This window comes from Polypterus senegalus, chromosome 11, assembly GCF_016835505.1.
Source record: "Polypterus senegalus isolate Bchr_013 chromosome 11, ASM1683550v1, whole genome shotgun sequence".
Lineage (NCBI taxonomy): Eukaryota > Metazoa > Chordata > Cladistia > Polypteriformes > Polypteridae > Polypterus > Polypterus senegalus.
The window spans coordinates 33,480,748-33,624,926 of record NC_053164.1 but is presented as its reverse complement, the minus strand read 5'-3'; the positions used below and the strand labels follow the sequence as shown (position 1 = coordinate 33,624,926).

Genomic DNA, 144,179 nt, shown 5'->3' with positions numbered 1-144,179 from the left:
CAAGACAGGTACCTTTGAAATAATGGCAGTGGTCTGAAAAGCAGGCTTTACAGGAACTCACTCACGAGAGGTGGACCGCCGGTTAAGAAACATCCACACATGCAAATACTGAGGAAAGGTGTTGAAGGTGCACGTAGGGCAAAAGCAGCAAATATTTGTAAATTATTCTATTTTCTTTCTTTTGACAGGTATTGTGGCTAAGTATGCATAGCCTACATTGTGAGATCTGGGCCACCGGACGGTGACCGTAACAGCGTATTCGTCAAAAGTGCAGAAAGGATTTTCATTACATTGTGCATACGTGACAATAACCATGAAATGAACCGATAACAATACATTTTTTATCAAAGCAAAACCTTACATTTATGAAAAAGATAACAATGTTGTACATATGCATATCATTACTAAGCAGGATAAAGATTAGTCACGATGAAACAGAAGGAAATGTGGTTTGTTTAGTGCATGTTGTTGTTCAGGATATGGAAGAAACTGTTGTTAGACATTTATTTAAGTTGATGATGTGACGGGGCAGTTACACTTTTTGCCTTTGATAAATAGCCCTGTAACTTTTAGAAATTTAAAATTGTGGAAGACGAATGTTCTCTTCGTTCCCTTGTACTAATTCATGTCTGAGAAGTAATCTTTATAAAACCATGTAATAGCATGCTTTGTTTTAGCAAACAGAAAAATGTTTGTGCAAAGGACTCAAGGTCTGAGCATTCCACACATGAGTCTGCCTTATCACGTTTTCTCTTAGCTTACATCTGAACGCCACAACAAAAGGAGCCAAGAAATCAAGTTGCACAAGGGGCGTTGAAGGGGCTAAAGGTTTGTGTATAATAAATGTGTTGACTGTTACATTTTATAATGATATTAAATTACGCATTCTAGGGGTATAAAACTGGACCCCACCCAACAGACGGGGTTCAGAAGAGCCCTGACGCTGTCATGTATATTTGATTGTCTGCTTTTCTGAAACTCTTCTCACCGTGACTCTGAAAATAAAGCTGCTTTATAACCGCACCTGAGATTTCGTCCACAAAATCAACTCTGAATTGTCTCTATAATATTACTATTGAATACTGCTGCTGTTTAATAATATAAAGACTATCCTCATCCTTCCACCTAACAGACCTACGCCATAAAACTACAAAACAATCACAATTCACTAATCTTCCTTTAAAGTTCTAAGTTCAGAATTGTGTGCAACAACAGTTAAGGAGAACTGGAAGGCTGATTTTTCTCTGTAACATGTCAGACGGTGAAAGGAAGCCACAGTAGACAAAATACTTACATTTAGAAAACATTTCAACATAAAAATGAAAGTGCATTACACACATAACACCACATTTATGAAAACTATTTGGCATGAATCACACATTCATTGCACATGCCCTAACTGGCGCACGGAATAATGGAGCCTGAGGCAAAGTGCAGTTCAGTCGGTGTGGTAAGTGGCCCAGACACAGACAGGCAGACATCGTTTGAACACCCAACACACGTTTATTTACAAATACTATTTACAAGTGAAACACACACAACCCCAAAACTCCCCCAAAGTTCAGGCCTCTCACTTCACCGCCTCCACTCCTCTCCACCAAGCTCTGTCCTTCTTCTCTCCTGACTCCAGCCACTGAACGGAGGGAGGCAGCCCCTCTTTTTACAATCACCCAGATGTTCTCCAGGTGCCTCCCAATTAGCTTCCAGTGTGGCGAAAGTACCGGCTGCGCACCTGGAAGCACTCCGGGTGTCCCTGGTCGTCTTCCCCCCAGCACTTCTGGATGTGGCGGAAGCGTTGAGGACCAGGGCTCTCCAGGCATCGTGGCGCCCCCTGGTGGTGACCCTATAGTTGTTGAGCTTCCAAGTTCAGATCCCATGGTTCCCTAAAGTCACCAGGGCGGTTGCCCCCTCGTAGTCTGGCGGAGGCGTTATCCCTTTTCCAGTCCTTCCGGGCATCCCGGCTTGGTGCCATCCCCAACCGCTCACCACACCGGATGTTAACTGCCAAACGTCATATCCCGCCCAACTTCAACACCCAGACACACACCCCAAGAGTTATCCTTACTTCATCTTGGCATGGGATGGTACTCTTAATTCACATATATTAAGTATTGCAATTCAGGCTTTACAATACAGGTAGACGCGGATTTAATGACTTGGGGGCCTAAGGCAAAAATAGGAATGGGACCCTCATAAATCCCATTGCTCACACTTTTCTGTACTTATTAGTGTAAAGCAGGGGTGGACAGACTTTTAGGTAAGCAGGACAAATTGTTAATAATGACTCCGACAGCGGGACATATAAAATCAAGGTGTGTCTATGAATCCGGGCAAACTAGCACATGTGTTAATTTCAAACATTAAAAATAGTTGTTCTAAACATGGTTTATATTATAAAGCTTTTTTTTATTAAAAGCTATTAAAATCAATGCCCAAAAACTAATCAGTAACAGTAATTTTATGTCGGTATTGTGCTCATGAATATGAAGCTGCTTGCTTCGGCACAGATGGTTCCTGTCAAATGAAATGCTGGATGTCACAACAATTTATTGCAAAGATGATTGTGTAGTACGCTTGTATACATGCTTTTAAAGTAATTTAATATGTTAAATGACCTGAATTCAATTGAAACTGATGCCTCATAATAATGCCATGCCAATATGTTTGCAAAGCCATGGGGAAAAAAAAATAAAACACCTAAGCAATGTGCAGTCTGTAGAAACCATGAAAAGAAGCTTTGGTAAGCTCATTTTGACTTTGCCCGGTTGCTCAGGAGTTCAGTTACTTTCAGCTGCAAAACATTCGCCACATTGTCCGTATTAATAGCAAAAGGAGCTCGAAAAACTTGAAAAATATGTCTTGTGGCCCTCAAAGTCCTGAAATCAAACTTCAGATTCACAATGAAGGGTGGCGATTTGAGCTGCATGTCTGGCAAGTACAAGAATAATTAATATGTATAGATCTGCTTTTAGCCTGCACACATTTACTTTTGTAAAGCCGCGCTCTTTGCGCTAATTTATGTACAGAGCCACACCTAAAGTTCAGTTTTCAGAGTGCTGCTTCCAACGAAATCCATCACTGATAAAATTAATATGCACAAATTAATATTCTTTTAAAATGAGCATCCAAGATAACTCAAGCAATGAGCCAAAAGCATCAACAATTATTCCTCTGCAGATTCTCCCCGTTCCTATTTTGAAAGCTTGTTTTATTTGGATGACACTGCTTGGCAGTTTACTACAGTTACATCAGCAAACTGCAGCATCATTTTGTAAAGAGCACTTCATGTGGTTTGAAATATTAAGCTACATCTACGGGAGCCAGCAGCCTGTATGGCATAGGTCATCCTTTGCCCATCCCAATTGTATGAGGTGGTGATTTCATTATTACCATCAGAAGAGTATGACGTGGTGGTGAGTGGCTGATACTCTGACAGTGGCCGCACATTATCCAGTTGCCTTCTTTTCTCTTTGGCTATTGCATTTGCTGCAAAATATGAAAAATTATCTATACTGCTCACAAAAATTAAAGGAACACTTTAAAGAATCACATTAGATACATCAGATCTCAATATGAAGTTGGATATCTATACAAATAACGACAGGGCAATGTCTTAGGAACAAAAGGATGCCAAGTCTTTTAATGGAAATAAAAGTTTTCTGCCTACAGAGGGCTCAATTGTGTAGACACCCTAAAATCAGAGTGAAATGAAGATGTGGCAGGCTAGTCCATTTTTTCAAAAACTTAATTTCTGCTACTCAAAATGCTTTTCAGTATCTTGTGTGGCCCCACGAGCTTGTATGCATGCTTGACAACGTCGGGGCATGCTCCTAATGAGACGACGGATGGTGTCTTGTGGCATTTCCTCCCAGATCTGTATGAGGGCATCCCTGAGCTCTCTGAGGAGCAACCTGGCGGCGCCTAATGGACCGAAACATAATGTCCCACAGATGTTCTATTGGGTTTAAGTCAGGGGATCGTGAAGGCCATTCAATTGTTTCAATTCCTTCATCCTCCAGGTACTGCCTGCATACTCTTGCCACATGAGGCCGGGCATTGTCGTGCATTAGGAGGAAACCAGGACCTACTGCACCAGCGTAGGGTCTGACAATGGGTTCAAGGATTTCATCTCGATACCTTATGGCAGTCAGAGCACCATTTCCTACGCAGTAGATGTCTGTCGTCCCTCCATGGATATGCCTCCCCAGACCATCACTGACCCACCACCAAACCTGTCATGTTGAACGACGTTGCAGGCAGCATATCGTTCTCCTTGTCTTCTCCAGACTCTTTCACGTCTATCACAGCTGCTCAGGGTGAACCTGCTCGTCTGTAAAAGTACAGGCGCCAGTGGCGGACTTGCCAATTCTGGTGTTCTTGAGCAAATGCCAGTCGAGCTCCACGGTGCTGGGCAGTGAGCACAGGGCCCACTACAGGATGTCGGGCCCTCAGGCCATCTTCATGAAGTCTGTTCCTGATTGTTTGGGTAGAGACATTCACACCAGTGGCCCTCTGGAGGTCATTCTGTAGGGCACGAGCAGTGCTCAGCCTGTTCCGCCTTGCACAAAGGAGCAGGTATCGGTCCTGCTGATGGGTTGAGGACCTTCTACGGCCCTGTCCAGCTCTCCGAGAATAACAGCCAGTCTCCTGAAATCTCCTCCATGTTCTGGAGATTGTGCTGGGAGACACATTAAACCTTCTTGCTGCAGCACGTGTGGATGTGCCATCCTGGAGAAGTTGGACAACCTGTGCAACTTCTGTAGGGTTAAGGAATCGCCTCATACTGCCAGTAAAGATAATTACTCAAGCCAAAACTAGCACGAGTGGAAAACCAGTCAAAAAAGATCAAGAGGGAGAAACTTGAAATGACCTCCACATGTAAAACCAGTCCTGTTTTGAGGGTTTTCTAATTGTTGCCACTTTAGTGCACCTGTCGTTAAGTCCATGAACACCAATACAGCTGAAAGTGATTAACAATGACCTCAGCTGCTTAACCAACCAGAAAATTATCAGACAGGTTTAATTGATTTCATGCCAGGCCCAATAAAAAAAGTGTTCCTTTAATTTTTGTGAGCAGAGTAGTATCAAGCTGCAGGTTATTTAAAAAAAAAAGAGAAATTACCTTTGGGAACTTTGCACAGTGGTGGCGCAGTGGGTAGCTTTCCTGGGTCCTCCCTGAGTGGAGTTTGCATGTTCTCCCCGTGTCTGCATGGGTTTCCTCCCACAGTTCAAAGACATGCAGGTTAGGTGCATTGGCGATCCTAAATTATCCCTAGTGTGTGTGTGTGCGCCTTGCGGTGGGCTGGCACCCTGCCTGGGGTTTGTTTTCTGCCTTGCGCCCTGTGTTGGCTGGGATTGGCTCCAGCAGATGCCCGTGACCCCAGGTTGGATAATGGATGGATGGGAGTTTGCAAGATTTGTTTTTTTTTGCTTTATTGCTTGTTTTTGCTTTTCAGATCCACTTTTGTAAATTTGTTTCATTTTCTAGTCATGAACGTGTTTTTGTAGAACATACTGGTTCATAATTGAGCCAGGTACACTACAAGCCTCTTTTCTTAGCTACGTTATAAGTTTACTGTTTCGTACTTTACTTTCCAAGTTTGGCAGTAACATGGAATAGTCCATTGTAGTCTGGACTGAATGGGGGAGTCCCAAGTTGACAGAGGCCATTGAAAATAACAGCTATAACCACAAGTTTAATATTTTTGAAATAAAAAAATAAAAAAGTTCACAAATGCATTATGTCATGCGGCCTGAGCTACTTTAAGGCCCTAGGCACTTGCCTACCCTTGGCTAATGGTTAAGTCTGCCCTGATTACATGTTTCTGAACAAGGGACAAAAAATAAATATTCTGATTTTGGAAAAAATGTATGTGCACCAGGTCAGGTTGGGGAGCATGCACTGGTACAATGTGTTGTTACACCCACTTCACAACGAAACAGCTCAGGATCCCAGCTGGCAACCCCCCGGCAGAGATACAGTCCAGTCCCACCCTCTGGAAATGATCCTGTATCTGCCACAGCCAAGTGTTATGTGATTGTCCCCTTGGCCTGGTACAGCCGAACTGATCCTCAACAATGAGGTTCCTGTGAGCCTGATCACCCTCAGGAATCACGCCACATTGCCGTAGCACCTTAACTGACGCTCCCTCACAATGCCGGTAATGTGCCTCATTCAGGACTCCATGAGCAACCACTCATTCGACATAAACTAACGGTATCCAGGGATTCTATGAAGAGACACAGTACCAAAGGAGTCCAGTCTTCAGCTTGCCATGGCGAACAATTGTCACCAAAAGGTTTTTACCTGAAATGAAGGCTATTAGGACTCAGAGGATAGGCAAACAGAGTATATAGCTTCATTGCAATAAAACAATAACACGGACTCAACCCAATTCGGCCAAATCAGACTGAGCCCCAAACAGTTCAGAATTCAAAGTTTATATAATTATTTCCCAAATTAGCTCGTTCACTGTTCTTTCTGAATCCCCTCTGCGCCTGTCCAGCCGATATTTTAAGTTCTTGTGGGAACCATCATTATCTCCTGACTTCCATCTTCAGCTGGCCACCGGTATTTTTACTGTCGATTGTTGTTCTTTATCTTTTGTTTTGCTTTTTTGATTGGTCTCGGCTGGGCAGATGTTCCCTTCTTCCATTTTTGGGTTTTCTCTTATCATTTCCTTTCCCTTGGCCTTCAAGCTATTTTATATTTGGTGGCTAAAGCTAAGCTTTAATTAAAAAGAAATATGACATGTGCCTTTATTTAACCATCTACTTGGCAGGCCTGACTTGCATTAATATCTGCAGTAAGGTTAATCCTTGTATATATTTTTTTTCTAGATTTATTTATGCTAATACATGAATATACTAATTTTATTCTTCATATCTTGTATCATCTTGACATTGTTTGTAGCAATGCCTTTGCTGTTTCTGCTGACTCACTATTCCAACTGGTTTCTCACGTGCCTACCACAACCATTTTTCTGTATTATGTCATTGGTATGTTCCTTGCTTTCTAGCCTTCAAACAACAGATGTTCTTATTTCTCTTTCTTTTGTCCTCAATAGTTTCTGTGCGTCATTTTCTTCTAATTCTGTCCTTCCTTTGCCAATATTGACAATTTTGCTTCAAGCCTTACTAGAAATGCAATATGACTAATGCTTTTTTATTTAACTATTTGCTTGACATATCTTATTTGCTTCACATTCTAATTTATGCTAAATGTAATGCTTCAGAAGCTGTTAATTACTTTTATGCTAATACATAGATTTTTATTTTCCATAATCTCAGGTCACTGGATAGCCACTATGTTTCACAACCATATAGCAAAACAGGAAAGACCAGGACTCTAAATACTTGGACTTTCGTCTTTTTGCAGAGATATCCGGTGTACCACACACCCCTTTCCAGTGACCTCATGATCCCCCATGCTCTCCCAATCTGTCTACTGACTTCATAGGAAGAGTCACCAGGGATTTGAATATCGCTGCCGAAGTAAGTAAACCTCTCAACAAGGTCGACAATCTCTCCGCATACAGACACACTGCTGATGGCTGTGCCCAAGAGTTCATTAAAGGCCTGGATCCTTGGTTTTATCAGGACATTTACAAGTCCAGACACTCAGACTCCTCGCTCAGTCTCTCGAAAGCCCCAATCAGAGCCTCCATTGACTTCAAAAAGATCACCGCATCATCTGCAAAGTCAAGGTAACTGAATCTTTCTTCGCTAACAGATGCCCCATAGCCGCTGAACCCCACGACCTTGCCCAACACCCAGTCCATGCAAACACTGAGTAGAGTTGACACCCAGAATCAACTGGGAAAAACGCAGAGACTCTGCCTCCACCCTGCACAGCACTCCCAGTACCAGTGTACAGGCCGACCTTGATATTTAGAAACTTCGGGGGGATCCTTCGAAATCTCAGGATGTTGCACAGGGAAGCTCAATCAAATGAATTAAACGCTTTATGAAAATCAACAAAGGCTAGAAAGAAACTCTGCTGTTATTCATTTTTGTGCTCCACGAGTCCACCAGAAGCTATTGGGCAAACTCCTAACATGTTTACTTGTATTTGTTTTTTTAAGCAATGGGTTTTTTGAGGCCACTCTTCCATATTGTCCTGTACTGTGGAGTGTACGGCTTAAAGGGGTCCTTTAGACAGATACTCCCATCTCTGCTGTGGATATTCAGTGTTATCCTTGGTGTCTTTGTTGCATCTCTAATTAATGCCCTCCTTGCGTGTTTTATAAGTTTTGGTGGGGGTGGCCTTCTCTTATTAGGTTTGTAGTGGTACCATATTGTTTCCATTTTGTTTTAATAGAATTATTGGTGCTCTGTGGGTCTTCATGTTGCTTGCTTAGTGGTGTTGCAGAGTCAGGGACCTTACAGAATAGGTCTATTTATACAGACATCTTGTGACAGATCTTGTGACACTTTGATTGTGGACAGGTGGACCCTAATCAACTAATTATGTGGCACTTGAAGTTAATTGGTTGGACCAGATCTTTTTTAGGGATTTTATAGCAAATTAGATGAATACATATGCACTTGCAACTTTCCAGTTTTTAACTGTTTATATATATACTACAAGGTTGCCCCCTGCTCACTTTGCTCGGCAACCCCTCCTGGCCTGCACTACGCACCAGTCACTTCACGTCTGCGTTGTGAAGAGGGGGGCTTGATTGCACCCCAAGGAGACGCGGTTGCTTCTCTGAAACCCCCTCTTAAACAGTGATACAATGGGAAACAAATAGTTTTTTTTTACCTCCTCTTTGCTCGATCAGCAGCTGGCTTGCTGCTGCTGCCATGCCTTGTGATCTGCATCTCACGCGGCGCTTAAAACTTTTAAAAGCCTGTACAGCAGCTGTCCTACTCTTTATCTTTCTTTTCCGGCCCCAGACGTGGTTAAATCTCTTAGCACAAAGTCTCATCTTGCGGGACTTGATATTTTATAGTTTATAATTTAAAAACGGAATGAGAATCTGTAAATCTAACAACATCACATTAAAGTTTGATAAATTCTGAAAAGAGTGATATCAAACATATATACATATAGGTTTTAAAATAAGCCTGATTTAAAGCGTGGCAAAAAACATGGCATTAAAAAGTGACATAAAACCGTTTCACAAAATTGTTGCACCTTTAGGCTTAGGATTTTATATATAGAGAGTATATATATATATATCTATACTAATAAAAGGCAAAGCCCTCACTCACTCACTCACTCACTCACTCACTCACTCATCACTAATTCTCCAACTTCCCGTGTAGGTAGAAGGCTGAAATTTGGCAGGCTCATTCCTTACAGCTTACTTACAAAAGTTGTAAGCAGTATATATCGCAGCGGAGAAGTAGTGTGTTAAAGAAGTAATGAAAAAGAAAAGGAAACATTTTAATAATAACATAACATGATTGACATTGTCATGAGTGTTGCTGTCATATATATGCCTGCCTAAATAAGTCACCCTCGCTTTGCTCTTACTTTTTTACTGTTCATTTAATCATGGCTAGTGGCGGAAAAATGATAAAATGGAAGGAGGCTGGCTTTACCAAAACAATTATTGATGGCGAATCGATTATTCATAAAGCTTGAATTGGTGATCTGTTTTTCTGTGTTAACCTAATATTTTTTCATACTTCTTCTCAAACTAAGGTGGTGCGAGGGTAAAATGAATCGGGATGCGCTGATCAATGTAATCGGTGTACCAGGAAATCATGCATTGACAAAAGCTCCCTTTGCTTGTAATGCAAAGTGTGATTAAATGCATTATTTTTTAACGCGTTATGGAGCACATGCATCGAAGCTTCTCGGCTGTGCTTGTGCTAAGAAAAGGAAAGATTTTAAAAATAACGTAACACGATTGTCAATGTAACCTTTTGTAAGTAGTGCCTGGAGGATTCAGTGTGGAGAAACTCGAGAGATAGCGTGTGTATTAACTTGTGGATTTTTCTGTGAGTATTTGGTGGCAGTCTGACGAAGTTGCTTCGGAAGACGGCGTTAGCTGCGGAGCTCAGCTCAGAGCGAAATGAGATGAATGGGAGGGGAGATGATGACGTGACTCCCCCACCCGCCTTAACTGTCAATCCCCCACAAACACAGTCTCTCGGAATTTGCATAAGCACACCCTTCACCTACAATTTTAACTTAGTTACAAAGTGATCAAAACTCTCGTTTATATCCTGCGTCCTCTCATTAAACTTGCATCCCGCATTACCTGTGGGCATGTGAAACGCCAGCGGTAGCCTGTCTATGAACTTAATTTAAAGTTTAGGTTTACACCTTGCTTTCTTTCCGAGGTAGCAGCACTCATGAATATGGTAGTATGTATCAGTCGCTTGCTTCTTATTGTTTCGCTGCCTTCTCAATTATATAATGCATGTTTTCTTAAGCGCTTTTTGGAGGTCTGCCTGGTTTTCTACGCACTGCGTTGACAGTCAGTTCACGTGATTACGTGGGAGGCGTGATGATGTCACACGAAACTCCGCCCCCCACGTCATTGCAGCTCAACTCCATTACAGTTAATGGAGAAAAATACCTTCCAGTTATGACCATTAGGCGTAGAATTTCGAAATGAAACCTGCCCAACTTTTGTAAGTAAGCTGTAAGGAATGAGCCTGCCAAATTCCAGCCTTCTACCTACACGGGAAGTTGGAGAATTAGTGATGAGTGAGTGAGTGAGTGAGTGAGTGAGTGAGGGCTTTGCCTTTTATTAGTATAGATATAGATAGATAGAGATATATATATATATAGATATGAGAACAACACTCATATCAATGACAAAACAATTACATTAACAATCATGTTACGTTATTTTTAAAATTTTTCCTTTTCTTTTTCGTACCTTCTTTAACACACTACTTCTCCGCTGCGAAGCGCGGGTATTCTGCTAGTATATATATATATAGTGACGAAATTAACGTACACAAACAAATATAAAGATCTCGGGAATTGCCCCATATATTACTTGCAGCAAAAGATTGGTCAACCGTTGAAAAAATTCAAAACATTTGACAACTGTAGAGGATGTTAGGTGAGTATTTATAAGAAAATGGCTGCCAGATAGTATTAAGGTGGAAGTGACGTCATCAAGGTTGGGTCGGAAGTGACATCATCAACAGAGGACCGGAAAAGTGGCGTCATCACTCGAAGCCGGAAGTGACATCTGAATTAAGGAAGTGAAGTTGCCATTTTCTGAGATGTGAGTTATATGTTTGGTTTATTGGTCTTCTTTGGATCTATAATATTGGAAAGAGAGGCATCAGTACCATAAAACAACCCCCCATCTGTCGATAAATCGCTCACCTGTGGGTTTGTTGGCTGTCTCTTAAGCGCACGTGTGTGACAATATATATACAGATATATACTGTATATTGTCACAAAACTCACGCAGAGTCATAGAAAGGTTTGGGGTAGCCACCCGTATAATTTGGTTTCCTGGCTGCAACAGTCATTTTTAAATGAATACTGCACTGATGTGCACACAACCGAGTCCAAGACAGAACTGAGGGATTAGGGAAAAGGTGTAGGTTTTTAAAGGGGAAGACAGGAAGTGAGATCATAGGGATCGGGCTCATGGTCTTCAGCCATTGGTTCGAGTTCAGACGTGACATCACAGGGGCCGGGGTCGGCAAGGTGGTCTTCCATTGGCTCGGTCCCGGAAGTGACATCAAGAGAGCTAGGTGGGATCTCCCATGAATGGTCTACAGGAAAGGGAGAAAAAGAGTCAGTGCACTCTGCCACATCCTGGCATGCTTCGTAACCGCCCTTACTCAAGCCCTTTAGCTGCCTCCCATGCGCACGTGTGTGACAATATATACAAAACAGGAGAAACACCAAGGGAGATAAATACTTTTGTAAGGCACTGTAGGCTTTGAAAACTGATTCTACAAATTAATTTCCAGTCTGCATTCATCTTCATATTTTACCAATTCACATTCTGTATGGGGTTCTTGAGATTAGTATTGTGTTTACATTTTATTGCATTTAGTTTTCTGTTTTGTCTGTATTGTATACATGCAAAGTATATTTTATAAGCATGGATTGAATTATAGAAAAGGTGTTTTCATCTAATGTGTTTATGAAACTGGACATATTGGTGTCACCAGCAAGGAATACACACTCAGGGTCTCTTTCATTTTATCATAAACCAAGGAAGAAAAGTGTCTAGGTGGGCCCTATCATATCTAGAGGCTTGTAGAGTAGAACAGAAGAATGATTTTGAATTTCCCAACAACAACATTTATTTGTATAGCACATTTTCATACAAATGATGTAGCTCAAAGTGCTTTACAAGATGAAGAAAAAAAGAAAAAATATATAAAAATTAGGCAATACTAATTAACAAAGAATAAAGTAAGGTCTGATGGCCAGGGAGAACAGAAAACAAAATCTGCAGAGGTTTGAGACCACCAAGCCCCCACTGGGCATTCTACCTGACATAAATGACCTCAATCAGTCCTCATGGTTTTCAGGCTTCATGTGCAAGAATTAAACGATGATGGTCACTTGAACCTCTGGACTTCAATCCATCCATTTAGGGACTGCACGGTGCTTTGATCAGGTGGTGGTGGCACCACAGAAAACCGGAAAGAGAACAACAGAGAAAGTAGGGGTTAGTACGGATTTAAGAGCCATGAAAAAAAATGATAACTAAATGCATATACAGAATATCAGAGTAAAATGGAGCTATGAGAAAGCCATGTTAAAGTAATGGGTTTCAACTCTATATGAAATACAGTAATCCCTCCTCGATCGCGGGGGTTGCGTTCCAGAACCCCCCGCGATAGACGAAAATCCGCGAAGTACAAACCATATGTTTGTGTAGTTATTTTTATATATTTTAAGCCCTTATAAACTCTCCCACACTGTTAACATTATTAGAGCCCTCTAGACATGAAATAACACCCTTTAGTCAAAAGTTTAAACTGTGCTCCATGACAAGACAGAGGTGACAGTTCTTTCTCACAATTAAAAGAATGCAAATAGATCTTCTTCTCTTCAGGAGCAGAGAATTTCAGAGGGAGAGAGAGCGCGCTCGCAAAGAAAAGCAAACAATCAAAAAATCAATACTTGTGCTTTTAAGTTTGCTGCGGCACTTTTTAGAGGAGCGTTAGTATCTTCTAAGCAAACAGCCCCTCTGCTCACATCTCCTCCGTCAGGCGCAGAGAACGTCAGAGAGAGAGGCGAGATTAAAGCAACAATCAAAAAATCAATACGTGTGCTTTTGTGCTTTTAAATATGCCGAGCACCGCAATAAAGCGCCATTTTTTTAGAGGAGCGTCAGTAACTTTTAAGCAAACAGCCTCTGTGCAAACAGCCCCTCCGTCAGGCGCAGAGAATGTCAGAGAGAGTGAGAAAGATAGAGAGAAGCAAACAATCTCAAGCACCGCGCGGGATGCATATCTTATAGCATTGAGGAGTTTTAGTTAATATGTAATACATGCTCTGATTGGGTAGCTTCTAAGCCATCCGCCAATAGCGTCCCTTGTATGAAATCAACTGGGCAAACAAACTGAGGAAGCGTGTAGCATAAATTAAAAGACCCATTGTCGCAGAAATCCAGAACCAGCGAAAAATCTGTGATATATATTTAGATGTGCTTACATTTAAAATCCGCGAAAGTCGAAGCGCGATATAGCGAGGGATTACTGTACTAAAAAAGGAAACCTGCTTGAGCAAGATTTGCTTTAAAGAAGTTTATGTACCACACAGTGAATTGGTTTGCTTAAACAATTTCACAGTACATTGCATTCAGAAAGTACTTTTTTCACATTTTTAAATGTTGCAGCCTTATGTTAAAACCATTTCAATTTATTTTTCCCAACCATCTCTCAAAACTCCAAAGTAACAAAATGGCAAAAGGAAAACAGGATTTTACACAAGATTTTGTTGAGGCACAGATCTGAGGAAGGCTACCTTCAAAATTCTAAAATGGAAGAAGTCTCTTCCTAGAACTGGCCCCTCTGCCAAACTAAGTAATCTTAGAAGAAGGCTTTGGTAAGACAGGTGAGCAAGAACCTGATGGTCTGAACCTATGGCTGATGTGGATCCACTGAAGTATTAGAAACTCTCCACAGACTGTGTAGATGCAAATCGGAGATACGAGGTTCATCTTGAATTTTGGAGCATATTGAGTATCCAGAGGGAAGGAGGATCCCCTTGGAGTTTAGAGAGTCTGAATTTACTTACACAGGATCAGAGACTGAGGGGTTTAGTAGTAGTGGTGGTGGGTTTGGGGGATGTTCCTGGTGGTAGTTTTGAGTGGATGAGTGGAGAATGCTGTTGACTGGCAGATGTAAAAGAAGGGGCTAAAATACATGACTTGCATGATTTTCACAGACCAGCAAGAACCTTCTGTGGATTACTGCTACATCTTTTTTGTAATACTGAGACCAAAACTGAACACTTCAGGTGAGGCCTTACTAGTGCGTTATATAAGTGAAGCATAAATGTCTTTGATTTGCACTCCACACATCATGATATATAATTTAATAATAATAATAATCTTGTTATCTTTCTTGATTGCTTGGATAGCCCACTATGACTCCCAGATCCCTCCCATAAGGTGTGCTTTCAATTTTCAGACCACCCATTGTGTACTCAAACCTCTACATGTACAGGTAATTATTTGTATTTACTTACATGAAATTTAGTGCTTAGTGTGAAATTTGTCAGATTTACGGGGAACATTTATTGGCTTCATCTACTCTCAGCTTTAAAGATTAACACACACATACACATAGCAATCCTATCCAGACACAGTCTTGAGTGGTGCCAATTGTAAGTCATTCTGCAGTATTCTTCATTAAGATTCTCTATATAAGGAATCACTTTCACCAGCACTATAACATTCGGGTATCATCACAACACACATAAAAATGCCCCTCTTTTGGTTATATGCTACTTACTAATCAAACTATGTCTTGCTTTTACCACAGTTGTTCTAATTATTGAGGAGTGACTTTATAAATCCGACAGTAGCCATCAAACTTAGAAGTACAACATATAGAAAATATAAAAGCAAAATGCTATTTACTAATGTATATCAATATCTCTCTATAAAAAAAAAAAAGAGACTTTTTCCAGGGTATGAGACGTGATCTTTTGAAGAGAGACAGAGACTCTTTCACTTTGCACGAGACAGACAAGTCACTTCATACTCACAACCCTCAGATGCAAGTCCCATGATACACATGTAGAGCAGGTTAGAGATAATGGAAGTAGGAAAATTCAAAAGTCTCAAAAAATACAAGGAAAAAAAAAACACCTGTTACTTGTTTCCCGTTTATGTATCACCGTTTCGGAGGGGTTCCGGAGGAGCGGCTGCATCTCCTTGGGGTGCGCTCAGCCCCCCTCTTCACAATGGCGCCTACTGCTAGGCGAGTGAATTGCAGATCACGCATGAGGGCAGCAGCACACCAGCAGCTGCTCGAGCAAAGAGGAGTTTAAAAAAAATGTACTGTGTTTGTTTCCCATTGTATCACCGTTTAAGAGGGATTTCGGAGAAGCAGCCACTGGCAGGGGGGTAAAGGGGTTGGTGAGCAAAGCGAGAAGGTAGCTAGTTATATATAAGAAAATATAATAGATAGCAAAGTCTGGAGATTAACAGTCTTAGAAAAGCTTACTTAAAATGAGAAGTGTTAAGGGAATAGTGTCCTGGGTGGCTTTTGGTTTAGCAATCAGCATTTTTCATAGTTACGTTTCCTGATGTCCAAATCAGATGATCTCAGATCTATTGATCTCTGACATTGTCCTTCTATTGTTGTTTTTTTTTCTTCTTCAGTCCATCATCCATCCATCCATTATCCATATATCCTAACTACAGGGGGTCCACTGGAACCAAAACTCCGGGCAGGGCACACCAAGTATACACTAGGGACAATTTAGAATTGCCAATACACCTAACCTGCATGTCTTTGGACTGTGGGAGGAAACCAATGCAGACACAGGGAGAACATGCAAACTCCACACAGGGAGGACCTGGGAAGCGAACCCTGGTCTCCTAACTGTGAGGCAGCAGCGCTACCCACTGCGCCATCATGCCACCTCTTTGGTCCATCAGAAAAGTTTTATTTATGTTAAAATGCACACGTGGGGTTTTGGGATGTTTGACATTGCACACATTTGATTAGCCATCTTGTCCTCATCAAAGTATTTGATCTTTGAAGTACCTCCCTACTCCTTCCTTTCCCAAGCTGTAAACAACATCAAACTGGTAATTCCAAATCCTATGGCATCCAATCCGTTCACAGGTAGATTAATTACAGTAGATTAATTAAAACAGGTTCTACGGCATCTGTGCCTTTTTCTCATTCCCAGGTAATAAAGTAAATGAAAATAAAACCAACTGGAACAAATGCATAACTTGCTAGTACAATACAAAGGAGTGCTTGCAATGCCTGCAAGTTTAGTTCATCTCGGCTTGTTTGATCAAAATAATTAACATGTAATATAAACAGTTTGCATTTGAAAAACTGAAGATTTTTCCCCAAGCCCGCATGCTGTTCATATTCCTCTGTAACAGTTTAGTTTGAATTTTATTGACTGTTAGATATTTTAGAGCATTGTCTATGCAGCTTCTATGCAAACATCATGGGTGGATCAACCATGAGGGTTACTTGGGTAGACACCCTGGGGTCCAGCCTAGAAAGCAGCTTTGAGAAAATCAAGAAATACAAAAAGCCAAATCCAGTATCAGTCTACATTTTAAAAGACAATACTGCCACTGTGGTGGTCTGAGGGAACTACAGACTGAAACAGCAATGAATTATTTAGGTGTAAACTCAGCTTTCCCCATTTACTTACAAAAGTCAATAAAAACAACAAGCAAGTGTTTTCCAAAAGGAAACAAAAAGGCTGCCCCGTAACACTCGGGTTAGTTCAGTTAACACAATTACAGCAATTTTGAACAGGCTGTGGTGCTCTTTTCCATAGATCACCTGAACCAGAAGTGATGTCTTCTTCTGGGTGGTGTTGCTTCAATGGCCAGGGGACTGGAAGGGGAGCAGTCAGTTGCACTCACTGAGTGGTTTCTCTGCACTGTGTAGTATGAAGTAGACAAGACTGTTAGAGGCAGTCCCCCTCTTGGCTCAGAGAGGTAGCACATACCCGGGAAGAACTCGGAAGTTGACCCTCTGACGCCCATGCGTGACAAGACACTTAGCAATCAGCTATCCAGCGCACACCTCTACTCCACTTCTATCCACACCATTATACACCAACCCAAATCTGGTTGATTCATATGATTGGCTCCAGCAGACCCCCATGACCCTGTAGTTAGGATATAGCGGGTTGGAAAATAGATGGATGGATGGATAATATGGTTGGAGTCCAGTCAGAGCTGGTGTCTAATAGATCACATTTATGAGATCGTACATTTCTTTCTTTTTTTTTTTTTTATTAATTTTATTACAATCCATACATAGCAATCAAGTTTTTACAAAAAGAAGAATTATGTTAAGAACAGATCGATCCCCACCCCTGAGAGAGAGAGCAAGCCAAACGGCATAACATTTAAGGCTTGTAAACATACCTAAATTAATAAATTCTCTGTGTTTTATAAACTTATTTTAAAATATTACTGATTAGATCCTGCCATGTTTTGAAAAAAGTCTGTACGGACCCTCTAACTGTGTATTTGATTTTTTCCAATTTCAAATAGTATAGATAGATAGATAGATAGATAGATAGATAGATAGATAGATAGATAGATAGATAGATAGATAGATAGATACTTTATTAATCCCAAGGGAAAATTCACATAATCCAGCAGCAGTATACTGATACAAAGAAACAATATTAAATTAAATAGTAATAAAAATGAAAATAAAATTAATGTTAGCATTTACTCCCCCGGGTGGAATTGAAGAGTCGCATAGTGTGGGGGAGAAACGATCTCCTCAGTCTGTCAGTGGAGCAGGACGGTGACAAAAGTCTGTCACTGAAGCTACTCCTCTGTCTGGAGATGATCCTGTTAAGTGGATGCAGTGGATTCTTCATGATTGACAGGAGTTTGCTTAATGCCCGTCGCTCTGCCACAGATGTTAAACTGTTCAACTTTAATCCTACAATGGAGCCTGCCTTCTTAACAAGTTTGTCCAGGCGTGAGGCGTCTTTCATCTTTATGCTGCCACCCCAGCACACCACCGCGTAGAAGAGGGCACTCACCACAACCGTCTGGTAGAACATCTGCAGCATCTTACTGCAGATGTTGAAGGATGCCAACCATCTCAGAAAGTATAGTCTGCTTTGACCTTTCTTACATAGAGCATCAGTATTGGCAGTCCAGTCCAATTTGTCATCCAGCTGCACTCCCAGGTATTTATAGGTCTGTACCCTCTGCACAGTCACCTCTGATGATCACAGGGTCCATGAGGGGCCTGGGCCTCCTAAAATCCACCACCAGCTCCTTGGTCTTGTTGGTGTTAAGGTGTAAGTGGTTTGAGTCGCACCATTTAACAAAGTCTTTTTTATTAACTTTCTGTACTCCTCCTCCTGCCCATTCCTGATGCAGCTCACAATAGCAGTGTCATCAGCGAACTTTTGCACGTGGCAGGACTCAGAGTCATATTGGAAGTCTGATGTATATAGATTGAACAGGACCGGAGAAAGTACAGTCCCCTGAGGCGCCCCTGTATTGCTGCACACAATGTCAGACCTGCAGTTCCCAAGACGCACATATTGAGGTCTGTCTGTAAGATAGTCCACAATCCATGCCACAAGGTGTGAATCTACTCCCATCTCAGTCAGCTTATCCCTAAGGAGCAGAGGTTGGATGGTGTTGAAGGCGCTAGAGAAGTCCAAAAACATAATTCTTACAGCACCACTGCCTCTGTCCAGGTGGGAGAGGGATCGATGAAGCATATAGATGATGGCATCCTCCGCTCCCACCTTCTCCTGGTATGCGAACTGCAGAGGGTCGAGGGCGTGACGGACTTGTGGCCTCAGGTGGTGAAGCAGCAGCCGCTCCCAGGTCTTCATCAGATGTGACATCAGAGCAACAGGCCGGAAGTCATTCAGCTATAACACATCGGTTTCCCATTGACTTAAAAGAGGAGAGTTTGGGTTCTTCCAGTTTATCAGAATGAGTCTGCATGCCAAGAGTGTAGTGAATGCAATCACAATTTGTTTGTCCTTCTCCACTTTAAGCCCCTCTGGAAGAACCCCAAACACAGCTGTTAATGGGATAGGAGGGATTGTGAGTCCAAGGCTGTCTGAAAGGTAATTAAAATTTTTTGTCCAGCATAATGTTAATTTGGTGCAGGCCCAGAACATGTGACCTAGTGAGGCTGGGGCTTGGTTGCAACGTTCGGAGGTTGGATCTCGCCCTGGATACATTTTGGAGAGTTTTAGTCGAGACAGATGTGCTCGATATATAATTTTGAGTTGTATAATTGTATGCTTTGCGCATATGGAGCTCGAGTGAATTCTCTGCATTGCTATTTTCCACTCCTTTTCTGATATATTAATTGAGAGATCTTTTTCCCAGTGTCCTTTTAGATCTTTGAAAGGAAGGGATTGTAAAGTGATTTTATAACGAGATCGTACATTTCATGTGTTACCATAACGCAAAGAAGAAAAAGGCAAAATGGATGGTCATTCAAAATGAGAGATGAGTAGTGCAGAAAAAATAAAAAGGAGAAGAAGCAAAAGACGCTCTTTGGCTGAAAACTATATTCAGCATTTAAACAAAACAAACTAGTGATTAGAATAAGCTGTAAATACCACAGTTGAGACAAATGTGAACGACCTCACAGACAGTCAGATGAACTGATATTACCACTTCTAATAGGCTTAGCATCAACGATCAGCAATGTCCTGTGGAGTCACAGATGTAGACTAAAACAACAATATGGTAGACAATGAGACCACCGTTGGAGACAGGACAGCAAGCAGCACTAAAATTGAACAAAGGAACGCCATTCTGGGCTTTAATTTTATTTGTGGAAAAAAATGCTCACTTACATATCACCTGTTGTCACAAAGTGGCAGAACCTTTTATAAAAAAACCTTAGTTGATGTGTGATCGATTGATTTTCCACACATGTAATGTTTGGACTCAACAAAACCATTTGTTACGTTATTGAACTGAAAGGGAAGGCAAAGTTGACCCACCACTTCAGTCCTTCTACGTAATTATTATTGACATGTGTGACGTTCATAATGGGCGAGTATCTGCGTGTACCTCGTTGGGGTGTCTTCAAGCGGAGGTGGTCAGGTGAGGATCGAAGGCCATTGGACTTCAACACCCTGTGGTCAGTAAGGGTCTTACTCCTGCCTTCTTGACTAACAAACTGCACACCCAACAGGAATGTTTACTTATAAAGGTGAATGGAGGGATGTAAGTGCGCTTTTAGTCCAAAGTGAGCTACACAGCAAGTGCACTAAATCCCATGGCAGGCAAAACACTGAATCAAGACCGCTGTCAAAACTATAACAAGGTAAAATGTCAAGAAAAGAAACAAATGAAGCCACCTATTCTATGGAAACAAGTACCCTAAAAGTTATTTCCTTCCAAGTCACTATCACGTCAGCGTTTCCCTTTACCTTTGAATCATCCGCCCAATTTCTAAAGAAGAATGTCTCAAAACTCCATAAAAGTAAAGGAACAGTGGCAACCAGTCTTGAAGCAGGATGAAGCAGTTTATCAAGTCGCTGTGAAATTTCATGGGGTTACTTGTGGGGTTGGTATAATTTTATGTCATATTCATTTTTCTGGTCCTACTGGTTTTTTTTTTTTACATTGACTCAATCTTACACTTCACTCTACAGGTAACTGTAGTCCTTAAATGTGCTGTTCAAGCAAAACTCCAACTTTCGTCGTGTAAATCTGACACAGCCTCTTGGTAGTTGAGCTATCTCCCCTGTCCCCTAAAGCAAAGGCACCCTTGCAGCTCTCACACCTTTTTCAATTGTTTAACTTAAAATGCAAAGCAAATTCTGACCTCCTGCTTGTTATAAGATGTTAGGTAATGTGATTCAGTCAAAAATGAGTATGCTTTGTGGACATGGCTTTGGTGAATGTGACAAAGTCAAGGTGAAGCACTTAAACATCTAATGAAGGACAATGACTTATTATTATTAGGCGCTGCGTTGACAAATTCTGCCACTTTTCATGTAGATCACTGTTATTTGAAAAAAAAAAACGAGCGTCATTTTGGATCCACAGAACACTTTAAAAAATGTTTTCTATTATAATAAGTGCTCACAGTATGAAAATTCAACCGGAGGTTTCAGGAATCACTTAGTTCCTTCTTAAAGCAGAGGAAGACTGCATGCCTCTCCTATTAGCACCTATCCCACTGAATTAAGATACAATACAAAGTGTCTGCTCACACTGCTTCAAGTTGTGGCTCATATCATACAGCGCCCTCCATAATGATTGGGACAAGGCCATATTTTTCCTGGGTTTACCCCTCTGCTCCATAGTATAAATTAAAAATTAAGAATCTAAGATGGGCAGCAGTTAGGAGACCTGAGTTCACTTTCTGGGTTCTCTCTGTGTGGAGTTTGCATGTTCTCCCCGTGTCTGCATTGCTTTTCCTCCCACAGTCCAAAGACAAGCAGGTTAGGTGCATTGGCAATCCGAAACTGTGCTTGGGGTGTGTGTGTGTGTGTGTGTGTCCTGCAGTGGGCTGGTGCCCTGCCCGGGGTTTGTTTCCTGCCTTGCACCCTGTGTTGGCTGGGATTGGCTCCAGCAGACCCCCATGACCCTGTAGTTGGCATATAGTGGGTTGAACATTGGCTGGCAACTAAGATATAATTAAAGTGCACATTGCAGATATTCATTTAAGGGGATTTGCTTGCATTTCGGTCACACCGTGTAGAAATAACATCACTTTTTCTACATGGGCCCCTCATTTCAGGAACAACAACAACAACAACATTTATTTATATAGCACATTTTCATACAAACAGTAGCTCAAAGTGCTTTACATATTAAAGAATAGAAAAATGAAAGACACAATTATAAAACAAAATAAATCAACATTAACATCGAATAAGAGTAAACAGGAGGAGTAAGAGGACACTATAATGCTCCAGACATAGCAATAGCAGGTATATTACAGAAGTCCTATTTAGTTCATTGTTGCATATACCTTGCATCCTGTTTCTCCTCTTCGTGTATCTAACACTCGCACTTCCACTTCTGATTGTGTCACACAAGCAGAACTGACTAATCACACCAAAGCCAAACTAACTTTACAGATTACTCCGAGGGACTGGACACATACACATGCTGTATACAAAGTCCTTAGTGTTGCATTATATAGTAAATGGGATCAGAAGATGTGTGACTTCCCAGACAATCAAGAAGTGAGGTCACCGGTCTTCTGTTGCTTCATCCTCTTTATGGGAAAAGGAAGAGATGTTAGTCCAAAGCAAGAAACTTTAATTTTTTTTTGGTTTTATATTCAAAAAATATGATTCATATAAATGCTTTCCTAACATTTAAGGGCAATCTTTATTCTAATTGGGTGTGGACTGCTGCTTCACTTTAGACCCCAACATTTCAGAGTCTCGGTGGACCCCTCAACCCTTACAGCATCTCCAGTTTTGCTCTTGAAATCAGTAAGATTAAACTTTCGTCTATTCAGGGTGAAACCTTGTAACTTAGGGTGGCGTGGTAGCAGCGTTGCTGCCTCGAAGTTAGGAGACCAGCATTCGTGTCTAGGGGTCCTACCTGTACAAAGTTTTCATGTTTTCCTTGGATCTGCGTGTGTTTCCCTGGGGTGCTCTGGCTTTGCTCCACTGTCCAAAGACATGCTAGTTATGGTGAATTAGCAATGCTAACAGGACTGATGCCCTGTCCAGAGTGGGATCCTTGCCACATGCTAACTGGGATAGGCTCCAGACCCACATGACTGGATTACACAGATTAGAAAATGACATGACTTTGTGACTTTCCTATATTGTCTCCAAATAATATGAACAGTTTAAAAAAAAATCCAATAATCTGTACAACTTTTGTCTTTTGAGTCATTTTTGACATTTGATTTTAATTAATTTTTCTCTGGATTTCAAGTAGTGCATTCAAAACCCATAAAAAGTTCATAGATGTCATTTTTTTGGCTCTGAAATGTGAAGGTTTTTAGTAAATAGTCCTAACCTTACAAAAAGCAAAATATCAATCTACTTTAAATCTAGCTTGGGGAGTTTGGAGTTTACAGTTTGATCCCAGACAATGCTGACTATAATTTGGCCCTCAGTGAATGGGCAGTTCATTGGTATCCCATCTAACATGGCTACTGGTCGATGTTTTATTTCCTTGTGACTGTGTGTTGGGCTTATGAAGGTCCTTAAAGTGCTTCGTTGGACAGATTTAATCAAGGAGTGCAGAAAATTATTTTTGGTGGTTGATGGGGTTGTTATACAGTATGTTGACCAGTTTAAGTTTTTTATTATCTGTCTGTGCTTCTTTATTTATATCTTTTCTGTAAGTTTTCATATGTTCATCATATTTATGATATTTGCCTGCCTAAGGTAAAGTCATCCCTGATGGAGGAATCGTGGGAAAGAGGGGTCCTGTCATTGGATTGGCCAGCCCAGCACTGTTTCAGCCGTCGAATGGCCAAATGGGGGGGACAGCTTGATGGATGAGGTCTCCAGGACTCTAAACAAATCCAAATCATATTATGTGATATCATCTACTGTTAAATTCTGCTACGTACTTCTACAATTTTTATTTGTATACTGTATTGAGGATTTGTTCTGTTCTATGTATTGTATTGTATTGTATTGACCCCCTTCTTTTTGACACCCACTGCACACCCAATCTACCTGGAAAGGGGTCTCTCTTTGAACTGCCTTCCCAAGGTTTCTTCCATTTTTTCCCTACAAGGTTTTTTTTGGGAGTTTTCTTCTCAGAGAAGCCTCAAGGCTGGGGGGCTGTCAAGAGGCAGGGCCTGTTAAAGCCCAATGCGGCACTTCTTGTGTGAATTTGGGCTACACAAAAATAAATTGTATTGTATTGCATTTTATTGTATTTATATTTTGTGTTTAATATTTCATTACAATTTAATTCTGTTTCAATGTAAGGTCAAATGTTTTGTGCTTTGTGGTTGGTTCCCCACAAGGCTGAGCTACCTGTTTGTCTTCGTCTTTGAGCCACCCCCAGACCCGCCATTCGACTGCAGTTCATTTCGTCTTATATGTTTGGTGTGGCGAGTCCTCTTGTATTTTCTGTGATTTATGGCGTATTGTTTGCTGCATTTCTGACCTCTGCTCTACTTTTGACCACTCTCTTTGGATTATTGTATCGGGAGTTTGCTTTTCAGATTGTCCTTCGGGCGTATTCTTTATGCTGTCTTGCTCTCATGTGAGCATTTCTTGAGCATTGCAGCACTTTGTAAAAATAAATCTTTTTTTAAAACCCTTTATTATTACCCACAGTTGTTAATGGTGACCATCTCCCTGCAGGGCAATTGCTAATATATTTTTGTGACTTAAGAGTTTTATGGCCAGTTCCCTACTTAGAGGATCTGACTTCCTGTGAGGTTAAGCAGGTCTCTCCTGGAGAAGAACTCCCAGCATCATAATGGGGTGGGACCTTCTCCCCATTATTCTTTAAAGAAATTCAATGATTTTACAATTCATTGATTAAGGATCTAAAAAAGTAAAGAGTGTCTTTTGGATTATATTAATTTGTTTTTAAAAAATTGAAAACCTGAACACAGCCCAATTTGTTGGCTCCATTTTGACCCACCATATACCATATTTTACTCTCTAGTTTGGGTCCTTTGCTCACAACACAAAAAAATAAAACATCCTAAATATGTTCTGTGCTACAGTACAGCTCATCTGTACTATAGATTAAGATTTTCAGTCCATGTAAAAATAGATTTGAGGTGAAAAAATCAATGGATTTTTGAATGGATGGATGGATATTTTAAATGTTCTAGTTTAATGGTAACAACTCACAATTAAAATCTATCATTTTAAGGTAAGCTCAAAAAATAAATTAATAAATAAAAAATCAACAGGGTTGTTCACTTTATTTATCCAATTTATGCCAAATAATTTAAAATAATCATGTTTGTCGATATTACATAGCTTTTTCTCCTTACATTGACATAATTCTCTTAGATATTAAATGAACACAAATTGTGTTAAAGCAAAACCATTAAATTATTTTCTTTTAACAGAAGTGTAATAAGCCTTAGAGAGTGTTTGTTGTCTCTACTTAGCAGTTTTAACTTAATCTTGCTCATAATAAACACCTTTTTAAACCTTAAAACACAGTATACCCGTTATGACTGTACAATTGAATTAAGTTGATCTAAACACGTTTTATGTCTGTAACTATCCTATATTTGCATAAAGATCGTCCCCTTTTGTCGCACTGTGCACACTTAAAATACTTTATGGTTCTTTACTGGGTGGTGTGGTCCCCTAAGCTCCATCACTTGACGAAGTTGTTTGCATCTGAAGCTGGTTCTTTATGCTTTGAAAAACTTCATAATATGGAGAATAAAATCTTTAATGTATGGTAGGCTACCTATCAGGACACTAACAGATTAAGAAAACGTGGAGTTAGCCTGCGCTAGCGTCCCTTTAATGGTATTTCACATACTGTATATGTTACAGTCCATACATGGTTATTCACTGTGTCGTATGGCGCCTGCTGCTGACCGAAATTACTAAAATTGCTTTCTTGAACTTTCAAATGAACGGGTCTTTTCCCAACCTAAGGTAGTTCCGATAAGACACTGCCCTGAAGAACCACTCTGGCATCTTAATTTTTATTTTAGTCCCCGACACCTTTATAGATTTGGAAACAAAGTTAGATTTGTAGTAAAATGTTTTTTTTTTTTTTCAAGTAACATGGGTTTTGTGAAGTCGTTTAAGCTGATTTATATATTTTCTTTTTGTTTTTTTTGTTTTGTTTTATTATACGAGGGACGTTCAGAAAGTTTCCGCACTTTTTTTTAAAAAAAAAAAACTCTATTCATTAAGAATTCACAAAAAATGATATAACTTTTCTACATGGTCACCTTCGTTTGCGATGCTATTTTCCCAGCGTCATACCAGCTTTTTAATGCACAATTACTATTCCTTCCACCTTCACCGTTTCCAACGAAAATATAAAAGTGCGGAAACTAGTTTAAACAGAAAGAGCAATCATTTAAAATAAATGGAAAATGAAAATGCCTTCCATGTTAAACTACTTGTATTGACGCAGTACAAACAATTATTTACTGATTGAATAGAAATGAGGGGCATAATTGCTATAAGTTCTATTAAAGAGAAACTGAATATTTTTGAGCGTATTGTTATTTATATAATCGTTTTCTCTAATATGTGTGTCTAAAGAGTATCAATGATGTAAATCTGAAAAAACGCATTTTAAAATTACGCAATGCACTTTAATGATACCATGCAACTGAAACATTTATATCTTATAAAATGGACCCAAATATTTCTTCAAATGCAAAATAAATGAATACAATTCATATACATATGTGCACCTTTTAAAGTTAATGAAAACAAATCACTTTCATCAAAACCTGTCTTTCTAAGGCATTGTGCTTTGTAGGACTATTCTTAAACTGCATAGTATCTAAATAATTTCAATTGTATAAATCAGTGGGAAAAACGCATTTTAATATTACTTGATTCAATACGATGGAAATTTGTCATACATTTTAAATGGGTAAATCTTAAAACATTGGACCCCAATTTTTTTGTCGGTGTTGATGAGATCGTCGGTGCGTTTGCACATTTTGAGATATTTATTATTCTTCTGAAATGGGCGCTTCACTGGTTGGAGAATGTTTAGAGTAACTTAGTTATTTAAGGCGGCTTCATATCGTGCACTTTTAACAGCACTTTATTTACTCACTCGTTTTCACCTTACGCATTGCAAGAGAGCTAGGGAAATGTGCTGATGTAACATTACTGTGTTTTAAAATGTATTCGTATATGCTATATCTCCACTGGAGAATAAAGTAAATGAACTCAATTCTGCATACGTTATACAGCTCACAAAATATCTTTCCACGTTGGCAGTATTTTTCTTCATTTATTTTTTAGAATTATTCTAAAGTATACTCACTTGACACTATGCTCATATTGTCAGTATTACAATTACCAATAACATACCAGCGGGCAAAAAACTTTCTTCAGACGGCTCCCAAACTGCATGTTTGCTCTACCGACTTCTCCGCTTTCTGTGACTGTCCCACACCCCGCCCCCGCTCCGGTTGCTGTGTAAATTGTGCTCGCCACTCTTTGGTTGGCCGTTTGCCAGCCAGTCCGGAGTTAAGCTATTAAAGAGGCACGAGGGAAAGGGGATTTAGAATCTCGGAGGCGAAGCTCAAGCGTCGCGTGCTAACTGGTAAGGATACTTTTACATGCTTTGTAACTGACAAGACAGACAATTTTACGATTGGAATTATTAACGTTTCATAAAAACGGTCTGTCTTGCATGCTTTGTATTTTCTGATTCGAGAAAAGCGCTTTTTCAGTCCAGAGAATCCAATCGTTTTTGTAGTTAAAAATAATAATAACAACGAGTGTTGTGTAAAATGATCATGTAGGGAATGTAAATTCCACCGGGTTGAGTTGCTGATTGTCAGCAGGTCAGTGCACTTGTTTTTGCAGCATCCTTATTTTGTTAAAGAATTGGCACTGTGGGTAAACTTATTTAAGTGTGGAAAATGCACCTTTGCTGGCTGATGGGTCTCTTTACTTTACTGATCTGAAAACTTTCACTAGGTCTTTCCAAAGGCCATGTTTGAGTCATAACACCACAGTCAAGGAATCTGCATTTCTTCCTTCAAGAATGTGGAAGAATGTGGTCGGATTTTTACAGCTATGGTTCAATGGTGAAACGCTTATATATTTAGCTTTTTAAGAATACTTTGGGTGAAAAAATGCAAAATATAAAACCCAGATACAGGGTCGTGGGGCAGCTGGAGCCAATCCCAGCAATCCTAGGGTGCATGGCAGGAACAATGCCTGCGCGGGCCACCAGCAGATCGCATGATGCGTAATGTTAGTTTTTGAAATATTAAAACGGGTCCATTCATTCTATGTAAATATTTGCTTTCCACGTGTGTACTGTTCCAGTATCCTAAACATTTTCCATGAAAAATTCAGATTATTCGGGCAAAAAATGTTCAAAACTTTCCGTCAGGTGCAGCTAAGAGAAAACAACTCTTTTAAATATCGTGATTAAGCATTGCGGCACGGTGGCGCAGTGGGTAGCGCTGCTGCCTCGTAGTTAGGAGACGCGGGTTTGCTTCTCGGTTCCTTTCTGCGTGGTGGATTTCCTCCCACAGTCCAAAGAATATATATATATAATCTCTCTCTATATATACGATCTATTTTCTGCATTGGCGATTCTATATTGTCCTTCGTGTGTGTGTGTGTTCGCTTTGTTCTCTGCCTTGCGCGCTGCTCCAGCAGACCTCCGTGACTCTGTGTTAGGATATAGCGGGTTGGATAATGGATGGATTACGCATTGCTATTTAAGGAGGTGGAACACTGACACTCTTACTGTAAAAACAAGTGTGACAAATATGAGCGATACCATATAACATGAAGGATCCAGAAATAAACTTTATTTATTTAGAGCTGTAACAGGTGCAATTAATAGATAACAGATTTATAAAATGCCCGGGAGTTCAGGTTTTCTTGATCTGTCAGTATCCGGGAGGTAACCCACTAAAGCTATACATTAAAGATTTCCCTTTTGCTCACATATTCGAGACCCTTTCAAAGCTCCATGATTCAATATCAAATGTAAAGAACTCTTTTCCAGTATGAAACGTTTCTTTGTCAAGCTATCGTTTTAACAGGAGCTTCAGAACCAGGGTATTTAAGTGTAGTCAGAAGAACTGAGCAACACGGGGTCTGAATGTCGCGCCCGATAGCAAACAAAACTGCAGATAGTTGGGTCAATTGATTCTGTGTTCACGGACTGACATGAAGTGCGCAGAAGCCTCAGCTCCCCACTACCTTAAAATGCATTATGTATCCCCCAATCTATGAAATAGAAGGAATACATTAGCTAGTTGTTTTTAATGGAATCTGGCGTCTACGTAAATAACATTACTATTCTGGACAGTTTCAAACACTATGGCATTGGCATTCTGTTTGTTTCAGGGTTTCTAAATTTTCTTACGTTAAGTGGTTTAATTCAAACCACTTTCCTAACTGAAGTAATCAACTCTGTTGAATAAAATGAATATGAGCATAAACTGTAGCGCATGAGCGAGTACTGCAGTGTATCGGCGGCTTGTCTGGTGCTGACTCCTGCCGAGAGGAGTGCGAGCATTAAGAAACCGCAGCACATTGATGGACGTACCGCGCTGCTGCAGAATACTTCAGTTACTTTTCAACTGAGTTGTAAAAAAGGAAACTTTAACGTTATCAAAGGCATACAGGTGCAATAAATCAATCAATAAATAAAATCAATAACCTGTAGTGAAACGCTGAAGCTGTTACGGAGGAATTCTTACTTGGCATGCTCCAGTATAAATAACCGATGTACAGTATTCAGAAACACAGGTGCGCCGTAGTAAATCAGGTGCTTCGCAGCAGAGACACAGAGGTTTCAGCCCCTGGTGCCGCCCAAGTGAAGTTTGCATGACTACCCACTGTCCAAAGGATTAGCGAGGCTAAACTGGCCATAATGTACGTGTTTGTGTGTGAGTGTGCTATTGTTCCTGCTATGCGCTCGGTGCTTGCTGCAGGCTTCATCTTATCCGCAGCTCTACCCAGGATAAGCGGTGTTCGAATATATGAATGGATTGAATTTACCTTTATCCCGTTTCCATGCCACACGTTATATGTGAAAGGCTTGTTTAACCAATGTAGATTAATAATTAAAAAAAAAAGCACACTTTTTGAAAAAATAATATAACAATATCCAAATGTCACAACCAATTACTTTAAAACGGCTGTTTAATATAGAAATGAAACCTACAATGAACTCCCAACTAATCACCTGGGGCCTCATGTATAAACGGTGCGTACGCACAGAAATGTTGCGTAAGAACTTTTCCACGTTCAAATCGCGATGTTTAAAACCTACACTTGGCGTAAAGCCCCGCACTTTTCCACGGTACCTCATGCCTTGTCGTACGCAAGTTCTCCGCTCGGTTTTGCAAACTGGCGGCACCCAGCGTCAAAGCAGTGGTACTGTTCTTGTGTGATTACTCATTATTTTCATGACGCGGCTTTATAAATACACAGAAACTAACCGCATATTGTTTATTAGTGTAATGCATCTGATTGTAATTAACTCGTAACAATATAATGGTCCAGGGAACAGCCATAGTATTCCAAATACCATAACTGCTTTAGCGTTGTTACTCTCACTTCTCCTTCTTCTTCTTCTTTCAGCTCCTCCCGTTAGGAGTTGCCACAGCGGATCATCTTTTTCCATATTACTCTCACTGCACGACTCGGAGTATTTATATCACTGTATCTGAGTGTGAATCACAGCAGCAGCTGATCGGAAAGAGAATTATCGGTATACAGCTTCAAGGACATGCTGTCTCAGCCACTGCAAAACGTTTTAAAGCCTTTCCTGTACGGACTTCGCGGTTCAGAAACAGTTTCATCCCAAGAACTTTAAATGCACTCAATAAATGCACTCAATCAATTGCTCCTTGTAGAACGGTTTGTACTTATAAGTACAATCACCCCACTGTAAACTTGCACTACAGTTATAATATCTCACAACCTGAGCCACTTTATAAAGCGCGTATTTACATATGATGACGATATCATTTTTAAGGTGAAATGCAGCAAAATATGTTTGTTAAATTATACACATAAAACTTTAACTTCATTTAAATAATCTATATTCTTCACTGGGAGTGTCGTGAAGGATAGAATAATTAAACATGTACTACGAAGATATTTCAATGTTCTTTAAACGTTTTGAAGAATCGGCGCTAAGCTTACAGATGGCTTAACGCCTATTACAGAGCTGATTGTGTGGCGATCGGTTACTTGGGGAAAGAAAAGCACTGACTGCAGTGACGGCTACGCCAATATATATTGAATATAAAACAGAAAGAGAAAATAACAACACAGCTAAAAACGCAGCGACAAATTTCGACAATAAATTATTTCATCGAAGTGAAACACATGTTTAATAACGTGCTTTAACTCCTATCATCATGAAAATGACATCACGTATACATCTCAGTATTTTAGTTATTCAGAGAGCTGTAATATCACAAATGTAATGGACTCTGTGTCCAGTTGGAGGAAGAGAGCCAGTTTAAGAAGCAAGTAGTGATTCACACACATAGATCACATACGAGTAGAAGATCAAATACAAAACAAAGCATTTAACGTGCTACTTTAATTACGATGTGATTTGAGAAACTGGTTAATTAAACGATTTTAAGATGAAGTTTATAATGTTCTACTAAATGACAAAATAAACTACGTGATTAAAGTGGAAATGTTGAGATTGAAGTTGACATTTCGTGCTTTTTCCCCACTGTGTGCCTTTTTTCTCTGTACCCTAATAAACTTTCATATGACACTCAGACAGTGGGCTTACAACTCTTCTTTTCACGGCAACTTTGATATGTGACTTCTTTTTTATTTCCGGCACTGTGTGATTTTGTGAATGTGAGCTTTCAAGTTTCTCCAACACGCTATGTCACTCGATCAACTTCCTTTTGTTGATTATACCACGGTTTATTTGAACAAATAGTATGTTTTTCCTTTGCCTCCACTTGGTATTCGCTGAAATTCTTATATTTTCCCCGTGCTTTTCCCATTGTCTTTTCACAGAAGGCTGCGCTTAAGGGCGATTTATATTGATTTGCATATTCAAATAGGCGTAATTCTGGGAGGATTTGGGGTGTTACATAATGCGCGTGCACGAGCGTTAGTTTTCACGCTGATCGGGATTTATGTAACGGAAGAACGTGGAAGTTGGAGTACGCATAGATTCCTGCATCCGGATTTTTCTGTGCGTAAGCACATTTCGGCTCTAGTGCTGACCCCCTGGGGTCTCATGTCTAAACGGTGCGTATGCGCAAAAATGTTGCGTAAGAACGTTTCCACGTTCAAATCGCGATGTATAAAACCTAAACTTGGTGTAAAGCCACGCACATTTCCACGGTACCTCATACCCTGTCATACACAAGTTCTCCGCTCGGTTTTGCAGACTGGTGGCACGCAGCATCAAAGCAGTGCTACTGTTCCTGTGTGGTTTATCATTCTTTTCAGTTCCACGTCCCTGACGTGGCTTTATAAATACACTGAAATTAACCGCATATTGTTTATTAGTCTAATGCATTTGATTGTAATTAACCTGTAACAATATAATGGTCCACAGAATGGTCAAACTATTCTAAATACCATAAGTGCTTTAGCGTTGTTACTCTCACTGCACTTTCTTCTTCTTTCATCTGCTCCCGTTAGGGGTTGCCACATCAGATCATCTTTTTTCATATTACTCTCACTGCACCATTCATCATCACATCATCGTTCTCTCAGGTATTTCTTTGTGCGTGTGTGTGTGTGTGTGTGTGTGTTTTGTCAGTTGTATGTTGAAGCTTGCATTATTTTTTTCCATAGCCATATGAACATTTTATCTTACTACAAACAGCAATGACATTTACTGGATCTACATTTAGGTGGCCCATGTAGTGAACTTAATGTTTTTACTTCTGGGGGTTGTTTTCCCTTGTGCTTGAGGTGGAAGAAAAATACTATAATTGCTGGTACAATGTTTTGGAGGTTTTCTAAGTGAGTGGTGAAGATTGAGGTGTGTCATCACCACTCATAGTAAGCAGAGAGGTTTTGTTGTAATGAAGTTGGACGCCCACAGTTGTCTAAAATGTCTTTGTATGTTGTTGTATTAACAGGCCATTTCACTCTTGGTCTAACCTGGGAGTGACTGCACAAAACCGATGAATGGAAATGGAAATTCCCATAAAATCTGATAATAAACATCTTTGTAATTTTCTTACAAACTTACAGTAGTCATACATAAAAGTTTTGTCAAGAAATGAATAGACAAAATGAAAAATAGCAAAGATAATTTATCAACGTTTTTCTAGGGATATCATAACTTGCATTTTTTTTAGACTTTTTATCTTCATATATATCAGGTTCACGATAATTCATAACAGGTATATGTACATGATTATTTATAGAACCTAAAAGGAAAGTTGACATGAAAGAATTGAGACAAGTCATACAACTAAAGAGTTCATCATCAACAAAAGCATTGTATACAACATAGATGATTCAATCTGTACAGTAGTTGCAAGACAAAGTATAAGGGTAAAAAGAAACTGAATGCATGGTGAGACAGTGGGCTGTCGGGGGGTCATCAATCGGCACAAGCTACCTTGTAGTACACACAGATGGATCGCCAAATCTGACTGTGAAGGAGGACAACCCTGAGCAGGAGGTAATTTTCTTACACTGCCTAATCCAACAGGAAGCATTGTGTAAATCCGTACGTAGTGAAGCCAGTTGTAAAACTCGTTAACTTTAGATAGATAGATAGATAGATAGATAGATAGATAGATAGATAGATAGATAGATAGATAGATAGATAGATAGATAGATAGATAGATAGATACTTTACTAATCCCAAGGGGAAATTCACAATAAGTGATCAGTGAAATAGAGAAAAATAGAGATAAAAAGGTAAAAAGATAAAGTCATATACACGACCGAGGGGACTTCAGCATCGTCAGTTTAAGTTTCTTGAAGAAATATGATCACCAGGATTTGCTTTACCACTCCAATGCCTGCTGGTTAAGTTTGGGGAAAGTATGTCAATGAGTGTAGGAGCTCAAACAGGAGATTAAATCATTTTTGGAGCTACTTGAGAAAGCTGATGATTTTCCTGATCTGAGTGACACAGATTGGCTTTGTGATTTAGCTTTTGCTGTGGACACACATGAATGAGCTGAACGTGAAGCTACAAGGGAAAGAGACCAGTTTGTGCATGAAATGTACACAAACGTCAGAGCCTTCAAAACCAAGCTAACTTTATTCTCAAAGCAAATGTCAAACAACTCATTCGTTCATTTCCCCACACTGGCTATGCTGAAGGAGGCCCCTCGACTTGTGAAAAAATACAGGAAATCACTGGACGACCTGCATGGAGAATTCTGCCATCGGTTCGCTGATTTTGGAAAAATTTACAAGTCACTTCAGCTGGTGTCATGTCCCTTCACACAAGACCCTGAAACGGCGCCACAGGAGTTGCAGTTGGAACTGATTGATCTCCAATGTGACACCGTCTTAAAGGAGAAGTTCAGCTCCCTTAAACTGGATGAGTTTTATGCTTCATTAAGTGCAGCCAAATTTCCAAACATCCAGAAGATGGCACAGAGGATGCTGGTGTTGTTTGGCGCTATGTATGTGTGTGAACAGACTTTTAGTGTGATGAACACCAACAAAGCAGGTCCCAGTTGAGTGATGAACACCTCAGATCTGTTCTGGGAATTGCCACAACAAAACTAACACCAGACTTCGATGCACTGGCCAAAAAGGGTGATCGACAACACTGTTCCCACTAAACTTGAATGTAAATATTAACACTGTAATGCCTTTTTTATGTTTATGTTTGATATGTGTGCATCTAGTGCTGGCCCGACCCGTCTGTCAAATTTTAAAAGTCAATGTGGCCCCTGAGCCAAAAGGTTTGCCCACCCCTGATGTTGAGTAAATCTTTAGGCTTGATAGGTTGGTGTTTTCAGGTTAACCTGTGACAGCATGAGCTCCCAACCCATATGTAATGCACACCCTCTAAGAATGAGCAGGGAGAAGCACTGCCACATCTAAGTACACAGGTTTGGAGAAATTTGCAAATCAAAGTGCATTTGATTGGGAAACAGACTAAAAAATCTCAAGTAAGCATTTACATGTCAGGCCCAAGGTATCTTTCTTCGGGCAATTTTTTAGATTAGAATTAAATAGAGGAAATACAATTCACAAGGCTGTGCACCCCTTATAAGAGAAAGAAACCAAGTCATCTTTTAGATTTAGATTTTGTGCACTTCATATATTAGTCTGCATCTGTATGTAAGTTCTGAATAAACTATTCATTTAGTTACTAAAGCAGACATGTTTATTTGTTGAAAAATACCAGAGAAAGTGAAGGTGCTTATGCACATTATTTCCTAATTTACATAGCTCGTTCATATACAGAAACTCTTTTCATGTAATTCTGGCTTGGATATGAGAAAGACCCTCACCTCACTCTTCACTCAGTGCATCTGTTTGTCCACTAGCTTTCTGATCAGTATAATATAACTATATATCAATAATATATATATATATATATATATATATATATATATATATATATATATATATATATATATATATATTATTATATATATAATCCTATATAAAAGCGGTGGGATTGTCCTTCCGTCCGTGAGTGCTACGCAGGCGCTGAGTTTCGCACACGCCCGTCTCATTTTGCAATGCACGATGGGATTTGTAGTTTCGTTTTTCCAGGTAAAAGATGATTTTTTACTCCAGACTGCGATATCTTCTTCTTCTTTCATACTATATAAAAGCGGTTAGGATTGTCCTTCCGTCCCGTGAGTGGAAAGCGTAGCGGTATTCCGCTTATCACAGACTTACTACTTGCAGCTTGCGGTACGAAGCGACATGATGTGAGCAGAGTTCTGGTGCTCCCATTGTTCCCTTGCTTTTGTGCGATGTGCTGGAAAAATAGACAAAATTATGTCTCTGGAAATAATTAGTGTTGATAGAGTACAAATGCCTCACCGCGTAGTAAATATCGGGGGGTTCAAAAGGGCGACCTCAATATAGAAAAAAAGTTTAAATTTCATCACAAAAATAACAGAAACTACAAGTATTAAAGTAATACCACTCAAATGCAATATAACCAAATGAATGAGTTTGTATAAAATATCAAATTGATCTACATATTGAATTGCCTTAAGAAGTGGTCAACTTAAAAGTCGGTTGCCTTAAAAGGCGGGTCAGCCTAGTCAATAATATATTCTGTTCTTTTATAGGTAACTTGGAAAACCTTAATTTACTATCTTGTTCACAAATGGAATACTGTCTTCACATTTGGCGTGAGAATCATTGTGTGGACTGTCACATCAAGAAATGGCCATGTTCAAACTGTTTAAACATAGGTACGTATTGTCCATTATGAAAGTATGTGCTGAATGGCGCATTTACAATATTTTGTATGTGTAGCTTATTTAAACAATAAAAATCACACTTTATCTATTTTTTTTTTATGTTTCATTTGAAGAATAAATGGAATGGTAAAATGATGGTAATGATGATGTAGTTAGATTCAGTGTAAAGTCTGCATGTTTCCCCCGTTGATCCATGAGCAATGTTTGGGTCTTTTTCCAAAGTCCAAAAATTTGCATTTATTCATTTAGCAAAGCGACTTACAAAGTGGTCAACATAATCGAGTGATCCTTAGGCTAAGGACTGTTTTCAAATAAGTGTTACAAAACTGGTCATCGCAAGTTAAGAGCTCTAAATGGAAGTGAACAAGTTTTGAAGTTTGGATCAAGACCATTAGACTTATTAATTAATTTGATTGGTGACTCTACAATCCTTTACTAGAGGGAGGTGACAGTTTTTCACTAGTTTTAATAACATCTTCTTCTTTCTTTTATAAATTAGAGCATAAGGAACTGAGTCATCTGTGCTTCAACATTAAAGATGTGAATCAGAGGCCTTTGAAGATTCTGTCAACGTTGAAGCCTGATCGTTACAAACTGACGGCTATAGATCAGCCAGATCAAGCAAAGCTAGGTACTGTCAGCAGTTTGACTTTGAGTCGGCACATAGCCCAATAACTTTTCCAGCAATTTTCAGTCATAGCCTTAATTTACATAATCTTAGGCAGTCTGAGGCAGTCACAGCACACTCCAGTGAAGCTGATCATTTAATGTGGCATACCTAACAAATTAGACCAACTAGCCTGTGATGATTTGGTTTTCTTGGAATGGTGGGCTGTTTATGCAGGTTAGCAGGGGAGCCGGAGCCAAGATCAGCAACTTTAGCTGATAAATCTGACATGCCCCACGACAAAAAAAAATCACATAATATCCTTATGCTTTACATACTGTTCTCTTTTTGGTAGTTACAAGGCTATCTTCTTTAAAGCATTACAATTCTTCAAAATGAGGGAAAAAAAAACATAAAAACAATCTTTATTTATTTTGTTAATTTTATTAATCTACAGTGCAACACCCACAAATATATGTGTATATGTATATTTATATACTAGCTGTACCCTGTGGCTCAGCCCATGTAGTAGTGAAACTGGACAGTGAGGAGGGCCCAGCCTGACGTCACGCTTCCTCGTCCCCTCGGCCTGTAGCTTTTTAACGGATTAACACAAATATATCACTCCTGCAAGCGAACTATGATTTTTTACGCGATGAGAGAAGCTGCAAAAACAATCGGAATATTCAAGCAAGTTACAGACAAATGATATAAAATCCAGCGTCTGTATGTCTGTCTGCGTTTCACGAGAGAACTACTTAACGGATTTAGATTAGGATTTTTTCTAGAATTTGCTTGAACATTCTGGCTGATTTTGCAACTTCTCTCATTGTGCTAAGAATCCTAGTTTGACTTGCAGGAACGATATATTCATGCTAATTCGAGACAGAGGCTGCGGGCCGAGGGGACTATTTAATATATATCCATCCATCGATCCATTATCCAACACGTTATATCCTAACTACAGGGTCACAGGGGGTCTGCTGGAGCCAATCCCAGGGTGCAAGAAAGGAAACAAGCCCCAGGCAGGGCACCAGCCCACCGCAGGACACACACACCCACACACTAAGCACACACTAGGGACAATTTAGAATCACCAATGCACCTAACCTGCATGTCTTTGGACGGTGGGAAGAAACCGGAGTACCCGGAGGAAACCCACGCAGACACGGGGAGAACATGCAAACTCCACGCAGGGAGGACTTGGGAAGCGAACTGTGCCACTATGTCGCCATATATATAATATAATATAACAATATAGTGGACTCTGGAGGCGCTGTTGCCCCATGAAACCCACCTGACAGACATCCAAGATACATGTGTAAAAGCACCAAGAAGATTTAATATTTTTCTTCTTATACAGTGCACAAAGCACCGCACACACCACAATTCTCCAATACTAAATAATAATAAATAATAACCAATCCTCCACTCCCAGCAGCTTAGTCACCAACCTTCCAACTCCAGCTCCCCTTGCTGGGTCTTCATCAGTCCTTTAAATAGTCCATAACCCAGAAGTGTTTCTCCCGGGTTCAACGCCACATCATCCTTTCTTAAGTAGCCCGGAAGTACTGCGAGCTTCCGTCCTCATAACTCCAAAGTATTTCCGGGTTTTCGTAATAGTAGGAGTCCCCAGGTTCTTTGTGAGCTCCCCCTGGCAGCATCCACGGCACCCAACAGGGCTGAGAAAACGGACTCCAGGTCCCAGGATGCTTTGAGGGAATCCGAGGAACCGTTGCCATCCAGGGGAGCTGCCACCTAGTGTCCCAGGGGATGCAGTGTGCTGAAAAGGCTGCATTCCTACATTCGTTTCTCTCAGGGATGTCCCGGCCGGACTGAACCGCCGGCCGTCCATCACAATATATAAAAATGAAAATAATTAAGTATTAATATATATAGTATTAATATGTAGTTTATGAAATAGTTCACCAAAATCAGAGCTTAAGTATTTTCTATTATTCTGGAGCCAATATACTGAGCATGCAGCAGTCCTCCTCTCAAAGAGGTCTACACACACACACACTTACTCATGTGCACTGTGTGCTTAGGTACACACAATTTCATGTAGTTCCGCTTATTTATAATCTGATTTGATTGTCTGATTTCTGGAAGTGTAAAACTTTGAAGAAAGTCATTCAGCCATTTCTGTTCCTTTCCTGATCTTTCACTGTGCTCAGTATTTGGCAGCTTGTGGAGTGTTCCTTTTTCCTAATGGCACTATCAGTCAGACTTCATTTACTCAATCTTAGCAAGTCGGAAACAGTTGCGGTGTGCTCCTGTCATCAGCAGGCATGTAGTCTGACATACCAAGCACCTCAGTCCATCCAGTCTGTCACTCACCCCAACAAAATCATTTGATTTTGCCATACATCATAATGGTAGGTTCTGTTTTTGCAAGAGCTGAAAACAATAACCATTCATCCCTATGTACAATACATAAAATGCAGTGACGAGGAATAATGAACACAGGTGCTTTGGACTTAACAAACTGTAGACAGACTCATCTCTCTGGTGATGCACACTTTATGTACCATGACAGAATGGAGGGAAAACCAAAGAAAAAGGTGCAGAGATCAGAGCTGATGTCTTTGCACAGGCACTGGCTCTGTCCAAAAGGCTATCGGATAAAGGATCAAGCTCCCATTACTTCAGAAAGGTGAAACTGTAGAGGAAAGTCGTTACAGTTGTTCCCTTATTCTAGCAACAGTAATCCTCAGGTTCAACATCCCCTTTGACTAGAAGTCGTATATTGTGACATCATCTTAAGAATTATATCTCAATGTTCCCAAGATAGGACTGAACTGGGCTGGAATGTAATTTATTGTTTGCCAATGTGAAAAAAATGTAAATGAATGGCACAAAAACCAATTACAGCACAGGAATGGAAAAATAAAGGATGTTCAGGATATAAGATATAGGAAGCAGAAGTATCCTGCCACCATGTAAAGCATTCATTAAATAGAAGTAGATGTTAGTTTCACTGAGCAAATTCTTTATTAGTGTACTGTGTATTGAAATTAGGCAGGTCATAGTAATTAAGTGAATATTTACGCAGTTAAAATATTCTTTAACTGGCTTGTTTTTTTCATTTTACATTTATTTATATAATTCAGGTGTGAGGCATATTGTTGTTAGTCCAGTAAATATTCCAACTAAACGGCTGAAATGTTTAGTACAAATGAAAGGAGGATATTCTTAAGCTGTATGACACACTATTGATGCCTCACTTAGAGTTTTGGTCTCCATAATACAAAAAAAAAAAAAAGATGGAGAAAAGCTACAGAAAGTCCAGGGAAGAGAGACTAGGCTGAGATGAACATTTTCATTTTAAGCCAAAGGAAATTAAGAGGTGACATGATTGAAGTGTTTACAGCTAAGAAGGGAATTAGTCCAGTGGATGCAGGCTGATACTTTAAAATGAGTTCAACAAGACCACGGGAACACAATCTAAAATTTTAGGGCAGATTTTGCACACATAATAGGAAGATTTTCTTGACACAAGTAGGGAAAAGGACTTCAGGGAACTTCATAACTTGATAATGTTTTTTGAAAAATTAGGTGGATAAGATTGAACTTTGATGCTCTGAATGGGCCATTCTCTTCAACATTTTTCAAATATTTCGATTATTGATTTTTTTTTAAACAGATACAGTGGAAATTCAATGGTTAAAAAGTGCTTTAAGGGTTAATTATCCTAGCACAATTTCTGGAACATGTTTTAATTCCATGGCCTACCAGGCTAAGCACAAAGCCTTTTCTCCACCTGACCTGACATATTTGAGCCAACCTAGTGCCTAGTGTGAATGGTACTGCACAATATGCACCATAGGTTTTTCATCCTCCCTGCTGTGCCACAGACTGTCTGAGACCAAGAAAATCACTTAACCAGTCAGAATTTGGGATATAGGAAACCGCAAATATTGCACTGTGATTTGAAAATCAGTTTAACTATCATCTAATTAAATCAATGTAAATGCAGTCAATGGAAAAAGTATGTGAAACCTTTGGAATGATCTGGTTTACTGCATGAATTGGTCATAAAAAGTGATCTGGTATTCAAGTCACAAGTACTGATACACACAATGAGCTTAAGCCAATGACACACACATTCTACTCTTTCGTGTCTTTATTTTACAAACGCATTCAATGTACACAGTGGTAGTGGAAAAAGTAAGTGAACCTTGGGATTTAATAACTGGTTGACCCTCCTTTGGCAGCAATGACCTCAACCAGGCACTTCCTGTTACTGCAGATCAGACCTGCACATCGTGCCGGGGAGTTTGAGCCCATTCTTCCATGCAGAACTGCCTTACCTCTACCATATTCTTTGGTTGTCTTCTGTTTGTGGCTCTCTTCAAATCATCCCACAGCATCTCAATTAGATTTAGATCTGGGCTCTGACTGGGCCACTCCAAAAGGTGGAGTTTGTTCTTCTGAAGCCATTGTGCTGTGGATTTGCTGCGATGTTTGGGGTCATTGTCCTGTTGCATCACCCAGCCTCTTCTGAGCTTAAGTTGACGGACAGACACCCTCACATTATCCTGGAGAATTTCTTGATAAACCTGTGAATTAATTTTCCGCTCAATGATGGCAAGCCGTCCAGGCCCTGGTGCAGCAAAGCAGGCCCAAATCATGATGTTCCCTTCACCATACTTTACTGTAGGCTTGATGTTTTGATGTTGATATGCAGTGCACTTTAAAGGCCAAATGAAGTTCTGCTTGTTTCTCCCAAATAGTTCAATTTTGGTTTTATTACTCCACAAAACATTTTCCCAGTACCCTTATGGAGTGTCCAAGTGCTCTTTTGCAAACTTCAGAAATGTTCTTCCTTTCTTGTTCAATGTTTTGCGTAAAGCTGACTCATGAACAGAGATGTTAGCCAGTTCTAATGACTTCTTTAAGTGTTTTGCTGTCACTCTAGGGTTCTTCTTTACCTCATTGCTGACTTTGTGTTGTGGTCTTGGGGTCCGGTCATCTTCTAGGCAGAGTAACCACAATACCAAATTGTCTCGATCGTAGCTCTTCAGACAGCTCTTTTGTTCAAAGCATAATTCCCATCTGGATATGCTTCTTATCAAAAGCTCAGACTCAGACTTTATGGTGTTTTTTATCAATCAAAGTCATTCCAGGCCACACCTCTGAGCTCGTTTCATAAAATGAACTCCAGGTGTGCTAAATTCTGACTGCAATGAGCTTTTTAATATGTCATTAGCTTAGGGTTTACTTACTTTTTCCAACCTTCAGTTTCACAGTTTGAATGATTTATTCAAGATGATCAAATTCTCTGAAAAATCTGTGTATCTTTAGTTATAAGAGACTGTGTTTGTTCATTATTGTGACTGATATGAACATATGACCATGTTTTATATGGGAATTAGACATAAATATAGATACTTCCTAGGGGTTCACATATTTTTTACTTTGACTGTAAATAGTTGCTTTAATTAAGTAACTCTTCACCCAAATGATGCTCACTACTGATATTGGTATTTGTTTGACTGTCCACAGATGATGGACAATGCATTTATCGTTACGCAGGGAATGGTGTTGTAGAAACCTTCATCATTTTCAATTATAATCAGAAATACGTGCAACTGTGGTGCCAAAATGAAAAGGATGGTCCACAGCTTAAGGTAATCTTTTCTTTATGCTTGTTTTTTTTTCATTTTCTGTTGTACAGTGTCATCCATTACCCTGCCACACATATACTGCTCTATATCTGCAGAGAGAGGATCTTGAGTTAAGTGTATCTACAAACAAGAGTTAGGGGCAGTAGTCCATAATGACACTGCTATCTCTCTTGGTTTGTCCTGAAAGAAATGGAAGATGTCATTTATACAGCTTTATTAGACTTAATATCGAAGCAGTCCCTTCAGAAAGGAGAAGTGCTGGATGACTGGAAAATTGCAAATGCGACTCCAGTCTATGACCAGGAAGACACAATGCACATTGGTAATGACAGACCAATATGTTTTACTTCAATAACCCACAAAGTTATGGAAACCATAATAACAAAACACATTGGAAAAGAACCCATATGAAAATATCATGCCAAATAAAAGTCCACATTGAGTTATGAGAGGAAGATCCCACCAAGTGCCTACTGGAATAGTCAATGAAGGCAAAGCATACAATATAATTTTATTTAGACTTTAAAAAGCCTTCAATGCAGTCTCACACCAATTTTAAAACTAGAAACTGTTGGCATCAGAGGTAAAATACAAAACTGCAAGTCAATTTAGTCATCTGGCAGAAGATGAAGAGTATAGACAAGGGGAGAATGGAGGTCATCAGTGGAGTCCATCAGGAATCTGCCCTTGAACATCTTTTTGTAAACAAGATTAGTGGCATTGACTCCATTGTAATTAGTAAACCTGTTAAATTTACAGGTGATACTAAGCAGGCAGCAAAAATAATAATAAAAAAATACTTTTGAGCCAAAATGATCAAACACTTGGAAAATGTTAGTTTATATTGTAAAAACAGTTGAATACAAATAAAGGGATGTCATACTCCAACTTCATTGACACACTAGTGAGACCACATCTGGAGTATGTGTGTGCAGTTCTGGTCATCACACCACAAAGAAAAAGCTGCACAGAAGAAGAGTAACCCAATGCATATCCCAGGACTTAAGGACATGTTCTACTGTGACAGACTCTGAGAATTAAACCTGCTTAGTCTTGAACAGAGGAGACTGCATGGAGACCTAATCCAGGCATTTAAAATCCTCAAAGGCATTGATAAAGTAGATCCAGAGGATTCCTTCAACTAAATGGTGAATCATGTACATTTATGTCACAGTGGAAATTACAGAGAAATGCATTTCAGGCTAAAGTCAAGAGAGCACTTCTTTACTCAAAGAGTTGTGGGAATCTGGAACAATCTGCCAAATCCTGTAATTGAAGCAGAAGCCTTGATCTTTATGAAGTATATGGATGAGATATCGGGGCAGTTTACCTATTAGCTAAACAACCAAGCTTGGTGGACTGAATGGTCTCATCTCATTTGTCAAATTTCTTAAGTTCTAATCCATGTAGTTTAGCTCCTCAGAATTTGCAGCTATTTGTTCCTTCCAGATGTCCCATAGTGCTACTTTCCCTCTCTTCCAACACATACACACACACACACACACATTCAACGTAGGCCAGACTGAGTCTCTATACTGAGATTGTTCTACACTGTAGACTAGAAGTTGCATTGTTGTGCTGACTACACCTAATTAATGTCATATTGTGTGACACCAAACACATTGTTTAGTTTCAAAGACTGGAAATCTATGTACTAATCTGCTCTCACATCCTGAAGTTATCCTCTTTTGGTGTCTCATCTCATTGCAGGTCGAGGAGTTGAGGGATGGCAAATTTTTTCGTGAAGATAAGTTTATTTTTTATTTAAAGAAAGATGGGAACAACCACTTGATTTCTTCCAAGATGGATAACGACTATTACCTGAATGTCAACGACGATGAAGTCATTCTTACAAGGGATAAAGGATACTTCTTTCTGCAATTTAAATGGTAATAATTCAGTGGAGAAAAAGTTAATTGAAAATGCTTTTTGTATAATATTTACTTATTAGGGATTAGTTACCACTGCTATGCAGTGTAATTTAGGAAAAATCTCTTCTTGAAATTCTTACCCAGAAACTAGAAATTGTACACTAATCCAATCTCTTTTGAAAAGTGAAGAGAAGTGATATGCACACTTTTACCTAACTGTACATAATTGAGTTTTTGCAGATAGAAATGCAAAATGTGAACTTGTGGGGATGCAGAATTATCGTATTCAGATCATGCCTCACCACAAATGACTGGTATATTTAATGACAATATTTTTTGCTATTTTTTGAGAAATTTTATAGACCAATCTTTTACAGGAAATTTCTTTTTCTTTTATTTTTAAATTAATTAAAACCATATAACATTCCATATAATCAAGTCAAACTTCAAATCAATACCCACCCATGAGAAAGAGAGGAAGGTCAACAGCCAGAGCAAAACATTTGAGAGTAGAAAAGAGGGAAAAGAGTCTTTTCCCCCCAATATAAATGCTTATTCTAAAATGTTATTGTTTAGATTCTGCCAGCTTTTTGAAAAGTTTTGAACAAACAGATCCTCTAAGTGAGAATTCTTTTTCCAGTTTCAAATAGTATATAACATCAGTTACCCACTGACTTTAAAGAGGTGGGTTAGGATTCTTCCAGTTGAGCAACATAAGTCTATGTGACAATAGTGGAGTGAAGGCAATCACAGTTTTTGTCCTTCTCCACTTTCAGCCCGTCTGTGAGCCCACCAAACACAGCTGTTAATGGGTTAGGAGGGATTATGACACCAAGGCTGTCTGAAAGGAATTTAAAGATTTTCGTCCAGAATGATGTTAATTTGGTATATGCCCAGAACATGTGGCCCAGAGAAGCTGGAGCTCAATTGCAACGTTCACAGATTAGATCACCTCAGGTTAGACAATTTCAAATGAGATAGATGTGCTCAATAAAAGACTCCAAGTTAAAAAAAATTGAATGCTTTGCGCATACGGAGCTCGAGTGAATTCTGCGCATGGCTGCCTTTCACTCAGTTTCTGAAATGCTGTGTCAGAGATCCTTTTCCCATTTATGCTCTGGGCTCTTTAAAAGGAAAGGACTTTAAAAATGATTTTATATAATATAGAAATGCTGCTTGAGTCTCCAAGACTGTTCAATATCTCTTCTGGAATAGAAATAGGTGGGAGGTCAGATTATTTAGCACTTTTTCTAATGCAAAGAGTACGCGACACATGTTTCGCCTTAATTCTGGGCTCATCAGGCGTACACACTCACTGCACCCTGTCTTGGGGATCGAACCTCGGACGTCAGCGTCAGAAGCGAAGCCTCTTGACGTTGCGCCACGGCATGTGGTTCGTTTATTTGACAGTATGTAGATCAGGGTAATTACATCCATGGCATTCGTAGCTTTCTTCTCCAGATCTGACTCACACTGGGGACTGCACGCTGTTGTGAATTTGCATTCATAATTTACTTTGGCATTACTCCCACTGAGGTTTTCAACCATGGAAAATTAACTTAAATCAGTGGTTACTCATACTAACTGCTATTTGAATGAGTTAAAATTATTATTATACAGCCCTTCGGTGCTCAAACGTGACAATCCCTTACAAAATGGGATAAAAGGTTTGCCCTTGTTTGTTGCCCTTATCGGAGATTGCAGATATTCTAAAAACTTTACTTGTATTTATCTTCCTCTTCACTTTGGTAGTTTTTTTTTTTCCAACTGGCTTATGTGTTGGGGTTAAACAACAAGTCTTTGATTTCCCAGATATGATCTTGCTTTGACTATAAACTATGTCTCCACTTCCATGCAGAGTCCTTATTTAGCATGACATATGCCTCTTGCTGCATAACAGCAGTCATTCTGCTCCACTTAAGGGTATTCCTGTCTGTGCAGGCTGCAACACAAATGTCACACTCACCAATTATTGTTTCAGATTGCAAGATTTGATTAAGTACAGTGACAAATTACATGTTGTGAAAATTCTTTTCCGTAGATATGAGGTGTGGCAATTTAATTTCCGGAACAGCCATTTAGATGTACTTGTGTGGGTAAAAATCAAGGATTTTTTAAATTTATTTTATAAATCACAAGGGACACATTCATCACAATTGAACAGGGCCAAACAGTCAACTGATAATTCTGTTTAGAAGTAATGAATTCTGTTGTATGGAAGAGACCTGAACTGTGGTGTGACAAATGGATCAGCCATCTTGAGCTCAGTGTTTGCAACTTCCTGGCTAAGAAACCAATTACTACATTGGATCATCTACCCCATTCACCTTATGTGATCACCTTGTGATTTCTGTCTCTTCCCAAAAATAAAAACCTGCCAGGAAAGGATGAAGATATTTAGATATTTCTAATATCCACTGTAATTTGACAATGAAACTCCAAGGTATCCCAAAAACTGAGTTCCAGTTATGTTTCCAGCAATGGCAGCATTGTCTATCCAAATGCATAGCTGCAGAAGGAGATTACATTGAAGATGACAGCAACCGCTGGCACACAGATATACACACATTTTTTATTTTTTTGTTCAGAACTATTCCAGGAATTAAATTGTCACGCATCATGTTAAATTCTTTTCAATTTATTTTTATTTTAAAAGTACGTCAGTTATAAATGGTCAAAAAGAGCTCAAAGCAAACATGTTTAGTGAAAAGCTAAAAAAAAGTAAGTAAAGCAGCTTTCTATTAAAGCAGTTCTTCCTTAATACAAGAACATTTACAGAAATTTATTGGGAGAAGCAAAAAAAAAAAAAAACTAATACCTGCAGTATTAGGTGAAGGACAAGTTCAGGGCTTCTTCTCTAAAAGAGCTTCCTGTCTAAAAGAGAAATTAAATTATATGTGTGTGTGTGTGAAAGAAGGTTAAAAATTATATATTTTTGCACTGTAAATATTTTAAATGTTAAAATGTTATTTTTATAGAAAATGTATCTTTTACACTATTTACATTATTTATTTGTTTACTTTATAAAATGTGAATCAGGATAATTTTGGGGTTGATTTAGAAGACCAAATTGTTCCTACCCTTTGGAGTTTTTACTATTTATTATTATCATATGGAACCCTGACCCATTTTTAACACTGGTCAACTGTATAACTTTTAGAGTATATATAAATATTCCACAGGTAATATTAAATAAATCTTAAAGCAATGGTTGATTCTATCCACCCTGTTGCTCAGATTGGCTGTGGTGCTATTATTAGTCCACAGGACTCATGTCTTAAGCTAAATGGCATTAACGTCTTTGCAGTGTTTTAAAGTAGTGAAGTAGAAATACTTCTCTACTGTATCCTTATGTTTGAGAATATTTCTACTTTACTTGTATTATTACATTTGTCTGACTGTCATTCACCTGTGCTTCAGTACATTTTCAACAGCAAATGGCAATTTTTACTTTCATATATGTTGCTAGACCCATTTGTCACTGCAATATTAAACCAGAAAACAAATGAGCTATGTAAATATACACAGAGCTTTATCCAGTCCATAAAATACAGGCTTCCTTCACTTAAGGAAAATACACTCCAATGTGTGCTGATGGCCTTAACACCCAGTAATCTATTCAGTCATTCCAGGTACACTTCACCGCACTGAGGGGCGGGGCTGGACATTTGGGGTGGGGTGTGGCTGGATGTCCCAGTCTCATTTTTATCCACAGCTAATGCTGATTTATTGAAACTCTGTCCTCCCAGCAGGCTGCCGACCTGGGTGGGCTACTTAGCAGGCAGCAACAAGGTGTATGTGCAAGTTCACAAGCTTGCCACATGGGTTGCTCATGTGACTTCTCATGCTATCCTGGGCATCATGGCTCCAAAACAGATCAAGAACTATTTAGAAAAGCCCAAGAAATGCCAAAAGACAACTTCGCTGAATGGAAAACTAAAAAAGTTTTAGTAAAGCATTTTATTAAACATTGTTTAATAAAGGGTAATGACTTATTGTGGTTTGTTTCGATAGATATGTGTAGTTTGGTGTTACTTGTACCCAAGTGGGAGTTACTCTTTGGGCCAGAGAACACTTAATGTTTTCCATTTAAATTTGTTGTTTTTAGCTTTAGCTTAAATTCCCTGTCCTTTAAGATGACCATTCATTGGCAGTCAGTTGTCAGGAACACAGAGCCCACCCCTTCGACTAATAACAAAAATCAAACCGGTTTCATTTTATCCAAACAAATTGCACGCAAGTTGCACTAAGTTGCTGGGTATGTCACAAAACATGACAGCCTCCAACTCGCTAAGATTATGGAAATGGAATCTACAGACGAAAATAAAATCTCTGAAAAAGGCGTGTAATGCAGCATAGCCTTAAGATGTCCATTAACTCTGAATGTCATGGCTTCAAGTTTCAGTTCCTTGGCTCATACTTTACTGTATTGCAACTCACATGCAAGCAGAAGGTAGCTTGACTTATTTTAAAGTTCATTAAAAAGATGAACAAAGCAGGGAGATCTGCCCATACTTAACTAAAATTACTTTGTAATGAGAACAGTTCACACGGTAATTATCATTTTTCCAAAGATTGTCCCAAGGTTGGCGTCCACAACAAACGTGTATTGTGAAGAATTACAACCTGTTAAGAGAAAAGCTAATACAAATTCTCTAAGGCTTTTGAAGGCCTTGCAAAACATGGTAATGTTCACTGTAAGGAACAAGTGGAACACGTTTGAATTTGTACAGATTGTTATTCGTCAAAAACATGTAAATCAATAAGAGAACAGAGCTCAAGATCATTATTATTAGAAAAGATTAGTCCAAAGATCTGCACACAATAAGAATGTCTCGGGTAATTAATTGGATGTTTCTGAATAAAGCTTCTATCGAAAGCACTCTATAGCATACACAAAGATACATTAAAGAAACTAATGGAATAATTCAGTGAGTTGCCGAGATGTAAACTTTCAAGCTCTAGAAATGATTTTTTTTTTTTTTGTATCAGATGAGGGGCAGAATACATACAGAAATATCCTGACAGATCCTGCTGAAGTCTGCAAGAGACCCAGCAGTTTATGGGAAGAAAACTGTAGCAGAGTAACAGCCCCAAATGTCGAGTGGCTTAAAAAGGCTAATTGTGTGATGAATGACTGTTGTCCAACCTGAGGAAGCACAATTCATTTTACAAGAGTTAAAAAAAAAAGTAGTCGTCCGATGTGCAGGATTCAGACAAAGTCTCTGTGAGGGCTGCACCACGCATCTTTCTAGTTAAACAGGGTGAACACCTATGAAAACTGATTTTATGTTTAAATTGTACAAAGAATGTAGAATTGTTCATTCTACTGGGTGTTGTTTTTATTTGGAGTTCTATACAGTTAATCAAGGTTCCATATTGTAACACAGTACAATGTGAAAACGTCCAAGGGGAAACTACTACAAGCATGTTGTATCCGTGTTAATAACAGTGAGCCATTTTAACTTCATTTATATTTGTATCTTTGATTGTTGTTTGTTCTGCATCAATCACCTGCACATTATTTTATGAATAAAATGTAATCTCTCTACTAAACCATTATTGCTTGTTTCATGTCTATTGTGTCTTTAAACACTTTTTGTTTTGGATGCTTATGCTTGCTGTGCTCTTGTATGCAGCACAACTCAACCACTTCCACCTTAACTGCATGCAGCCTACTTATGGATTTCCATTCTTTCTCATTTAGTTTTAATCATTGCTAAAATTATACTGAAAAACAAATGGTGATCAGCATAGAGAGGAAAAAAGGTCTCATCAAGAGTTAGAAAGTAAGGTTTTGATGCAAAGTGGCTCTCAAGGCCTGAGCATCTTTGTTAAAATCAGCTTTTCTTGATTAACAATGTAACAATCAAATCAATCTGTGAAAAAAGAACACATTTTTAGAGCACATTGGAGTCATAAATTATCAACATCTACCCTTTCTAATGGGACTCATATAACAGTTCAGATTTAACAAGTCAGGAATTTCTCCTCACCTGGCATCAGATGCAATGAATCTGATTAGCCTTCAATAAAATCAGAAGTCTCGGTAAGATCTGTCTGAAGGTTTCTTGGTTGCACAGTGTAGGAATAACCATGGTCCACACGGAGCTAATAAAATACATAATGGAAAGGTGCTGATCATTAGAGAGACAGAAAAGGAGCTCAGTGACATCAGATATACAGTTAGATCCATAAATATTTGGACAGAGACAACTTTTTTCTAATTTTGGTTCTGTACATTACCACAATAAATTTTAAATGAAACAACTCAGATGCAGTTGAAGTGCAGACTTTCAGTTTTAATTCAGTGGGTTGAACAAAACAATTGCATAAAAATGTGAGGCAGCTAAAGTATTTTTTTAACACAATCCCTTCATTTCAGGAGTCAAAAGTAATTGGACAAACTAAATAACTGGAAATAAAATGTTCATTTCTAATATCTGGTTGAAAACCCTTTACTTGCAATGCCAGCCTGAAGTCTTGAACTCAAGGACATCACCAGATGCTGGGTTTCCTCCTTTTTAATGCTCTGCCAGGCCTTTACTGCAGCGGCTTTACTTTCAGTTGCTGTTTTTTTGTGGGCCTTTCTGTCTGAAGTTTAGTCTTCAACAAGTGAAATGCCTGCTCAGTTGGGTTAAGATCAGGTGACTGACTTGGCCATTCAAGAATTTTCCACTTCTTTGCTTTAATAAACTCCTGGGTTGCTTTGGCTGTATGTTTTGGGTCATTGTCCATCTTTATCATGAAACCCCACCCAATCAATTTGACTGCATTTAGCTGGATTTGAGCAGACAGTACGTCTCTGAACACCTCAGAATACATTCGGCTGCTTCTGTCCTGTGTCACATCATGAATGAACACTAGTGTCCCAGTGCCACTGGCAGCCATGCACGCCCAAGCCATCACACTGCCTGACTCCACCGTGTTTTACAGATGATGTGGTATGCTTTGGATAATGAGCTGTTCCACGCCTTCTCCATACTTTTTTCTTGCCATCATTCTGGTAGAGGTTGATCTTGGTTTCATCTGTCCAAAGAATGTTTTTCCAGAACTGTGCTGGCTTTTTAGATGTTCTTTAGCAAAGTCCAATCTAGCCTTTCTATTCTTGAGGCTTATGAGTGGCTTGCACCTTGCAGTGCACCCTCTGTATTTACTTTCCTGCAGTCTTCTCTTTATGGTAGACTTGGATATCGATACGTCTACCCCCTGGAGAGTGTTGTTCACTTGGTTGGCTGTTGTGAAGGGGTTTCTCTTCACCATGGAAATGATTCTGCGATCATCCACCACTGTTGTCTTCCGTGGACGTCCAGGTCTTTTTGCGTTGCTGAGTTCACCAGTGCTTGCTTTCTTTCTCAGGATGTACCAAACTGTAGATTTTGCCACTTGTAATATTGTAGCAATTTCTCAGATGGGTTTTTCTGTTTTCGCAGCTTAAGGATGGCTTCTTTCACCTGCATGGAGAGCTCCTTTGACCGCATGTTGTCTGTTCACAGCAAAATCTTCCACATGCAAACACCACACCTCAAATCAACTCCAGGCCTTTTATCTGCTTAATTGATATGACATAATGACGGACTTGAACACACCTGCCCATGAAATAGCCTTTGAGTCAATTGTTCAATTAGTTTTGAGACCCTGTAACAAAGGGATTGTGTTAAAAAAATACTTTAGTTGCCTCACATTTTTATACACTCGTTTTGTTCACCCCACTGAATTAAAGCTGAAAGTCTGCACTTCAACTGCATCTGAGTTGTTTCATTTATAATTCATTGTGGTAATGTACAGAACCAAAATTAGAAGAAAGTTGTCTCTGTCCAAATATTTATGGACCCAACTGTATTATACATTAAAAGGTAAAGGAAATGTCACCACTAGGAGCTTACAAAAGATTAGGACACCCTCCAAAAGTAATAACCAGGGAATGAAAAAGCTTTTGAATTAAGTCAACAGCTACATTAAATGCGCTGTGGGAGTTGATAACAATATATGGTCACTCTCTGCATATTATAACCATTTCTGCAAGTCTGAGGTGTGGGGTATGGTGGCCATTTGGAAACAATTTCATAAAAACAATAATGCTAAAAAAAAAAAAAAAAGAACCCCTTATGCAAGTCCATTTAGGAGTCGTAGCAAGGCAAATTCATGTCACGTTTGAAAATATCTCAAATTTGATGATTCTAAGTCAGACATTTTTGGCCTTGATGTCATAACAAACAATGCCCTCCTTAATGTTTGGGACAAAGGCAAATTTCTTCTTGATTTACCCCTCTGTTCCACAGTTTAAAATTATAAATAAAATGATTCAGATGCGATTCAAGTGCACATTGTAGACTTTCATTCAAGGAGATTTCCATACATTTCAGTCACACCTTGTAGAAATGACAACTCATTTGAAACATGGCCCTCCTGTTTCAGGGCACCATAATGTCTAGGACACCTCAGTGGCAGGTCTGTTAAAGCCGTCATATTTAAGATTTTGTTGAGTATCCCTTGTGTGCAATGACTGCTTGAAGCCGGATTCATAGACATCGCCAGGTGCCGAGGGTCTTCTCTGCTGATGCTCTGCCAGACCTCTAATGCAGCTATTTTCAGCTCTTGTTTCTTTCAAGGGCTTGTCCCCTCGTATGGAAGGCCAGCTGAATTGAATTTAAACTGGGTGACTGGCTTGGCCATTCAAGAATTTTCCAGTTATGTGTTTAGTTATGAAAATTCCTGTGTTGCCTTAGCATTTTGTTTGAGACCATTATCTTGTTGAATGATGAATCGCCGTCCACTCCATTGGGCGGCAGTGACTGGAACTTGAGCACATCAGATATTTCTGTACGTCTCAGAGTTGATTATGCACCAGCCGTCAGTAGTGTGCCAGGATCTGTGGCAGCTATGCATGTCCAAGCCGTAACACCACCCACAACCACGTTTAACAAATGATGTTAATGATATTCCACACAGTTGATTTAGGAAATCCCAAGGTTTTACTGATGTCTGTGTTTTTTAATCTTGTTTTTTAGCCTCATAATAGCTTCTTTGAGTTTTGTTGGCACAGCTCGTGCTCATGTTTAACAATGGCAACTACAGACTCTAAAGGATAGACGCAAGGTGAGGCATTTTGTGAAGCAAAGATCAATGAATCGAGTGATGACAGAGCACCTCCCCCTTTGTTGTTTAAAATTGTGAGGTTTTGTGGCATACAGGGAGTGAATTCCCCTTCCTTCGTTTATAAAATTGACACTTCTAAATAATCTTAAGAAGGCAGCTTTATATTTACAATGCATCAGCATGTTAAAAAAAAGAGAGAGAGGATGAAATGTATTCTTAATGAGAAAGGATGACTATGCAACAAAAGGTTACAATCAGAGAGGTGCATACAATGTCATTTAGCTTGACTTTCAGAAAGTATTTGATAAGGTGCCACTTGAGAGGCTGGATATCAAACTAAAAGAAGTACGATTTCAGGGTGATGTTTGTAGATGCAGGTCCAGAATTGGCTCAGACACTGCAAGCAGAGGGTGATGATGTGAAGAACCTTCTCAGAATTAGCTGATGTTAAGAGTCGTGTCCAGCAGGTGTCTGTGCTAGAGCTGCTGCTATTTTATTATATATAAATGACAAGCTGGCCCCCGTAGCTCCGCCCGTGTAGTAGTGAAACCTGCCCTGTTCTCTACTCCTGAAGTCACGCTTTTCCGACCCATCGGGCCGCTGAATCTCTCTCTGAATCACACAAATAAATGGGTACCGCAAGTGAACTGTGATACATAGCGTGATGAGAGAAGTCGCAAAATCAACCTAAATGTTCAAGCAAATTCTAGAAAAAAAAAGCCTGATATAAATACGATAAGTAGTTCTCTCGTGAAAAGCGGACAGACATACAGACGTTGGATTTTATACATAGAGAGAGATTTAGATAGGAATATAGTAACAAGCTGGTTCATGCTGGTAGATGATACCAAGCTTGGTGGTTTGGCACATAATCTGGAATCTTTTGTGTGGTATCATGGATTTTAAAATTAATATTTTTATTTTTTGCCCACAAAAATTTTTTTTACAAGGACTGTTAACATCAAAAGCATCCTGTTTTCCTAAATTGTATCACCTTAAAACATCTGTTTCGATGGTTTTACTTCAGGCGGTTGATTATCATGTAGACAAAACTTTGACAACCTGCCAGTCAAGGGTGTGCAATACTAATCACTAAGCTGTATCATGAGCCCCATTACACATATCGGTAAGGCATGAAATTTTAATATAAATTTTATTTGTGAAAAAGGACGGGGGAGAGATATAAGAGAAGGAGAGAAGAGACAGCAACGTCAGGAGAGGGCAAAAGAGATGCAACTGTTTTCATCAGCTATAGCATCCCATAAACAACATCAATTGCTAGATCAAAAGCCGCCCAAAGGACATTCATCTTTGACATCTTTAATTCTTTGTAAACTTTTTCTAAAAACTACACATATCCACAATTTCCATCCATCCATTTTCCAACCCGCTGAATACGAACAGGGTCACGGGGGTCTGCTGGAGCCAATCCCAGCCAAAACAGGGCACTTGGCAGGAGCCAATCCTGGGCAGGGTGCCAACCCACCGCAGGACACACACAAATACACACTAGGGCCAATTTAGAATCGCCAATGCACCTAACCTGCATGTCTTTGGAATGTGGCAGGAAACCCACGCAGACACGGGGAGAACATGCAAACTCCAGGCAGGGAGGACTTGGGAAGCAAACATGGGTCTCCTAACTGCGAGGCAGCACAGCTACCCATTACGCCACCATATCCACAATTTGCTATGTACATTTTCTTTTATGTTTTTCTCTTCTATTATTAATCTTTAATAAATACATTGCTTTTAAATTTATCTTTATATCGAGAGTGATTGAAGTAATAAGGTAAATATTTAGAGCACCTAGAGCAGTGAGGAAGTACCATATGATCCGAACTGTGAGGGGTATCAGCTGAGGAGGAAAGCTCATGCAATAGTGAACAGTGCGCTAAAGTAAGAAATTCATCAGTTGATAAATAGCCTATAGCCAAGGATGTTGAGCCTTTGTTTGTTTAAATATATTCTTGGAGAACAAAAGCAATATTTAAGTCTGAGATATAACTAAGACAACATAAATCGTTTGTGCTTATGTTAAGTAAGTCTTTTGAAGTACTAGGTTATAGACAGACTGTGCATATGTTATTCATACGGCAATTGTGGATTAATTGCTAAAAAATGAAAATAAGAAAAGGGGGAGTAGATGGGAATACGATGATAATACACTCTGAAATGTTAAAAGGAACCTGGTCAGCATATTACACTAAGGAAATATTAGATTTGAATACACAATGGGAGGTCTAAAACTTTTAATTACCCATTATGAGATGGGCTTGGCAGTTTCACTGGACTCATTATCAACCTTGTGGCGGTGCTCAGAAGGAAATGATGGAAGATAGATGGAAACTTGTAAAACCATTAATGAATTCTTGTAGATAACTTCTGGAGCACACAAGGAAGTGTTCATACAATCGTTGATAAATCTTTCATACAGGTAGGTTTTGACCAGATTCCATAGTGGTTCATCGCCATCTTAAAAAAAAACAAAAAAAAAACACCCGTACCTGAAATCCAGCTCTTGCATTAAGTCTCACTAAGGATTTATGAACAGTTTTCACCATGGAGACCAGCATACTACAAAGGTGCATCCTATCACCTATACTATTCATCCTTGTGAAGGATTTTGTCATGAAAAGGGTGGCAGTGGGTACATGTACAGGTATCTGATGGAAAGACAAGATGAGACTCACTGACCTGGACCCTGACCCAACCAGCCCTTCAAGATGTGACCATGTGGCTTGAACACGAAGTTGAACGGGTTGGCTTACAGACCAACATGTATAAGACAAGTCATGAGGATTGGTCGGAGTACAAAGCTATGCAATAGTGTCGTGCAAGAAACAGCCCGTGGAGTCAATGAATTCACCTCTTTGGGCAACATTATCAAGAGGGATGTTGGCATGGACAGAGAGGCCAGGTGCAGAATTAGAAAGGCGGAGGCAGTCCTCCAATGAATGCGCAAGATTTGGTCAACAACATCTATCAACCAGGCAGTAAAACTGCGCCTCTACTGCAGCATCAGGGTCTAAACTGCCATATACACCAGCAAGATTTGGAGAAAGATGGGGGCATAGCCCAGAAGCTCAATGTCTTCCATCAGCGGTGCATACAATGGATCTTGGGTATCATCTACCACAATCAAACCAAAAATGTGGAAGTGCTGCAGCGAAGTGGTTTACAAAAACTTTAAAACGTCATTCACTGAATCACAGTTTGGGGTATGCTACACAGATATGAACAGAAAGTGCAGACTACATGCAGACAGACAATGGCCGGGTGAAGGATTCAACCCCAAGACTTGTAATGTGAGTGGGCAGAAAGTTTACCGAGTAGTCCAAAATGCTAGAAGCCTCTCACCCTTCTCCCAATTTCTTACTAAGACTAATCAAAAAATGAGAATACAGGTCTATAAAAGAAGTCTTCATACATGTGAACACAATCCAAATTATTCAGAATTCTTTGTACAATGAAGTAAAAACTGAAAGGTGATCCATGCAAAAAGAAACTATTTTGGAGGTAATCAAACTTGCCTCTCTTGTCACATTTTCAGCATATTGCAATAAATACCTAAAAGCTGCAAGATCAATGAGAAAACAGGCATTTATTATAATTACAACAAAAGATTATAAGGTGCAAAGGTAAAAATAAATAAATGTAAACTTACAAAAGTATTTTAAGCTTATAATTCACATGAATATATAGTAGTAGTATTACTGTTGTTAGGTGTGCAAAGTACAGAGAAATTCTTACTTGTATGTTCAATGAGTATGCAACACAAACTATGAAAAACAAGAATGTACTAAAATATAAATTTAGAATATTTAATAGAAAATACAAATGATGTACATTAATATGTAAGCATCTCTCACTCAATGTCGCCTTCACTGAACAGATACTATAGTACTAAATAGATGCTAAAGTTAGAACATCTATATAATCACGATGTATGGCAAGAACACAGCTTGTGCTCCACTTACTTGGAAACATATTTATACAAATGTCCACCATTGCGTAAATATGGATTTAGTCCCGAGTATGTAGGCTCAAAAGAATGTACTTGTTATTTGCAATAGTTTTCAAAAAATTGTCTAAAAAATACCCACAACTGCCATGCTTCATTATCGATGTTGCCTCAAAGAAATGGAGGACATGAGAGTCTGGAACATTAACAATGTATTGTTATACAGTTTTCTTTTCCTATTACATTTCATTTATGTGTATTTATCTGGAGACAAACAAAAATTAGAGACAAGGATTTAAATAAGAAAAAAACAAAAACAAAACACAAACATACACACAATTCTGCATTAGCGCCACTCTCCAATTTGTAGTGAGCAGTAGCTGAATGCAAGTGTTGTCTGAAGTGGCATTGGTGTATCAAGCTGGAAGAGGTGAAAGAACAGACAGCAATGCCATTACAAAAAAAGAAAAGGACATATTTGGAACAGAAAAAAAAAAAAAAAGAACTCACAAGTCAGAATTATTTGGCTGTCCAGCTACTCACAGAAGCACTAGCCTTCTCAACCTAGTCAAGCCTGTCTCATTATAATATAACCCAGATATTGGTAAGTAATCATGAATGGTTAAAACTGAAGAAAAAAAAATCCTTAAGTATTATTAAAAAGCCATGATTAATATATCAAAATAAATACATTTTTACTTTGTTTTTCCTTCCATTTTTATGTTACACAGCACTAAAAAGCAAAAACACGGTGCTCGTCAAAGGAAGAACCCCCAGAGCTTGATAGGACAAATTCCATCTGGATCTGGTCCTGCAATGCGTCATTCTGCCTGTAAACGTATTTTGCGTTGTCCATATCTTCGGCAGCCATCAGCTCCTGGTAAGATGCTACACATAAGTCGTGCTCCTCTAGTGCATGCGGGTAAGAGCGCTTCTCAATTCGAACAGATCTTCTCACAGGGGTCAGAAATTTTAGCTCCTGTCCTCTCAAATGGACTGGTGTCTTGTGGCACTTCTCTGCACCACTGAAAATTAAATGAACAAGATTACATTGCAATGATCATAGGTTTATAAATTGAAGTTATTAAAAATAAAATAGTCAGAAATACAAAATATGCTTAAAAAAAATTATATACACTCAATATCTAACTCCTATTTTTCTCTATTACAGGAAAACGAGTTTGTTATGGGTCCAGCTAAGAAATATCTGGAAGACTCAGAGTGAAGCAGTTATATCACCTAATGAAGTGGTTTAGTTACAACAGCTTGTAGATCACCTTGCTCCATTAGCATTAATGCCAAGCTAACTAGCCTGCTGTATGACCAAATTGCAAGTGTTGCTATGCTCTAAAGGGCGAGCTGTCGAAATTCTTCACCAAGAAAACAGTGTAGAAGTGCCTGAATGGTCAGAATAATGCAGAGAAACCGATTGGTGATTATTGCTTTAAATCAGTTTGGAAGGGTGTAAAGAGGGTAATGATGTGTTATATTTAAACATCTGATCATGAGGAAAGAACACAATGTGAATCCCACTCCACTGACTACTGCAGTCTTGTACACACTATATACATTATATATTCCACAATAATGCAGAGTGTACAGGTTTTCATGACAGTTGCATTAAATCATCACACAGTCCCTGCCCTTCACCGAGCCAAGCTTCCATTATTAAAAGGGAAGTTCAAACTTTGACACAGAGTGTCTCATTCATGCATTTACCAGGCCCTGTTTCAATGTTCAAAAGTCTTTTTACGTCTGTTGTTTTGATTTTTAATTCTTTGCATTTTTCCTTCAAAAATACTTACTTTCAGAGTCTCCTTCTTACTCAGAGGAAACGGACATACAGTATAACATTTTTTTTTACTTTTATTTTTTCAAGTTATAAAACATTCTGAAACTTAATCCAGTTTAAGGCAGTAAGGGTAAATCCTAGGAGAAAATGACAGAAACCCTCTCTGGATAGGGTGAAGATTCATTGCAGGCTTCTTTTAGGCACAAACCCTCACAGTAGCCAGATAACCCAATATGTACATCTTTGGGACTGGGACAGATAACTAGAGTATGTTGGAGAAAAATAGATACAGATAAAGGGAGAATATAATAACACATTTTATTTATATAGCACCTTTCCCATGCTCAAAGCACTTACAAAATATAAGAAAGAACGGCAGGGTATGCAGTATATAGCATAGTACAAAGCAAATGAATACATAAAGAAGATTAAGACAGTAAATTTAGAGAAAGCCTAACAGACAACAGAATTGATGGTCTCGCACACACACAGGTTACATGAGCATCTTGACAGAGAGGTAAACTCAGAGAAGGGGAATGAAGTCAAGTAGAGGTAAAAGCCTTCCTGAACAGATGAGTTTTGAGTTGTTTTTTAAAAGATTTCATGGAGTCAGCTGACCTGATTAATTTTGGTAGGTCAGTCCAGAGTCTGGGCGCTATACAGCTGAAGGCTCTGTCACCCATGGAGTTTAGATTAGTGTGGGGTACAACAAGATTGCCAGAATCAGAGGACGTTATGTGAGCAGGCAGGCACATAGTGGTGGAGAAGGTCACTGATGTAGCTTGGCGCGAGGTTATTTAAGGCTTTGTAGGTTATTAGTAGGATTTTATATTCGATTCTGTAAGACACAGGGAGCCAGTGAAGACAGAGCAGGATGGGTGTGATGTGCTCGCTGCTGCTGGTTCAAGTAAGGACTCTTGCAGCCGAGTTTTGAATAAGCTGGAGCCGTGATTTAAGATTAGAAGGGACACCTGCCAACAGCGAGTTACAATAATCTATGCAGGATGTGATAAAAGCATGGACAAGTTTCTCAGCATTAGAAAAGGAGAGGAAGGAGCAAACAGGTGAAAGTAAGAAAGTTTCTTAATGTGATTTACGTGGGTGGAGTAAGAAAGGGAGGAATCAAAAATGACACCAAGATTCTTTGCAGTAGAGGCAGGTCTGATGAGATCACCACCAAGATTGACTGGGAAGGAGCTTGTTTTATTAAGTTGCATTTTAGTCCCAATTTGCAGGAGTTCAGTTTTGTTGCAGTTTAATTTTAAAGAGTTCTGCTCCATCCAGGTTTTAATTTCACTAAGGCAGGTTGTGAGCTGAGAAAGCTCTGATGAAGTTCCACTTTTAACACTGAAGTAGAGTTGAGTATCATCTGCATAAAAATGATAGCCCAGTCCATAGCTACGAATAATATGGCCAAGGGGAAGCATATAAATACAGAAGAGAAGAGGGCCGAGGACAGAGCCCTGTGGAACTCCTTGTGTGACTGGCGCTGAACTGGATCTGCTGTTGCCAAGACTAACAAAATCTTGCCTATCAGTCAGATAGGACTTGAGCCACTGGATTTTTATCAGACAAAAATTACATTTAGTTATTGCTGGTAATGTGTGTTTTTTTTTATTTTTTTATATATATTTCATGTTGTAGTGGTAATGTCCCGAGTACAGTGAAATACTAGTTGGTCTGACCAAAACACAACATATTAATAATACAGTACAATAAAATAAAGAATGTAAATGTTAAGCTACAATATTTCATTCATCAGTTGTCAAAATTATAACAATTTTTTAGCTTGCTTTTGATTAATAAATGCATTTTCATACTACACATACAGTACATTTAACTTAAATTAGCAATAGAGCTTGAACCCAAAAATACATTGACAATAATTGTATAAGACAGGTTTTATTTTGAAATGAGCTGAATTAGGCTGCTGTACTTAGATTTGTGTCTGTTAGTAATCTTGTTATACCTGTAAGTACTACAATAAACTTTAACCTTCTTTGATATCCTCTGTTGTCAGTTATGTTACTGAATGTTGATGCTGCAATAGTATCATTTGCCTCTGAAATATGATACCCAGGGTATAACACAAATTATCTCATCTAAATTGGTTCCCAAATTCAGCAGCCCCCTTTTGTAATTGGATTTTACACTTTCTGACCAACAGATCTCAGGCTGTTAGGTTAGACAACGGCATCTCCTCTGTCCTTATCTTGAATACTGTTGTCCAACAGGGCTGCATGCCTTGTCCCCCTACCCTACTGTTTTACGTACTTCTAATGCCACTGTCAGGTTGCCAGATTGCACCGCAGTGGTAGGCCTTATTAGCGATAATAACGAGTCCACCTACAGAGAGGAGATTTAAGCTTTGCTGAAAATGATGCACTATTAATAATAACAATTTCACTCTCAACATTATGAAGACCAAGGAGCTTATTGTTGACTATATGAAGTTCAAAGGCTGCAGTCACACTAGTATTTACATCTGTGGGACAGAAGTGGAGTGCGTGTCCAGTGTATACGTTTCTGGATGACCACATTGTTAAGGATCTTCTTTGACTTCCAATTCCTCCATAATGTTAAGGTACACACAGTGTTGGGGATAACTGGGAGAAGTCAAAGGGGCCAGGTGATGATGAAGCTGTGTAACAGCAAAGTCAAGACAGGCAGAAAGTCAGAAATAGGAGATCAACAGAAACTGGTAACCAAGAACAAAAGGACAAGGCAAGAAGTGAAAGTTAAAACTGAAAGCAAAGTCAAAATCAAAACTAGTGCTAGGTTTAATCCTGATACTATTAAAAATAATAATAAAAAAATGGCCACAAAGACCAAAATATGCATGAAAAAATTTTAGTATTGCACATTTAAGTTAAGGTACAGTGGTGTTTCTACATTTTGAGGTAAGCCCATCTGTCTCCTCAGATTTTGGTCAGCTTCTACCACTGTGGCATTGACAGTATTCTGACTGTTTATATCATGGTATGGTACAGTAGCCATACTTTCATTGACCAGAAGGCTCATCAACAGATGGTGAAAACTGCCGAGAACATTACCAGCAGCATGCTTCCTGCCATTGAAGACCTACAACACAAGGGGTGTCTTTTTTGCTGTATATGGTCATTATTTTCATAACCATGCCTCATACATATTTATATTTTTTGTTCAGTAAATATAAATATTTCACATTAATACATATTCATATTATCTGTTTAATATGCACTTTATTGCTGCTGCACGCTGGACTGATACAGAATTATCCTTCATTGCTAAGGTACTTGCACTGTATGCAGTGACAATAAAGATGAATCTAATCTGATCTTAAAAAAAAAAATTTGCAGGGGTCCATAACTCCAGTCCTGGAGAGCCGCAGCGGCTGCAGGTTTTCATTGTAACCCTTTTCTTAATTAGTGACTAATTTTTGCGGCTAACTAACTTCTTTTGAATTAATTTTACTGGATTAGTTCTTGAAGACTCAGACCCCTTAATTGTTTCTTTTTCCTAAATTAGATGCCAAACAGTAACAAGATACAAAATGATCCAAAACATGAGCAGCAAACTGTGTCCATCATACAATATCTGAAAATAAAGAAAGGTAAAGGTCTCAGGAATGTTTGGTCGGCTCAAGTGCCCAAAACATTTTATCAGTGCTCTTTGAAAAGACAAAAATCAATTTCAGAAATGTCTGCTATTGCGCAATGAGAGCAGCAACAAGCCATGGAATTAAAGCATATGTTTAATTAACAACGAGAATCAGCACCTAATTAAACAACTGTTTGGAGTGAAATTGGTTGGAGTTTGAAGCCCTGACTTAGTTGGTCATCTGTTATGTTCTCACTCACTTCACATTTTATTTCTGTTTGGAGTCAATGAAGCAATTCAGGGGAACTATTCTTAAAAAACCAAGTCAATTTAAATGAAAGAAAGTTAATTGGCAGCAAAATACAGTCACTAATTAAAGGTTAGAATGAAAATCTGCAGCCATTGTGGTCCTCCAGGACCGGACTTGGGGACACCTGGATTAGAGAATATCTAAGCAAATATCCTTTATGACTACTCAATACAGTGTTACCTTTTTTATATATTGTAAGTTTTGTAGTGGGAGGCATGGTGTCACAATAGGTAGAGCTGCTGCCTTGCAGTTAGGAGACCCGGGCTCGCTTCCCGGGTCCTCCCTGCATGGATTTTGCATGTTCTCCCCGTCTCTGCGTGGGTTTCCTCCGGGTACTCCAATTTTCTCCCACAGTCCAAAGACATGCAGGTTAGGTGCATTGGTGATTCAAAATTGTCCCTAGTGTGTGTGCCCTGCGGTAGGCTGGCGCCCTGCCCGGGGTTTATTTCTTGCCTTGCGCCCTGTGTTGGCCGAGATTGGCTCCAGCAGACCACCCGTGACCCTGTATTTAGGATATTGCGGGTTGGATAATGGATGGATGGAACTTTTGTAGCAAATATTTACTTTTCCTATGTCTCATGATCCAACTGTCCTTTATGAATCCATAGCACTACCATTATAGGGTTTCCACTCTTTTTAAGAAAACGCTTTCCATGACACTTTACAATTAGATGGATTCTTAAACATCTGCGTACACAGAAAGGATTTCTAATTTCCTTTGTATTTTATGCAGCCTAACTCATTAATGTATAGAAATATCATATGAAACCCAATAATATTAATATGACCAAGATTTAAAATTTTAATAATTTAAAAGATTAGACAATTAAGTATCTCTCCCAGTATTCGTTAACTCATTAAAAATAAAGCCGGGTTGAGTCCAAGACTGTTTGAACAGAGTCGGTGGGCATGCCAGATAAAGCTAAGAAATATATTGAGTATTCAATCTTATATTTAATATAAATTGATATGCAAAGACCAATATTGCGATGGTGAGCACTTAAATGTTATTTCCCACAACTTAGTTTTCAAACAAAGTCTCCACCGCTCTTCCCAAGTCTGACTATGTCAACACTGTCCATTTTCCCTGGCGGTGAAGAGTACGTACGCACGCACGCACGCACACACACACACACACACACACACACACACACGCACGCACACACACACACACACACACACACATACACACATACAAAACCAGAGCAAGGATCAGAAGACCCAGATATTACAACAGGTAGAATTTGCTCTGCTGTTTGCATCAGTTATAAAGTAAATTGAATTTTATTTTCAGTTTCAATTTGTATTTTTGCTTAAAGGGTGAAATGACCTTTGTAATGACCGTGAGAAAGTCTGTACTGAACGATTTAAAGTTATTGCGTAGTGTTGTAGATAGGGTTGGGGATACAGTGTTGCAGCGTGCCTTGTAGATTCATTCAAATTATTTGACTCTATATTCTGTTAGATTTGTTTAACCATTCTGTTTCAAGAACTGGGTCGATAACTTTTTTAGAACTGTTTTAACTTGCACTGTCAAAAGTACTGTAAAAGATATTGCATTTTACATATCATTTGGTATAGTCTTCCTGTTCTGTTTCATTATTAATTTAAGATCACACATACAAATAAAATGTCATCAGATGGAAAAAATTGATTTACTTACATTTAGAAAATAGGCAGAAAAAGGATTAGATATACAGTTGTCTTTTGTTGCTCAATTCTTTAACTCTCTGAATGGAGTCAGAAAATGCCCACATAGTGGTACCTTGAGATACAAGTTTAATTGATTCTGTGACCGAGCTCATAATTCAAAATGCTTGTATCTCAAATCAATTTTCCATATTGAAATTAATTGAAATGAGATTCATTCGTGCCAGCCCCCAAAAAACAACCCCATTTTTTTGTTAAATGTTTTCAACATAAGAAAAATGTATTTATAATGAACAAATGTTGTATACAAACAAAATAAAACCTAATAAATAAGAGAATCTAAAGAAATAAACAGATGTTGGCAGACCCGATTAGTGTATTGTATTAATGTTTTCTTTCACTTCACTTTTGCTTAATTAAATTTTCTTCTTTACTAGTTTTTTTCTTTTTTGCCATGCTTTCGTCACTTTCATTTGCAGGGCGCTTCAATAGAAACCTGCCCAAGGAGCTTTGTTTCTTCCTCCCCTTTAGAATGTTTCTGAAATGAGTTAGGCAAGTGTCATTAAATAGTGCAGCTGCACAACCAGTTGCAACTTTTTCAGGGTGTTTCTTTTCAATAAAGTCCAAAATGTTTTCCCACATTGCCAACACTTCCTTCATCTCACTTGAAGATATAACCTCCTCACCCTCCGGCTCCTCTGCGATACCAAACTCCTGCAGAACCTCCATATGTTGCTGCGTCAGTTCATCAGTTCCTCGGAATGTGCAGTGACAAGCTCTTTTATGGCTCGTATCTTGATTTTTGTCTCGTAACTCAAGGCAAAAAATTAACCTAGTGACGGCTCGTATCTCAAAAAACTCGTATGTTGGGGGACTCTTATCTCAAGGTACCACTATATGTAAAAACATTATTTGGAACTACAGTATTCCAAATCATGTAAATCAAAAAAAAAATGTACATGTTAATATTGTACATATATTATGATCTGTGATTTGCACTTATCCTTATTCACTAATGAATAAGGATCTTTGTCTTTCCTTATTAAAACCAGTCAAACAGGACAATGTGCATAACTAAAATGCATACATTCATTACAATCATGCAAGTTGTATGTGAAAAGCCTGACTACTTTGGGCATTGGGAAGTTTACATGTAAAGAATTCACCCTGCCCAGGCAAAATTAAATGACAGAGACATGCATTTCAAAATATTCTGAAACTTGAATAATTCTCACCAGGAAAATGTCATTGAACTTTGGTACTTAAGACCCACTCATGAGGCTTTGTACTTTTAACCACCAATTGAAATTTCATAATATGAGCCAGATACTGAGTTTTTCATCACTGGCTCCTAAATACAGCATAAGTAAGGGAAATTGTACATTTGATTGTTTTGTTTTTGCCATATTATTAAAATACCTTTCCTTCACTTTAAAATCACAGTAGTAACCATATTCTAAATTGGAGTTACATTGCTACTGTATAGCTCCTAATTATAATGTTGCAGCATACGTTTCTCTAGTTTAGGGTGATAAGACTGCACCTAATCCCACAGCATTGACATCTTTAGATAGGTGAGCTAATCTATCACAGGGCACAGTCTCCCTTACACCTACACAAATTGCTAGCGTACAGCCTAATGTGAATATCTTTAGGGTGAGAGAGGAAAACTGGAGTATAGAGAAAATAGGTCAGGCATAGTTAAAATATTCAGAATGAATATGTTGAGAATGACAATTTCAGTTCAGTTTTGTTATAATGCCAAAGGCTGTATAGCATACAGCTTGACCCATAAAAATGGAATAAATAATCATCAATTGCTACTTACCTTCTAGGTCAATTGGCTCATTGCATGATTGTGACCATCTTTTGCTGCAGTTTTAATTTTTAAAGACTAACACACCAGGCTTTAAACCAAACAGTAGTTGGCTCAATACTATTCACTGATCATGTGCCCTTGTGTAAACGCTTAAATTGTAAAAATAAATGAATCATTATAAACACAACATTCAGATGACATTCATTATAACAGGGTGCTATAAAAAATGAGACCTTCTTAGCTTCAATCTAAAAGTAGGCATTACCAGAAAGACAAGCTGTTATTTAACTCACCCAGCTGTGCTTGTAACTTTGTATTTGACAACAGAAGATCCATTCTTCTCAGTTCTGAGCAGGACATTAAGGGACTTTGGTGTCTTTGGCTCATTCTCAGTAGCCTTACTTGAGTCGTCTTCCACTGGAACAGGTTCACTGCTGCTCAGGTGGAGAGGAGTAGTTGGCTCCTCAGGGACAGAATTTAAAGCCACTGAAATCAGAATCATCAGTTAAACATTCACTTCAGACACATTAAAGTACATGAGACACAATTATCAAAATAATGTACTTGGTTATCATAACTTCATGTCAGATCAGTTGGATTTCAAAATTCTTTATAGAAAAGACAAAAATGGAACATTAATCATTACTTATGTGGAGAAGATCTAGTCATCCATTCAATATTTTGAACTCAGACTTCCAATAAATTGACATTAGGAGCCAAAACCAGTTTCAGTAATATGTGCAAGACTGGATTTAATCTTTTATGGAATGTCTTTCCTTTATGTCATACACATTTCCAAATATTTACTAATTTCCTGAAACTGTTTATTCAAAAGGGGCTAGATGAACAATGCGCCAGTTGCTTAAAGGAAAACTTAAAACTAAATCAATTCTGGAACAAGTGCCACTTCTCGCTCAAACATGGGATAGGAAGCAGAAGCCTGTGGGGAAATGTCATGCAGTTTTATTTATATAGCACATTTTCATGTAAATATCTACAATGTAGCTCAAAGTGCTTTACAACATGACTAAAGAAAATTTTAAGAAGAGAAAACAATTAAGACAATGCAACATATAGTAAAGAATAAATAACAAAATAAGGTAAGGTCAGATGGCAGGGAGGACAGAGGAGGAAAAAAAAAAAAAAAAGAAACACACAACAAAAGTCTCCAGTTAGGCTGGAGGAAGTAATAAAATCTGCAAGGATTCCAAGGCCAAAAGACTGCCCGGCCACCACTGGCCATTCTACTAAACTATTAAAGAAAAATCACATTATATAATGAAAAATACATTAAAATATAATTTTACAACTTTTTAAAATGGTGGCAACCCAACATTAGGCGAAGTCAACTGATAATGGAGGAGAATAAACAAAATTATATTTCACAATGAGGCTAAAATTCCTGGGTTCTGGAGTTCTTCAGTGGCTGCATATTTTTGCTAAATTGTTAATGAGAAACAATCGCGCACACACACACGAAGCTCTTAACAAAACAGTGACATCAAATAAGATACATTTTGAGAATGAACAGATCTGAGTACAGAAATCTTGGAAACTGCAAGTCATTTTTAATTCCTAAGTAGAAGTAAAATCTGAACTATTGTTCAATATTAATCAGCAGGCCATGCACCAAAGTCACCAGTCTAGGTAAATGAGAAATTTAGGCAACTGTCTACATTTTTTCAAAGAATACCTGAGATACTAGTGTCACTCTGGGAACTGGGTTTTCTACAACTGGTTTATACCATTCATCCATCTTCCTAAACCACTTATCAAGATCAGGGTCATGTGTCAGCATTAGCCTGTACCAGCAAATTATAGGGCACAAGGTAATCCCTGGACAAGGTGCCAGTCCTTTACAGTGTGAACACACAGACACCGACACACTAGGGCCAATTTAGCAATGCCAATTCACCTAACCTGCATGTCTTTGGACGGTGAAAAGAAACCAAATTATATGAAGAGAAACCCACATGGTCAACATGTAAGCTCCACACAAAAAACATCCATTAGGTAAATGTTTGAATTTTGCTAATAAATCAATAGAACCTAATCATTTGAGCATGGGAAAGGCACTATATAAATAAAATGATTATTATTATTATTATTAGCGTTCTAAAAACCAAACTGAAGATTTAGTGGCATACAGTGCCTTTTCTTTGCACTTTCCACAAGGCAGCTAATGACTTTTGAAAGGCACTGGTTATGCTTACTGATCACATTGTATTTGCACTGTAAAATGTTTGGAGAGAAACCCAAAGATAACTTCTGTGAAAAACTGCAAATGAAAGATTTGACAATTAAATGCTTGATGAGTCAACAAATACATTGTCTAATATTTAATACAGATCCTGGTGAAGGCTCATCTTATTTAGGCCAAATGGATAACCAGCTCCTTCCTGGGCAATTTAAACACATTACACATTAGAGAAATGCTCATAATTATGGTGGTACAGGATGTGACACTGTAGTCTGTCATCAGCTTTACCACAGTCTCACAACCACTGGCCAAACAGAAGCACAGCAAACTGTACTCTGTGTGTGTGTCAGTTTTCAATATGCATATAAATATGCTCAAATCAGCAATGCAAAAAAAGCACACACATCAGCTGCACAATGCATTGAAGTATGGAAACCTGCAAGGCATCATACTTAAAACATATACCAGAAGTTCTGTCCCTTTTCTCAAAAAAAAAAAAAAATAAAAACAATAATAATAATAATTTGCAATTTAAAAGTACCATTTTACATGAATACTGTCTTTGAGGTTCTGTAAGTTTTAGTGTACTTTGCTAATGCCTCTCTATCAACTTACTTCATTTTCTACATTTCTATTTCTTTTTTCTGCCTTTGCCATAGGGCTCATTACATAACAAGATTGATGCATTCAAATGGCTCCTAAGATTGGCAGAGACATCTTCAAACCTATGCACCCTCTTGTCATTTTTGTACTTATTATTCGGTTTTTAATAATCAGTTTTAATGAGACCAATGTGTGACTTTCCTATATTGTGCAGGCGTTTTATAACCATAACAAAATATTTCAGGTTATGAAGAGAATTTGTTACAAATAAGTATTGCTTTTGTGGAGAGATGGCACTAAAAGCTATGAATGTGAGCTACAAAGATAAAGAAACAGCTTTCATGAGACAATTCGAGTTTACTGTCAAGACAATGTGCACTGTTGGGTGTGAGTACTTTTAACCAAAGTGTTCTATTTCAAACATACTGTCAAAACTAATAAACGTTTATACAGATGGAAGGATTTTCTAACAAAAATTCTATGTCAAAATTAGTGGAAACAGCATTTTCAGCAATGAATTTTATATTAAAAAAAGTGGCAATTGGAGAAAACTAACCAAAACCGAAGTGACAGAGTAATAAAATAAAGCAAACAATAACTTGCTTTATCAATCAGTTCTTAAGACTGCACATATTTATGTTGCTGATGCTTCTTCAGGACAGATTCCCCTCTTGTAGTTCTCTGAAGTTTGACAATATGTGTCAAGCACAGATGGTATAAACCCAATCCTCTCAGTAATCTTCAATTTTCATGTGACTTTTTGCTTTAAGTGAGCAGTCAGCCAGGGTTCTACCACTTCTCCGATTGTTTTAGCAGCAGCATGCCATTTATGGCCAAATACACAAATACAAAGCACTGCTAGTTTAAACTGGTATCTTTAAGTTACATAAATCTTGTAGAGAACTGCTGATGTGTCAGTCGTGAAATTTAATGCCTAGGTAGGTGAGAGTTATTCAAACAGCAGGTAAAAACAGAGCACTAAGCTACTTATCAGTGCAACATTTACTTTACCGAATACAACTTGTTAGAATTTATTAGAATTTCTCTGTGTATTTCACCGCAGTTGTTTAAAATAAATAAATTTAAAAAAAATTGACTTTTGTATCTAGAGCAGAAATATATCATGCAACAAGTGCATGATATATACTCCAACAAATACATTTTATGGTACACAGCCAACAAATGTAAATATACTTTAACAAAATTGTTGAATACACTGTTTCTTCAAGTAGACCAACATTACTATAGAGGCATTCCATTATGGGAGCAACAGTCGAAGGTCAAACAGTGCTCCTTATGTGATACCAGTGACAAATTCAAAGAGTCTTAAGAAATTCAGCATACAGTCCAGTAGTTGTTTTAATCTTTTTTTCACTGTTTTAAAAATGTCTTCAAGGTGGTGGCTATCATTAGCAATACACTCTTCGAATAACTTCTGAATGCTCGAATAACTCGTTTGGCCATTTTAAGGAGACTAGCAGCAATTTCGTGGGAAATAGCGTCCTTGAGGGTGGTATGTGTATACCTTCGACTTCAGATAGCCCCGAAAGATGAAAATCGCACGGAGCAAGAACAGGCAAACGTGAAGACCACCAGACATTATCATACAGGGAGATCAGCTTCCCTGGAAACATCTCCCGCAAAACGTGCATGGATCTCCACGCCACATTAAGTGTTGCTCCGTCCTGTTGAAACCAGGCATCCACCACATCAATTTCTTCCAGTTGAGGCTGCAAAATGTTCTCTAGCATTTCAATGCAACGTTCTGAAGTGATGGTGACTGTTGCTCCCCCTACTCAAAAAAGTAAGGGCCTACAATGACAAATTCTGCAATGGGGCACCAAACTGTAACACACTCACTGTACAGGCTGTTCACACACTGTTCAGCCCAATAGTAAAACTTTTGGTTATTTACGCAACCATTCAAATGTAAATGTGCCTTGTCACAGCACATGATGGCGGCATCTTGAATGGTTTGCAGAATGTTCGTGCACAACTCTCTACGGCTCTCCCAGTCTCTCTCAGCATGTTTCTTCACTACCAAGATTTTGTATAGATGGAAATTAAGGTCCTCATGCAAAATTCTCCACAAACATGTGTTTGAAATGCCTATGGCAGAAGCAAGTTTGTACACTCGATGCAAATTTAAATACTGTTCAAACAATATGCTTTTGGAGCGGCTAAGATAAAACGTATACTCTTCACACAGAAAGCAAGTATATTTTACATAGTGAGTTCACATTTTTATCATTGTGAAGAATCAATACTACAGTAAAAATTATATCACCATGCTGTCCTAAAACTGTCCTTAATATATTTGCATTTTTTGAATAGTTTCAGGACATTGGAATTAACTCAAAATACTAGAGTTTCCAGACAAACTCCAAATAATCACTTAAAACTTTGCTTGAATGCTTTAGAACAGTTTGTCACATAATGGCAAACCACAGAGTAACAATGGTAGAACAAATGTGGACAAAATATTGAAAAGAGGACATTAAAGTAAATCTTGATAGAATAAGTATTCATTTAAAGTCAGGGAAAGCAGTCAAATTACTTTTCAAGACGGAACATATTTTTTGGGTGGGGGTTGAATTTTGGTGTTTAATTAAAAAGAAAAACACCTACGATGGAATACATTCTCTTGATAATTTTGGTCATTGCCCGAAATGGACTTCTTAGTGAATAAATTAAGCAAGGAATGTAATTCATTTACTTCATAGTATACACTCAATCTGTGCATAACATGCTGTAGTTCATAGTCTATTGTATGCATCTTTAAAGATTACAATTATTCAAAATTGAGTCCATTCTGTGATAGAACAGTGAAAAAATACATTTAGCAGCAGCTTAGCTATGTCATGTTTTCGGATTTTTGCAAATGCCACTATTTAGACAGAAGATATTCATTCACCTATCGAAGCATATCAGACTTACAAGTCTTTCTAATCTTTTAAAAACATTACAGACTAACACCATACAGCATAAGATTACGCAGCAATAAACTCAATAAAGTTTATTACACTACATTTTCCAGATTGTTCTTGCTTACCTAACATACCTTTTATAACTTAATGGGAAAGTGATACCTGATGTTATCTAAAACAATAAAATTTGACAGAAATTCTTCAATGTTATTATAAAAAAAGTACACAGGGTATCTCCTTTTGCTTTGCTTATATTTTCTTATGGCTGTTATTTGTGTTAAAATATTTTATAAGAAGCCAAATAGCTCTCCAGGTTAGTTATAAGAGGAGATTTAAGTGTTTATTTTGATTTGATGTAACATAACATATTTTGAAAATTATGTATTGGTTGAATTGTTTTACACATTGTAGTGGGATTTACAGACTGTCATGAGTCTGATTACTTTCTTATCACATTTCTTTAACTCACAGAATCCTGTTTTGGGATATAGGAAGTCAAATCCAATCCCCGGAGAAATATGTGTGCAAGCTCATTCAAAAGGCCATTGAGATTTAGATACAAAAGTAGAATATGTACTTATGTTAAAGTAATAGTTTACACATTAGATGGCAGTAAGACTTAAAATACTTAAATTTAAAATTTGTGTGATGTGTTAATATATAAATATAGGAATATCTAAGATAACAAGCAACTTCTGAAGTAAATAACATACAAATGTATTGTTCATAGGAAAATGCTAAAGAATCCAGTATGGCAAAAGCATCCCTTCATTCACAAGCATCTCAAACAGCTTAAGAACATAGATTGCAACTTTGTAACTGCTAATGGCACACCACTTGACATGATGCTTGCTTTTTGGATTTTGAAATTGTTCAGATTGTCTGTTTTCATCCATTTTACTCCTAGTATTTGGTATACAGTAATCCCTCCTCGATCGCGGGGGTTGCGTTCCAGAACCCCCCCGTGATAGATGAAAATCCGCGAAGTACAAACCATATGTTTGTGTAGTTATTTTTATATATTTAAGCCCTTATAAACTCTCCCACACTGTTAACATTATTAGAGCCCTCTAGACATGAAATAACACCCTTTAGTCAAAAGTTTAAACTGTGCTCCATGACAAGACAGAGATGACAGTTCTTTCTCACAATTAAAAGAATGCAAATAGATCTTCTTCTCTTAAGGAGCAGAGAATTTCAGAGAGAGAGAGACAGCGCTCGCAAAGAAAAGCAAACAATCAAAAAATCAATGTGTGTGCTTTTAAGTTTGCCGAGGCATTTTTTTTAAGAGGAGCGTCAGTATCTTCTAAGCAAACAGCCTTTGTGCAAACAGCCCCTCTGCTCACATCTCCTCCGTCAGGCGCAGAGAACATCAGAGAGAGAGAGAGAGAGATAGAGAGAGAGCAAGATTAAAGCAAACCATCAAAAAATCAATAAGTGTGCTTTTGGAAGCACCACGATAAAGAGGCATTTCTTAGAGGTGCCTCCGTATCCACTAGGCAAACAGCTTCTGTGCAAACAGCACCTCTGCTCACAGCCCCTCCGTCAGGCGCAGAGAATGTCACAGAGGGTGAGAGAGAGGCAGAGACAAGCAAACAATCGAGCGCCGCATGGGAAGCATATCTTATAGCATTGAGGAGTTTTAGTTAATATGTAATACATGCTCTAATTGGGTAGCTTCTAAGCCATCCGCCAATAGCGTCCCTTGTATGAAATCAACTGGGCAAACAAACTGAGGAAGCATGTAGCATAAATTAAAAGACCCATTGTCCGCAGAAATCCGCGAACAAGTGAAAAATCCGTGATATATATTTAGATATGTTTACATTCTCAATCTTTATAATTATAACTATCAACGTAATAATAAGCTGCATGGCAACAACTCTTAGGGGAATAGGAAATTAAGACCTAAACTATTTCACTTCCAGTTAAGACTATAAAATGACATCAAAAACTCAGAATCAGTGTCTCCATGATGGGACAGTTAACTTCGTAAGCTGGAATGTTAAAGGCCTGAATCACGAATTAAAGAGAAAGAAAGTACTTTCTCACCTAACAGGTCTAAATGCTAAAATAGTATTTTTACAGGAAACCCACTTACTAAGTAAGGATCAGTTCCGGCTGCAAAAAGACTGGACTGGTCAAATGTTCCATTCTAGTTTTACAAAGAAAACTAGAGGGATGGGAATTCTCATACATAGAACAGTACCATTTGTAGCATCAGATGTAGTATTGGATCCTGAAGGGAGATATGTGATGGTCATGGGAGACTTATCTAACTGTAAAATGATTTTGATAAATGTTTATGCACCTAATGTTGATGATAAGGAATTTATACAAAATTTATTTGCATCCATTCCCAATCTGAACACTCATAAACTTATAATGGCTGGGGACTTTAATTGTGTTTAAATCCACTTTTAGATAAGACTTCCTCCACAGGGGAGCGCAACTAACACCGCAAAGATAATTACAAAGTTTATAACTGATCACAACTTATCAGATCCCTGGAGGTTTTTAAACCCAAATTCAAGAACATATTCTTTCTACTCACCAGTACATCATTGCTACTCAAGGATTGATTACTTCTTTATAGATAATAACTTCTTGCCTAAGATTAAATCTTGTAAATACGATGCTATTGTTATTTCAGACCATGCTCCGATGATCTTGGAGCTGAAATTACTAAGCCCCATACACTCACCCCGCAGATGGTGCCTCAACCCGCTTCTATTAGCTGACGAGAATTGTACTGAATTTATATCCAAACAAATTGAATTCTTTCTAGAGACAAATACATCCCCTGAGATCTCTGCAGGAATACTCTGGGAAACTCTTAAGGCCTTCTTAAGAGGACAGATTATCTCATATCTTTCCCACAGAAATAAATCCGAAGCGAAGAAAGTAGCAGAGATAAAAAGCGAAATTACTAAAATAGATGAAGAACATGCCAGACTACCAAGCGAGACTCTACATAAGAGGAGGCAGGCTCTACATTCAGAATTAAACCTCTTGACAACTAAAGAAACTGAACAACTAATTTACAAATCCAGACATCATTATTATGAACATGGAGAAAGCTAATAAGCTTTTAGCAACAAATTCACAAGCAAGATGTATGCATAGCGCAATCTCGGTAATCACTAACACTAACGGAGATAAAATCATCGAACACAAAAATATAATGTACACTTTTAGAGACTACTATAAATCCCTATATACTACTGAGTTTAAAGAAGACAATATACAATCTAATGCATTTCTGGATACATTACAGATACCACAAATTGACGCTTTTAGTGTGGAGGAACTTGATAAACCTCTGTCATTATCAGAATTACTGGATGCTATAAAGTCACTCCAAGGTGGAAAAGCAGCAGGCCCTGACGGCTACCCTGCAGAGTTTTACAAGAAATTCTCCGCTCAGCTAGCTCCCTCCTATTAGCAACATTTACAGAAGCCAGAGATAACCAATCTCTTCCACAAACCTTTGCCAAGCACTAATCACTGTCTTTCCAAAACAAAATAAGGACTTATTACAATGTGCATCATACAGACCAATTTCACTTCTGAATAACGTTAAAAAATACTCTCTAAAATCATAGCTAGAAGGATGGAGAAAGTGCTCCCCTGTGTAATATCACAAGACCAAACTGGATTTATTAGGGGCCGACACTTATCTTCAAATCTTCGACGCCTGTTTAATGTAATATACTCACCAACTAAATCAAACACCCCAGAAATATTATTATCATTGGATGCAGAAAAAGCATTCACATGATTGAATGGAAATACCTTTTACTATTTTGGAGAAGTTTGGGTTTGGCCCAACATTTGTGCATGGATTAAATTACTGTATACTAACCCAGAAGCTTCAGTTTGCATCAATAACATTTGCTCAGACTACTTTAAACTAGAACGTGGCACAAGACAAGGGTGCCCTTTGTCACCGCTGCTGTTTGCGATTGCCATTGAACCACTGGCAATACATTGTCGAAATACTGATCAGATAAAGGGGATTAGCAGAGAAGGACTGGAACAGAAAATCTCATTATATGCAGATGACATGGTACTGTATATATCGGACCCAGAAAATTCTGTGCCTGCAGTCTTAGCAGCACTCACAGAATTTCAAAAGCTCTCTGGTCTCAGAATTAATCTGAATAAAAGTGTACTCTTTCCGTGAATTCTCAAGCATATAATATTAGATTAGACACCCTACCTTTTATCATTGCAGAACAGTTTAAATACCTAGGGGTAAACATCACAAGTAAACATAAAGCTCTATATCAACAAAATTTCGTCGTCTGCATGGAAAAAATTAAACAAGACTTGCATAGATGGTCAACCCTTCATCTCACACTAGCTGGAAGAATTAACACTGTTAAGATGAATATTCTTCCTAAGCTCCTTTTTATTTCAAAACATCCCAATATACATTAATAAATCGTTCTTTAAGCAATTAGATTCAACAATAACCTAATTTATTTGGAATTCAAAACATCCCCGCATCAAAAGAGCGACCCTACAAAGACAAAAGGCAGAAGGCGGCATGGCTCTACCTAACTTCCAATTTTATTACTGGGTGGCAAATATACAGTCGATAAGAACCTGGACACAAATAGAAGAACATACACAGGCATGGACCGTAATACACTAATAACCCAATTGTGCTCCACTCACTTAGAATCTGGAACCAATATAGAAAGCATTTTAAGACGGAGAAGCTTCTATCTGTGGCACCCCTGCAAGAGAACCACCTCTTTCAACCTTCACAAACATATGCAGTTTTTAATATCTGGAAAAATTTGGAATTAACTTGCTTAGAGATCTTTATATAGACAACGTCTTTGCATCCTGTGAACAATTACATTCCAAATTTAACATTCCAGCTACACATTTCTTTCACTATCTTCAAATCAGGAACTTTGTTAAACAGAACCTTCCAGATTTTCCTCATCTTGCACCCTCATCCACGCTGGAAAAAATATTGCTCAATTTTGAGGAATTAGACTCCATCTCTACAATATATAAAATCATTTTACAATCCCTTCCTTTCAAAGATCCAAGAGGACACTGGGAAAAAGACCTCTCAATTAATATATCAGAAAAGGAGTGGAAAGTAGCAATGCAGAGAATTCACTCGAGCTCCATATGCAAAGCATACAATTATACAACTCAAAATTATATATCGAGCACATCTGTCTCGACTAAAACTCTCCAAAATGTTTCCAGGGCATGATCCAACCTGCGAACGTTGCAACCAAGCCCCAGCCTCACTGGGTCACATGTTCTGGGCCTGCACCAAATTAGCATTATTCTGGACAAAAATTTTTAATTACCTCTCAGACAGCCTTGGACTCACAATCCCTCCTAACCCATTAACAGCTGTGTTTGGGGTTCTTCCAGATGGGTTTAAAGTGGAGAAGGACAAACAAATTGTGATTGCATTCACTACACTGTTGGCACGCAGACTTATTCTGATAAACTGGAAGAACCCAAACTCTCCTCTTTTAAGTCAGTGGGAAACTGATGTGTTATACTATTTAAAATTGGAAAAAATCAAATACTCAGTTAGAGGATCTGTACAGACTTTTTTCAAAACATGGCAGGATCTAATCCGTTTGGCTTGCTCTCTCTCTCTCTCAGGGGTGGAGATCGATCTGTTCTTAACATAATTCTTTTGTTTTGTAAAAACTTGATTGGTATGTATTGATTGTAATAAAATTAATAAATAAAAAAAAAAAAAGATATGCTTACATTTAAAATCCGCGATAGAGTGAAGCCGCGAAAGTCGAAGCACGATATAGCGAGGGATCACTGTATCTGGTTTCCCTATAAATATAGTACATGAGTATAGGTTTAGATGCAAAGTCAGTTATTGCCTCACTGAATCTACCTTATGTTTATAGATACTAACAATCACTGAGGGGTTAGGGATTACTTTCTTACCTGATCCAGGTCTTGCAGGGAAATGGGGAAAACCCTTGCTTAATCCTTCCAGTTGTGAAAAACTAGGTTAAGTCAAAACAAAGGTGAACAACTATAAGCCAGAAGTATGCAGCCTATCACTGCTGAGGTTCTCCTGGGTAAGCACTGCTGGGAGTGAATGTGACTCAAAACTAATAAGCTAAGGATCAGTTTAAGGCATGTCTTCTTGTTCACCAATTAAAAAAAAAATAAATAAAAAAATAGGAGACTAGTTAAGTGCCTTTCATGAAAGAGGGAACACATATACTTATAGTGTTTAGAGCTTTAATGGTAAAACAAATATCCTGAGTAAACCTGACTCACAAATATGGAGATTGTGTCATTTGAAGATAACACAGTGTCCAGGCTGGGATTTAAATTCAGTCTCCTAGATCTTTAAGGCAGCCTTTCCATTAAGTAGCCCATCATTAAATCTAAAAATGTATAAAACTACAGATACACATATTTCTACAGTCTGAACTAAAAAGTAAAAATATTTTTCTAAATAGTGAGAAAGTGAGAGACAGACTGATAACAGTACACATACCTTTGTTATCTTCCTTTTTTTTCATTATCTCAAATATAACAGCTCGAAGTTGTTCAACAGGCTGAAAAAGGGACAAAGGAATGGGTGAGAAGCAAGAGAAAGTGAGCTAGCATGTCAATCAACAAATAAAATACTCTACTGTCTTGGCAGCTGTGCCTTAGTAAAGGGTGACAGCGGTATAATTTCAATAAAAATAACGAATACTTGACAAAAACACAATTCAGGATTTGAAAACCAGATCAGCCAATTTCTCACTTTCTGATTAAAATGCAGCACATGCAGCTCCCTTCATCACTGGTCTCTAAGTCAGGAGCTGCCAGTAATCTTGAATAATGCCAATGGGAAATGCACTGAACAAACATTTCTGGGAAATGCAAAACAAGTCTAGTCAGTGGAACTCCAGGAAAACACACAGGGTGAACTTGCTTGGAAACTAAGAATACAAATGGTGAATAACTGCATTATTTTACTTTATAGTCATGTCTCTTACTTGTATATAAACAAACACTACATAAAAGATCCCAACAAGTTTCAAAACTAAAACTTAACAGGAACACAGAATTTTCACTTTTTCATCATTCACCATGACTATGCTACTGGAATTCAAAAGTTATTGTACAACATTAAAAAAAAAACCAACACATGATGACATAGAGATTAGCTCTGTTACATCACAAATCCAGTATTCCGAGTTCTGATTTCACACCTGGTCACTGTCTGTGTCAAGTTTACATATTCTTCAACTGTTTTTTTTTTTTGGTTATCACTGCTCATCTTATTAACATGCATGTCAGTTGAATTGGTGATTTCAAGCTGACCTCATGGAAATGGGCCCTTTGATAAAATAGGTTTGTATTCAGGGTTCATTCCTGCCTCACACAATCCTATACTGCTGCCAGGAGAGGCTATTGGCACCTACAACCCTGAAATGGATTAAACAGTTTTGAAAATGATGTGGAATTTCTTTCCACTACGTGAATCTTAAAGTAATCTATAAATACCATAAATAACAAGCTCATGGTTTTCATTTTGCTCAAGTTTCATCTGGCTCTGCACCATTTCACTTAAAGAAGTGGGTTAAAATGTTGCACCATAAACTTTGAACCTCTACTATAAATAAGGGAGTAAGATAAGAGCAGCAGTTATCTTTGAGATAACTAAAGAGCAAATGATATGAGGGGCTATTCTGGTTCACTCAATAGAATGTTAAAAAAATGAATATTAAAGGGAGTTTAAGTTGGAAAGCATTAAGGAGAAACAAAAGAAAAACAAAACAAACAACACCACTGCCACACATAAGGAATGTATACAAACTTTGCAGAAGATATTTTATGGTTTGACTTTAGCTTACAGAGACAGTCCCCTTAAATGTAATGAGGCAGACATCACATGTAACATGATAAATGTAACTTGCTTTATTTAGTGCAGTGGGCCAGCATGATAGAAGTAACCACCTAATCTTGGAGTGGCACTGGGGGGGAGGGGGTATTACAAACATCCCTGCACTATGATTAGCATCCCAGTGACAACATTCTGTGCATAGTATAGCATTTCTACACCAAACCCTGTGTCGAGTGTGTCATAATGAAGATACTTACCTTGCTCCAGATGCAGCAGACTAAAATAGTTAAATAAGGGAGAATCCTAGTAGCAGTGTTCAGATTATTAGGAACAAGCTTTACCATAACAGGGTAAACTGTATAATATTCAGTGTACTCTTCACAAATCGCACCACAACCCTGTCAGACAAGAGTGCAGAGAGCACAGAGAATCTAGAAAGGGCAAGAAATCCTAGCAGCCATATAATATGCTCTTCTCTCTTCACAGGAAAGGTCGAGAAGTACTAATTGATGTCAAAGAGAAATAAAATCGCATTGTTATTGTGAACCTTATTACTCTTTTTTACACTTTTAACAGGGAAAAATGTATAGATCTGTATATTTAATTCACATTTCTCTATCAACCCCAATATCTTATTTAGGAAGCTGGGGGAAAAGAGCTTAGATTGGTACCATGGGTGCAAGTCAAGAATAGTCATTTGCTTAAGATGACACAGTAATTTGGACATAGCAAAACAAACTCTAACACAAAGATCTTTTTTTACAAAATAATAATAATAATAAATAAAAAAAAAAAACCTTGGTTGTACAGCTGTTACTATTCGTGAAGGTGTAATAAAAGAAACAGTTTGCATTAATGTTCCGGTTGCACTTAGTGCATGCAAGGGTCTCAGAAAGGTAATGCACATTGGGTCAGGTCCATTAAAAGCCACCCATACGTACTTGTATTTGCACAGGTGTGAGGAAGAATAACCAGGGGCTTAATGCATAACGCTGTGCGTAGAATTCGCAATATAACATGATGTAAGCACAAAATCCGAAATGTGCTTACGCAGAGAAAAATCCAAATGCAGGAATCTGTGCGTTTGCCAACTTCCGCGTTCGTTTGCTACATAAATCCCGGTCAGCGTGAAAAGTAACGCGCGTGCAATCACGCCCCAGCTCCATCCAGAATTACGCCTCGTGCGTGTGGCATGGGCAGCTTGCATGTCTGGAAAGGCACCATCAATGCAGAAAAATATATTCAGGTTCTAGAACAACATATGCTCCCATCCAGACGTCATCTCTTTCAGGGAAGACCTTGCATTTTTCAACAAGATAATGCCAGACCACATTCTGCATCAATCATAACATCATGGCTGTGTAGGAGAAGGATCCGGGTACTGAAATGGCCAGTCTGCAGTCCAGGGGCCTCATGTATAACGCCGTGCGTAGAACTCGCACTATAACATGGCGTAAGCACAAAAGCCGAAATGTGTTTACGTACAGAAAAATCCAGATGCAGGAATCTGTGCGTACTCCAACTTCCACGTTCTTCCGCTACATAAATCCCGATCAGCGTGAAAACTAACGCTCGTGCACATGCATTATGTAACGCCCCAAATCCTTCCAGAATTATGCCTATTTGAATATGCAAATCAATATAAATAGCCCTTAAGCTCAGCCTTCTGGGAAAAGAAAATGGGAAAAGCAAGAGGGAAAATAGAAGAATTTCAGTGAATATCAAGTGGAGGCAAAGGAAAAACATACTATTTATTGATTTAAACAGTGGAATAAACAACAAAAGGAAGTTGATCGAGTGACATAGCGTTTCGGAGAAACTCGAAAGCTCAAGTTCACAAAGTCACACAGTGCCAAAATAAAAAAAGCAGTTGTCAGGTATCAAAGTCGCCATGAAAAGGGAGTCGTTACCCTCCGTCTGAGCTTATTAGGGTACAGACAAAAAAAAAAAAAAAAATAGGCACACAGTGGGGCAAAAAGCACGAAATGTCAAGTTTAATTTCTAAATTTCCAGTTTAATCACGTTGTTTATTTTGTCATTAAAGTAGAACATCTTAAAATCATTTAATTTAATAGCTTCTCAAATCCCATCGTAACTAAAGTAGCATGTTAAATGCTTTGTTTTGTATTTGATCATTAATGTGCTCCGTGTGTGTGTGAATCACTACGTGCTTCCGTTCTTTCTCTTTCTCCGACAGTACACAGAATCCATTGCATCCGTGATACTACAGCTCTCTGAATAATTAAAATACTGAGATGTATATGCGATATCATTTTCATGATGATTGGAATGAAAGCATGTTATTAAACATGAGAACACGATGGCGCAGTGATTGTTCATGTCTCACACAAGTTGCTGCTGTGCCATGCTTTTGATGAAATAATGTATTGTAGTAGTAGTACTGTCTCTTTTAAACATACTAACAACCTCCAATTCCTGTCCTTACTTTTCTTTCCTCAAATAGCCAATCGCCACACAATTACTCAGTAATAGAGGTTAAGCCATCTGTAAGCTTACAACGACGATTCTTCAAAACTTTTAAGGAACATTTAAATATCTTCATAGTAAATTATTCCATCCGTCTATCTTTCCAGTGTCGTGCCAGCCTCAGTAAATATACAGCGCAAGGCAGGAACAATACATGAACTTGCTAGCGCTGCGGCACCGTGTCCTCACATGTTTAATTCTTAACAATGCAGATTATTTAAAAGAAGTTAAAGTTTTATCTGTATAATATAAACATATTTTACTGCATTTCATCTTAAAAATGATATCGTCATCATATGTAAATACGCGATTTATAAAGTGGCGCAGGTTGTGCAATATTATAACTGTAGTGCAAGTTTACAGTGGGGTGATTGTACTTATAAGTACAAACAGTTCTACAAGGAGCAATTGATCGAGTGCATTTATAGTTCTTGGGATGAAACGGTTTCTGAACCGCGAGGTCCGTACAGGAAAGGCTTTGAAACGTTTTGCTGTGGCTGAGGCAATGTGTGCTTGATGCTGTATACCAATAATTCTCTGCTGCTTTGATTCCCCACTCAGATACAGTGATATAAATACTCTGAGTGGTGTAGTGAGAGTAATATGGAAAAAGATGATCTGCTGTGGCAACCCTTAAAGGGAGCAGCTGAAAAAAGAAGGTGGTGCAGTGAGAGTAACAACGCTAAAGCAGTTATGGTATCTGGAATACTATGACTATTCCCTGGACCATTATATTGTTACAAGTTAACTACAATCAGATGCATTACACTAATAAACAATATGCGGTGAGTTTCAGTGTATTTATAAAACCGCATCAGGAATGTGGTTCTAAGAAATAAAGGGTAACCACACAGGAACAGTAGCACTGCTTTGACGCTGGGTGCCGCCAGTCTGCAAAACCGAGCGGTAAACTTGCGTACGACATGGTATAAGGTACCGTGGAAAAGTGCGTGGTTTTACGCCAAGTGTAGGTTTTATACAATCGCGATTTGAATGTGGAAACTTTCTTGCGCAACATTTCTATGCGTATGTACCATTTATACATGAGGCCCCAGGTGACCAGAGTGCTTAGTTATATGCATGTCATAATGAGGATTGATTGTTTTGGTGGGAAAGTCCTCCTCAAAGTTTCAAGTGTGATGTTAAATGCATATTCGAACTTTGTTTGGGTAAGGGGATCCCGATCGTCGTATTGGGTGTGTTGCACAACCATTTACCTCCAGTGTCAAAATTAGAATAATGCTGGTATAACACAATTTAAAAAAAAAAATTCAGTACCAACATACCATGCAGCACTAGTCTGTGCATAATATCAATCTACATGTAAAGGCTGGGCATTCTTACATCTTTTGTTTGCAACCCTCAAGCACAATTTCAAAGAAAAACACACCTTTCACAGATGTAGGACATGTTTGGTGATTAAAAGGGCCAAAGTGTGCTCCTGCCACATTGCCGTAGAGGTATATCTGCAGCATCACATGTGAGCCACCATGAGCAGATCTATTAATATCACTTGTAACATTCTCAGAATTAGAATTTCATCCTTGCATGGCCAATAGTTCTTACTGTTAGGTTAAAATTAAAAGGCTCCTTGCAAACTTCCCAAGACCTAACCAAACAGCAAAGCATTTGTTTCTTCCACAGAGACAATTTAGAGTTAACATCAACCAAAAAACACAATTTTGTTAGATGTTGAAGAAAATCTGTCTACTCAACGTAAAATCACTCAGACTTTCAGGGAGGGAAAACTCCAAACAGTGGCTGAGCTATAGTGGCTAAAGCACTACTAGAATGCTATAACATGGCTGTAATGTACAGTATTGAAAGGGAATGTCATTAATATTTTCATGTTCTCGTCATATACTGTAAAGTTTCTCACATGAAAAATTTCCTAGTGTCTTCAAAATTCTGGATTACACTACCTTAACTAAAAACAAGAACAACAGAACCTTGCCAATGTAACATAAACCATACATTGAAAGAAATGGCTTTGTGACGTTTTTCCGGAGGCAGTCATTTCTAATGATCTGTTTGTTAGTTGTTCTGTGTGGGAGTGTCTTACTATTTTTGACAATTGAAAGTTAAAACATTTAAACCTAATGCAAGTCTAAAATATTTTTTTTAATTCATTACGTAATATTTGAAATTTCATGGTATTTAAGAACATTGTGTATATACTGTATACTGGAACGGTTACTGTTCATTCATTTATAATTTTAGTTTTATCAAAAACAAAAAACAGTCATCTGTAGAATAAAGGTATGTCAATCTTGAGTAACACAATTACTTTGAAGTAACTGTATGCCTGACACTTGTTCCGTTTCAGCTAAATTGTCAACTAAAAACAATATGGGCTGCTTTTCCCACAACAACTAACAATAGAGACTTTACAAAATTGATGGTACATTACGTAACTTCTAGTTGCAGACGACAACTGCTATGCTGATCTCGTTTCCAAGCAGGTCAGACTATATGACCAGATATTGCAGGCTGTGTGTTCATCTGTGCAATCCCAAATAATCAATCCCCAAAGACTGTAAAGACTTAACCAATTAAAGCTTTTGGCAAAGAACTAGATCTTGCCTTGGACTTCATTATCTGTTTAGGGATACATACAGTAAAATCAACAAAGAAGATATATGATGTAGTATTCCTGAGTAAAAATATTTTGTTAATAAAGCTACTGTATGGTCACAATTTTTCAATCCCTATATAAAATATTTCTCCTTTTAAAACCTGCCAATTTTTATGTCCTAAAGTGGTGTGAAAACAATTAAGCCTTTAGGAACTCTATAATGATTCTTAATTTGTTTCAGCTGTAATGCATAAATTAACCTCACTCATGCAGGTGTTCAAAGTGACTTGCACTCATGTTTAAGAATGGAATTTTCACAAAAACTGAAAGAAGAAATTATTTTATTGCACCTGAATTGCATTGGGTATTTGACAATTTCCCAAAAATGTAACCAGAGACACCACTGGTAATATTATAGGAAAGTTTAAGTTTAAAACTTCTGGCACAGCTGCAAACCTGCCTGGCAGTGGGAGAAAGCTCTTAGCAACAAAAAAAAAAAAAAAATGCTCCACGTTACTGCAAAATTCCTACAGGATGACCTGATAAAGGCTTAAACAAGAGTTTCAGGAGAAACTATTAGACAAACACTGAACAAACAAGGATTTCATGGATGAATTTGAAGATTGACTCCACTTGACCATGAATATCAAAGGTCGACTAGAATATACCTGGAGGTATTTGGATGGGCATGCCAAGTTTTGGGAGGCAGTTCTATGTACTGATGAAACTAAACTGGAACTGTTTGAGCAAATGGACCAGTGGTATGTCTGGCATGACAAATCTTAGGCTTATGACCAAAATAATACCATCCCTATAGTCAAGAACAGAGGTGGGTCATTTATGATATTTGCAATGTTTTTCTGCTGCAGGTACTGGCAATCCTGGATTGGCATAAAGGATTCCTAGAAATACCAGGCCATCTTAAAGAGGAATTTGAGAATGTGAACCTTGGCAATCATTGGACTCTCCAACAAGACAATGATCCCAATCACACACCTTCAAATCAACCAAAGCTTGGTTGAGAAATAGATCCTGGAATTTCTTGCATTAGCTTTCTCAGTCTATCGATTTAAAACCCATTGAAAATCTTTGGTGGGATTTAAATAGGGCATTGAGCTGCATGCTTTTGCATGTGAAGAATGGACAAAGATTCTAAGACGGAGGTGCAAGAAGTTTGTCAGTACTTACTGAAAATGCTTATTAGAAATTATGAAGGCTAAAAGATTCTCCACAAAGTACTGAAGTTGCAGGTTGAAAAATGGTGCATATTCACACTTTGTGAAATGAATTTCTGTTTTTTATTGGAGCTCAAAGTCAATATACAGTGGTGTGAAAAACTATTTGCCCACTTCCTGATTTCTTATTCTTTTGCATGTTTGTCACACAAAATGTTTCTGATCATCAAACACATTTAACCATTAGTCAAATATAATACAAGTAAACACAAAATGCAGTTTTTAAATGATGGTTTTTATTATTTAGGGAGAAAAAAAAATCCAAACCTACATGGCCCTGTGTGAAAAAGTAATAAATATTTTTTTAAGTAATTTTAAAAAATAACCTAACTGTGGTGTATCACACCTGAGTTCAATTTCCGTAGCCACCCCCAGGCCTGATTACTGCCACACCTGTTTCAATCAAGAAATCACTTAAATAGGAGCTGCCTGACACAGAGAAGTAGACCAAAAGCACCTCAAAATCTAGACATCATGCCAAGATCCAAAGAAATTCAGGAACAAATGAGAACAGAAGTAATTGAGATCCATCAGTCTGGTAAAGGTTATAAAGCCATTTCTAAAGCTTTGGGACTCCAGCGAACCACAGTGGGAGCCATTATCCACAAATGGCAAAAACATGGAGCAGTGGTGAACCTTCCCAGGAGTGGCCGGCCGACCAAAATTACCCCAAGAGCGCAGAGACGACTCATCCGAGAGGTCACAAAAGACCCCAGGACAACGTCTAAAGAACTGCAGGCCTCACTTGCCTCAATGAAGGTCAGTGTTCATGACTCCACCATAAGAAAGAGACTGGGCAAAACGGCCTGCATGGCAGATTTCCACGACGCAAACCACTGTTAAGCAAAAAGAACATTAGGGCTCGTCTCAATTTTGCTAATAAACATCTCAATGATTGCCAGGACTTTTGGGAAAATACCTTGTGGAATGATGAAACAAAAGTTGAACTTTTTGGAAGGCAAATGTCCCGTTACATCTGGCGTAAAAGGAACACAGCATTTCAGAAAAAGAACATCATACCAACAGTAAAATATGGTGGTGGTAGTGTGATGGTCTGGGGTTGTTTTGCTTCTTCAGGACCTGGAAGGCTTGCTGTGATAGATGGAACCATGAATTCTACGGTCTACCAAAAAATCCTGAAGAAGAATGTCCGGCCATCTGTTCGTCAACTCAAGCTGAAGCGATCTTGGGTGCTGCAACAGGACAATGACCCAAAACACACCAGCAAATCCACCTCTGAATGGCTGAATAAAAACAAAATGAAGACTTTGGAGTGGCCTAGTCAAAGTCCTGATCTGAATCCAATTGAGATGCTATGGCATGACCTTAAAAAGGCGGTTCATGCTAGAAAACCCTCAAATAAAGCTGAATTACAACAATTCTGCAAAGATGAGTGGGCCAAAATTCCTCCAGAGCTGTAAAGACTCATTGCAAGTTATCGCAAACGCTTGATTGCAGTTATTGCTGCTAAGGGTGGCCCAACCAGTTATTAGGTTCAGGGGGCAATTACTTTTTCACACAGGGCCATGTAGGTTTGGATTTTTTTTTCTCCTTAAATAATAAAAACCATCATTTAAAAACTGCATTTTGTGTTTACCTGTGTTATATTTGACTAATGGTTAAATGTGTTTGATGATCAGAAACATTTTGTGTGACAAACATGCAAAAGAATAAGAAATCAGGAAGGGGGCAAATAGTTTTTCACACCACTGTATGCTCAAATAACTCAAATGTGTATCAATAAATATTTTTGTTGTATAATATGGCTTGCTGTTGTATATTTTGCTTAACCTTGATTCATATCACTGTAATATCTTTTGAGGTGAGGGGGTTTATAATTTTCAAATGCAACTGGTGTGACGTTTTAAATAGACACAAGGCCACCCATACGACTTAAGACAAAATCTTAATTTTTGGCCATACCTGATACACATACATTTTGGACAACACACAAATCAAAAAATCTTCACTTTGGCACATTACTCACTACTGAAAGCTAAACAAAATATCCTTTATTATTAATAGAGAAAACATAAAAAAGTCTTGTTTATTACAAACCAGATTCCAAAAAAGTTAGGACACTATACAAATCGTGAATAAAAACTGAATGCAATGATGTGGAGGTGCCAACTTCTAATATTTTATTCAGAATAGAACATAAATCAGGGAACAAAAGTTTAAACTGAGAAAACGTATCATTTTAAGGGAAAAATATGTTGATTCAGAATTTCATGCTGTCAACAAATCCCCAAAAAGTTGGGACAAGGCCATTTTCACCAGTGTGGCATCTCCCCTTCTTCTTACAACGCTCAACAGACGTCTGGGGACCGAGGAGACCAGTTTCTCAACTTTAGAAATAGGAATGCTCTCCCATTCTTGTCTAATACAGGCCTCTAAGTGTTCAATCGTCTTGGGCCTTCTTTGGCGCACCTTCCTCTTTATGATGCGCCAAATGTTCTATATAGGTGAAAGATCTGGACTGTAGACTGGCCATTTCAGTACCCGGATCCTTCTCCTACGCAGCCATGATGTTGTGATTGATGCAAAATGTGGTCTGGCATTATCTTGTTGAAAAATGCAGGGTCTTCCCTGAAAGAGAGGACGTCTGGATGGGAGCATATGTTGTTCTAGAACCTGAATATATTTTTCTGCATTGATGGTGCCTTTCCAGACATGCAAGCTGCCCATGCCACACGCACTCATGCAACCCCATACCATCAGAGATGCAGGCTTCTGAACCGAGCGTTGATAATAACTTGGGTTGTCCTTGTCCTCTTTGGTCCGGATGACATGGCGTCCCAGATTTCCAAAAAGAACTTCGAATCGGGACTCGTCTGACCACAGAACAGTCTTCCATTTTGCCACACTCCATTTTAAATGATCCCTGGCCCAGTGACAACGCCTGAGCTTGTGGATCTTGCTTAGAAATGGCTTCTTCTTTGTACTGTAGAGTTTCAGCTGGCAACAGCGGATGGCACTGTGGATTGTGTTCACTGACAATGGTTTCTGGAAGTATTCCTGAGCCCATTCTGTGATTTCCTTTACAGTAGCATTCCTGTTTGTGGTGCAGTGTCGTTTAAGGGCCCGGAGATCACGGGCATCCAGTATGGTTTTACGGCCTTGACCCTTACGCACAGAGATTGTTCCAGATTCTCTGCATCTATCATCATCAACTGTGCATAACATCATCCGAAGATTCAAAGTCTTTGCAATTTTTCGCTGGGTAACACCTTTCTGATATTGCTCCACTATCTTTCTGCGCAACATTGTGGGAATTGGTGATCCTCTACCCATCTTGGTTTCTGAGACACACTGCCACTCTGAGAAGCTCTTTTTATACCCAATCATGTTGCCAATTGACCTAATTAATTAGTGTTTATTGGTCTTCCAGCTCTTCGTTATGCTCAAATTTACTTTTTACAGCCTCTTATTGCTACTTGTCCCAACTTTTTTGGGATTTATTGACACCGTGAAATTTTGAATCAACATATTTTTCCTTTAAAATGATAAATTTACTCGGATTGAACGTTTGATCTGTCATCTACGTTCTATTACAAATAAAATATTGACATTTGCCATCTCCACATCATTGCATTCAGTTTTTATTCACAATTTGTTTAGTGTCCCAACTTTTTTGGAATCCGGTTTGTACAACTGCAAAACAGATACAAAAATGGATGGTTCTTCATCTATATTTTTTATATTTAAGTTTACTTAAACTTTAACACATATTTTTCCTAATAATTTTACTTAACAATCCTGTCTAATTTCAGCCAAGTTCACCCATTGAATAGGAAGTCATAAGGCCATTAAAACCCAAGAATCGTGTTATGTGCCAAAAGCACAGAAGGAGCTCTAATGTGCCAGGATATTTAAAGCGAAAGAGCACACAGGAATGTTCAAAATTCTCACAGGCAAAAGCGGACTGCAGGGTTTAAACCCAGATAGAGAGTTAATTCATCATGTTCCAAAAGTGAGGTCTTAAGGTTTGTCTCAGAGACTGAAAATAAACCTTTAGTACTAAGTATTTCAACATGTTGGTTATCACAATCGTGAAATCTACTTCCAAAGACTACTGTATATTTCTGTAATAACTTTCTGTTGTATCACAGTCAGAAAATTAAAAGACAAAGATTCCCACCTCAGCAACGTCCCGCACAGCTTCTTCAAAAAGTGGTAGGACATCATAATTCCCATCACGTTCCATTAGCCAAGCCTTACACATCCAATACCGAGCAAACTTTTTCGCAACAGGCATGCGAGCCATGATGTCAAGCACTTCCTCTGATGGACACCCCTGTGATTAAAGTGATTGTAGATTAAAATTCACTTAGTAAAAAATTTCAGCGATAATCATTTGCAGGTCACAAATATAGACTGATCAAATGTCGAAAGTAGTATATCAAATAATTATATATCACAACTCCACCCCCAACCTACAAAAAAAAAACAAAACAAAACAAAAAACACCACCACACACAATACACACTTTATTCCACATACTATAGTGTACAAGTAGAGTGGCGTTTGCATTCCCCCCACCCCCCAAATTTTTCTATATGCCTCTAGGCACCCTAATTCTCTGATATATCAGCGATCATCACTGTATCACCAAGCCACTACATTTAAATTGATATTTACATGCATCACTCCCCCAAACCAGACATATAATTTAAGGGTACCAACTTTTTATTTAAGAAAAAGAAGGGGTTTGACTAAACAAGGATTCATGGCAAAAAAAAAAAAAAACACATTTAAAACAACTACAACAGGAGTTTATAAATTTAATGGAATACTCCAAACAAAAATGACATTTTTTTATCTATTAATCCATGTAGTTTGTAGTGATGACAGAGAAAAATATTTACGTTTACATGAAGAATTGAGATAACTTTTCTGATATAACTGGTGTCAATGGTGACCAACACAAGACAAACAGTATCAAAAAAGTCAGTGAAAAAAATCTCATGGTGCATGCGTCGCATAATCCATATATCAAGACATCTAGTTGTATGCTAACAATGTCCAAAAAAATAATCCTTTTATATAAAAATGATAGGGATTGTCCTTCCGTTCCGTGAGTGCTACGCAGGCGCGGAGTTTCACACACGCCCCGTCCATTTTGCAATGCACAATGGGATTTGTAGTTTCGTTTTTCCAGGTAAAAGATGATTTTCTACTCCAGACTGTGCGATATCTTCTTCTTCTTTCTTACTATATAAAAGCAATCGGGATTGTCCTTCTGTCCCGTGAGCGGAAAGCGTAGTGATATTCCGCTTATCAAAGACTTATTACTTGCAGCTTGAGATACGAAGCGACATGATGTGAGCAGAGTTTTGGTGCTCCCATCATTCCCTTGCTTTTGTGCACGATGCGCTGGAAAAATGGACAAAATTATGTCTCTGGAAATAATTAATGTTGATGGAGTACAAATGCCTCACCGCGTAGTAAATATCAGGGGGGTTCAAAAGGGTGACCTCAATATAGAAAAAAAGTTTACATTTCATCACAAAAATAACAGAAACTACAAGTATTAAAGTAATACAGCTCAAATGCAATACAACCAAATTAATGAGTTTGTATAAAATATCAAATTGATCTACATATTGAATTGCCTTAAGAAATAGTCAACTTAAAAGTCGGTTGCCTTAAAAGGCGGGTCAGCCTAGTTTTTAATAAAACATTGTTAAATAAGCCAATTCTGAAAAATACTCTCACAAATGAAAAAATAGCACACACTCTCATTCAAAACAACATCATTCATTGGTCAGGCATCCAGCCTAGTAACAGCTTACTCTTTGGCTAACACTGACCTTCACATGATATTAACAAAAAGTATGTGCTAAGAGGAATGCAGAACTAAATGTTACAAATTAAAGAAAAACAATAGAAAACATCATCAGGAAAAGAAAATACCTTGTACTTTTGAATGTCTGACAAGCTTAATCAAGGAGAAGGTCAATTTTTATCATATAGTTTCACCAACTGCCAATAAGTAATCCCGAGGCACTCCAGTTGTGGGTCACCGCTATGAACAGAAATGTAACAATGGGAGACAGGCCTTCAATTCAAATGCTCATTCGCATCCGAGTGCATTCCATTTTTATACACAAGAGTGTTTTCTGGAGGCGATTTAATTAAGAATGTTTTAGATAAAAAAAAAGTGTGTTTGGGATATTGGCATCATATGACTGAATGACTCGACATATTGATTATGCAAAACGAGCAGCGCCACAATTTCATGGACATTTCTGTGGAAGTTTGCCATTGTCCAGTGATCACCATAGACCCCTATTGTATCATGAACTGTGTTTCCACCATGGGACAAGCATGACAACATTAGATACATTTTTTTCTCTGCCATCATTACAAACAACATGGGGTAAGCAGCATTAATAAATAACACTTTTGGATGGAGTATTCCTACTCCAACCCTCATCTTGCTGGATTCAATTCTGTGCTTTTTTGATGTACCTGTGCAAATGATTTAGACTAACCAGATCTGCTTCATTTCATCAAAGCTAATATTAACCTATACCAATGAGAAAGCCCTGGGTGTTTATCAGACTTGGGTGTGTACCTTGTGTATTAGTTCCAAGCAGTCTGACAGCATACGATCAATGCTGGTCACCAGGCTATTAATGGCATCCTCTTCTTCTATGGTAGCCCAGAATGATTGTTTCGTCGGAAGTTCATTTTTTACCTCCACTTTTTTCACAGGTGTGGGCATTGGCGGTCGTTTATATGCTTTGCCTTTGGCTTTCTGCCATTCTTGCAACTTTCGGCTGAAAACAAATGTTAAATAAAATTTAGCAGTTGGACCAAGAAGTACATTTATTATTTAGCTAAACCAAGTAGACCAATTGTATAAATAAAATATGCTTCTGCAGGCAATGTTTTAGTTAGAGGTACATCTGAGCTAATCTCTTATAAAATAGCATAGACCAGATGACATCCTCAGATGCAATAAATTGCATTGCTAAGAGAGTCAATCATTTAAATCTTTATCCAGAAAAATGTATGCATTACTAACCTTATTTTTAAGTGTTACTGGTAAATAAAAAAAAAATAAAGACAAAGGCTGTTATACTTAATAAATGACAAAAAAGGCAAACATCACAAACTGGCAAAATTCATCAATGACTAAAGCATAGCAATCTTGTAAGACTATTTTAAAAACATTCAGGCAATTTTATATCAAGTGGCTCAATACATATTTAAATAAGCTGATGCACTTATATCTCATAAAAACACTTGCAGGTACAGCTTGTAAAGGCATGCTTGAAGACAGTAAAACTACACATTCTTTTAAATAGGTTGTTTAAACCTGTGTTGACTTCACATTAAACAGTTAAAAAAATACATTTAATTGAAATGTCTGTCAGTCATTTTCTAAACTGCTTAAATCCTGAGCAGAATCATAGCGGTGCTGGAGTATATGCCAGCTAGTATTGGGCGCAAGGCAAAAATAAAATCTGAACAGGACATCAGTCCATTGCAGATTTAATTGGAATGGAACATTATAAAAAGGGAAAAAACACTTGATAGCTAGAGATGTATGATACTGCCTATGCAAACTATCAGAACATTCTGGTGCTTTAATAAGACGTTTATGTGTGCCCTTAATGTGGATGTTAAGCTATAGCTTGCTTTGTAAAGGGGTGACCATTTAGTTGTATAAAAGTATCTCTCAAACCTTGACTGGAATAGTGGTTAAATTATAAGATGGACAAGCAGAAAAAAGGCTATTTAAAATTCACATAAAAGTTACTAGACTAATTCTATGATTGCAAGGTGTGAATGATGTAGGAAGACCTTGTCTTGTGTAAATGGTCAGACTATGCAGCACCTTTAGCAAGAGGTCCATTCTAAAATGATGCTCTAGGGCAAGCATCCACGAGTCTGTGCTATAGTGGACATTAGACTTTACAACAAATCCTCTGGTTGGAACATGTTCTTCGGCAACTTTATTTTGATAATTTGTACATAATGGGTTTTTTTATTTACTGTTTACAGTGTATTGCTTGCATACATTTGACTGTTGCTGTATGGGCTGCAGTTTCTCCCAGGTTCAAAAAACATCCTCCTGTGCCTATCTATATTAGGAAACATTAAGAACAGAGAAAGTAAAGCTAATGGCAGTTGCTTTAAAACAAGCAATTCAGTAAGGCTGACTCACGGAATCATACACCTTGAAAAATAACGGTCTTTCAGGATCTAAGTTATAGTATATGAGCATATGAAAAACAAGATAAATACTGTACATATGCTAGTTTGAAGTAAAAGGTGTTTTCCTTTCAAAAAATAAAAAAATAAATAAATAAATCAAATTCCGTCCCAGCTATTATCAAAATGATCAATATAAAACTCTGGGAACCATTGTCTATTTTGGTACCACCAAACAAAGGAAAAGTTCACCCGGGATGGGATATCAGTCAATCTCTGAATATAGACAAACACACACACCTTTACAAAACCATAATACAAGAAGAGAGGTCATGCAGACACCAGATGAAAGTTACAACTTCATGCCAAAATTCAAACCCAGGATTCTGAAGCTGTGCTGATATTTAAATTCTATAAACTGTCTGTATTATGCAGATTGTGAGACTGACGTATCCAGCTTGGCATGGATGCAAGTTGGGTTGTGTGGGCAAGAATTCCTTTGCTGAATAGATGCTCTGATTGATCTTGGTAATTCACTGGACCAAATACTACAAATGGGATTGAATTACCCTCTCCCAAAAAAATCAACAGTCTCAAACTGTAAACAATAAAATAATGACCTTAACCTCGAGGAAAGGTATTTTAATCTAGAATGACTACTTAAGGGCAAGAGAAAAAAAAAATACTGCATGTAATCATTTTGTTGCACATGTTCTTGCTGTCAAGTCAATTTTATTTATAGAGGACACTTCAAACAACAGCTTCCATAAATACACCAATATATACAATGATGCATACATATACATACAAGTTCTAAGGCAAAAATATAGTCTTTCAGGCCGGACTTAAGGGACCAAAGTTGGTCCCAACCTAAGATAAAAGGGTAGACTATTACAAAGCAGTAAAAACACAGTCTCCTCTAAAACCAAGTGTAGAACTTGGCACAAGCAATAACCTCTGGTCAGAGGACCTCCGTGATCATGAAGAAGAGTTCGAGTGTAAGAGGTCAGTAAGATAAAAGGGAGTTAAAGCATTCAGGAACTTAAAAACAAACAGTAAAATTTTAAACACAATCCTGTAGCACACAGGAAGCCAGTGAAGAGAAGCTAAGACTGGTGAGATGCGATTTTGTTTTCAAGTGCTTGTTAGAAGCTTGGCAGCAGCATTCTGGACTAATTGAAGATGAGCAAGGGGTAACTGATTAACTCCAATGTATAAAGAGTTGCAATAGTCAAGCTGAGAAGAGACAAATGAATTAATATTTCAAAATCATGTACAGAAAGAAAGGGCTTGACCTTAGCCAATACACTGAGCTGACAGAAACAGGCTTTAACAATGGGGTTAAATTTGTTTATCAAATTTGAGGGCATTATCAAAAATCAGGGTTTACAGTACATTATCAAAGGCACATGATTACTTGCAGGAGTACAATAAAGAAGATCCAAAACACACAATCTGTTTTTTGTTGTTTTTTTTTATTAACTAAGAAACTTTAGCAGCATTCAGCTTTGAATGTCTTTCAGACATTCCAATAATTGTTTATGAGAATTTGTTTCAGAAGAAGATATACCTGTGTAGCAATGGAAAGAAATATTGTGTTTTTTAAATATTGATCCTAAGGGCACCATGTACATTCCAAAGCAGATCCTTGTATACCCACATACTGCTCAAGACGGCTGATAAGGGTGTCAAATCAAATGCTGCACTTAGATCTAACAGCAACAAGACAGCGGTATCCCCAGAGTCACATATCAATAGGAGATTGCTTAGAACCCTAAAAAAGTGCTGACTCTATGCTGTGGTGTGTCTTAAAACCAGATTGAAATACTTTAAAACTGCCATTTTCATTTAAAAAGGTTTGCAGCTGTTGAAAGACAACCTTCTCCTTAATTTTAGAAAGAAAGAGCAACATAAAGAGGAGTCTGAAGTTCAAAAAGTTTGTAAAATCCAGATTTCTTTTTTTTTTAATTAAAGGCTGCACCACGGCACGGCCAAAAAAGGCTGGGACTGAACCAGTCTCACGACAGCTATTTATAACGTACAAAATGCTAGACACAACCACTTCAAAAACATCTTTAAAATGATAAGCAGGAACAATATCTAGCGGACAAGTTGTGGGCTTAAGGTGACTAATTACTTGTGTCAAAAAAGGGAAAGATACAGACTCAAATTGATGAAAACCAGCTGTACATGTAGGAGGGACAGACAGGTCATCAAGAGAGTTAATGTGGGATCTAATGTTATCAACATTTTGAAGAAAAGAAAAAAAACAAAAACAAAAAGTCAGTAAAATAATGTGTTTTGAATTCAGGTACACAGCAAATCACCAGTAGTATAACATGCATATAGGATGGTGAAATTGCATGTCCACTCAACATGTGCAACACATTGCAACTATCCAGTGCCATGATAAAAAAGAATGTACCTGTATTAAAATACAGAACTTCATTTTAATTAATAGAATAAATAAAAAAAAAAAATCTTACCTGATGTACTACTTAGCTTACTCCCATTTTTATGTTCTCAAAAACCGCATGCTCATGCCCATTAAAAATGTCAATGTTTACATATGGCTGTTACATGTAATCAACGTACATCTCTGCATGGATTTGTGCAGATACATATTACACACACCGGTTATGTAAAATGAAAACTTCAAACTATATATGGCACTATTGTTCCTATACATACATTATACTTTTAAATGTTAATTTAGTTCTGATGATTTTGCTGTGCAGCTTTTTTCTCACCACATTTCTTTTGGTAACAAAATGCTGAAGGAAAGGGCAACCTCATTCACTGACCACCAAACATCAAATGCCACCTGAAACATGCTATTTTTACACTAGACACCAAGCAGCTAGTGTGTTAGTAAAGACAATTATTAGTGCAAAGCATATTCGGAAAATGGTTTATGGAATTATTCAGCTATTGTTGATTCATTAGAAATGGTCAGAGATCCTGGGCCGTAGCCTTTCACCAAGCAGCAGGAAACAAATTCCCAAAAACCGATACTGTTGCATACATATTCCAATAAGCAGGCATATGATACTTACATCCTTTCTTCCTCTTTGGCAGTAAATCCATGTATGCCATCAGCCAGCTTGTTTACAGAATTTTCCTTTGAGCTTAGTTGAGACTGTCTAGATGGCAAATTGGGCAATGAGGATGGCCTGGTAGTCATCGTATTGCTTGCCACTGGGTGGTTATTCTCCTTTTTGCATATACTACGTTTATTGGAAAGTATTTTTTTATTTCCCTCAGCAGATTTTACATTGTTTTTCAATTCACTAGGTTCCCGTCTTGAAAAGTGCATGTCAAAGGTTGCAGAAGAAGGTCTGTTCTTATCTGTGAAGGCAGCAGTCCGAGAACCAAGCGTACGTCTGTCTGTAACTTTACGTGCACTTACTCTATCACAGGATTTGATACGTGCCTGACTTTGAAAAGATCTACGGGAATGTCCGCTTGAGAGTGGGATCATGGATTTCTGGTCTTGGACTGCAACAGTCCTGGAACTCTGCCCGTCTGTCTTGCAGTTGCTCTTTGCTTCTTCTGGTCTCCTTCCAGCGAGGGCAGTTTTTGTACCCACTACCCTAGAAGACAGCCGTGTGGCTCTTAAGTCTCCAAATGATCGAAATGTGCCAGAGTCTTTAGCAAATTGATTGGCTGTGGTTTTATTGTGAACATATGCTCCCTCCCCTGCTCTTTTAACTGCAGTCCTTACAGAAGGTAGCAGTTGGGTCCTTGAGGAGGGCTGCAGAGTGGCACTGGAAGGCCGATGGTTTGGAATTAAACCTTTTGCAGACAGATGTTGCCGTGATGCTCCAGAAACCCTAAGGTTTTCCAAAGGTACACATGCAGATCGACTAGGGGGCTTTGCTGCAGAACTACTTGGCAAGGGCTTGGAGGAAACAGAGGTCTTCACAGATGGTCTTGAAATCAGAGTGCTTGAATTCCAAGGCTTACGGTCATCAATAGACACAGCATAATTAGAACAATTTGCGCCGTTTCCGATCTTGCTCTTATTCACTATTGATTTAGACACAGTAGGACAGGAATTCTCTTTATCTTTGCTGGCCTACACAATTAAAAAAAATAGTAATAAAAAAATAAACACACAAAAAAAAAAGACAAGTCAAATATCACCTATTACTTTGAACAATGAATTTCAATAATTCAGAATACATAACCAAGGATTCAAAAGTACAGAATACAATGGAGTCAGAATTAGATCTATAAATCCATTAAGAGATACCTGAATCAATGAAGTTCCAGCAGGAAATATTCATTGCTAACTTTTAAGCTGTAACAAATTGCATACATTTTTCTCATATTATACATATCATTCATGTATTAATCGCATGGTTGCTTGAAAGCACAGAATGGACCGGAGGATTTAGTTCAAGAAAATGGAGCTGATAACAACAAAGCAATTTGTTCACATTTGCCTTTGTTGAACATTATGGAAAGGAGAAAAAAAGATCACAATAAAAAGGACTTAAATTTAAATGCAAATAAAAAAAATTTAAAAAAACATAAAATCAACGTAAATTCTGAATTAACAATAGAATGGTTGCATTATATGAAGAAGTCTCGTATGTTTGCAGTTCACTGTGTGTTTCCACACAGCTAAAGCAGCCGAATATCAAACTTAACACCTGTGCAACAACGCATTCTCTTCTGGAAAATTGTTATAGACTGTGCATATTATTTTTATAGCGGTACAATGGTTCAATGTTATCACTGCTAGCACTGAGAGACCCAATCATTTTCTGTCTGGAGTGTGCTTGTTCTTCCCATGTATGTGTGTATAAGGTTCTCTCCAGATCAACCACTTCAATCAGTAATACCTCAAGTTTACATTCACTTAGGTTTGGCTATCGGTGTTCTACCATGGTTTGAAGTAAAGATGTTACTCAGGACCGTGGACAAATGTATATGGTTATTAGATCGTTAACATCCTAAAAAGGGTGTTTTTGTGTACATATAGTTACCGATATGAGGTGACAGGGATTGGCTAAAGATGTTTGCACAACATCATAATTTTAAGTTGATTTATAAAGGAACTTTGTGGTACATCACTCATGCAGTTATAAATTAATTTTTTGGGGCATATGCAGTTTTAGCCTTTAAAGTGTGAGCAAACTATTAGTCTAAGCAAAGTTTTAAACACAAGGCACCCGATTTGTCTGATGAAATGGCTCACCCAATTGCACTTCCCATATCCTGGGTTTTGCAGCTTCTGTTGCCAAGAAATAACTCTAAACTCAGCGAGTCAGGGGCTGTGGAGAAGTATAAGCTCTCACCAGTGTACTCTTATCGTTCAAGCCCTGGAAACCCATTCAGGATGTGGGTAACTTTTTTTTTTTCCAGGGACACCTTCATAGAATTATCTGCTGTCCCCTAGATGCCAAAGGACTTATAGGCAAGTTAAATACTTTCAATGGGATGTAAAGTACATTTCCTGTTTAGGGTGAGGAGGGAATGTATCCAAGTGGCCATGTGAAAAAATACTGGTACAATATTACTTCTCCTTGATCTGAGCAAAGTGATCCCAGCTTCATCTGCTAGACGTGGAATGCTAGTTAGTGGCATCATAATTTTATGGACTTTTGCTTTGCTTATTCCCATCTCAAGCACTAACAAAACTAGTTTGAGTTTTTATCTTTGTAAAAAGGAGCCCTATACTGCCCTCTTGAGGGCTTGAGCTTTCCATAGCCCACCTTAGTGCCTCTTATTCTGAGTAAAAAGTGTTTGGTGGGGCTGCATTTTTTGTTCTTCACAATTACAAGCTATTATGTTGTTTGATTTGTTTTGTAATGTATGCATCTGCAACAAGGCTTAATTAAAAAAAGCAGTTTTCACCATTTCTCTAACAATATTATATATATATATATATATATATATATATATATATATATATATATATATATATATATATATATATATATATATATATATATATACACACACATATATATATATTATGTATGTAGATTTTCACACATTCTATTAATTGATATTGGCAATTAAACACTGCGTAAATGTAAATGGACTCACAGGTTTTAACCATTTTAAATCATTATTTGCACTACAGCCTTTTGTTGTTAAAATGTACATTTACTAAATTATGCAGGTATGTTTCCATCAGTGAATCAGCTAGACATTAGTAATTCTTGAGGTGTAATTATAAAATATAGATTACTATTTTAATTATGTAGTACTTGTTTCTTCCAAAAAACCTATGCTGTTTGACACACAGCAACAAATAATAAACACAGTACAAATCTTTATATAAAAAAATCCTACTGTTTACTAAGCAGCAATTTTAAATTAGTATTTTATCTTTTATTTTTCCAATTAAAAGTATAAGCTTCTGTACTTTAAAAAAGCCTGCTGTCCAAACTCAAGCAGTATTGGTTTTAATTTAAATGACAAAATAAAGATATAAACTTGCCTGAACAAGGGGCCTGAATTGCTTTGAAAACTTGCATATTGTAATCTTTCTAGTTAGCCAATAAAAGGTGTTATTTTGTTTCACTTATCACTACATCCATAACGGCTAACATGGCACAACACCCTAATACTATGAAGCTTAGAAAAGCAGAGGCTGAAAATATCGATTTTTGTGATTGGCCTCTTTACCAATCAATTTTTTTTTTTTTTCTTTAAGTGAAAAATCTGATTCTGATTGGCAGCCAATCAATCAGAGCATGCCTACTGATTACTCATCTCCCATCCGAGATGCACTGTTATTACTGAGGGATCACCTCACCTCTCACCCCCCCAGCAACTCTTCTTCCCGAGATGACACAACTGGGATGGGTACTTTGGACAATAGGAATAACAAGCAACATTTCCTACTACTCTTAAAAAGGTTCTTGTGTTGTGAATGAGACAAATTACAAGTCCCGAGGTACAGTTAGGATATGAGTGATTTTATATTTGAACTTTTGTAAAATTCTCCTTATTATTACACCATGTGGGTCTGTGGGACATGTATTTATCATTTTCATATTTTTTTCTGCAGCTTCTTTTACTTGTCAGGTGTGGGGAAGTTCTTATGGACTACTATATGTGGTTATGTGGCCGATACTGTGGAACCCTACTAAAAACCCATTTTTTAATTTGGCTTTTTTTGTAGATACGTTGTAGTTGTATTCTTAGTACACTGTTTAGGCAAAGAATTATCATACTGTTCAGGGTTTGAAATCTTTACTAATCTCTACTTTCTTTTCTAATAAAAACTGCAAACTGACTAAGGAGCTGTGTAGCCACCTGTTATGCAAGAATGAAGGTGGGTGACACTGCTGTCCATGAGATTTGACTCATCGAATCCTCTCAGACAAAGCCTGGAGACAATGTTAAATGACTTAAGAACATTTATGTTTGGTAGAATGGCCAAGGGGGTCTGGGTGGTCTTTTGGCCTTGGAACCCCTGCAGAGTTTTTTTCACCCCCTTCCAGCTTCACTGGATTGGTTTGGTTTTTTTGGTTTTTTTTTTGTCCTCCTTGCCATCTGACCTCATCACAATGCTCATCTTTAAAGACTTAAATATTGTATAAAAGAATGCTATCTTTCTACTAATTACAGTATATGTCTATGCTTTATAAGTATGTAAGGATTTATTTACTTTTTCTTTGTTACTTACTGATTAATATTCTTACCAAATCTTGTTTTTTCCTTAAGTGTAACTTTACCTTTGACATCTTGCAAAGCACTTTGAGTTACATTCTTTACGTGAAAATATGCTATATAAATAAATGTTGTTGTTACCAGATTAACGCTGCTATGCAGTCTTGTGCCAAACATCCATAACTAATTATGCTTTACAAAAACTACAGGAAATGATTTCAATGGTAATATTAGTTATTTGATACTTACCACACGTGAAAACGTTTGGCAGGATGACGTTGGTAGTACCTTCTTTGTATTTGGGATATCCCTTAGATAAGGTCTGCAGATATGAACACACCCCACAGGTGAGGCAAATGTTTTGTTATAAAAAGGTAGACACTTTGCTAATGCAGTTTAAATTTTAACTTTATATTTTTACAAATCACCTAAATGTGTTAACATTATAAAAGATTCACCATGTTATTAACTGTCAAATGCGAATATCTGTACAACAAAAAGAACTTCACACTCAAAATACAATTTTGCTTGGAAATACCAATACTTAACGCCACTATAAAGCTTTAAAAAAGCCTTTATTACAGCGATGATAAGCTCAATATTATTTGTTCTTATTAGATTACTTCATATTAGACATCTACGTTGATGCTTTTATATTTGTGTACTATATGGCTGAGCTGTATGGTGGTGGATAGGGGGTCCCTATTCATCATTCTACTCTAGAAACAGTGGCTGGTGACCAAAGCCATCATACATTAAAGACAGTAATAAAAATTCTCTGCTGACAAGTGAGCGGTCCCCATTAGCTGCAAAAACCTGTGTGGCTATCCAAAAACCACGTTGTTAGTGCTTTTCTCAATACTAGATGCTTAATGAAGTTTAGAAAAGCCATGCATTACTAACAGTGTTTCTTCCTCCTGGGAACAAATAAAGTTCTATCTATACAGTATATCTATCTAAAATAGTAAAGACCAGGTTTGACACTACAACAGGTTCAAAAGCAGTGTGTACATAGCATCTTCACAAACCCTTTGTCAACACATATAGTGTCCTTCATAATGTTTGGTACAAAGACACATTTTTCCTTGATTTACCCCTTTGCTCCAAAGTTTAAAATTACTACACGTATTACTACATGCCCCCCTCCACCCCCACCCCCATTTCAGAGCACCATAATGTCTGGGACATATCAATGGTAAGTATATTAAAGCAGTTATATTCACTACTTTGTTTTATATCTTTTGTATCCAATGACTGCTTGAAGTCTACGATTCACAGACATCAACAGGTGCCGAGGATCTTCTCTGGTGATGCTCCGCCAAGCCTCTAATGGTGCCATGTTCAGCTCCTGCTTGTTCCTTTATGTTTTCTCTTCAGCATATGAAAGATATGCTCAATTGGATTTAAATCGGGGGACTATCTTGGCCATTCAAGAAAATTCCATTCTGGAGCTTTGAAAAACTGTACTGCCTTAGCAGTAAGTTTGAGATTATCTTGTTGTAGGATGAAGCACTGTCCAACTTGCCATCCAAGTTTGGAAGCATTTGCTGGAACCTGAGCAGATAAGATTTCTATATACCCCAGAATTAATTGTGCCACAGTCATCAACAGTTCCATCATCAATGAAGTGAAGCCAATATCTGTGACAGCCATACATGCCCAAGCCATAACAGCACCTGCCACCAGGTTTAACAGATGAGGTGGTATGCTTTGGATCTTGGGCAGTTCCGTTTTATCTCACCATTGTCTTCTTGTCATCACTTTGATACAGGTTAACCATCGTCTCATCTGTCCACAAGGCGTTTTTCCAAAATCCTGCAGACACTTTAAAGTATGTTTTCACAAAACTGTAATCTGGCTATCCTGTTTTAATGGCTAACTAGCAGTTTTCATCTTGCAGGGTGGCCTCTCTCTTTCTGTTCATGAAGTCTTCTGCAGATAGTGGTCTCTGACACATGCACATCTGCCTCCTGAAGACTGTTTCTGATCCGTCAGACAGGCATTTGTTTTTTTTTATATATACATATAAATATAGTGAAGATTCTTCTGTGATTAGCAGTGGGGGTCTTCCTTGGGCTACCAGTCCCTTTGTGGTTACTGAGCTCCCAAGTGTCTTCTGTCTTCTTAAGACTATTCCAGATAATTAATCATAATTTACTGATGTATTTAATTTTTTTTTTTTTTTACTTTGATTTTTCCAACCTCATAATAGCTTATTTGACTTTCGTTGGAACAGCTCTCACCTTCATGTTCAACAGCAGCTACTACAGACTACAAAGGGTAAAAAGCAAGCCTAGAAATCTTATGCCTGTGCAAATGAAGCAATGAAACTGACCTGTGTCATTTGTCCCAAACATTATGGTGCAACTGAACGGGTGTGGCATGGGGGGATGACGTATAAAATGTAATATCTATATGGTGTGACTGAACTTTATGCAAATATACTTAAAGTCTGCAATACGAAATTCAAACATGTCTGAATTGTTTGTGTAGTAATTTTAAACTGTGTAGCAGAGGGGGTGAATCATGGAAAATGTGCCTTTGTTCTCAGCATTATGGAGGGCACAGTATGTAATGGACTATTGATTCAGAAATGTACTTGGATACATTACATTTAGGCTTTCCTGGAGGCGAAGGGTGTTCCCACCGGATATCAAGCACATGTATATGGTAAAATTGGCACAACGTATAATCGTATGGCTGCTTTTGTTTATCCTGCAGCATCAGGGGCTCTTCAAAAGTAGCTTATAAAAAAACAATTCTATGTCCCAAGAGATCTGTCTGTACAAATTACACAATGTGTAATACAATTTTCATCTAATAAATATTTTTGCAACATGTCATTGAGTGCAGCATCAGCAGAATCAGTAAATGCAATACTAAACATTGCACCATCAATGGCTTAAACGTTTACAAGAAAAAAAATTAAAGGCCTTACTTGGGATTAGGTGGTTTCAGCTTCCCTTTGTTTGCAAGGTACTCCAGAAGTTTCTGCTTGCGCAGCTCTTAAAAAAATAAATAAATAAATAAATAAATAAATAAAGCAGACAATTTCTAATGAATAGGAAAGCACGCCATTTTTTTTAAACAATAATGTCTACTAACACATTAAGTGTACATATTGCTGCATGATGTCCAATTGGAAGAACTTTTGTCACTATGGGAATTGTATATTATACAAGAAAACTGAATACTGTTCCAAGAAGAAGCACACTTAAAAAGACAGATGCCACAGCATTGTAATCACTCTGGAAAAATGCCACAATGAAGTCAATGCAAGTAATTAGAATGGAAATAAATCCTACATAGCATAACTTGCTTGGTCCCAGCTCAGAACCAGTAGCATTTAAGTACTGTATATTTGATAGTTGTGGGAATGCTACAAGGATTCTAATATTTGGTTCCAAATTAATTGTCTTCTTACCTGGATGTCTGCCTACATACTTTTTGGGAGGAAGAGAACCAACTAATACAGCAAGTAGGCTGACAAATAACTTGACTAGAAATCACAAGTTTATAATCACATCACGGAGTTCACATTTCTTCTGAATTTACCCATTTTTACAGGTATTTTTAAACAAAAGCCTTCTTTATTCAGTTACTTGCAAAAACTGCACCAGCATAAAACACTGAAAGAAGCAGATAACATTTTATTTGTCCCCAAAGGGAAATTAACACTTTTCAGGAGCTCAAGAAAAATATAAATACTCTAACAAACAAGACGACCTCAAAGATACACAAGAACCTCTAGCTTGGTGGCTTGGATGATAAGAGAGATGTTGCCATCTACTAACAGGCTTGTAGGTGGGAGTATAATGAATCAGACTGTGGTCAGATTGGCCAAGTTGTGTTTATATCTTAAAAGCACTGGACATTTAAGTAAAGCAAGCCCAGATTGTGTCCATGACTGGAACATGACACATACAGTACTGACGGAAATTTGTCACAATTCCTTCCACCAGATTTCCCCTGGCTGAAGTGACCATTATTCCAAGGTCAGTAAGATGTATGATTAGTGTTGATAACAGAAATAATCACTTCTGTTGCCAGTTTCCTGTTGGCAGAGGGAAGAACAAAAACCATCAATTAAAATGATACAACTTACCTCCCTAGTCAGTAAAATGAAGGATTCCAATAGTTTCTATGTCTGGATCACATGTTTTACATTTAATTGTAATATGGACAACTTTTACACCATTGCTCATTCACAAAGATGTCCAGTCCCCCGCCTTACAATCAGATGAAGGGAAATAAAGTATCAGATGAAAACTGTTCAGCATTAAAATGGCAAATTGAATAATAAGTTTAAGCCAGTTCTCCACTATACACAAAATGCCACTATACCTGAATGAACCATGAAACTCCAAGATGTGCGTTTATCTGAAAACAATTGACTATTCCTTGTTATTCTGAGGCAGGTCAGTTCTGAAAACTTTGTGTCACTGTGATCCATGCTCTTCTCCATCTTTGGACAAGCTGATCTTTCAAAAAGGTGTAAGTGATGCAGTGCCAGTGTACTATGTCAATATTTAATATAAACCAGTTTATGGCCCACAGAGTCTCTTGCACACTCATATTTCCCAGAATTATGGTAGCCTTCAGATGTCATTTGTTCTTCCTGTGATATGTCTCAGATTTGCAACTTATCAAAAAAGAAGATGAAACAGACCGGTATTTGTATTTGCAATGACAGCAGGATATCCTCAATTTAAAATCCATTCATTAATTAATTTAAAATAAACAAACACCACCTGCCTTAGCCAGAGTGTTTAGTAATAGCTTTAGTAACAAAACGCTTCAATTCTCCTTTGCCTCATTCTTCTAAAAGTTCACATTCTTTTTTTACGTTCTAATTTTTAACTAGGTTTAGCTCATTAGGTCATAAAAATAAACACAGAAAACACCTGGTAAATATTTATGTCACTGTTTTTGTAGTACAATAAAATTACCAACATTCAAATAATTATGAAAAAAAAAATTACAACACAAATATATTCCTTTTCTTTCAAAATAGATATTATTGGAAAACCTGTCATCACTACTACTCATCATTTAAAACTGTAAATTGTGAGAAAATGTTAAATATATGAATGAATAATTGGGGGGGAGCATGTATACATAAAATCAAAGTTGGATAAAAATAAATCATAAGTGACAGTAATGTAAAATTAAAAAGTGAATGTAAACAGTCTGATAGTTCTTCTGTATAGGTATGTAAAAGCATAAAATGTAACAAAATATAACAAGTTCAAGAAATGGTGACACTGTTGCATGCTATTACCCTTGTGCTAGAATGTATATTTCATATACAAGGAGAAGGTGGGAGCGGAGGGTGCCTTCATCTATATGCTACGCCGATCCCTCTCCCACTTGACAGAGGCAGTGGTGCTGTAAGAATTATGTTTTTGGACTTCTCTAGCGCCTTCAACACCATCCAACCTCTGCTCCTTAGAGACAAGCTGACTGAGATGGGAGTAGACTCACACCTGGTGGCATGGATCGTGGACTATCTTACAGACAGACCTCAATATGTGTGCCTTGGGAACTGCAGGTCTGACATTGTGTTCAGCAATACAGGGGCGCCGCAGGGGTCTGTACTTTCTCTGGTCCAGTTCAATCTATATACAACAGACTTCCAATATGACTCGGAGTCCTGTCACATGCAAAGGTTCGCTGATGACACTGCTATTGTGGGCTGCATCAGGAGTGGGCAGTAGGAGGAGTACAGGAAGCTAATCAAAGACTTTGTTAAAATGGTGCGACTCAAACCACTTACATCTTAACACAAGCAAAACCAAGGAGCTGGTGGTGGATTTGAGGAGGCCCAGGCCCCTCATGGACCCTGTGATCATCAGAGGTGACTGTGTGCAGAGGGTGCAGACCTATAAATATCTGGGAGTGCAGCTGGATGACAAATTGGACTGGACTGCCAATACTGATGCTCTATGTAAGAAAGGTCAGAGCCGACTATACTTTCTGAGAAGGTTGGCATCCTTCAACATCTGCAATAAGATGCTGCAGATGTTCTACCAGACGGTTGTGGCGAGTGCCCTCTTCTACGCGGTGGTGTGCTGGGGAGGCAGCATAAAGATGAAAGACGCCTCACGCCTGGACAAACTTGTTAAGAAGGCAGGCTCTATTGTAGGAGTAAAGTTCGACAGTTTAACATCTGTGGCAGAGCGACGGGCATTAAGCAAACTACTGTCAATCATGAAGAATCCACTGCATCCACTGAACAGTGTCATTTCCAGGCAGAGGAGTAGCTTCAGTGACAGACTTTTGTCACTGTCCTGCTCCACTGACAGACTGAGGAGATCGTTCCTCCCCGACACTATGAGACTCTTCAATTCCACCCAGGGGAGTAAATGCTAACATTACTCAAAGTTATTGTCTGCTTTTTTTATTTTTATTTTTTTTCTTTCATTTTTTTTTATTTTTATTACTATTTAATTTAATATTGTTTTTTTGTATCAGTATACTGCTGCTGGATTATGCAAATTTCCCGTTAATTAGGATTAATAAAGTATCTATCTATATAAATCACCACCAAAGCAAAAAAGAACATCACTGTCTAAATACTCTTCAGGTTTACTAAACTTTATGCTTACACAGTATTTGCAAATATCTCAGCCAAATATCTGTTATCGCTGTAAGATGATATGTCAGTATTGCAACAGCATAAGCCAAAATGGCATGCAGTATTTGGATTAAGCATAAATAACTATGGCATACTCCATTAATCACTAAGTGTAGCCTGGAGTGTGTCTCAGTCATTGACAGAAACAGTTTTACCACTTTTGCCCTGTTATATGTAATCAAGCTTCAGACAGCCATGATGGTTCTTGAGGAGGAGCATCTGCTTTTCAGTTTAGATTCCTGATCAATATAATGAACCATTGTGCTCTGGAATATTTGCATTGTTTTACCCCAGGAGAAATCAGTTGTGGTTGCAGAAAATACCACATTAATTAGATCAATTTAATTTTATATCCAACATTTGGGATCTTCTTGTTCTTCTTTCGGCTACTCCCGTTAGGGGTTGCCACAGCAGATCATCCAAAATTGTTGTCCGCAGATTGATTTGGCAAAATTTTACACCGAATGCCCTTCCTGACGTAACCCTCCCCATTTATCTAATATGTGATATAAAACAGAGGTCCTGACGCTCTTGGTCACAAAACATCTCCAGGCATCTTTCGAAAACAAATTGCTTGTTTACCAATGTCCTATCTAAATTCTCCACCATGGCTTGGTCATTCTGCTCCTAATAACCACCTGTCTATAATGGACTCTCTTTCTCGTCTTATCATCACCTAACAGCTAAAGTGTGGTCAGCACACCGAGGCAAAAATGGCTGCCGTCACATTAGCCATGTGGATGCTACTCATGGGTGGTGGCTAAAATGGTACCCCGCTGTCTATGTATAGTGCTTTATAAGTTATAAAAGCACTATATAAATGTTATTAAATAGTTAAAGTGAATGCAACACTACATTGGAAAAATAATAGTGCGACAGGGTGCTTACACTAGGTATTTGATCATGTTGTAAAACCTTTTGTTGCACACAGTTTTATGTGGTGCCTTTCCTTTTAATAAATATAACTCAATGATTACTGTAAGAATAATTTTTTCTTGTGATAGCCTGCTGTAAATGGACATGTGTTATAGAGTAAAGGGGTAAGGGTTATCTGTTGTGGACATAACGTTACCAATCCAACACTAATAAGCAGTTGGCAATACAAAATGTGTCTTTGTGGGAGTTTTAGTTTTTTTCTGTTTATTTTTCCTTACTTTGTTTAGTTGTTATTCTTTAATATTATTGCCTTAATTGGTTTTCTTTTCTTGTAACTTTTTCCTTTGTCATCTTGTAAAGCACTTTGATCTACACTGTTCTATGAAAATGTGCTATATAAATAAATGTTAATAATCAAAATTAATAATTACAATTATAATATGAAGGGTAATACTTGACAATTGTTAATTTTGTAGTAATTTACACATCCCTAGATCATCACATTTCATATAATAAGAAAAACCCATCTAGTATTTTATTGGAGAAAACTAATCTAGACCTACTCAGACAATTTTGCATTTATCAAACATTTGAGTAGCTTGTTTCTGCACTTCTAATGGAGGGGATTTAGACATTCCATGAGAGTTGTCTCAGCCAATAGAGGACCACTACCTCTGAACTTGCCAGTGAATTAAAAGAAAACTGTGGATAATTACTTTGCCTGTTCAATTTGTTACTACTGCAAACCTCACTGCAAGTTATACAACGTTGGATTGGTCAATGCACTCTTGATGTTTTCCATTTAACGCATTTTATTAAAATGTAAAAAGAATGATTATGAAAATCACCATTTGATATTATAGAGAAATGGTGGCTCGCAAGTTAAGGATCTGCACTGGTGTCAGGAAGGTTGCCGGTTCAAGTCCCATTACTGCCAGAAGGGATGCTACTCAGTTGGGCCCTAAAGCTAGGCCCTTAACCTGAAAAATGCTCCAGGGGTGCTGTAAAATGGCTACCGGGGAGTCTGTCCCCAAAGGTCATGAGAAAAGACAGTACCAAAAAAAAAATAAAATAAAAAAGAGAGAGAGAGAGAGAGAGAGAGAGAGAGAGAGAGACACTAACTGGCAACTTTATTAGGTTCACCCGTTCAACTCCTTGTTAACAGCCAATCACAAGGCAACAACTCCATAGTATCATCATTGTCAAGATGACACACTGAAGTTCAAAAAGAGCTTGTGAATGGGGAAGAAAGGGGATTTAAGCGACTTTGGTACTGAGAACCATGCCACGTTTAGATGGGCTGGTCAGAGTATTTAGAAACTGCTGATGTACTGGAATTTTCATGCACAACCATCTCTATGGTTTACAGAGGAAAAAGATCCAGTTAGCGGAAGTTCTCTGGATGAAAAATATCTTGTTGATGCACAAGGGCAAAGGAGAATGGCCAGACTGGTTTGATCTGATAGAAAAGCAACAGTAACTCAAATAACCACTTGTAACAACCAAGTTATGCAGAAAAGCATCTCTGAACGTACAACATGTCAAACCTTGCAGCAGATGGGCTACAGCAGAAGGAGACCGCACCAGGTGCCACTCTTGTTAGCTAAGGACAGGCAACTGAGACTACAATTTACATGGGCTTACCAACACTGGACAATAGAAGATTGGAAAAATGTTGCTTGGTCTGAAGAGTTTCAACTTCTGCTGCGACATTCGAATGGTAGGGTCAGAATTTGGCGTCAACAACATGAAATGATGGAACCATCCTACCTCGTTTCAATGATTCAGGCTGGTGGTGGAGATGTAACTGTGTGGGGGATATTTTCTTGGCACATGTTGGACTCCTTAATACCAACTGAGCATCGTTTAAATGCCACAATCTGCCAGAGTTTTGTTTATGACCCTGCCCATCCCTTTATGACTATAGTGTACCCATCTTCTGATGGCTACTTCCAGCAGGAGAACGCTCCATTTCACAGAGCTCAAATCATCTCAAACTGGTTCATTGAACATGAAAATGAGTTCACTGTACTCAAATTTCCCCCACAGTCACCAGATCTCAATCCAATAGAAAGTTTCCAATACCTTGATGAATCTATGCCACAAATCATTATGACAGTTCTGAAGGCAAAAGGGGGTTCAACCCGGTACTAGCAAAGTGTACATTATAAAGTGGCCAGTGAGTGTATATTCCAGTCATTACATTTCAGTTGTTAAACCATAACTACTAGTTAGTCCAGTCATATTCATCCAGTTTTACCTGTCTATGTTCAGATGTCAGAGCATTAATTGAACTGTATGAATGTTAACTTATTTATTACATTATGGATTTAGGACTTTATATTAAAATTGATTACAGTCAAAGGGCACAACACTTTTTCAAAAGCATGGTAAAGGTGCTGTATTAAAAAAAATGTATTATAATTTATTAAAAGTCATTTGTTCAAAACACAGGAAATCCTCTGTGATGTACCTTATCACTATTACTTTTTACAGTTTTACTATTACTTTTTTTAAGTGACCTGACAGCTAAAAATGACCACTGTTCTGTTATCGAGTATGTTGATGACACCATGTTGATAGGATGCATATCTGAGAAGGATGAAAGCCATTATTTAAACCAGGGGGACTGTTTGGTAAACTAGTATAAAAAGAACTCTCTTATTTGGAAGGTCAAAGGGACCAAAGAAATTATCATTTCGCTTTAAGAGACAGAAATCTGTATGTTCACCCATCATTGTTCTTGAGGAGGAGGTAGAAATAGTTACTGAATATAAATATTTAGGGACTAATCTAGATAGCAATTTTAATTGAAATACAAATACAAAAAATATTCTATACTTGCAACCAGTGCTTATTTCTCCTCCATAAATTCAGTCTTTAAAAATGACAAGGAATCAGGAAGGATAGTCTCTTTGAAAAACAGCACAAACTGCTTTAGAATTTTCCTCCCCCTCCCCAGTACCATAAGTGTTTTTAATAAGGAATACAGTTACCCTCGTTTAACACATTATATCCATTACAGACTCTACCGCGATGAATTTCCGCAAAGTAGGATTCTTTATTTATAAATCAAATATTTTCACAGAGCATAGAATACCTGTTTACGACTACGTTTTTTAACATTACTGTATTAGAGACTTCTAGACATGAAATAACACCCTTTAGTCAAAAGTTTAAACTGTGCTCCATGACAAGACAGAGATGACAGTTCTATCTCACAATTAAAAGAATGCAAACATATCTTCCTCTTCAAAGGAGTGCGCGTCAGGAGCAGAGAATGTCAGAGAGAAAAGCAAACAATCAAAAATCAATAGGGCTGTTCAGGCTTTTAAGTATGCGAAGCACCACCGGACAAAGCAACTGCAAGGAAGGGAGCAATGTGAAGGTAGTCTTTCAGTATTTTTTACAGGAGCGTCCGTATCCTCTAGGCCAGTGTGCGAACAGCCCTTCTGCTCACACCCCCTCCGTCAGGAGCAGAGAATGCCAGAGAGAGTGAGAGAGATAGAGAAAAGCAAACAATCAAAAATCAATACGTGCTGTTCGGGCTTTCAAGTATGTGAAGCACCGCGTGGGAAGCATATCGTATATCATTGAGGAGTTTTATTTAATATGTGCTCTGATTGGGTAGCTTCTCAGCCATCCGCCAATAGCATCCCTTGTATGAAATCAACTGGGCAAACAAACTGAGGAAGCATGTACCATAAATTAAAAGACCCATTGTCTACAGAAATCTGCGAACCAGCGAAAAATCCATGATATATATTTAGATATGCTTACATTTAAAATCCACAATGGAGTGAAGCCGAAAGTCGAAGCACAATATAGCGAGGGATCACTGTACCAGAGATTATAATTTTTTTTTTAAACTTCCAGAAATGTAGAGTTTTCCTTAAGTATCATTCACTCAGTTCAGGTAAAACATACAGTAAAACCTTGATTATCCATCACTCAATTAATTCAGGGCAAAAGAAAAAAAAAAAACCACACACACATTGCGCATGCCATCATCTACCTATTACTACTACTATTACACAAAAAAAATGACATTTTTAAATGTTTACGAAAAATGGCAAAAGCGCTTCAAGTATTGCTTCAATTTACAGAGTGGGAAGAACAACAGTCAACAATATTAAGCGTAATGCCGACAAAAGCGAAAAATGTGTCAAACATGGTCACCACCAATGGTAATATTATTCTATATTAATATTAATGATCTTCTGCATTGTAAATTTTCTTTTTAAATTCTGTTAAATTATGTTTTGTTAATATATTGTGACGTGCAAGCAGCTTATGATGAGCTGAACGGGGAGCAGGAAGGATGGAATGCTCTGTAAGTGATAGGACTGGGTGAAGGGCTTCTGTTCTGTAAGGTAAAGAGACATGTCTCTTAGGAGATGAGTGACGGGTGAAGTTAGGAGAAAAAGGTAGGTGCAGTGGAAGGAAGTTTTCAGTAGGGAGTCAGAAGACAATAAGCAAGACTGTTTGCAGTATGGAAAAAAGACAACGTGAGTGGTGGAGATAATTATTGGTAGGGCAAGTTTCCTTTTATTGGTTTGTAGATGTTCTCTGTAACCCAGATGATGGAGTATAAGAAGGGAAGTTACGGAAGGAACACTAAGTAAAACGTAGAAAACCCCAGTACCTCTGAGTTGTCTTTGCCTATTAATTAATTTTTGAGAATCAGTGTTTTTATCCTGTCTTCTCTCAGTTTCTTTGTTTTTTTTATCTCTCTCTGTCTGTTATTGGATGCAAATGAGAATGTAAATCTCATGTTGTAGTGTGCAAAAATGGCTTAAAAAGAAAAACAAATAAAAGGCATGAGCAAGTCCTGGACAAATCAGTCCACCACAGCACACAATAATGTTTCACTCTAATTGGTCCATTAGGAGTTGCCAGTTCAGCTACCATGCATGTGCTTCCATATGTATAAGCTCAATTATGGGTTATTTTTTTTAATATACGAGTTTTCCTTATTCTCATTGCTTACTTTTAATCATAAGTACTCTGCTTTAATTTTATTTGTGCTATAAGGACTACATTCCCTCAATCAAATGATCTTCATTTTGTAATACTAAGTTATACACACTGTAGATATACAGTGAAAGAAGCTTCACATCCTTCTCTTATTTCCATTAGAAGTACTACCTCTCGATCCCATAAAAATTACAATGTCATAATTCACCCTCTAATCATTAAGTAATTGTATTGCTTACACATAATTATCTCATTTATTAGTCTTCTACTGTAATTCTTTGTTTGGTGGTGACTGAGGTTGCTCTCATAACTTGGTCACAAATCTGTTCACACTGTTAAATCGATGTTGTAAATTATTATTTTTCTCAGCTTGGAGTTGCCCACCTAGGAAATGCCAAAGAAATTCTCAGTCTACAGCAAACAGTGCTAAATTGATTGAATTCTCAAACAAATTTCCATCTTTGATTCAATCATCTCCTTCCTTAACAATAATAGGCAGAAGTCACTGATTTTAAACAAAATGTTGCCCTGTTTAAATTATGCTAAAAATCTTAAATTCAGAGTACAACAGTTCTTCAAAGCATCTATAACTGGGTTACTGGCAGGTTGGATAACTTGCTAAAGATTACAAAATCAGATACTATTTAGGGTCAATATTGTCTCTTGTACATAATACAGTGAGAGTGTTACTAGCATGTTTTAATCAACATGTTGTCAAGCACCGCATTACAAACCTGTTTATTCACTTGCAGAGTACCCAACTACGAACTTTCACATATGTTTACATTTTCTTTGTTTATAATTTTGACTTTATGGAATATACATAATCCAAATCTACAAGCTGGTATATTCTCTTAAATTTTGAGGACCACATGTAGATTTCAATATTTCCAAATATGTAAACCTATGTGCTACAGTCCAATGGAATATTTGATACCAAAAAACAGATGATGGTGGATTTATTTACACTTTCTCCGTCACATATCATTCTGATGGAGTTTTTGAATTTAGAAGGAAGATAAAGCATGCCTGTGGTCTTAATTTGCAAGAACTATCACTTTAATGGGAAGATATGCAGCAAACAAGTTTTACACAAAAATGTATGAAATGTTCATGACTGGGCAGGATCTGTAAAATGTTCTGTGGAGAGAGCCAAGACACAATGTACTGTATAGGACTCACTGTAGAAAAATGAAGGGTCAATAATATTGATGGGATAGCACCCATCACAGTAAAGAGTATGTACCAATGGATCTTTAATGATGACCACTAATATGGATGAGTCTTAAATGTAAGTGCCTTGAGAACTGGAAAGGTGCTATATAAATAAAATGTATTATTACTACTACATGCAACTTGGATCCCGACACATCTTGCTATAATGACAAATTCTGACCACAGGAGGGCACTATTCATGGATTAACATGTACTGTATAATCTAAACCTGTCACCAGTGATTATGCAGTTAGTTAGATTAGGGGAAATGACCAATAAAAATGGGTCCAGCTTGAGCTTACACAATACAGAAATAAATACATTGTCATGTTAATTAAGGAACTTAAATAAAAACTAACTAAATTCAGAAATTAAGTAAACACAAACAGATAAATAACCCTAAATCTCATTCAGACTCTGTGATGGTATTGTTTTTAAAACACAGAAATGTAAAGATTTTCATGTTTCAAACTCAGTTTTTTTATTCCAGCAGACATCAAATTAAATCCGACCAAACATTTCATAGTTTCAATATCTGTTTTATCAATATGATATACAGGTGCCGGTCATAAAATTAGAATATCATGACAAAGTTGATTTATTTCAGTAATTCCATTCAAAAAGTGAAACTTGTATATTAGATTCATTCATTACACACAGACTGATGTATTTCAAATGTTTATTTCTTTTAATTTTGATGATTATAAACTGAAAACTAATGAAAGTCCCAAATTCAGTATCTCGGAAAATTAGAATATCAATTAAGACCAATGCAAAAAAAAGATTTTTAGAAATGTTGGCCAACTGAAAGGTATGAAGATGAAAAAGTATGAGCATGTACAGCACTCAATATTTAGTTGGGGCTCCTTTGGCCTGGATTACTGCAGCAATGCAGCGTGGCATGGAGTCGATCAGTCTGTGGCAAGTAGCCTTCAGCTTTTCTGAATTGTTGGGTCTGGCGTATTGCATCTTCCTCTTTACAATACCCCATAGATTTTCTATGGGGTTAAGGTCAGGCGAGTTTGCTGGCCAATCAAGAACAGGGATACCATGGTCCTTAAACCAGGTACTGGTAGCTTTGGCACTTTGTGCAGGTGCCAGGTCCTGTTGGTAAATGAAATCTGCATCTCCATAAAGTTCCTCAGCAGCAGGAAGCATGAAGTGCTCTAAAACTTCCTGGTAGACGGCTGCGTTGACCTTGGACCTCAGAAAACACAATGGACCAACAACAGCAGATGACATGGCACCCCAAACCATCACCGACTGTGGAAACTTTACACTGGACCTCAAGCAACATGGATTCTGTGCCTCTCCTCTCTTCCTCCAGACTCTGGGACCCTGATTTCCATAGGAAATGCAAAATTTACTTTCATCAGAGAACATAACTTTGGACCACTCAGCAGCAGTTTTGTCTTTAGCCCAGACGAGACGCTTCTGACACTGTCTCTTGTTCAAGAGTGGCTTGACACAATGAATGCGACACCTGAAAGCCATGTCTTGCATACGTCTGTGCGTGGTGGTTCTTGAAGCACTGACTCCAGCTGCAGTCCACTCTTTGTGAATCTTCCCCACGGTTTTGAATAGGTTTTGTTTCACAATCCTCTCCAGGGTGCGGTTATCCCTATTGCTTCTACACTTTTATCTACCACATCTTGTCTATCCCTTCGCCTCTCTATTAATGAGCTTGGACACAGAGCTCTGTGAACAGCCAGCCTCTTTAGCAATGACCTTTTGTGTCTTGCCCTCCTTGTGCAAGGTGGCAATGGTCGTCTTTTGGACAACTGTCGTCAGCAGTCTTCCCCATGATTGTGTAGCCTACAGAACTAGACTGAGAGACCATTTAAAGGCTTTTGCAGGTGTTTTGAGTTAATTAGCTGATTAGAGTGTGGCACCAGGTGTCTTCAATATTGAACCTTTTCACAATATTCTCATTTTCCGAGATACTGAATTTGGGACTTTCATTAGTTGTCAGTTATAATCATCAAAATTAAAAGAGATAAACATTTGAAATACATCAGTCTGTGTGTAATGAATGAATCTAATATACAACTTTCACTTTTTGAATGGAATTACTGAAATAAATCAACTTTGCCATGATATTCTAATTTTATGACCGGCACCTGTAGATGCTGTATAAATCTCTACTTTAAAAAGGTCTCATATTTTTTATTATATATATATATATATATATATATATATATATATATATATATATATATATATATATATATATATATATATATATATATATATATATATATATATATAATACAATATAATAGTAATTGTTTTATTCTTTTTCACCTAAATGCAGCCACAGGACAAAAAATTAAGAGATAATATTTAGTTTGAGTAATTTCACAATTATTACAAATAATTCTACAAATCTGTTGTGCTGGGGCTGAAAACATGTACACGACTGGAGTTTTATTCTGAATTCTATTTATGTTGGATACTGTACAGTATATCCAAACAATCCAAATTTTCACCCCAAACCAATGACTGAGTTTGTATAACTTGCCCAAGGGGTAATGATCTGTCCTCCTACTTACCATCTCCCATAATCCTAAACCTATTCAATTGTACCATCCATGAAAATTTCCCTACCCGATTATATTCCCATTCCTCATTCAGGTTAAGATTAGGGTTAGGTCTGATCAGTCCATTTCTTCTAAAATTATTAATCTTAGGCTCTAAAACCCCATTGACATTAACATAAGGTTTAGGCATTGTCAATATACCTCAAAAGAGTTATTACCAATTGGTATTTTCAACCATTTACTGGAAGAAAACCACCAAGAACTATCTTATAGTGGTCTCTCCATCCATCCATTATCCAACAAGCTATATCTGAACTACAGGGTCACGGGGGTCTGCTGGAGCCAATCCCAGCCAACACATGACGCAAGGCAGGAAACAAACCCCAGGCAGGGCACACACACACACACAAACACACACTAGGGACAATTTAGAATCACCAATGCATCTAATAATCATGTCTTTGGACTGTGGGAGGAAACCCACGCAGACACGGGGAGAACATGCAAACTCCACGCAGGGAGGACCCCTAACTAAATCAAATTACCTAATTCCCATAACAAAAATGTCTTAGATTATAACAGAGGTAATATCATCAACTCATCCACAAAAACCAAAAACATCCACCACTGCTGTTGAATCAGCCATATAAAGAAGCAATAGAGAAAAAACCACCACCCACCTCCTTATCTACATCACCTATGTCATTATAAATAGATATTTGGGACTCGGGGTATGAAACCTCATCTTAATAAATTTTAACCAGAAGCAATACCTAAAGGAAAACAGCTCCAGTATTCCAACTCTAGGATTAACAAATAAAGAGTCACATGCCAAATATTTTGGAAGTTCACTTTTGACTTCTTCTGCAATACAATTGAGAAACCTCCTCGCGTAAACAGTTGGAACTTAAAAATAACATGAACAATTTGAGTTTTATAGTTTTTCACAGAAAAAGAACCTAAAAACACTTTCATGCATGTTTTTCTCTTCAGAATTTACACAGCTAAAAAAAATTCACTTGCTTCGAAAAGATTGTTAGGGACCATTTCTACTTATTAGCACTTATATTTTGTGGGACAATCAAATGATTGGGCAGGATAATATGAAATAAATTTCACATCAAGATCTATGCATTTTTCATGGACAGTTTCACAGTATCCAATATAGAAGACATCATCATATCTAGAGATGCTACAAAAATCACATGGTCTTACACTGCACACTTACAATTAGACATATTAAAACAACATCAACCAAGTCAAAGATGATGGTTAAAATTTTGACACTGAAAACTTTTTGCATCTAGAAGGCTTTTAGTCTTACTATTTGTTTTTTGTCTTCAAAAAAAATGATTGCCAAAAAAAAAAAAAGAGACTTTTAAAGAATGACAAAAAGGCCTTAATTTCAAGCGGAATTGTAGTGTTTGCATAACTTATATCAAATTCTTTGCACAGTACAATATACACTGTTTATAGCATAATTATTGTCATGTGTGCAAAGTGCATTTAAATTCTTGCTTGCATGTGCTAATCAAGATGTCACCTTCCTCCAGCACCATTTTAAGAGTATAACTACCTTAATCTCTGAACACATCTGTCAGAACCTAGTAGGAACAAATTATATTCTATATGACATAAAAAGATCCCCTCCCGCCAGAAATTGATACATACTGTAGATGCAATTTGTATTTCAGAACCCGATTATTTTAGGCCAGAATCATGGAGGGCCAAAGAAGGGCTCCATGCTACTGCTAAGGTAGTTGCAAAGATAACAAATAATTATAATTTGTAACAATAATTTAAAGGTTTAGTCACCATGACGAACTTATACCACAGCTGCAGTGCATCCAGAAAGTATTCACAGCGCATCATTTTTTCCACATTTTGTTATTTACAGCCTTATTTCAAAATGGATTAAATTCATTTTTTCCTCAGAATTCTACACACAACACCCCATAATGACAACGTGAAAAAAAATTAACTTGAGGTTTTTGCAAATTTATTAAAAATAAAACTGAGAAATCACATGTACATACAGTAAGCATTCACAGCCTTTGCTCAATACTTTGTCGATGCACCTTTGGCAGCAATTACAGCCTCAAGTCTTTTTGAATATGATGCCACAAGCTTGGCACACCTATCCTTGGGCAGTTTCGGCCATTCCTCTTTGTAGCACCTCTCAAGCTCCATCAGGTTGGATGGGAAGCGTCGGTGCACAGCCATTTTAAGATCTCTCCAGAGATGTTCAATCGGATTCAAGTCTGGGCCACTCAAGGACATTCACAGAGTTGTCCTGAAGCCACTCCTTTGATATCTTGGCTGTGTGCTTAGGGTCGTTGTCCTGCTGAAAGATGAACCGTCGTCCCAGTCTGAGATCAAGAGTGCTCTGGAGCAGGTTTTCATCCAGGATGTCTCTGTACATTGCTGCAGTCATCTTTCCCTTTATCCTGACTAGTCTCCCATTTCCTGCCGCTAAAAAACATCCTTACAGCATGATGCTGCCACCACAATGCTTCACTGTAGGGATGGTATTGGCCTGGTGATGAGTGGTGCCTGGTTTCCTCCAAACGCGATGCCTGGCATTCACACCAAAGAGTTTAATCTTTGTCTCATCAGACCAGAGAATTTTGTTTCTCATGGTCTGAGAGTCCTTCCAGTGCCTTTTGGAAAACGCCAGGCGGGCTGCCATGTGCCTTTTACTAAAGAGTGGCTTCCGTCTGGCCACTCTACCATACAGGCCTGATTGGTGGATTGCTGCAGAGATGGTTGTCCTTCTGGAAGGTTCTCCTCTCTCCACAGAGGACTTCTGGAGCTCTGACAGAGTGACCATCGGGTTCTTGGTCACCTCCCTGCATAAGGCCCTTCTCCCCCGATCACTCAGTTTAGATGGCCGGCCAGCTCTAGGAAGAGTCCTGGTGGTTTCGAACTTCTTCCACTTACGGATGATGGAGGCCACTGTGTTCATTGGGACCTTCAAAGCAGCAGAATTTTTTCTGTAACCTTCGCCAGATTTGTGCCTCGAGAGAATCCTGTCTCGGAGGTCTACAGACAATTCCTTTGACTTCATGCTTAGTTTGTGCTCTGACCTGAACTGTCAACTGTGGGACCTTATATAGACAGGTGTGTACCTTTCCAAATGATGTCCAATCAACTGAATTTACCACAGTTGGACTCCAATTAAGCTGCAGAAACATCTCAAGGATGATCAGGGGAAACAAGATGCACCCGAGTTCAATTTGGAGCTTCATGGCAAAGGCTGTGAATACTTATGTACATGTGCTTTCTCAGTTTTTTTTATTTTTAATAAATTTGCAAAAATCTCAAGTAAACTTTTTTTACGTTGTCATTATGGGGTGTTATGTGTAGAATTCTGAGGGAAAAAAATGAATTTAATCCATTTTGGAATAAGGCTGTAACATAACAAAATGTGGAAAAAGTGATGCGCTGTGAATACTTTCCGGATTCACTGTATTTTATTTGCTTTTATTTACATACAGCTTTGGCCCCTTTATTGCCATCCCAGGCAGAATTGACTGGTCAGTATGTAAGCACCAAACACACAAGTTTACTAGTCACAGCATAAAAAGCAAGTGCTTTCTTGGTTAATCAGCTGGTAGGTGGCAAGTTGAACAGAATTTGCAGCCACCAGGTTAGAAAGGGCCTGTACAAATTAAAGTAGGATTGTAGTAACAGGTCTTCAGATAGTGACAGCAAGATACAGTAGATAAAGGTGGTAAGAGCAAGCTGTATTTGGTGATGATACTTCTGAATCTTAATATTGAGAAGTGCTGTGGTTGTTCATTGAATCTCCAAGAAGCAAACTTAGATTTTGGGTTTTATGATACTTTCCAGTATGTTCACAGCCAACAAGGCAAATCTCTCCATAAAATGCCAAATCTGTAATGTGAAGCTGCTTTTTTACTTTGAAGTGATACTGATGCATACAACATATGCTAAATACAAAGCAGGCTCATGCATAAATAGCATTGGTTAGCAGTAAAATTATTCAATTTGTGAGAGGCCCGTTAGTTGAATAAGTATGTTTGTAAATAACAAATTCACAACCATAGTCTTACCTCATTGGTTACATGGAATATTACAGATATCCTGGTTTTAGTTTAAAAAAAAATTATACAAACAAAACACACAGCTGGAAATGTAGGATTTTCTTAAAAAGTAAATGTCACCGATAACATTAAATGTTTTTCCATGATTAAAATGTACAGTAAAAGCGCACTCCTTTACACACCTTTATAGCAGAATGTGAAAGTGTTTATCATTGACGAACAAGTAAGCTTCGCTGCTACAATTACAAAATACAAGCTTCTGCAAAGCCTTCATGTGCTAGTTCATTTGTTAATAATGGCAAAGCATAAAATTAGATTTCAAAAAAATAAAATAAAAACAAAAAGGTTTACCATCTATCTGCCGCAACCCGGTGATACACGAGATCTTTCTTGGGAAATTGTGCCACATGGCCATGGTGCAGAAACACACGGAGGCTCCTCACAATGTAATGTGCCTCATTTGGGACTCCATGAGCATCCATTCGTTCGACACAAAGTGAAACCAGAGGTACCCAAGGATTCTATAAAGAGATACAGTACTGAAGCTGTCCAGTCTTCGTCTCAGGTCACTGAATAGCATCCTTGTCTCGGAACCATTGGTTGGTGTACAGGTGTTCCTAATAATTTGCTTCCATTCTTTAAATATCACCTCATCAGTTACATCATCAACACAATCTACTATGCTCTTCCAACTTCAACAAACTGTATCTTAATTTTTATCAATTGACTGACTGGATTTTGTCCTGAGAGTCTGTATCCTTGTTTTCTTATGTTTCTGCAGCCATATTCATCTGAATTTCCCGATTAGGTCAATAAAGTTTATTTTATCTTTAAAAACTACTCATTCAGCCTTCATTTTATTTAGTGACAATATAAGAATGTACTGTGATAATGTATGTTACAAACCAAATTAGAGAACAGTACAAGAACAAATAAATAACATGCCCAGGAAAAAGCATGGTTATAATGGCCAATTGGAATAAACTTTAAACTATCCTATACACATGAAAGAAAATAATTAAGTTAAAAAATCAATTGACGTGCATGACAGCGTATGTAATGTAAAATATATCCATCCATTCTTCCATTTCAAACATTGTTATTTGGCCTTGGGGTTATGGGAGATGGAGCCGTCCTCATCACCATCGTTGCAAAGCAGGAAGCAACCCGGATTTACGGCTGCAAGTCTGTCATATGGACAGAGTCACACACTTTCCGAGTCAAAACTTGCTGCTTACCTGGAATGTGGATATATATAAAAAATACACTTATCCACAGGTGGACCACGAAAGCTACACACTCAATTTAGCATTATTATCGATTAATAAAGTCTGTCTACAGTGACTTACAAATGAATGCGCAGCATACTACTTATAAAAATAAACCACCGTTAAAGCGACATTTTATCTAAACATACGGACGCGTTATGTTGAAAGAGAAAAAATGAAAAACATGTTAAGTCCGACTTTACACGAGCCCTGAAAACTGTGGACAAGTGCAATGCACAGTTGTAATGATTGCGTAAGTGCCTTTCATTAAGCAAATTCGTGTACAGAACAACGTTGGAGTCTCCTACAATCATAGAAAGTGGGGTGATAACGGCGACGGTGATAATAATACTAATAATAATAATAATAATAATTGGGGTTCAAACATACCTTGCACAGTTCTTGCAGGATCTTTATTTTTCTCGTCCATGTTCCTTTGCTTAGACTCTGCGCTATGCAACTAATTCAAAATAAAATGTTAATCTAAATTAAAACGTAAAATGTTTCGACAACAAACTGACTTTGTAAATACAAAACTTCTTGTCATATCTCGGAGGCTCACGTCTTTTTTTGAAATTTTAAAGAAACCAATCGTCGAATAGCCGTCCGTGCCCACTTGCAAAAGCGCTTTCTGATTGGCTGTCTTAACGGAAGAGGCGGCTGATTTAGGTAAACGGAAGTGGGACTGAGAAGGCGTGTTCTAACCTCTAACAACAAACTGTGTTTGAATTCATGCTTGTTCTTCTACTGTAGTGCTATTTCGCACAAAGCGATTAGCTGTTTATAGAACGTCGACTCGTTCAATCCCGGATACCCGTAGGCTGATTCCGATTAACGAGCATTCACGCCAAAATGTATAAGCACTCTGAGTCCTGCGCCGAGCAGTCCATCAACCACAGACTACTTGGTGTGTGAAGGAGCAAACCTTCACGCCATTAGAGCAAAACGTGGTGAATGGAGGAGGTGTGTATGAAGATTTTCTGCACATCTGACAGAAGAGGAACGATACTGCAGCAGCTACCATGGAAATTGTGTGAAGGAATGTGACTGGCAGAGTGAATGCGTAAAACAGTTAATCAGTGAAATCCGTGTTAACGTTGTGTGGTAAATTGTTTGCATTGTGCAAAATGTACCCCTGACGATATCACTTTACGTAAAACAGTATATGTCTTGAAGTAAGCATTGTATTCTGTTTTTGCTATAATGATAGTAAAAAAAAATCTAAGACTTATGACATAATGGAGTGTTACTAGTCGTTATTGTGAGAAATGCCGGAAGTTCTCCAGCCTGCACTGAACCTTGTATTGTCCAGTAATCAAATGTTAATTACTTTAATGTACAGATATGCATAGTACACTGTTCAAAGTAAATGTGCCAGAGCGGTTCTTCGGAGCGATGCCATAGGAGAATCGAGAACCATCCATAAGAAGCTTGCAGAAAGAACCTTTATTTAGATCTGTAACAGGCTGCATACTGCGAATAACCACGACTAGATGGTAGAAGATATGTGAAATACAAATGGGGCATGATTTTGAAAAGACTGTTGCTGCATACATCCAATAACACTTTACAGTGCATCCGGAAAGTATTCCGGATACTTACGTACATGTGATTTCTCAGGTTTTTTTATTTTTAATACATTTGCGAAAACCTCAAACTTTTTTCACTGTTGTCATTATGGGGTGTTGTGTGTAGAATTCTGAAGAAAAAATGAATTTAATCAATTTTGGAATTAGGCTGTAACATAACAAAATGTGGAAAAAGTGATACGCTGTGAATACTTTCCAGATGCACTGTAAATTCAGGGTTTTTTTTAAGCTTCATATGCAATGAACCGTTCCCAGAATGAAATGGTGCTTTGTCAAGCAATGCGACTACGAGGAACTAAACAGCATAGTAAAGAACCATATAGTGATATTAAAGAACCAACATTTTTAAGAGTGTATCTAGTCTTTGAATGGTAACTTATCCTGTTCAAATGTGAGATCCTGGCTATTTTGCCTTAGTGTTTATACAGCAATTACTGTATGTGCATTTCATCTTAGATTATTTTAAGAATGGATAAGATGACACGTTAATATTTGTGCTGGGTATTTTAAATACAGTACGTACTTGTGCTCCATTCGTAACAGTCATCAGCTAAATGAGTTGCAATACAATACAGAAGTCATATTGAATTATTCCATTACAGAACCCCAAGTCAAAAGTGCATTAATAAGTATATTAGGTATGCAGTAGGTATCTGCTGAAGAGGGGAGTACACAGTGGTGTTTCTTTAAAAAGTGAAGAACTCTAAAGAAAGACTGAAGGTGGACAGCTTGTTCCATCAGTGATTCTATATTAAAATTTGCAGTTGTTTCAATTTAATTGCCTTACATGCGACTGTGAAATTCCTCTTTGATGGTGGGTCATCACCAAGTCCTTCCATGAGAACCCTAAATACAAAGAGGACTGTTTGATTTATGTTAGGTAGATTGCCCAGAGGGACTGGGCGGTCTCTTGGTCTGGAATCCCTGCAGATTTTATTTTTTTTCTCCAGCTGTCTGGAGTTTTTTTGTTTGTTTTTTCTGTCCACCCTGGCCATCGAACCTTACTTATTCTATGTTAATTAATGCTGACTTATTTTTATTTTTTATTGTTTTCTATTTTTCTATTCTTCATTTTGTAAAGCACTTTGAGCTACATTTTTTCTTGTATGAAAATGTGCTATATAAATAAATGTTGTTGTTGGTTATTTATTTTTGTCTTGGGAAAGCAGCCTGTGTGTGTGAGCAGATTGCTTTGCCTATATGTGTGGCATCTCAAATGCTGTGAAGAAAATTGCCCTTTGCAAAAGAAAAAAAGGACAGGAAATGTTTGCAACTTGAATTGATGCCCACAAAATACACAACATATGACACAAACTTGTTATGTTTTAGAAGGTTGCTCAAATATATTAAGGATTTGGGTGTCAAACAACTGCGGTGGGTTGGCACCCTGTCCAGGATTGGTTCCTGCCTTGTGCCCTGTGTTGGCTGGGATTGGCTCAAGCAGACCCCCGTGATCTGTGTTCAGATTCGTCGGGTTGGAAAATGGATGGATGGATGGGTGTCAAACAATAATGTTCATGCAGACACTTCTCAGGGTCTGCCAAAATGTTGTTTTTCAGGGCAGAATTTCGTGAAGGAATTGTGAGTATTTGTCAGTTGTTCCTTCAAGAAGTGGCACATTTTGTTGTTTATTTGTGTGTTTTACATAGTACCCCAGTGATCAGCATTTTTGAAAGAACAATTTACAACTTTTGATCTTATGATTAGATATTCTACTTCATTGTTATTATGACCTCAAAGCGTTAATCCCTCACGCTAAACCTATTTGCAGGTTAGCTTCAGAGCATTGGATGCCCTAGTAATTGAGCTGGATTTCATTAAGTCTTTCTTTCTGGAACAGACAAACTCTGATCTCATTCCAAAATGCAGGATTAGCAAGTTATCCACATATTTGGCCTCACAGATGAAATAATTCTGGCCTTATCTGTTCCAGAAATGCAAGTTTGGCTAATTCCAGGTTTTCTGTAAAGAAATTAGCCTCATTTTAATGAACACACAACTTACTTTAAGCAGATTCTTGCAACAGGGCCCAAGACTGGGCAGTGCAAAATCAAACTTTTTTTTTCTATGTTTTGGCCAGTCTTGGAATGTTCTGCTTTTTTGAGCAAAAGTGTCATGTCGTTGAAGTTCTGTACTTAATTGCACTGCTCTGTGTTAACATATAGTGTTTTAAAAGGTATACATTGGTTTTGGTGATTCTGACCAATAATCTGAAAAGACATACTGTATTTTCCATTCTAATTTCATGTGATGTTTGCCTATCCCCTTGTGGTATACTAATTCAGTGGTTCTGAAACTCTGTTCTAGAGACACCATATGGCTGCAGGTTTTTATTTCTGTTTTTAACTGGACTCTTAGCCTAATTGAGCAACCAGGTATTTCCCAGTTTGTGATATGGGGTCAATGTAGAAATTACAAAACCAAATTTGGTAAATTATAAATTGAATGTGACAAGCATTTATGTATGTTACATGGCCATAATTTAACGTTTTTTCCTTTGTTTATAAGATTTACAAATCCACCATGATTTTCATTCTGATTTTCCACAGTTCTGGGGCCTCATGTATAAACAGTGCATACGCACAAAAACGTTACGTACAAATGTTTCCACACTCAAATCGCGATGTATAAAACCTAAACTTGGCGTAAAGCCACGCACATTTCCACGGTAGCTCATACCCTGAAGTACGCAAGTTCTGCGCTCGGTTTTGCAGACTGGTGGCACCCAGCGTCAAAGCAAAGCTACTGGTCCAGTGTGGTTTTGCTTTCCACATCCCTGACGTGGCTTTATAAATACACTGAAATTAACCACATATTGTTTTTTAGTTTAATGCATCTGATTGTAATTAACCTGTAACAATATAATGGTCCACAGAATGGTCAAACTATTCGAAATACAATAGCTGCTTTAGTATTGTTACTCTCACGGCACCTTCTTCTTCTTCTTTCAGCTGCTCCCGTTAGGGGTTGCCACAGCGGATAATCATTTTCCATATTACTCTCACTGCACCACTCGGAGTATTTATATCACTGTATCTGAGTGGAGAATAACAGATCTACAGCAGCTAATCAGAAAGAGAATTATCGGTATACAGCATCAAACACATGCTGTCTATTGAACTGCTCTCATACGGCAAATGCTTCAGAGCCTTTCCTCGTGGTTCAAAAACAGTTTCATTCTTGTAGATCTGTTTGTATTTATAAGTACATTTACCTCACTGTAAACTTGCGATACAGTTATAATATTGCACAACCTGAGCCACTTTATAAAGCGTGTATTTACATATGATGACGATATTTTTAAGATGAAATGCAGCAAAATAAAACTTTAACTTAATTTAAATAATGTATATTGTTAACAAATAAACGTGAGGACATGGTGTCGCAGTGCTAGCAAGGAGCTAGCGCTCCGTTCACAGATTGTTCCTGCCTCGCACTGTATTCTTGCTGGAGCTGGCGTGACACTGGAAGGATAGATGGATAAACATGTACTATGAAGATATTTCAATGTTCCTTAAAGGTTTTGAAGAATCGTCGTTCTAAGCTTACAGATGGCTTAATGTCTATTACAGAGCTGATTGTGTGGTGATTGAGTATTTGTAGAAAGAAAAGTAAGCACAGGAATTGGGGGTTAATACGTTTGAAAGAGACAGTACTGCTGCAATAAATGATTTCATCGAAGGTAGGACACAGCGCAGCAAGCATGTTGCGTGAAGCATGAACAATCACTGCGCCACCATGTTCCCATGTTTAATAACATGCTTTAACTCCTATCATCAAGAAAATGATATTAAGTATACATCTCAGTATTTTAATTATTCAGAGAGCTGTAATATCACAAATGTAATGGATTCTGTGTCCTGTTGGAGGAAGAGAAATCCAGTTTTAGAAGCACGTAGTTATTCACACACATAGAGCACATAGAAGATCAAATACAAAACAAAGCATTTAACATGCTACTTTAGTTACAAATTGATTTGAGAAACTAGTAAATTAAACGATTTTAAGATGAAGTTTATGATGTTCTACTTTAATGACAAAATAAACTATGTGATTAAAGTGGAAATTTCGAGATTAAAGTTGACATTTTGTGCTTTTTTCCCACTGTGTGCCTATTTTTTTTTCTCTGTACCCTAATAAGCTTTCATATGACACTCAGACGGTGGGATACGACTCGCCTTTTGACAGCGACTTTGATATGTGACATCTTTTTTATTTCGGGCACTGTGCAAGTTTGTGAACTTGAGCTTTTGAGTTTTTCCGACACTCTATGTCACTCAATCAACTTCCTTTTGTTGTTTATACCACTGTTTAAACCAACATATAGTACGTTTTTCCTTGCCTCCATTTGGTATTTGTTGAAATTCTTCTATTTCCCCCTGTGCTTTTGCCTTTGCCTTCTCACAGAAGGCTGAGCTTAAGGGCTATTTATATTGATTTGCATATTCAAAGAGGCGTAATTCTGGGAGAAGACGGGGCGGGACAGAGGGGCGTGCACGTGCGTTACTTTTCACTCTGACTGGGATTTATGTAGCGGAAGAACATGGAAGTTGGCATTCGCACAGATTTATGCATCTGGATTTTTTTGTGCGTAAGCACATTTCCGCGTTTGTCCACACGCCATGTTAGAGTGTGAATTCTACACACGGCGTTATGAATGAGGCCTCTGGTTATTTACATCATCATTTACTAATGAGCACCTAAATCTAGCAATCAGTAGGACAAACAAGCCCAACCTGGTGCCAGCCCCAACCCCAGATAAACAGAGAGGGTTAGTGTCAGGAAGGGCATCCACCTGCAAAACCATAGCTGAGCCCTTTAAAGAAGGAATCAGTCCAATCATCTTTGGAGTGTACCCTGTAGACCAAGAGTTCCCAAATTTTTTAAAAAAAGGCACCTGGAAAACATTAATATTAATATATACCCAGTGCTGCAGAGCATGATCTTGGATTCTTGATTGCTGCTAACAGTACTCACGCAGCATGCTTTTCAATTAATAGTAGATTGATTAATCAAAGTAAATGTTTTACTACAGCAGAATATTGATGCATATTTGATCAAATGTTGTGTGATGTCTCTAGGATGGTGTTCTCAAACTTTTTCTTTTTTTTTTTTGGTATACCCGCTTCAGGAATAGAATTGTTCCAAACACCACAATTTGCTCAGTCTTAAATTGTTAAGTACTGAACTCTTATTAGGCACAAACAACTAAAGGAGATGCTTCTTCAATCCCCCCTCCTTAATATTGGAATACAATTGGAATTGTAACAAGTGACCACAAATAGTTTTTTTTTTGTGGGTGTGTATATTTTAATGTTTATTATATGAGACAACTGTTTTAAAATATTATTTTAAATGTAGGAACAGTAGTGTGGTTTGATTCAGAATAAAAATCGAAAGCCTAAAATTTCCATACTTGTAATTTATAAAAATTATACAATTAGATGTGAATTCAGATCAAAATAAGTATTCATATTCACAAATTATATACTACTTGAAGGCAAAAAATCAGCCAAATAACTCAAACATCGATGTGAAGGCTGAGTCAGCTTCCTGGCATCACAATTCTGCTCCTAGGTTCTCTCTGTGGCATTAACTCTAGAATTATATGTAAAAACAGTTATTTCGGTGATGTGTAGTGATCTGTTTTGTAGTATCAATGCTGCATTCCACTTGAAATGGGAAGTTGGAATTTCCATGTTCCTAATGGAATTTTCAACTGGAACGCCCCCTTATGTCAGATTTCCAACTCGGAATTACATCATTCCAAAATGGCAATGTACACTGTGAACTTTACTTAAAGTTGTAGTATTATACTGGTTATTAGCATTCTGTGTATTTGTTACTCATTAATTCAGTAACACACAGCACTGTTCAACTTCTGCCTTTAGACGTTTTGCTATGGTGTTTGGGTACTCAAATTACCATGTGATGTGTTGTTTTTAGCATCAATTAATTCCGAAAACAGCAAGCACAACAAAGAATTTCCTGTGATACTGTGGAAAAAAAAATCATCTATCTTCATAGAAGGCAGTCAAGGAGCCCAGATGAGAATGCAGAACGTTTTTTTATTTGCGCACTCTGCTTCGATTGACAAGCAGCCGTGTGTAGTCATGTGCAGCGATTGGCTCGCCGCAGAAACGCCTGTCTTCTAAGACTTTCTTGTGCTAATATTTTTGTAACTTTTGACTGGCTGAGACGAAATGCGTTCCGATTTACTCTTCCGAAAGACCCGCCTCCCCGCCTAAAAGCGGCGATGTCATGTTTCAAGTTTTATCTTAAAGTGGGCCTGCTGATACTATTAATATGGTACTATTGCTGTTACTATTAGTACACAAGGATTATCCATCCATCCATTTCCTAACCCGCTGAATCCGAATACAGGGTCACGGGGGTCTGCTGGAGCCAATCCCAGCCAACACAGGGCACAAGGCAGGAACAAATCCTGGGCAGGGTGCCAACCCACCGCAGGACACACACAAACACACCCACACCCACACACCAAGCACACACTAGGGCTAATTTAGAAACGCCAATCCACCTAACCTGCATGTCTTTGGATTGTGGGAGGAAACCGGAGCGCCCGGAGGAAACCCACGCAGACACAGGGAGAACATGCAAACTCCACGCAGGGAGGACCTGGGAAGCGAACCCGGGTCACTTAACTGCGAGGCAGCAGCGCTACCACTGCGCCACCGTGCCGCCAACAAGGATTATAATGAAGTGAAATTAAACAGATGTAGTTTAGTCTAATGAGAATGTATTTCTTTTTAGCAAACTGGTTTCAGTAACATAAATACCTGTAAATAGTCTGGACAAATTTGCTTTATAATTATGTTTGTTAATAATAAATAATAATAATGCTAATAATAAGAAATTGCAGTGTAACAAGGTAGTTGTAATATTATTAAAGGCCTTAAAAAAAGTCAGTACTAGTATTACTTACCATTATATTTATTTATTTATTTATTGTGTGTCCCTTTACTCTTTCAGAATTCAGAATTAACTTTTTCTGGTATCCCTTACCATGACTGCCAGTAGTGTTCCTACACGAGTCTTTGTTTGTAGTAGCAGTGTTCCTCTTAAAACAAAGGTTTTTTTCTTTAATTGACATACTGGTTGATTGCGTTGTTTTAATAGACCCAACATCACCTGTGGTGTTGACATGTAAGTATTCATAGGTTAAATAACACAAAGGTTAATTTAAAAACTTTTGGAATATCGGGCTTGGTACTTATAGACTTTGCTAAAAGCTGGTGGCTTATAGTCTTGTTCTCTTGTTCCTTTTTTCTTTTTGAATGCTCAGTTACTCTTTATTTTTCCTCTGTTGGAGGCAACATCACTTGGTGCAGACTATACAGTATGTAGGTTGTAACCTATTAGTTGTTTCCTGAAGGCCAATTTATAATACTGTATTCTGAAATTTCTTTTAATTTCAGTTTTTGGTAACCTAAACTTTAAATGTAAATGTCTGCCAGTTTTCTGCGGATCTGTTTCAGGTCGCTCGTTGTATTCCAGCTGGTTAAATTTGAAGAAAAACAGAGGTGTTATAAAACTTTGGAATTGAACTGTAATTTTCTCTTGGTTTATCTAATTTATCCAGCTTGAACCCTGTGCCACAGCCCCACCGCCAGACCTCCGGCGAATTGACCCTCAAGGCCTCCGCCGAGGCGATCCAGGTAACCACGGCATACAGCCTGAGCGGCTCTGTGCCGTTCAGGGTAAAGTCAGGTGAGATGGTCAGGGAGCAGGCCAGGAGACGCGTGCGGGCAGCATGTGGTGATTCCGGGGACTCCAAGCTGGTGCGCAGCGCCAGCGAGCTCTAGTTTGGACAGTACCGGGGTCAAACCTTTAAATGGTTGCTGACCCATATCCTCGGCTATGCCGTCATGGTGTTGGCAACCCACTTCAGGGAGCGCAAAGATGGCCAGGTGTCGGATAGCCCGCTGGCGAGCAATAAAAACGCCCTGGATTCCTACGCCTGGCAATTTCCCAACGTGAAGACATCGACGGGAGAGAGACGGGTCAGCCAGGACCCTGGACAAGGGCAAGAGGCTCGTCGGCTTCGGCAACCACGGACACCACATGTTTCAGTCCCTTTACAATGCAGAAAATTGGGAGGCCAAGAGGTGAGAGACTTTTGGGTGGGGTCTGAGGGGAAGGGCACAGCAAGGTAGCGGGACGCTGCTTCCATTTGTTCACCTGTTACCATTCCCGCTGTTGTACCCCAATGTAATTACGTCAGTCGGGACCAAGATGCATGCGCTCCAGCTGTATGTGCGGCAGAGAGATGAGGCGAAGGCAGCAGCAACCTCCTCCCTTCCCAAAACCACCACTGTTGCCCCCACTGCCTCTCTCTCTCTCTGCAGCAGCCTCCATCGTCGAGATTCCCGATGACGTGCTGCTGTCAGCCAGCATGGAGTTGGAGGCTGGTAAGTGACAACCACCCATGGAAGCTGGTGGTGGCTCCTTCACTTTTTCTGTTTAACCTGTTGTTTGTATTTATTAACAACCTTCCCCAGCATCCACCTACCGGTCTGCAACCAGTGGAGAGCCAGTGCCATCCCAGCGCTCCCAACCGATGACTGATCCGGTAAAGCAGCCTTCGCAAACGCTGTCTGTAGCCACGAGAGAGGTGAGTTAAAAGGATGTGTTTCTTTGAATGCCATTGCTGAGAAAGGGACAGGCCCTGTCTGATTCTTTTTGTTTCTTTTTCTCCTGCTCATACTGTATCTCTCTCACTCTCTGTGTGTCTGTCTCTCTGTCACTCACTCATTTACACACAGCTACCTTTGCCCGAGGGCTGGAGGACCTACCTAAAGAACAGCACGTGTGGGTAAGCCAGGTCCTTTTCACCAGGGGCAAGAATGGAAAGCCTGCGCTGACCTCCAACCTTCGCCTTTGGTGGTTTCCAGCACCCGACATCGCCCGACACCTTTTTTCAGCGTTCATTCTTCCTGTGGATGCCGTACCACATATGGGACTACAAGCTCTCCTGCATGGCGTGCAGCCACAGGTTGTTGGAGGCCAGACTGTACAGACTATCCAGAGGGTCCTGGACACAGACATATGGTACTTTATGGCCCCGGAGTACCTGGAGTGCCAGCGCTGCAGAAAGGTGGTGGGATGGTCACAGGATGTCTTGGATCAGCTGCACCACACCCACTGGGATGAGTTTCCAGCTATCCTGACTTGGCTGTGTCAACTCTCCACAAGTAGACGGGCACACACGGACTGTCCTAATGTCTCTGTTCTGTCTAACACAGGTTATCCTGCGACAAAAAGCTAATCGGGCAGATGAGTGAGTGCACGCTGGGCAACAGGGCCAACCGGCTGTGCAGATATCTGTTCGAGGAGCACACTAGGTCCTGGATGTTTAAGTCCAAAAAGTACTTGTTTGCATTTGCCAAGTTCATCACATCGGGTGCCCAAGGCAAAGTGGTTGCTGTCCGTCTATACCAGGGAGGTGGCTTTGAGGCTCAAAGAGACCAAGGCCCAGATCACCTCCATCTTTGGCTCAATCTTAAAGATGGACTCAACCAGGAAGGTGAGCAAAAACGCCACCCCCTCGTTCCTTCTTTCCTTCTTTCCTTCCAGCTTACCGTCACTCTCCCTTTCATTGTTCAGGTGACCAAGAAACTCGCTAGTGCCGCGGCAGATACGGCAGCCTGGGTGACCACCAACGTGGGGAATGAGCATGGGCAGATCTTGATCAGCGCCCTCACTGCAGCTGAGAGCGCTGGCCTGCACCCCATGGCCACTGGGCTGATGCACCGATACCATGATGCCAGTGTGTCCCTGCCTCTAGTCCTCTATGTGGACTGAGACTGCTGTTCCCACGGGGGACCATCCAAGGTGTCCCTCTTATTCCACCAGTGGGATCAGCTAGTGGTGCGGCGTGATGTGTGGCACCTGATGCGACACTTTGCACCGGGTGTCACCACAGAGAGCCACCCACTATACAGACTCTTCATGGTGCGTCTCTCGTTCTGCATTTTTGAGTGGGACCAGGGAGACATTGCCCGGCTGCGACAGGTCAAGGCTGGTGAGGTGGGAAAGGGTCCCTGAGGCTCCGGCTACGGAAACATCCCATTGAAGGAGCAGGCCTGCCACTGCCACTACCGCACACATGGGGTGGAGGAGACTGGCTGGTTCATTGACGAGATGCTGGAGGCCTTCGGGGATGCCACTGACACCATGGGTATCACGCTTTTGGACCGCGACAAGATCCGGGACATTTGGAAGACTCTTAGGCGCCACCTTCACTGCATCCAGGACCCACTCGGCATGCACCTGTACATGCAGACCGGGCGGCTGGTCAAAAGGGGGATCACGCTGCTGGTGTTCAGGTGTGCACAAGCTTCAACTTCCTTGGAGTCATTCCATCTTCATCTGGATCTCTTCATACCTGGTAAGAGAGCCCAGAAACCTGTTCTTTGTGACCTGTGTTGTGCTAGGAGTGGGTGACATTGCATTTCCCTCACTCTCTCTCACTGTGTTTTTCAGGCACGTCAGTCAGAGCGGCCCACTTTCAGGCCTATCTCCTAGAAGGCCTGGCGCGGTGGAATGAGGACAATGCGGCACAAGCAGTGGAGGCAGTAGACCGTGATATTATCTGCTACAGTGGCCAACTCCAGCACTCCCTCAATGAGCTGAGCAAACTTGTATATCACAAGAAGCTGGCTGAGGATTACACCCAGCCTGCGAAGTAAACTGGTGAGGCAGGCGTTGAGCCCTTGTCTGTCTGTCTCTCTCTCTCCCCCCAGCCCCAAACCCCCCCATCCCCCATGTTTTCGTTTAAACCAGCTCCCTCTTTTTCACAGATGAGCTCATTGGCATCCAGTACCAATTTCTGCAGACCAGTCGAGTGCTGGAGGAAGTGATGGGCAGGGATCCCGATGCTCCGGATGGAACCGATACAGACAACGAAAGTGTTGATGAGGGCTTCCAAGAGGACAAGAGGTCGGTAGAGGAACCTCTTGACCAGAACCTCTTTGGCCTTGAGGAGGACTTCGCCCGACAAACATCCAAACCCTTGTTGTCCGACAAGTCCCAGTCGCGCCCTGCCATCGGCGCCTCACAGTCTGGGCCAGCCGACTAGGAGACCTCCACTGAAGACGAGGCCATTCAAAGGGTGTCCCACAAGCTGGTAAGTCTCTCCCGACGAGTCATGATATACCTGTGGAATATCTGATGAGTACTCCCCTTTCTCACTTTTGTTCTCTTCCCCCAACAGAATAGCTTTGGACCTGACACTGACCCGGGTTACGAGCACGTGGTCAACCTGGCCTGCAGTCTCTTGAAGCTGCGTCACCATGCCTATGTGACGCAGCAGCAAGTGGCGGAGACTGGTGAAGGGGAGGTTCCAACGCAAGCACTCACAGACCAGTGTCACACCGTGAGTGGAGAGCTTGCTACGGTAGGTGCTCAACCTCTTTGGCATGACCTCTTTCCTTTTGATCAGATATCGATGGCAGGACTGACTCTCTCCCTCCCTCTCTCTATCTCTCTCCCAAACCCACCCCCTGAATTTTGTAGGTGTATGGTCGGCCAAGTCAGCCAAGCCGCACAGATGCCAAACATCAGCCACCTTGTGGAGGCCATTTGTATAGAGCTGTCCAGGATTTACAAGGAAGGAACCACCATCTGCGGCATGAGGATGAACCGCTGGGCAGCTGTAATGCGCAATTACATCTGTATTCAAAAGAATGCCCTTACAAACCTGATACTAGTGGCCCAGACACATATCCAGTTATTCCCCCTCAATCAGCGCACCCTGGCACAATAGTAAGTACACATTGGACAAGTGGGATCCACCATGCCCCTCAATTCCCGCCCACCCGGACTTACTTTGCTTTGTGTCCCTGTAGGCACTATGCTCACACCAGGGAGCTGGTATGGTGGGCTCTGGAAATGGCCGTGCCATTGCCAAGCAGTTTGGCCCTTGTTTCAGAGTCCACCCCTGCCTTACACCCACGGCCCATGGGCCCCGAGCAGTCCGCTGCAGAACAGTTTCACTTCTGTGATGCACCTGACCTGTCTGGTCAGGCGACACAGCGACCTCGGGGCCCCATGGATGTGGCACCCCCCATCGTTGGGCACCCCCCTGTGCCACATGAAGCACCCGCCACCCAGCCACTCCCCCCACCAGCTAACACTGCCGTTCCTCTGCTTCCACTGCCACCGGCGGGACCTTCAGTACCCCGCACCACTGCCTGGCGGCGGAAGAAAAAGCAAGAGGCAGACGAGCTGGCACGACAACAAGGTATCCCCCCAAAACAAAAGAAGAAGGTGGAGGCCAATATTTGCCAGCGCTGTGGCCGTCCTAAAACTAAGGAGTTCGGCCACAGCTGCTTTGGGGGGGAATCCTTTTGCTCCACTTCAGCCAGCAAAACTGTCCAGGAGTGGCTGGAGGAAAAGAGGAGGGAGGAAAAAAAATCATGCTGGGGGGGTGGCCATTAAACAATTTTTATTTATTTATTTACTTAATCTGTAGATGGGCCCATACATTGCTTTTTTTTTTCTTTTTTTTTTTTTTGTTCACGATGGGGCCTGCTTAAGATTTTGTTAATCTGTATAACTGCCTGGCACTTTGTATGTTGGCAGGCCTCCTCCTCTCAATTTTCTTTTTTTAATATTGGGCTTCATCTGCAGGTTATGGCACTGACGGTTATTTTTTTATTGCAAAAATTATTGTTTGATATTTATTTATTGTATGTATATAGTTATATTCGTGTTATTTTTTCATAAACCTTGGATTGTTGTTTGATTTCTATTTATTGTATGTATATAGTTATTTCATTTTGTTTCCGCCCCTTTCACCTTTTAAGGACCTGGCTCTGCAGCCTTCTTCCACCACTAAGATCGGCTTACATTTTTTGCACAAAGACATGCACATATGTCTCAGTCCTTGGAGTGAGTAATTAATTAAACAATTAATTCGGTTTTATACTTTCTATTACCTAAACATCATCTAACTCTTAATATGCAGAACTTTATCATCTTAAACCAATCAACTACAGCCACCAGTAATTTCATATACATGTTGATTCTCCCATTATTCTGAACAGTGCCTCGATAATAGGAATGTTTTGTGGATTTTCCCATTGAACTTATAACCGCTTCTTATGAGGAATGTTTGGGCTTTCCCATTAGTTTACGCTCGCTTTCTAAAGGGCTTTTCATTACTCATTTACTTAATTTTAACCTTGATAATTACTTTGGTGGATCCTCTGAGATTAGGTAAAAGCCCCACATGCCTAAGCTTTAAACATTTAGTTAACCCTTTAGTTACATTCAATCCTTATGTCTAGTAATTCTTTCTTATTTTTATATATGTATATACTTGTACTAAATTATAAAAAATCATTATAGATTGACTAGAAATTCTATAACATGTCCATATTGGTTTTACAAATGTTTTTCTAGAATGTGGTCAACTTGGATGTGTTTTAAACTCAGTAAACAGTAAATGCAACGCAGCATAAGCCTGAATAACTCTAGGAACTGTATTCTTCTGCGATTTATTAGATATAATAATATTATGCTGTAAAAAATAAGAATATTTCTATGTGTTTTGCCACTCTACAGTAATAATAATAACAATTCTTTACATGTATATAGCTCTTCTTCTCACTAATCAAAGTGCTTTTTATTTCATAGTGAGTGAGGACCACTTCAACCACCACCGATGTGTAGCATGTTCCTGAATGATGTGATGGCAGCCATTTTTACACCATTACGTTCCTCAGAAACTCCCCATTTTTTATGAAAGGTGCTCAGGAATCTTGTGACCACAGAGAGTCAGGACCTCAGTTTTATGTCTCAGCCAAAGGATGGCATCATTTTTACAGCACAGTGTCCCTGTGACTGCACTGTGACATTGGGATCTACATTTAGACCACAGGGTATGCGCCCTCTAGGTGACTCATCAATGTTCATGTATGGGGCAGGGTCTTCAACCAAAACATGGCGTGTAAATAAGAAGCTGTAAATCCATTATTAAAACAAACTCAAACTGAACAATTAGTTGAAACAAGCGGTAATGATGACAGTGTCAATTGGTCAGATATTGACAAGACCCTGCCTGACTAAACTGCCTGGTGTGTAGCAAAAAGACAAAATTATTGCAATCAAGTACCTGTAGAAGGATAATAGATGTTAGCCCCTTAAGCAGTGTTAAAATGCAGCAACTGTCATTTGTGTCAAGGGAAATGTGGAAGTCACTAATAAGCCTTGCGCTGTGGTATCCTACACTAACACAAGAGGCACATCAATCGTGCAGATCTGGCACTAACATGCTATCCTTTCATGCTCAAGCAACAGAAAAATTAAAGAAAAGTGTGCAAAGACACACACTTTTACTGTCCTGAGTGCAACATCAGGCTGTGGATTTGTAAATGGTACAAACATATCACACAAAGGATGTGTGCTAAATCTGCATTAGGAAAATCAGTGGACACTTTCCTACAGTGTCTATGATGGCCTTTTGGTATTTATTTGTTTCTGTTACACATAACATGTTTAATTGCCAAAAACAATTAAAAGTGTTTGGCTCCTTTTTCTGGGGGTGAACATATGCTAAGGAAGCTACAGAAGGATGAAGGTTCCTGAACATTAAAACAAGAGCTTGATATCACTGCTGTATAATATAAGTAAACATTAGAATCAAATATTATATATGTTTATAATTAATAATTGCTAACATTTGTCTTTATTCCTCATTGTATATTCTTCTGCATTAGTATGATATTTTCTGCAACTGTTATTAAAAATGATAGTACAGTACAGGCCAAAAGTTTGGACACACCTCCTCATTCAATGTGTTTTCCTTATTTTCACGACCATTTACATTGGTAGATTCTCACTGAAGGCATCAAAACTCTGAATGAACACATGTGGAGTTATGTACTTAACAAAAAAAAGGTAAAATAACTGAAAACATGTTTTATATTCTAGTTTCTTCAAAATAGCCACTCTTTGCTCTGATTGCTTCTTTACTCTCTCTTACTCTCTCTTGGCATTCTCTCAAACACCTGTGAAGTGAAAACCATTTCAGGTGACTACCTGTGACTACCTGTTGAAGCTCATCGAGAGAATGCCAAGAGAGAGTAAAAAAGTAAACTAGAATATAAAACATGTTTTCAGTTATTTCACTTTTTTTTTTTTTTTTAAGTACATAACTCCACATGTGTTCATTCATAGTGTTGATGCCTTTAGTGAGAATCTACCAATGTAAATGGTCATGAAAATAAGAAAACACATTGAATGAGAAGGTGTGTCCAAACTTTTGGCCTGTACTGTACATCAAAACATTTATCAGAAATAAAAATATTGTAATGTTGAAGGACGGGACTTGAGAGAGAGAAGACAAACACTGCAAATTTCTCATGTGGAGTGGAGGGTCGAGAACAGGGGTGTCACTGGATTCAGCACATAGGAGGCTTAGCGCCAGCTTCCTAATGAACATGAGGCCACCTTGACGTTTTTCGCAATCAGTAGCTATTATCAAAATGGTAAACGGGAGAAACCATGGCTAGCCTTTAGAAGATTAGGAGCTATAGGCATGCATATATTAAATGGGGCTGGGATGGGTGGGGCTCTGGAAGTTCAGGTAGTACATGCCTGAAATCAGGGGCTAAAGCCCCAGAACCAGGCCATACCCTCCAATGACACTACTGGTTGAGAAAATGAGCACTCAACTGTTAGGAAGTCCTTTTTCGTAAAAATCTCTCAGTTTTGACGTGTGGTTTTTGGGCAGTCTTAATTCTGGCAAGGAAAGAGGTGTCAAGTGAGAGGGCATGGGTGACAGTAGGCCTCATGTAAGTAGAGGGAGACTTACAATTGCTGCAGGCAGTGGACATGGAATAGGAAAATGAGGTGGGCTGAGCAAGACGGGAGTGAAGTCTTACAGCAAGAGTACTGTAACACAAAGCAGAGGATGGAATTGAAGCAAAGCTGCACACAGGGACACAAGTTCAGCTGGTACTATATGTTTCAAGGTCCACTTTTTAGTGTGTGTTCCCATGCATACCACCTGAGAGCAGCTTACATAACATGCAGCTTGCAAACCCACACCTCTAGTCAATAACAATACTGATATTGGATTAAGGCAACAATTGAAGAACACCTTTTTTGAGATATACTTATTTAAAAACTATGTGAGATAAAGACAATCTTTAAAATTTGTCTTTTTTAATTTTTAGGAACGTTAACTTCGGCAGGGTTGTGGTGAACTCCCTAATACAGCATAGCAGGCCCCCTGGGGAGATGTGGCCCCCAGTTTAGAAACCTCTTCCATAGGGATGTGCAGCAGGCCCTGTCCAGCTGAAGAAGCAAAAAGAGAAGGGAAATTTGAAGATAAGAGTGGGAACACTGAATATCGGGACAATAACTTGGAAAAGAAGAGAACCTGCAGATTTGATGGGCAGGACGACGATGGGAGTGTTTTGTGTGTAGGAAACTAGAAGGAAGGGAAATAAGGCAAAAGAATTGGGAGGAGGCTGTAAGTTGGACAATGGAGTGAATGACCAAGAGAGAAACAGTGTAAGGATGGAAGTATTCAAAGAACTTAAGGACAGTATTGTCATTGTGAATAGAAGGAGTGAGAGGGTAATGAGCGTCAAGCTGAGCCTTGATGAGACGGCAGTTAATGTCATTTGGACATGTGCCCCTTAAGTAATCTGTGAAAAATCATAGAAGAAGGGTTTGTATTATCTGCATGCAGCTTTGAGTTTAGGGGTGTGAACTTCTTGCTAACAAGTGGCTCTTCACTAAGTGCATTGTGGTAGACAAAGTGAATGCCACTGTTCATAAACCTAATGACTTGTTAAAAATTTTAGCCACTTTTTTTGGCAAAAGATGAGCTACAATATTACCATGCACTTTTAATGGTGATATCACGCATTTGCAGATTTGATTAGACAGTGGGTGAGAGTGTTGTTTAACACAGAATTATCCAAGAGTGGTGAAAATAAAAGTGGATAGACATCATCAAAGCAGTATAATCGGACAGGTCCATAATTTTGTTCTACTTACATACAGTAGCTTTAAAAAAATGGATGTGTGGATGATTTTTCAAGATGCCTACTGTTAGCCTATAATGCTTAATGCTCGAAACACATAGTGGACAGCGGATTCCTTCTAAGTAACACTTTGCTGGACTAGGCTATCATAATTTTATTACAAAATCTTTAAATCAGTTGCAATGTGATGTATCTTTGTCTGGCCACCAGTGCAGTTTATCCATCAAATTTTAAAGTCAGGGATTTGTTCTGCTAAGTAATGAATATATGACACATTTCTTGAATCACAACAAGGTCTAATGCTCCATCACCTGCTATGACCAAGTTTTTAAATTCCAAACTGTGCGTTTCCATAATGATGCTGATTTGCTACTTAGTCCACACCAAAAACAATTCAAGATTTGTGGTATGTTTTCAATGAAGATAAAACACAAACTAAAAGCATTAAGCGTGTTTTGCATCTGAGTGACCTGATTATTATTTATTTTATACCTTTGAAAGGGTAGGAAGTCAATATTATGTCACAACTCACATACTTAACTTGTTTTGAATTTTAATTTTTTTTTCTTACTTCATAGGGCAAGGGTCCTCAGTTATGGTCATGGAGGGTCACAGCGGCAGCAAATTTTTGTTCCAACCAGTTTTGTGATTAGAGCCCATGCCTAGCACATACCTAGCTTTCTGAGGAGTATTTTTGTGACTCCTGCTCTAACTGCTTGTCTTTTACACAAAAACTGTGTGTCTCCAGGATTAGTGTTGGGTCAGCTTATATTTTCTTTCTACACTTTTTCCTTAGGCAATGTTATTTCTTCTTATGGTGTCTCTTGTGAGCTATCTGCTGATGATGCACAGATCTTCCTCTCATTTTCTTCTTACAACTCATACAGGTTTCATCCCAGATCTCCAGCTGTCGCTTTGGTATCTTATCATGGATGAATGTTCGTGATTTTAACTTTAACCTTTCAAAGTCAGATATCCTATATATGTCTTCCAATTCTCCTTCCTCAGATTTGTCTCTACGCCTTGTTCTTGAAGATGTTTTAATGTTTGAAAACTGTTACAAATACATAGGTTGCAAAGTTATATTTTACAAACGAAATCATGACCAGTTCGCCAACTTACTACAGGTTACTTCATGCGACGTGACGCGTGCGCCTATGGACTCTACTGCTACACAAGCGTTGTACTGTTACTTGCGCGCGTACTTGATGTAAATCAGGAAGATTCCACCAGGTGGCAGTGCGAGATTTCATCACGGCGAGAAAACGTTCGGTTTCTCTGTGTTGTGAATTGCTTGAAACATCCATTATTTTTAATGATTACATCAATCAATCTAGGGATGTGCCCATTTCGAGAAGGGTCCAGCTGCAGCTTGGAATACGTAGGACATAAATCAGGTAATGAGAACGTCACTCACAAAACACCCTTTAACTCAAATAGGTTCCCTGCGTGGGAGCCACTCTACCGCTCCACCACCGTGCGGGCGCAAGTATAACGCCAGAATAAACTCGGCCCTTACTCCGACCAAACTCTCTCCATCGACTTATTCCGACCCAAAGGTTCTATCCCTTCAAACTCATTATTAATATTTTATTATTCTCTCAAAGATAAAGCGAACAAAAGAGAGCGGTGCGGCTTTTAGAAAAAAGAAAAAGGGAACACTTATTTGAAAAGAATGAAGGGTCATTATCAATCAATCGTAAGTAATAATTAAAATGTAGCTAAATTTTTTGTCATTTTCATTTTTTGTATATGTTTATTTTGTAAGGGAGTGGGGGGCAAACTCAAAGGATGCCCTGGGAACAAAACCTTTAGCTGGGGCCACTGGACTTGCCTCACAGATTGGGACT

General features: G+C 38.6%; 1 protein-coding gene across 1 annotated transcript; it reads right to left on the bottom strand.

The window, feature by feature from the left end:
- Positions 1-57,146: 57,146 nt before the first annotated feature.
- On the bottom strand, positions 57,147-124,319 carry ckap2l (cytoskeleton associated protein 2-like). The gene is made up of 9 exons (XM_039768315.1): positions 124,107-124,319; positions 105,075-105,141; positions 102,386-102,458; positions 97,558-98,579; positions 92,916-93,120; positions 90,477-90,632; positions 78,698-78,758; positions 66,744-66,936; positions 57,147-58,325 (listed from the first exon to the last, which is right to left on the bottom strand). Exons 1-9 carry the CDS (start codon positions 124,144-124,146, stop codon positions 58,034-58,036), a joined length of 2,109 nt encoding a protein of 702 aa, XP_039624249.1. The 5' UTR covers positions 124,147-124,319; the 3' UTR covers positions 57,147-58,033.
- Positions 124,320-144,179: the final 19,860 nt, after the last annotated feature.

Coding starts and splice junctions, on each gene's coding strand:
- ckap2l (XM_039768315.1), bottom strand. CDS start 124,146: ATGGACGAGAAAAATAAAGATCCTGCAAGAACTGTGCAAG. Junction 78,759..90,476: donor CTGTGCGGGACGTTGCTGAG/GTGGGAATCTTT, acceptor TCCCTTTTTCAG/CCTGTTGAACAACTTCGAGC. Junction 58,326..66,743: donor AAAGTTACAAGCACAGCTGG/GTGAGTTAAATA, acceptor TTTAATTTTCAG/TGGTGCAGAGAAGTGCCACA.